We start from the raw sequence: 128972 nt of genomic DNA, 5'->3' as shown, positions 1-128972 counted from the left end.
AGAAGGCGACCGAGCCCGAGTTCGTTGTGACTCTGACGTTTCCATGACTTCAGTGGAAGCTTCTATTCGAACCGATTCCAATCGTCTACCTAGTTTGATATTGAACATGGGTAGGTGGCGGTCTGGCATTTCTGCCAAAAAGCCGTCACAACCCCAAAGCCTCGTAGTGTCTGTTGAATCCCGATCTGTATCATGTCAAGCTTGAGGGTCAAAGGCACGGAACGGCCACGAGTTGACCGCAAGTCTTTGCAATGTGCTCGAACTCTGCGCAGGTTTATCGCAACCACTACGGACGAAGCAAGAGGCTAGTCTTGCAGACCGCAGACCGCAGACCGCAGACCGCGAACTGCAGACCGCATCGTGCACATATATCTATACCACTGGCACAGATCGATGTAGAGTCAAGGATTGTATGGAAGTATATGCAGAAAGTCTAAGCAAGTACGATGGAACAGAACCGAGGTCTATTGTCCATCCTCCACGTTCCAAGCTTCTCGTCTGTGTTCCTTCTTCGCTCACTCATCATGTCGGCCAGTCGAGTCTTCACTTTGACCATTCCGTGCCCGCATTGATCCCGGATTACTTGCACTAGCGTTGCATCTCAACGTGGCGGTAAAATGCGTTGAACATAAGGATCGAAGTAATCAAACTTTTGCCTCCCCCGGCTGACTGCGAGCTTGATCTTTTTTGGCCGTTGCTCAATCCTTATCGTTGCGGGGATGTAGTAAGTTGTAGCGGTGTACAACTGTCATGTCGTCAGCACAGTGAGATGGCAGGGTGTCACACCGCTTGCTGCCTGAGGTACCCCCGAGGAACAGCCTAAATGGGAAGAGAGGTACCCCCGGATAGGGTAGCGTTTAGGTACCGAGGGCGGGCTGGGCTCGCCCGTGATGGACTTGCGCTGTACCCGGGGGGGCACCGTGTCTGGTTGGAACTCCGGTCCAAGCGATGTATTGTCTTTTCTCGCAGACCTTTAGACCTGGTAAGTTTTTTTTCTTCCACTTGCCAGGCGAGACTAATGTCTTTCTCTGACGAGCGATGCAGAAACTCTTGACAAGACTACTGCTGCTGCTGATGCAGGTCAGGAAATCTCTGCAACGTTTGTCAGCAAGCGTGGTGTTCTCCGATAATCACGTACTAGCAACTGCAAAGCCTCTTTGCAGCTCGTCGGGCGTCGGCTTCGCCGGTCGAGACTGGGCTATGAGAGACGAGGCAGGAAATAGATTCGAGAAATGAAATGCTGTGGCTGATCTAATGATGCGTCCTGTGGCTGAGTCGCAAGCTCAAGAATAGACCGAGTGTTCAAGACTTGATGCTATTTGGGCGGCCTTTGCATCGGTTCATCCGACCATGCGCCCAGAATAACCTCATCCGAGTATGTATTGACCCCAGCCACCGGTCTTGCAGGAGTTCAGTCATCACATGCGGTGATATTGATATGAGTGACAATTCGAAAGCAGCTCGTGAGATGCTGTGAAATATCCATTATCGTTGAGAAGTACGAGCGACTCCCTAGTCCACGAACCTGGACGACAACCTCGTTGATTCTTCGATTCCCTGTTGCGGGCATGAGCCCATCGCATTCCAGAATACGACCTTATGACGTCGCCAGATGAGAGACTGTTTCATTTTACTTCGAGCCAAGATCGTCCTCATTGCCTGAATTAGAGTCTATGCTTGCCATGTAAGCGAAATTGTGCCCTTCAATAGCGGCAACGCCGCTGAAGCAGTCTCAAGCAAGGGGGGCTTGCAGCAGGAAACAATACAGCCGAAGCGACACCCACGCGGCAACTGGAATTACTCCATAGTCCATGCTCAATCTTTGAACCCATGACCTATGTGGAACCATCGATGGTAGTGGACAGTGGACATCAGAGTGCAGTTTGCATGCATCGAAGGCAAAAGGAAATTAAGATGATGATAGGCATTGTGTGAAGCTGCATGCAGCCATGAGTCAAAAGAACTCATACACGATGGGAGACGGGCTAGAACTTCAAGATGGAAGATTCCAAACTGGTGTATTGTAGCTGAGTTCGGAACATCGGGTTGGGGATGAATGCGCCTTGTCTGATGCGTTGCCCTGTTCCAAGATAGGCTTGACAGGGTCAATTCCAAGGTTTTCGATGCACATTGGCGTAGTGTTCTCATTCAGAGGTTGTTCCCTGTCCATTTTCTTGGTTAAGGTTGTCTGAATCTGGATTGTATTTTTATACTGTAGGCCGTCAGTCAATTCTGGACACAACTCGGGGGAAAACGGGAGCAGTGAACGAGGACCAGTTAGACCTGCAGAACTGCCTCGTTTCAGAATTGAATTATTGATGCAGAACACCAAAGTACTCCCATGCAGGCGTGAAACGGGATGAAACCTCTCGATGATTCCCTTCCATATGTCTCGCCCCTGACTCTGCGAGCCGGGGCGCACAGGAGCCTTTCCACGGCCTGTCGGCGCTCGCATCGAAGATGCATTGTACCTGAGTTACTGTGTTTTAATTTCGGCTTCACGGGAAAGCGAGCGATCTGTGATTGCAGATTAGCCTCGATCGATATCATATTGAGTGTGTGTCAGGTTCATGTCGCGTGGCTGGCGTTCGAGATTGATCAGGACAAGGCTCATTCATCTTGCAGATTCCGATGGAAACGCATATGAAGCAAAATAGACCTCGATCTTTCTTACTTGGTGATCCACGTACGGATGGATGACCCTGCTCCCGCGTCCTCTTTGATTCACTGACTGCTTTTGCTATACATCGTCCCTCGCCGTCTGTGCTCTGACACCAGCAGAAGTCCTCGGTTCAACAGCAGCAGTAGTAAGTCTCATTGGCAGAGCGTCAAGGTCCGATCGATGCAGGCGCGATCCATTTCAGCTCGACTTGCCCACTTGGGCTGTTGGTAAAGTTGACACTGGAGCCCCCGGGAGTGGAGAATCAAAGGCAAGGGATTGCTGGATCTTCAAGCGCTTGGGCATCTCCGGGGAATCGACGCTCCCGCTTCCTTCCCCAGTGAGTGCGTAGGTCTGACCAAACCGATCGGCCAATGATGAATTCTCGTGCAGGGTAGGATCTCATGCTTGTCAGATATCGCGCTGGCAGCAATTAGATTTTTCCGACTCCGTGGGTCTTGCATCCGTGCATCGAGGTACCTGCCAATAGTCACCAGGATGAGAGCCCGAGTAACCTGCAGACATCCAACATGGCGCCGGCGGGTCTGTGGGCGGACGCGTGCCGAGCAAGGCCCCATACTTATTTTCCCACCGAGTAGGCAACACGAATCGCTTTAGTTGGGTCCGATATCGTTGAGCGCATCTTGATCCGTGGGAGTCTGCATTTGGTTGTATTTATGGTTGATGCCTCTTTTGGTTCTTGGTTCTGGCCCACTATTCTTAATGAATGGGGTCGAGGCTCGGACGGCTTCGACGGCCCGGATGCATGTCTCTGATCGGATCTTTTGACATCTGAAACTTGCAAGTATTGGTCATCTTAGTGCACCGAGTAGCTCCGAAGAGACTTTTATCACTTTTTCCCCGCTCATGTCTATTGAGGGGTACAAGTGGCGCGCAATCCTCTACCGTGCCGATGACCTCGCAAAATGACGTTCATGCGACCCTAGATGCTGGATCTGATCAAGAGGCGTTCGATGGGCCTGCGAGATCGCGGTGACCACACTCACGGTACCATCAGCGTCGATTTCTTGAATCCAGACTTTTAAGAATTGAAGGATAATCAGCAAGTTCCACTAGGCACGGATCTTTCAGTGACAAGGCGTTATACCTTGGTTTGGCAGCAATCCCCAGCCCAGCATCACAGCGTATATCTGAGTGGTCCGGAGACGCAACCAGTATCTTGACCTCCACCCTATGTGGACACACGGCAGAGATTGCGGGCGGGGTGGGACAAGGTCATGGCATCGACAGTGTTGCCTACAAGACCTTTTTTTCCACAACGCAATGGGAGTTGACTGTTGCTGTGATTGTCATCCCTAGGTGCATGACTACAGGCCTGAGAAGGTACCGGGCGGGCAATGAAGGGACATTAGTCCTGCGTGGAACTCGCGGAAGAATCGATGTATCGCTCCTGGGAAGGACTTTCATGGTTCATGATCTACAATCCAGACAGATCGAGAACGGCATCTTGCCGTGGCATGATGATGCTGGGTATGCGTGGAGGCTGGCCAGCAGTGGACACTGAACATCTCTGAACAAAGTACGCTCTTAATAATCATGTTGATTGCGGATCGTGGGGGGTCGTTTCAACATCCAGCGGCCTGCGATAGCCGGCAAGCGTGGAGAATGGAGGGGTAATAATGGACTTATGGCACGCGGGAGGTCTTCCTGTGGTTTCTTCTTCAGGGCTGGCAGTAGTAGTTAGTTCCGAGAATCCACATGGTGAGTCGGGCCTCCACTTGGCGTGAGATCAAATGGGACAGTAGCTTATATTCGCAACTGCGGTACTGGCGCACCGAATAGCCCCGGAACTTTTGGCTCGGTCAATCCAGTAAATGCGGCGATCTTCGCTGCCAACCAGGATGGCGGGACATTCAATCGCCCAAGAATCCGAAACTCGTCGTGTACCAGTAGCGCCGCGTGGGTATACTGGAGGGTATTCTCTCGAGGCGAAAAGGAAGAGACGATTTCAGGCCCGCCATGTACTGTAGGCCTAGGTTGTCTATGCTCGACAAATCAATGCTGCCAGCCTGTTGAATTCTCCGAGGTGGCTTGGCAGCTGACCCGGAGCCTGAGGTATTGTGCATAAGGGAGCAGCATCACTTGCAGCGGCATAATGAGTACTGAAGGTGGATGATGAATAGCGATGCAGACGTATTCATGCAAGCCATTTTGGACGGCACCGGTACCGAGATCGTTGTGATTGCAGATCCGACTGTTTATTTTTCCCTTTGGTTCATTGTTTTTTTCTTTGGTTTTTCGAGTTTCATTTCTTCCGTGGTGACGACTTTGCTCTCATTGAGATAAGAGAGGGAGTTAAAAGCCCGAGATGGAGCCCGATCAAGACCCCAGACCAGTCTAGTGTGTCCACTGAACCCCGACAGTTTATTGACTTCCGTTGTGAGCGGGAACGGGAAACTGTGGAGGAGATCAGCCAAAGTACGATGATTTGTTCGTAAGACCCCAGAAACTTGCCCCCGCCCGGCCCTGTGGAAGACGAGTTCCGGCGCTTTGGTCCAGCGGCGCCAGGGAATCCCCAAAATTTCGTGGGATCTGCCTTTTGCCCTGACTATAATGATGTGTGTAGCTTTGGTATTTCTCTTCTTCTGAGCAGATCCAGGCATGATGAGACGGAAGTGCACTGTGCTTCCGTTCGGGTTCGAAAATAATTCAGGGCAGACATCCCGGTAGCACGGTCAAGATCTCTGGGTCGATGTATGATGTCGTCATCTTCAAGACTGGAAGAGGTGAACACTGCTGTTGCAGTAGATGAGGTACTCTGCGCCAGTCGATCGTACATGGCACATCCCTATCCGGTGCAGCATGGGGATCATTACATGACTGGTGGACAATCACTCGAAGCCAGAATTGTGAGTCAGTTGTGTCATCTTATTCAAGGGCTGCTCAGTAAGTTGTGCCGCCCAGGGACCAGGGCAAAGGCACAATGAGATTTGTAGTTTCAGCCACGATCGTTACCAATCGGGCATACCATCCGGAGCCGTTCGCCGCAGATGGCGATCGTGTCCATCTCTTCCTGGCATCCTCTCCGTGCTTGCAGCCGCCCAAGGCGGGCAGCGGGGCACAGGACCTACCACAATGACATGCCTCCAAACGTCCTTTTTCCTCCTTTGGTGTTTCTATTTTCATGATCCATGACCAGTGATGAAGGTGAAAGAAGGCCTGTCATGTCACCTCTAGGTTGAACGTCCTACAACAGGCTCAATTAGCGCCACGGCTTACACTGAGAAGTGACTGTACCAACGGGGGTCTTGCTCTCCTGTGTTGTCTGCCATTGGGTTGATTTGAATTCGCATACCGAGCGACGATCGGGATGATTCGAGATAGAATCTTCAAGAAAGAAATTCTAGCCCCGTCAGACTCATGTACACCATCGTAAGGGAAACAGAAAGGGGGAAAAAAGAAAGAGGGTGAAGATATTCCCAGGATCGTGGCTTTTCCGAAAAGATGGAAAGTTTGGGGCTGACCCGCCGGCGGAAGACCTTAGCGCTTCCTACAGAGTTTGCGCTTGTATACTTTTGAGGGAACGAATGCTATCAGAGGGGAAATTCCCAACTTCGATTTCTAGCTTTTTGGGCTTGCGCAATATCATCAGTGATGGTGTATCCCCGGGCGGCGGATACTTGAACCATTCGGGAGATATTCAACAAAGCGGAGCAGACGTGGCGAGGCTAGCTTGCACATCTCCGGGCGATCGAATGCTATATTTCTCGATCCATGTAGGTAGTCGCCGCGCTCGTCGGACGGGAAGTATCCAGGTAGCCGGGACATTTGACGCTCCCCAACTCCATGAGTCTTCAGCATAGATGATCAATTCAATGACATATTGGGGACATGAGGAAGGTCAGTAACGAGATGATAATGGTGATTTCCCCAAATGTCAACACCTAAGTTGTGCAGCAAATCTACCTACGCTGCCCAGAGTCAGACCCACACTGTTGCACATCTGGACTACATGACTCGTAATCCTCTAATCCTCTGCTCCCACCCCCTGCCTTTACTCGGTTCTCAGCATAGATCTATCAACATCTCTTTGATTGCTGGATGATCTTTATGCAGGTCTAGGAGCACATGGTAGATTTCATGCGTACATGTCATGCCACGTCTCCGTTGACGCGAGTGCACTTTTATCTTCCAGCTTTTGCTAAGAGACTGGTCGACTTTGACATTGGCGAAGGTGAACTGGCAGGTCTCAGTGAGAAGTAGATCCTTGATAGTCGTTAGACTTTGATGAATCATGCGGGAGACCTGAACCGGTCAAGTCAATTTTACTTGCTACGGTAGATTGGCGAGATTCTCTACCATGGAAACTCAGTCAATAACGTCCCATTGACCTCATTGACGACCAAAGGGGTGACTGAGTTGACGATCGAGCGAGGTCCTGTGTGGAGATGGGTAGTTTTCCCGAGTGAGCGAGGCGAATGGTCGAGTATGTACTTTCTTCTGCCCCTTTCCATGGTCTAGGAAGTCGGGCAAGAGTTCCAAGTGGAGATGTACACAGTCTCTGCTCCTGTGCCAATCGTAGCCACATATGTCCGAGCAAATAGTAGCGTTGTAGTGGGCAGTGTCTGAGACTAGACCGTACTTTGTCTTCTCTCTCGGTGTGAAAACTCCCGCGGATCGGGCTGGACAATGAATCACGGCGACTACCAAGGTCAAACTTGTGTGCCTTTGCGTGTTGAGGATCCTCGTACGGACGATGAGTACAACGAAGCCGAAAGATTGTTCCAGGGCGTCCAGCATACACCGCCCCGTCCATTGGTACGGTTGATCACGTACTATTTTGGGCGATACCGGGCGAGAATCCCAGTTCTGGACCGGGGGGGGTGCGCGGAAAAATCCAAACAGTATGGAAATAACCCTCCGATGTCAGACATACAGGGCGGAGGGTTGGATCTGAACCTTGATGACTCGACGAGCAAGGGCGTGTTTCCGATTGAGACAGGAAACGTAGATTTCCATTGGCATCTGAGCGTTTCTCCATGGATTCTGTCAGCCCTGCTGCATGGCGGTGCAGGATATTCCCCGACTCGCATAAGCAGCCGGGATATTCTCGGCGAACGATCCAAAACATCGGCGTCCAGAAAACAGCCGAGTGATTTCCCTTGTAGGCATTTTCGCTCTGAAATTGCGCGTCCTATTGATGTGGTCACTTCATCTATTCAATTCCTGCGCCCGATGTCAGGCACAGGATTCTGAATGCGCCCGTGGACGCCAGCCCCAAAGTGAGACAAACTCCGGGGCTTGAACGACGGACGGGCCGGCCCCTTCGAGTGAGTAATATCCATGGTTCAGGTTCAGGTCCCGCTCCCGCTCTGCCTTCTGGCCTACGGAGCTGCCCAAGCACTAACATTCCCTAGGCACGGTAATTAGAAGATTACTTGTACTACTTGCCATTTCACGTGTAGGAAGTATCGCCACAGAACACAAGGATCTGAAGCGACGGAGTAATGATGGCATCGGTGGCATCCTTGATCACACTTCGCGACCGAAATGGATTGGTGCCTTGGAAATCTGACAAGCAGCAAGTCCTAAATCCATATGATGCTAGCGGTGTTGAGCAGAACGTAAAGCCCAAGGCAAGATTCTCCAGCCGGAACCCTCTGTCGAAGCGAAGTACACAGACTTTGTATGCAACCCATCACGGCCAATCCCTTCAGCACATCAACTGTTTGACTTTCCAAGATCGACCATCTGCTCCACCGGCAATTCCAAGGTGAGGGAACTCGTTTCCTCGGGTCAAAGTATCCAGACTGTCGGACTTTGTATGATGGAATCTGGCGATGGTGGCTTGTCGAGTCAAATGCCTTCAGATAGTGCGCCCAAAGGTAAAGTCTCGTGGTCATTGAGTGAGCCGGCCATTGTGAGTGTCGTGTGGATCCAGTTAGCTTATTTTTCCCTGATCCGACAAGTGCTGCGCAAGCCAAGTCATTTGCATCCGCAATCGACTTTGACGCGGAAAATGACTCTGAATCGAGGCCTTCAAGTCTGTCCCGACATTCCGCGGTACAAAAGTCCGCGATCGCGCTGAATATGATGAATTAGACGTGACACTTCCAGAATGTGCAGAAACTGCAGAAACGATCGCCATCGTTCCTCTACGCATTGATTCATGAACCCCGTTCCTTTCCCCAATCTAGGGCGAGTCGGGGGGGGTGAAGGAGAGAAGGGGGCGGTTACATCAGAGAGGTGAATGTTCATTCACAGGCTGCCTCTTTTCAGAAGTACCCAAAGTCCTCCCTTCATAGCTTTGCCCGTTTCGGCGATGATGGCCCAGCTGTTCGAGGCCGTGGATCGGGGAAAGGGTGGTGGAGTCGAAAAGAAAGGTGGTCGATGCGTTCTGCCATGAGTCGTGGCAGCGGGTTTGACAGCGTTAGTCGCCCCGGTCCGCCATCCCCGCCCCGCTGTGGCTCTTTCAGGGGCGTTCTGTTGACTGGTCAGTGCCCCCAATAGCGTACCCGAACCCTGTCTGGAGGTCAACCGTGTCTGGTTTGGGCCAAGTCCAGGCCCACCGGAAAGCGGGTTCCGACTGTGAGAGGAACTGCTGAAGGTTTGCATGTTGGCCAGTGAGATTCTCTCCATCAGGCGGTGCTCCTATGGAATATGTATGTATTATCATATTCTTCTGTATAAGGGTATACATTGTACAATGTACATGGTAGGATGAGTCAAAAGTACCGGGTTCCAGCAAACCAAGCCACATCTCCTAGCGACTAGCTAGAGCCCAGATGACCACACGCACCACAAACACACACAACCCCCCCGTCTTCTCTCGTCCACGCAATGCTCGCTGTTGACAAAGTCCCAAGAGAAACTCAACTTCCAAGAGTAGTACTGTACAGTGAGGAAAGGCCTCGGCCTCGATCCTCTTGAAAGTATAGTTTTGATTGTTGAGCGCCTCTTGTCCGTGCAAACTGTACACAGTCACGCACACGCACCCTTTTGACCCAACCAGGTACAAACTGCAACTATAAATTCACCCACCGATCTGGATGAGCCTGGATCGGGACAGATTGGTGACATCATTTGATCTCAGGAGCTCTTGATCGGTCCTCGATTGCTTGCTCTGATTCACCGATCTCGTGCCCGGTGGTAACCTTGGTCTCCTTCCGGCGCAGGAGCCCATGTGTGTGCCCTACTATGAGATCCTCCTCGCCCCACCGACCGTCCCGAGATATCAAATAAAGTCAGAAAGGCCCGACGCTGTCAAACCTCAATAGACTTCAATTATCAAGAGGAAGCGAGTGATAGACTTTGTCGGCAGTGAATCAGGATATTGCCATGTTTATTATTCATTGAGCTCATTGTCTAATTTCCTCGCAATCAAAGGCGGATTGTGTTCCCATTGTACTTGTGGGCCAGATGAGTATAGCTCTCGCCCTTCCAATCAATTTGCCTTTCTTGTTGAGGGTCAACAAAGACTGCAAGTGATTTCGAGTCGCTGCAGGGCAAAGAATTCAAGTTCTCATACAACCATTTAGACCTTCCTATCTAGACCGTCCTATGCAGTCCTATTGCAGGCCTCCCACCGCAGCCAGCTGTTTCGAATGGCTTCCCAAGCCAGCAAGTCAAAGTGTTGATTCTTCAACTTGACTACGCTTGATCAACAGTGCTGTATGGACCTTCCTCTGAACATCCCCTTTAATTTGCATTAGCGTCCTACACTGGGCAACGGTGAAAATGGGTTCCCACACTAGCAGCGGTTGTCAATGCTTTCTTCCCCGGGACACTTGAGAATTTGTCATAGGCACTCCAGACCCCAAACGGTGACAAAAGCACAGGAGGAGACCGGGCCGGCTGTGAGCGCTAATCAGCTTGCTCAGAAGTACGTTTCCCTGGCAGAGACCAGCAATTTCCTCAGCAGATTTGAGGACCGGTGAGCACCTACGAGGTGTACGGTAGCCCCTCTGTTCTGGATTTAGTGAATGCTGCGAGGTCGGTGAGCTACAGGAGCTAGCTAAGATGTTCAGGTTCGTGATGACCCCGTGGACACTTTACTGGATAATGGCAGTGCAAATACACCCAGTTTGAGTGGGAGCATACATGTAGATGCACGGTTAATTGTAGGACTTACTAATCGTAGGACTGATGGTGACGATGCCTCCTCCTATTCGTTACCACACCGTAGGTACCAAGCCATCCCGGAGCATCAAACATGTTATATGCTGGCAGGTGATGAACATCAAACATCTTGAGGGTGAACTGACGCCCCGGCGTTCATTTCTTTGTTTCAACTTGCAGCCTCCAGACATGCTCCATGACTGCCACTTGAACCCTCCTCCTCCTCCACTCACGCCTCGGCTTGCATGTACGTCGATCCCGCATCGTCAATCCAACTGGCACCCCGCCACCAAAACTCACTGGATGGAATGGACGGGGGGAAGTTTGTTTACTACTGTGGGCGCCCGCCCGCTGTCACATGGGCACCTTCTATTTATTTCCTTTTTCCTCCCAACCAGAACCGTCATAGACATGATAACTGACTTTGAGGTCACTTACAAGCAGTGAGTTCATCGTTCCGTCAAACTGGTTATATCAAGTTATCAACTACTACTATTTTTTTTCAAACCTGTTTCGAATTTAGACAGTCTGTTATGCTGCTAGGGTTTCAGGGTAATTGCATCGTGGATGTGCAGATGGCCGAACAAGCCCGGCACGATCCCGATTGCGGCACTGCTCAGGCACTGCTCATGCAAACAACCACCACTGGGCAGAAGGAAATGGGTCAGTGTGGAGCCGTCAGACCCCACGCTCTCCGGCTCTACCGCGCGGGCACCAGGCAGTTTTGAGTGGATGACCTTGGCTTTGATCCTCTTGATTCCGGTTTGATAGCTGCGGGTGGAGAGAGTGATGGCACCGCGGGGGGTGTGCGATGTACAGGTAGTACATCGTCTGAAGGATAATAGTGTTACGCGTGCTATAGACTAGCAGTAGTGGCAGGCATTTGTGTGATCAACCTAGTGAGGATAAACTGCTTAGTGTGATATTCATACAAGTGAATCTTGCAGATTTAAATAACGTACTCATTTTTAAGCCCTGGATTTCCTTCCAACTCTTTGCTACCGATCATTAGATCTGCAATTCACTGACTGTCAAAGGTCACCTGTCCACCAACTGGCTAACCCATGATTAGAAAGCTCTGCACAGACACTCCTAAGAAATGGACGTTCTGGCCCTAAGCCCGCCCAAGCTGACGGCACGCCTCCAAACTCAACCCCCCTGTTCCCCCGACCAAGAATAGTCACAGCGACCAGTACAGCAGGGAGAAGAAAATGACCTACAGATGAACGAATAGGAATTATTCTCATGCTGAAACACCCAGGGATCATCCCGGTAAATCATGCACCTCCCCCTAGGCCAATGGTAAGCATGCGCTGGCAGTCATCTTCCCGCTCCGCTCAGAAAGGGGAGGTTGAGTTGTGGCGGCACGCCCCGGATGTACTTTGCATGTCTGGCTGGGGAAAACATGGTGCAGAGGCAGACCACAGCAGAGTGCAGCTGGAGGAGCGGGTTAGGTTGTGAGGCCAGTGACACCCCCATGTGAGATGCGATAGCTGAAGTGGATGGTTCCTGGTTCTGGTTTGCCTTGAGTTTGGTGTGGGTGCATTTGCACGCCGCCAGTGCATGAGTTCAGCTGGTAATTATCCACGATGGCTTTTACCAGGGCTAAGCCACATGTGGCTTGTGCATCTGGGTGGACTTGATTTTCGAGGACCTTGAAATTGACTGATTCATGCTCAAATGTTCACCGTGAAAGGGGACGCCGGATGTATGATGCACATTACGCTCACTTATGCGCCCATCTGTATGCTTCTCATCTGAACTATCGGGTGTACCGAGGACAAAGTGCATATGTCGTTACTTGGACTAATTTGTTAGCTTTTCTGTTCGTCGCAATAAGCTGAGACAGTATGCTCCGCAGATTGAATGCTGTGTATCACTGCGGGCAATATATACCTATACCTGAATTACCTACGGAATCAAATCTCGGTAGCGGTTCACATCTGACCAGAGTTATCGTCACCGGTGATGGGACATCTTGGTGATGCATGACACGGGCTCCGTCGAAGATCATCTTCCTCCCCAATTTCAATGCCGGTTCTATGTGTATTGCTTCTATGATAATCAATTCAGTTGAGGTAGGGGAAGACCGCCTCCAGTCTGGGCCCTGGGCCTCATCTACTCGTGACGTGCATCGTAGTATGCTGTCCACAGAGACACTGTTGTCTTCTCACCCATGTCAGACAGAGTGAAGTAAGTACCTTGGGTAAGCATGGGTGATTTCAAGTATCCGGAAGATATTATGGATGGACAATATCCGCAAAAAGCAATATGTCAACGGGGACGGGGACGGGGACGGGGACGAGGGAGGAGTAAGCCGGTGATTTACCAGCGCCAACGCCAACGCCAACGCGCGGTCGCGGGTGGACGGAATGGTTGGGTCCTTGTTGATCAGCCGTTTGACTTGGTAGTGTGGAGTGTGGACTATTCTTTTTTTTGAACGGTGATCAGTGGGGGTCGTGGAGGATGGTTTGGAATGAGAAAGACATAGTCCAACATGGAACCTCGAGATGTTCAGCATCAACCCGCCGTTGCCCTCCATTAATTCACCAACGATGACAGGAGGTTCAAACAAAGGAAGTCCACTGAGGGATGGACCGGACAGCGCGCTAGGGCAAGCCAAGTGGAGCCTGAGGCATCAAGCCGTTGAGCTATCGATTCATAATGTTCCGACTCGGGAACGCTACTGATGCCGCTCATCCTGGTAGTATAGTGCAGATCATATTTGTCTCAGATTGCTCCAGGTAGTCATTGGAACCAAGTCAGGATAGGTGGACATCTACTCTCATATTGATACCTAATGAAGCTAGAATACCGCACTAGAGACTGCACCTAAACTAGAGCCTTCAATCCTGGTGAGTTCGAAATTTCAATGGACCTGCGTCGCAGCTTAGTATCAAAGTGAGAAGTGCTGGAAATCACCTGGGCACATTAGCGTGGGAGTGTGCCTTATGTTTTTTCTATCTACTGGACAGCTAGTATGCTACACTGTACAGTAGTAGGTATATGCCGATTTCGGGTCCACTACGCATCCGGCTTTTATTACCAAGGCAAGCCCTGTCGTGATATCACATCTACGGGCCACTTAGACGGCTAAGCCAGAGACGACCCTGCATCGTTGATATTGATCGCGGTTTCACCATTGCCCGGTATTCATGATGAACCTCGACGGCTTAGTTCTGACAGCTGGAGGTAATGGACGGGGACTCGGAGGTCGTGGTGGTATCCGACCTGGAAATCCCAAAAGCAAAGCCCGACCGAGAGACCCTCTGCACGGGTTTGTTTTATGGGTCGGTGATTAATTTAGCCTAGCTTCGGGGACCAAGGGGATTAGAAAATGACAATTCTCATAGGCTAGTGAGAATGTTATGTATTTGGTGAGTGATGATCACTTCAGGCCATTTCAGCCAGATTGTGGTGGCATGATGACTGATATCGTAATACGAAGACTCCCACTCGTGATGGAGTGTCTCCTCCGGTAATTGTTTACGTTGCGTGGACTATACCCGGCAATATATCGGCGAGATCGATGGTGGAACAGTTTTTTACTTATCAACGATCTTGTCGAAGCAGCACCAACATGCGATACCTACCTCGGCATATTTTGATACAATGTCATGAAGATCGTACGTGACGTTTCCTGGGCCATCGACTTTGCAAAAATATAATTCAGTCGTAAAATCCATTCACGGGTGATGAAACCCTCCTAGAGGTTACGCATCTGCCTTGGACCTTTCGTATCGAGCTGACGATATGGTGTGTAGCTCCCGTAACATATTTTGTAGTTCATCACGAGTTTACCCCTTGCCCCACGGTCCGGTTCATCACTGCCAAACCTCCGCCACAAAGATCATCCTGTCAATCTTCCGACTGAGACCCGCCAGAAAGACATCCACGATTTGTGGATCGTAGACTGTGGACCGAGGCCGCAAGTTCACTCCCCGGTCACAGCTTCATGTTCAAGGCACTGGCAGACTTTTCAATTGCCGGAACTCTTCCGAGCGAATGTGCCTTACACACTTCCTCTCCTTTTGTTTGAAGAGCACATCCACAACTTGATTTGAAGTCATCCTCACGAACGCGGACATTGAATGTGGCTCACCATTTTGATTGATTTGCACCCAGACTCTGGTCCAACAACCCCTTGTAAATCGCACTGTTTCCATGTCTTTTTTCAAGTCGAGTGTTTTACTAATCCTGGTAGATCCTCTTGGGTCCAGGTTGATGAACTCCTTGTCAGTGCTGCTTGACTCGATGGGTCCTCTTCTGACGCGGCCACGCCCTACTTGAAGCCCATTTCAGACTGGAATAATTCTTCGGTGCCGCTCGCGGTCGCCCACCGAACCATTTTCTTCGAGCTTGATGATAAAGGTGGGTTTTCTCGTGAGCCACGCTTTCTCAAACTGTTACACTTCTATCCTGAGTCCTGACCTGACTGGACTGGACCAGCCCTGTCAATCCCTGAAACTGGGGGGGACGGCGAAAAAGAAGCACCAGAAGAGAGATCTAGATAATGGTAACAATCTCAGCAGTGAACCGGCAGGCGTGTATTCAGTACTGTACAATGTACCCAGGACCAATTTGGACAGTGGGGAGTTCTGGAACAGAGTGATCCGTCCAGGCCGGGCGTACTGCCCTGGCGCTCGGGACCTCACCAGAATATAAAGTACCGGAGCTAACCGAAACCGACACGACGTGACGGGAGATCGTGGAGCTCTGGAAGTCCTGGAAATCTTTTCCAAATGAAAGATGGAGACCGGGTCGGTTTCTTCATCGCGATCGATGACGGCCATTGAACCGGGTTCCAGTACTTCCACCAACCCCCAGTCCCCACATGAAGTACTGATCATTTGCATTGGTGAAGAAAGTTCGAGGACCAGTCCGGTGTGAGTCTACAGTGTGTACTGTGTACTGTGTAGTATCAGGTAGTATAGTAGTCTCGAATCCACTCGTTCAGTCTGGATGTAGCTGGGTAGCCGCGATTCGTGAGGACAAGTATCAACGAACGCAGAAAATAAATGGGAATTCGGTTGTTTCTGGCGTCTTCAGTTATAGCAGTACTCAACCTTGAACCCCTTACCAAGCGAGTATCGTATTTCACAGAACCACTACCCCCGTACCACGTCAATCGACAAAGTGGGCTATGGACCGTCGCAGTCGGCACCAGTGACTCTCGATTGGTTCGAGATCGTCCCTTTGTCACCGGGGGCTTCGTGATGGACTCCAGCAATCGTTACTCGATGCGACCTACTGTACATACATCGGTCGGGACTCGGTGGTCAGACCTGCGTCGCAGAACCGATGGTGGGGGTACAGTACTTCTGTTCGTTCCCTCGTCACCTGCCTTCCATCTCGATCGAAATCTCAGGAGGCCAGCCCACGAGTCTTCTCCCGATATGGTCACATAAGGTAGATGCGTCCTGTCATGAAAAAAAAAAAAGCAACGCCCACGGGAACCAGGTAGAAAGTCTGAACTCAGGGGCGGGGGGAGGAAGCGCATGACCTCAAGTTTGCCCAATACTGGAGGGATCTCGACCCAAAATGCGAACTTTCCATGGCGAACCCCCTGGGCTGCCTTGAGACGCACGATCTCATCGAGATCCAAGTGGATGTGGTAGTGTCAAAGGCGAGAGATGTTGGCGGTATTGCATATGCAGTACTCTGCACTCTACAGTCCTATCATCGATCAATGTACCTTGAAGGCTCAGGTGAGCGGCCATGTACGCAGGGTACTTTCTCACCACAGAGTATAGCGGTGGTATGGCGCGCCTCCCACGGACTTGCCGTGGGCCATCTACGCTCTACCGGGGCAGGCCGTCCTTCAAGCCGAAGGATACGCGGGGGTTACCGGGGGTTAGGGTACACCGTACATGTCGGTACAAGTACCGATCCAGAGAATGCTCAGGTAGCCTCGACACACGCATCACCATTCAACCGATCCCCCACTCGCAAGCATACTCATGCACAGGATTCTCATATGCTGAGCAGAAAAGGGTCGATAGTCGCAACCAATTCAAAACAGCGCGTCTATTTGATCACCTGTTCAGATGATATCTCCTTGATCTCAACTCAAATCAAACCCGCCGCGACCATTCATGACCCAGAGTCACGGTAAGCCCTATCCGCGGAATGATACGTTTACATCCCGGGGGCCAGGATGTTGGGTCTTGCTTTCACGGGAACTTGGGGGTCAGTTGGCCGGTTGGCTCCCAATGAATTTGCCTCTGTGAAGCTCAGGCCGTGGGAAAAGTGGTCCAGCCTCGTCCTCGGAGGCGCTGACTTGTTGGAGGCGGGAGGGGTCCCTGGACTCCCTGTGACCACTCTGGCGCCCGGGGCCACTGGACGCTCAGATCCGGCGATCGCCAAAGCACGGTCCCCCAGAACTATCCGTTGGACTTGGACTGGTGGGTGACCCGGGGTGGGAGAGCAGGCAAATGCTTGCTTTCCGCTGCGCCTGGACTACAGGCTTGGGGAGGCTCAGACCAGGATAGATTGGTGCACATGATGACTGGGGATGACCATATGCAATGGAGATGTTTAGAGGACGTATATCTGCACTCCACTTGATTAGGGAAGTCTGGCAGTATGAAGCGTCCGTTGTCCCTCGGTGAGGTGGGCAGTTTGGAGAAAGGCACGGTTATCAGTGGTGAAGCGTGAGTTTGACCATTCTCACTAAGTGACTACGAGATAGCAGGTAGATACTCAGGTACTACTAAGTTTCCAGTGTCATTGTACATTATGTCATTTTGATGGAACTGCCTGTGGACAGACACCAACGCTACAGCAGTGCAGTCTGTAGTGCAGACTGTAGTGCTCCACCGCCTAGTGCCTATATGATAAAGCATCAACTTCTAGCCCAGGACGGACTCCCCTGTCCAACGATCGAGGCAAAGAACAGAATACAAAAGAACTTGAGAACACAGCAATCTGTAGCCCATGGATCCCCCCGATAAGCATATTTGCAGACCATCAATATCCATATCCCTCCCGCGCGGACCTGGAATTCCCTGGCACAAAAAGTCTATCGGCCCTCTTGACACGATGCTATGCAGCTGATTCAAGCTTACGGGCGTCCCCGAGAAGAGGAAAAGTGACTGGTAGGTTCACGATCAAGATTTGTGTGCACAACAAGGTACTTTGTTGACGCAGGTCCTGGTCCTGCCAGCAGGCCAAGGTTCACCAGGATCTATTCGGGGTTGGGGAGTCATGTATGAAGTAAATCAGAGTATTGCGACGATACGTCCCTGGGCATATCTTTGTGCCGAAGTAGCCTTAGAGTATAGGAGTGTCTACAAAGTAGTACCTTCGAGGTTATTTCTATCTATTCCACGGTTGAGTTTCACAAACAAAGAACTCGTTCCTTGGTTTGAGCGGACGGGGACCCGCGCGCTTCATCCCGCTTTGTCCGGCATCCGCCAGGAATTTTTCGGCGGGGAGGTGGTCACTGGTGATTCTGATACTGACTCTCCGACTCTCTGTCAAGATGATCACAACGACGCTAGACTAGTGACTCGCTCGGGCTACCAGTGGAAACACAGAGGCGATGGGACTTGTTTGTTAGGACCCTGGTCCGGCACAAACAGAGTGCTTTACTCGAGACAAATAGGATCCGTGGTTTTTCTTGGGAGGGGAGCCATCCATCTCTCATAGGATACCGAGTGCATGTTAAATGATTCATGGTGAATTGGTGTTTGGTACGAGTGACTGTTGGTGGTAGTCCTGTAGTCCTGGGTTGGCGACTAGATTGCACTTTTTCAGACACTGGCAGTCGATCCTCAACCGTTAACTCCTTCTGGTGCGTTGCAGATGACCCGTAGGCAAGAAATACTGGCTGTTCCCTTGGCCCACACAATCAATTGTGTTAGAAAAAAGAAGCGCACCCCGAAAAAATAAACAGAGGTACTGTACACTCGTCATCCATGTCGTGATCCCCGGAGTGATTTAGAAGCCCGTAGTGTACCGGTGGGTAGACCATTGCGCGGTAGTAGTCGTATGTGTGAATTTCGCATATACTGTAATTAGTGTACTATCAGTAGAAGCAGACAATAACCCTCGAGAATGAGGACACAGATCGACACCTAGTCAGGCCGGGACTCGAAGGACGAGAGTACTGTCAGTATCAAATCGGGAAAGATGGACTTTGTTCATTAGCTCAATCAGTGCGGTGCTCTCCTGCCAGACTCGGAGACTCTCGTACAGAGTTGCTTTTTGCTGGAAGGGGGACTATTGATGAGGTCAGTGCCCCTCGATCTGATTGGCATCCGCCCATCATGGGCTGCATGGCCGTCTCCACCAGTCTTTTGGTGAGGAAAATTAAGGAGAGAAATCGAAGTGAAAATGCCAGAGACCAAAAAAAGATGAACAAAAAGAAAAAAAAACCCCCAAAATTCATCATCAGGCGATTTTCATCAAGCTCCTGAAGCTAGTCTGATCTGCCACTGCGTTGCGAGTCCAAATGTAAACTGGACATTCTCTTTCGGGATTTCTCTTCTTTTCTTTTTCCTTTTCCTTGTCTAGACCTACCCTGGCCTTTATTGTGAGATTTGAATTTTCCTTTCTCAGCAGACCCTAGCCTCTAGCCTCTTGTCAGGTTATCGACTGTCGGGGCTCCCCCGCTGCTCTGACAGCCCAGGGATCATCCTAGATACCAACTGTGGCGCGGGCGCTCTTGATACTGGCTGATTCACCACCCCGGAGTCGGTCCTGTCTGAGGTACTTTTAACCCCAAGATTTTTTTTTTTTTAAAAAATTGAATATGATTTTAGATGATTTTTTGTTTATATGTTTTTTTTTGGGAATTTCTTCCTCATCGTAGGCATTCCCTTTTCGGGGAAGAGACTCAGAGAAACCACAATAAAATCATAGAAAAAAAAAAGATACCATCATTGCACTGGACGGCGCAAGTTGAAATATCACGGTCTCCCTCCTCGATCCCTTCACGTTTTGTCTCAAGAATCTCAAGTCTCATTCTTCGTCTAGCATCTGAGTCTAGAAAGAAACAGAAGCTCAGCCCACTCATACAAGCTTCAGACGCAACCCTCTACAAAGAGTCTATCATCCATCGTCCACCCAAGTCGACCCACCTCGACTCTCGGTCCAAGCTTGACGTTTATACTTCGATCCCGACTCTCGTCCCACTGAATTGTGTTTACAATCCGACTATACGATATCCTGAAGTTCCAATTGCAACTCGACTGCAGTGACATCGACAGGAGTCTTGTTTGCCGCAGTTCATTACTCGGTCTCACTCTCGTGTCCATTCAAAGGACTTGATTTCACGCTCGCCTACTCTCCACTGAGAAGCGAACGTTGGTCTCTACTACCAGCCGGCCTCTATCAGCGAGTTCTCTCCTTCATCATCCACACAGTGAGTCGTTTGGCCCTGCATCCCCGCGCGAAGTTCACCCGTCGTCCTGTTTGCAATAAGCTTGGCTCCGTCCTTGCGCGGATCTGGAGCCGCTGTCCCGAGAGTCAGCAGTCAAGAAGGACGATTCCGACAAATCAGTCATTTGGAATTGACCTTGCAAAATACCGAATTCAATACTTGACTCTCTGAGCACGGCGGCACACTTGTGACAACGCTCGACTATCCATGCAGAGGTCTGGAGCTAACTTGACTCAACCGTAGTCTCTCTCCCGCTGTCGCCGCGAACTATAAAGAAGGCTTCTCGGCATTGGCTCGAGAACCTAGCGACTGAAGCCCCAATCTTCCGGTCGTTCAATTCTCGCGATCGAAGTCGTCTCGTCACACAAAGTGAAGACGATTTGCGTGCGATATCTATCCATCATCAATTGACTTGCATAGTTCCACCCCGGCACTGTGAGGTTTCATTTTTTTACAACATGGTTTACAAGAAGCCCAGCCCAACAAGTGGTGCGATGAAGCGATCTGCTTCCGCGTTACACGAGGGGCTTCCTGGATGGGATATCCCTCCAGTAAGTTTGGACCATCTGCCTTCCATGGTAACCTCGTCACACAGTCTAACAACGTGCATAGCCTATGATGGCACCAGCATATCATCCCCCCTCTCGCATGCCATACGCTCACTACGCCTTGATCTACCTTGATAATGAAGGCAAGATCAAAGTCGACGAATCCGCCTCCATCAAAGAACAAGACGCCACACTCTTCACTCCAGAGGTGAAGCAAAATTTCCTCGAGATCCTTGGCGAGCGCATCGGTTACTGCCAGCCTCTTCGCCGTGAGTACCTCGACTCATCCGAAATCTAGAAAAAGTGTTGGACTCAAGGCTGACATTTTCCGGTGTCAAGGCACATTAAAATCTTCCTCTGCCCGACGAGTCCGCCGTCGCGGCGCAAACACCCCCAGTCAAGAAGCTCGTCTCGCGGATCCCGTTTCGGATAGTGAGGATATGTCCAGCGGTAACTCTTACGAAATGGCACCTCTTCGTATCGGAGACACTGCCAAGGTAACGGCCTACTACGAGACTGCCTTAAAGCACTTCCAGCAGTTAAATTGCCGCATGATCGCCAAGGCTTTCATCAAGCATATTGAGCCTCGCAAGCAAGTCCGATTCCCATACAACGGCGGCAAGCCTCCAGCGGGATCCCCCCGGGTACAACCGGTGATCCAGAAAAGACCAAGCCTGAATGGTGGCCAGAGAACGTTATGCACAAGGAGCCAGACCACCTTCGCAAAGAGTGTACGTGTTGCTTGCATCTCGAGATCTCAAAATATCAGGATCCCTTCTGACTTTAAATGATGACCACAGATCGCATTGAGCTCTTGATTTACATCATCCGTGCCGGTATCAGGAATGCAACTGCCGACCGGCTCAAGGAGGTCGCAGGCGATACCAAACGCAGTCTGAAGCATCCGTCCCACATTGAAATCATATACGAGATTCTGCGTGTTCGCAAGATGGAAGAGCGCTTTGAGCGCGGAGAAGTTGGTACGTAAGGAAAGATGATGCTCGCTGCGATAGGTCAAAGTGAGACTGTGAGCTAACGATGATATAGATGAGAACATGGTCGTCTATGTGACAAACCGCGGTCCTGGTCCTAAGGGCGATGACGAGGAGGAAATCAACAACGACAACACTGCCCCTACCATCACACTTGCGGCACCTGATTCTATTGAAGAGGCTCTTCTTACTCCAAGCTCAAGTATCGACCACGCGGCATCTATGGCGACGCCCATTGATCCTATGACCATTGGATCATCCCGATCTATTCCCACTGGCTTCTCTACAGCCCAACCTCTTACGTACGACATGTCTCGACAGGACCGACACTACTACAACACACCACCCCAATACACTGACTCATTCTCTCAGTCCATGATGAACACTCCCGTCACAGCAGAGATGATCAGTCCCCATGATGTTTCAGTCTTCGACTATTCCACCTCTCAAACATTCCATCCCCCTTCACCCGACCAAAAGTTCGATCCGTGGACACCCAGTTTCCGACAGATTCTCTTCAGCCCCGTGGATTATACCACTTCTCCAGTGACACACGGGATGCCTCATCCTGGAATTCAGCAGTACACTGGCCTACCCATGATGTCTCCATCTCAAATGCATGAGATGGCCTCCTCCCACACACAAGCGCTCATGGACCCCTCCGACCAACGGGCTCTCCCCTTTCGAAACGGCTCAATCGGCCACTCTAACGAGCTGACTCTCTCTCACCCTGTCTAAGGATCTTGCTCACAATTAGCTGGGCAAGACCTAGTCAGCATGCGAAGATGGAGCGATGCATTGATTCGAAAATGGTGTATGGGTCAAATGATAATTACGACGAAGCGTTTGCAGAGATACCACACAGTTGAATTGCATATCTGAGTCACAATGGTGCTCAGATGGAATCATTTTTTGCTTTTCCTCTTTTGTTCTGGTTATTTGAGCCTTTTTTCCTCTCGATTGCCCGAGTGATTTTTCTCTTTTATATTTCTTTTCCTGTTCTATCTCCTTTTCCTTTTTCCCTCAGCATATATGGTCTCCTATTTTTCTTTCTCTTTCTTTTTTTGGGTGCTCTCCCACTTCTTTCTGTGAATAAATTAGAGGCGGTGTTAATATGGGAAAGAGCTCAAGCTGTGTGAGCTCGGGATCTCGTCATCCTTCGATTATTTCTTCTTCTTTGAACATTATTGTTGTTGGATTTAAATTGGTTGCAATGGATGCACAGCGGAAGTCGATATGGGTCTATTTTGTTATTTATTACTGAAATTTTGGGGGGTCTCTTTCCCGGACAACCCATGCCTTTCTGGTCGGCAGTTCTGGTTTCCCCAGCTCAATTTACTGTGATTACAACCTAAGACTTCATACAGTAATTTCTCTTCAACTCGCACCAGCTCCAAATTCGGATGAAATCTTTCTTGTCTGTCTTTACAATTCCTGATCGGTAGCCTTGATCAACAAGCTTGTCTGAGGAAGGCCCCTTTCATCTCTCACATATTCATGAGAGAATTACAGTACATTGAGGTGTCTGTGCCGTTTTGGAAAGGGTCCTTCGGTCCGAAACCCATCAGAAGCATACATTGCGATCTTGACTGCTGAATCACAGCTTCGCGGGGGGGGGGGGGGGGGATTTGTCCAGGGTCATTTATGGCACGAGACTGGGATAGGTAGAACATGAGGGCAAAGACTCACAGTTGGCACCTAGTCTTGATACTTACTAGAAATCGATAGCCGCCACCGTGAAACCCTTGACTACCTCAGTAGTAAAGTTGGAAGCATCCTCTCCAATATCAGAGATGTGGTGTTGATAGGGTCACATGACACAAGCGCGCGGCGGGTAGGAGTGGAGCATCTGTGACCGAGAGCCTTCAAGCTTCCCGGACCACTCTCTCTTTGTACGCTTCACTCATCTCCGTCGCCGCTTCCGCCACCAATTTCACCACCACCGTCGCGTTTCAATCGGTTCTACAGCTTGGGAAGCTTCTCTCTCACTGCAGATTATATCAGTGCATTCAAGGGAATCTGAACTCGGCATGTTTGGCTCGATTCTCGATTAAACACTTCACCACCCAATCACCCAACCATTCTAAGCTCAAGCCGAAGCCGAAGCCGAAAAGAATGGCGGACGCTGCGGTGCAGCGAGGTCGCGGGTTTTCGCGCGGAGCCACAAGAGGGGGTTCAGACCGAGGTGGTCAAAATTTCACAACTGCTCGTGGAAGAGGAGGACGTGGTAGAGGGAATGCTGGTGGAACCTATTCGCGCGGCCGTGGTGCGGGTACCTCGGCCACAGGACCATCCCATGCTCCACGTTGGGGCGCGCCTCCTTCGACGAATGCGACAGGCGCCAGCTCTCCATTTGCGCAATTGAATCAACAGAACCGGCCAAACCAGCCGTCTCCATTTTCGAATGCGTCCGGCTCGAATCAGTCACGAACAGCATCGCCCGCTGCAGATAATGCCTACAATCCCAGCTCGGCGCAGCGCACCCAAAGACACGCGTCGAATGGTCATGCACATGGCCATGGGGGCCTCACAAAGCAGCAGAAATTCGAATCTGCAGCCACCTCCGGTTCATTCCCAGACCGCTATGAGCAGGTCAGACACCTTTTCCTTTCAGCATCGCATGCGAGTTTTATCTCTTGAGGAACCGGCGGAGTCTAATAATTCATCGCAGCTGAAAATCGACCGCACCAAGGAAAGACAGAAGGCTATCAGAAATGGTCTGATGGCTGATCCAAACCAGCCTACTTCCCTCAACAAAGCCATTCGACCCGTCGGCACCTGCGAGAGCATGTGTCCTGAATTTGAGCGCGTGGAACGCATTGTTCAAAAGATGGTGGATCGCAGCGAGAAGGTGTGCCAAGTCTTTAACCCTCGGTCTTGTCTGCGTCACTTACTAATTGTAATATACAAATTGTAATATCTTCCAGCAATTCGACCCATCAACGAATTCATTGCAGAATGTGGAAGCGAAGATGCTGAAGCGCTTTCGCCGCTCAGCTGCTGGTTACGATGAACAGCTCCCATCCGACATCCGAACTCCGAAAGCTTTGCTTCAAGCTACGAACTATCTGATTCGGTATATAGTTGGTGGGACGGAGCCACTTGGAGTTGTCCATAAATTTGTCTGGGACCGGACGCGCTCAATTCGCAACGACTTCTCTGTGCAGCAAGTGACTCGTGGAGCTGATGTCAAAATCGCGGTGCTTTGCTTGGAAAGAATTGCTCGGTTCCATATTCTTTCGCTTCATCTCCTTTCAAGCCCGGCGAACGAGGAACAGTTTGATCGTCATCAGGAACGCGAGCAACTCAACAACACCATGCTGTCCCTTATGTACTACTACGATGATAATCGTGGCCGCGTACATTTTCCAAACGAGGAAGAATTCCGCGCGTACTACATCATCTTCTCCATACACGACCAACGCCCAGACCTCGAATCCCGAGTACAGAAGTGGCCCGCGGCATTGCTTAACTCCCCTCGTGTTCAGGTGGCTCTGGAACTGTACGCTGCGGCCTGCAACACATGGGAATACCAGGGTACATTGGATGCGCGCAGACCGAATGCAATCGCCCAAGGCTTCTATTCACGCTTCTTTCATATTATCGACTCCCGAAGCGTCTCCTACCTGATGGCATGCGTGGCCGAGATCTACTTTACGCACGTCCGGCAAACTACCATTCGTGCAATCTGGAAAGCATATTGCCGCGTCCCATTATCACAACAGCATAAGAACGACGAATGGACTCTGGAGCAGTTGACCAAGGTACTCTACTTTGATGACGAGGAGCAAACCATCAGATTCTGCGAGGACCAGGATCTCCAAATCGCCGAAAATAGCAACGGTGAAAAGTATCTCGATTGGGGCAGTCGCCCAGTTGAGTCGGTTGGTTAGTACTCGAAACTTGCATTTTCATCTGTAGTAACCGGTGGATCTCCTCTCGTTACTTGAATGCATAGCCCCCACAAAGCACTGCATTCTCCTGCTCATTCTCTATCTCTAGGTTTCTCGCCATCTTCCGAGCATGCATTTTCGGAAACATACGTTGAATCGAAGCGTGCTGGCCGCAACTTGGTGGCGGTCATTCTCGGAATGTCCGTCCGGGAGGCTGCATCGATTGGCATGATCGACAAGTCTGTAGTGTCTGAACGTATGCGAATCAGTCCTGCGGGTAGTCCTGCCCCTGCCCAAGAAAATGTTTTTACGAGTAGCAAGGACAATACGCAAGCCGTCGCTCCTACACAGGCCTTCCCGACGAGTTTTGGAGGCAGTTTCACGCCATCAACACTCCCGGCACAAGAAGCTGTCAAAGTTGGTCAGCCGTTCCAACCGCCCTCGCTACCTTCGTTTGGAGCTCCAGCTCAGGCAACTCCCGCAGCCGGCACGAGCGCGCCTGTTACTGGCCTAAATCCTTTCTCCACCATGTTATCTGGCAAGAATGCAAGCAATGCTTTGAACAAAGCCTCGACGAATCCCGCTTCTGCCCAAGAACCGTCAGCAGCCTCCCCATCCTCCTTCGGAAAGCCATCAAAAATCACACCGGGCGCAACTGAAGCTCCCTCGACCGAATTCTCGAATCAAGAACATGGTGCAGCAACCGAAATCACTCCTGCCTCCAATCCCTTTTTCTCTATGCAATCTGGCCCTGGTACGGCATCCGTTATCCAAACAGCGGCGACGAATCCTTTTGCCAGTACGAAAACATCGTCACTATCACCATTCTCCTTCCCCAAACCGACAGTAACAGCTCCTGCCACATCCGCCTCTTCACCCATCGATCTCTCGAAGCCAACACACGTCACGTCCGCGGAGGGAGAAAAGGTCCCTTCAGTCCCTTCATTATCGACGTCAAATAAGCAACTGCAGCCTGCCACTACCTTTTCGACCAGCTCCCCATTCGCCTTCCCCAGCTCAAATGTTCCCACCAATATTGATGGTGCTGCTGCTGCTTCTCCAAATCCCTTTGCAGCCTCTTTGTCTGCCCTTGGCTCTTCAAAACCGCCTCCAGTAGCCGAAGATGCCAACATCAATCCAATCCTCACAAAACCGAGCGCTCTATTGGCTAAATCAAAGAACAGCAACATTTCAGAAACCGCGCAGACAAGTTCAACCTCTGCTGCTTTCCCCTCTGGGCCCTTGCCATCGTCGAATGGTCTTATGTTCCCTCCGCCAACAAAACCGGCCGATGGTACATACAAGGACAATCATGCGACAACCAATGTCCTGAGCTTTAACAAAGAAGGTCCTTCCCAAGGCCTGTCCACTGGATTGGCATTCACACAAACGCCATCTTTCAATCAAGTCCCACAGACTTCTGCTTTCCAGTCGCTTGCTCTACCTGACGCCGGAAAGGGGTCTGACGGCCTTTTCAAGCCTTCTTTACCCTCTTCCCAACCACAACAACAAAAGGACTCCGCGCCAAAAAAGGTACCGACCCTTTTTGGGCCTTCTGCGGAGGCTTCCACTTTTGTTTCCTCTCAGATGCAGAAACCTCTCTTTCCGCCTGGTACAACAGCCACGACTTCAGTGCCTTCTGGGCAGAGAGGGGAATCGAAATATTCGCCCAGCCTGGAGACGACTCTCGAAAAGGCCATAGAAAGCTCTGCTCAGGTGGCAACGCCGCAAGAACGTGCTCTCACAGTCTCTCAACTTGATCACTCAGTTGCTACGCTTGTGCCTGCTGCGCCATCTAACCTCTCTGAGGACGAACAATGGCGTCCACCTCAAAATAAGGAAGAAGACGTCGCATTGTTCAAGCGTATTATGAAACGCGCTGAGGAGAAAGCCCAGCGCAAGGAAGACAAGCGCAAGCGCAAGCGACTTGAAGAGGAGCAAGCTCTGGCCAAATCGCTACGTGAGGAACGGCGCAAGTTGTCCAAATCAGCTAGCCCCGACGAGGAGCCTTCCGGCACGAAGAAATTCTCCTTGGTACAATCATATGTCAAATCTCTACCAACACTACCGTGTTTAGAAAAGACCCGAAAGATTCTGGAGTCAAAGGCCCCTGCGCCGGCTGAATCTGAGGTCTCTAAGAAGCGCCAGCGCGAGATTGATGAGGACGAGTTGCTGCTCAACTCTGCTCGTATCGTCGCCGAGCAATTACGTTCAGGACCCAAAATCTTTGATGATGTGTCACCTCAGAGTTTGGTGAATTATAACGCCTATCATGATTACTGGGAACAACGGAGCAAAAGCCGTCTTTCCCACAGTAACAGCGCTTCGCCTTCCGCAACCCCGTTCGCACAGAGCGCGTCGCCCCCACAGTTCCCACGCCACCCTTATTCGGTCGCCTATGCGCCTGACACGTCCACTGGTCTTGGGAGAACAATGTCGCGCACAGAATACCGGATTAGAATGACGGGGGGTCATGGACTGGCTTACAAGCCTTTGGACTTTTCGCGCGCGCGCGCCTCTTCGGGACAAAAGCACCCGAGTCAGGAGAAGGAGAATGGCACGAATCGGTTCGCAATGAGTGGATAGTATGGATTCGTGGCGTAGTTCCTTGATACCTTTTTTTTGCATACTTTATCTTGGCGTTCATCAATGGCCCTGCTTTGACCTGGGATTTGCATGTAATTGCATGGCGTTACGGGGGCATTGTTAGAACCATACCCCATTGCTTTTGGCTATTTCTTTAAACGTTACGTCCATGCTACTTAGCGGAATTGCTTACCACACCTGGAATGATTACTTTAAACTGGCCGCACACTTAAATTCAGACAGGTAGACATTGAGGAAAGTGCAAGGTGAGGTTATCGCTTTGCTGGCCTGTGATTTCAGCCTTGCAGATCGGCTCCGTTGGTGTCCTGAGGCAGCGGGAGCAGTCGGTGCGCGGCAAATCCCGTTCCTTTTAAGGCCAGTCTACTGAGATTCGGCCTGATCACCACCATCTTCAAACCTCGCGCATTGCCAATTGAAACCATCCCCTTATTGCCTCTAGAAGTTGGTGTGAAGCGAGGAATACCGCAGTGAAGATCATTGTGCAAAATAACCTCCTTGCTGCCTTGCTCTCATCCTGGCCTCGATTCGATCATCGTCTGTCCAGCTTGGGCTGAGGACGAGTCTGACCAGAGTTGGGAGGCTGTGTCCACGATCAACCAGATATTTCGCGGCCAGTAGCTTGATCTTGCAGGGCTCCAGATCCAAGTCAAGCCGTCGGGGTTCTTGGGGGTTGTTGAGACATTTCTCGAATAGCCGACCACTGAAGATGAGAATCGCCACACTTCAATTCGCACCCAAGTTGGGCGATGTTGAGGGGAACATCAAGCGTGCGAACGACTTACTAGGGAAGCAAAACTTTACAGGCCTTCAGGAGTCATCATCACAGGAGCTGTCGGGTCGTGGTGATATCGACTTTCTCCGACCAGACCTTCTTGTTCTACCTGAATTAGCATTTACCGGTAAGTAGAACTATCGTAGTTGTGGTCAATCGGTGTGAATTGCGGATGTTGATATTGACATCGCTCCATTTAGGATACAACTTCACATCACGAGAAGCCATTGAGCCTTTTCTGGAGCAGGTTGGCGATGGACCCAGCGCCCAATGGGCCCGGGAAATTGCAAGACGCTTACACTGCAAAGTTTGCGTGGGTTATCCCGAGATTGAGCACAGCTCTGATGGCTCAGGATCACCCAAATATTACAACTCCTTGCTTGTGGTCGATGAGTCCGGCTCGGTGATTCACAACTACCGCAAGAGCTTTTTGTACATGACCGACGAAACATGGGCCACCGAGGGCGACGTGGCGCTGGGTCTCTGTCAGCTTCCATTTCCATCAGTCGGTTCTTCTGAAATTCCGGAAAACCGTTCCCAGCTTCATCGGGAAGATTCTGGTCCTCGGAGACAAGTGGCCACTTCATTTGGTATTTGCATGGACATCAATCCATATAAATTCGAAGCGCCTTACTCGGCCTACGAATTCGCCAACCGCGCGCGGGATTCTGGCTCGCAGCTCGTCGTCTTGTCCATGGCGTGGTTGACACACATGAGTCAGCAAGAAATGACCGACTTGAGGGGCAGACCCGACATGGACACTTTCACCTACTGGCTCAATCGGTTTATGCCACTCATCTCGAAGAAGATGCGGCACGTGGGGGACATTGATGGGTCGAGCGCATCAACCGAAAATGGGGTCAAGAGGGCTGTACTGGTGTTTGCCAATCGCGCTGGAGAGGAAGCTGGTGCAGATGATACAAAACCCGTGGCGCGGTATGCGGGGACGAGTACGATCATGGCTTTGACGCAGAACCCCCGGAAGGCTGCAGCCGGGGCTAGATCCGCGTCCGGGTCACCAGAGAAGCGCCCTGCAGCTATGATCGACCCAGAAGAGGCCAGTGAGGATGAGGATGAGGAGGTTGATACACAGGTTGTCTGCTGGGATCTTCTTGGGGCGGCGGAGGAAGGGATCTGTTTTGCGGATACTACGGCAGTGCCGAAAATGGCATTTCGTCTCAGGTCTAGAGGAGGCCAGAGTGACTCGGATGAGATGTCCGATCAATGAGACCTGATCGACGTGAGGTCTGACTCTGGCGGGATTCAAGCTTGCGCCTCTTTTCTCCGGTAGAGTTGGTAACGGTTGCCTTTTACTCGGCTTTCCTTTTTGCCTTGCGCTCCACATACACACACACACAGAGAGAGAGAGAGAGAGAGAGAGAGAGAGAGAGAGAGAGCATGGCCATTTGCCAAGTCCAGATCTTAGTTCTCCCGAGACATACAGATGTCACTACGACCTGATACCAGTCCGTCGCCCTAGATTCCCTCTCCAGATGTCCATTATCTCCAAGCTATACGTGACGGACCGTGGCAATCGCGCTTGATCAAAAAGAAGAAACCTTCGACAGGGCCATGGCGTTCTTCACTCTCGCAAGGTCAGTAGCCTCTAGGAAGTTTGCACCGTCCTATCACTGTGGCCTCCCCGTCATTTCCCCTCCGTCTTTCCAAGCCCGCCGGTGATCGTCTGGGAGATCGACTTCTGCAGCCGTCTTACCCAGTTCCCCCACTGCCCACCCTCTCTTGTCTCAGTTCGGTCGCATGACCAGGTGATCGGGGCTCAGGTGTGGCTAACGTGTGGCCCCGATTCACCCAACGAGCGTGAGCCGATCAGAAGAAGGTGGGGTGGACGAGAGGGATGGGGAGGCAAAGGAAACGAGATATGAAGTATTGGGGATTGCTGAGGTGTAACCCTTCATGCGAAGGAAGGTGTGAGGTTGCTGCAGAGTTTACTACTTCTGAGGGGTAGGGAGGTGTTTCTGGGTATTTTTGCTAGTTGGAGTGAATCCAGAAAGGGAATGAAGGAGAGAGGGATCGAACATAGACCCGAGTTTGGGACATGATGTTTCTCAAGGGAAGGTATTGTTTTATTTTAATCGAATGCAGGAGATGTGTTTTGCATGAGTCATTCCAGCGGTACGAAGGAGGGTTGACATTGTCATGTACTCCTCCTATCAATCCTTTCTCTCTTCTTTCGTGCTCCTACCCACTACATACTACATACTACATACTACCTTCTAGATTCCCCAGATTGTCCAAGATGCAGCATTTGGCATGAAGAATAGATCCCAGTAAGGTGCCACCCCGTCCAGTTGAAGTAAACTCTGATCCCTAGCCATGCCAATGATTTCCCCGGTCCTGGGCGACTCTCTCGGGACCACGCAGGGCGGCAGATGGCGTGCATGTCCGTGTTGCATGATGACGGCATATTCGGACGTGGAGACTGTGTTTCTCCTTCCCTGCTCAGATCGCTCTGCTTTGACCCCTGGGTGGAAAGAGGATTTCATGCAGGATGGACTGGACTCTGGGAATCGAGAGTGCACTGAATACGGCATTCTATCCGTAAGTTACCTGACAGTACCTCCATGCACTAGTATTTCGCTATGATCGACAGGAATGTCACTGTCAGGTGGGTATCTAGAATTAATTACTCTACTGCTTGGGCTCGTTCTCTCCGACTTCATGTTGGTAGGCGCTCATATTTACCAGGTAGGTAGATACCTTAGTAGGTGGCTTGCTTTACGTCAGCCCTGGGCCTTAGTCCGCCAGTGGATTGACGTTAAATATTCAATATTATGATTGGGAAGACTCTACACTCTACACTCTACAGTAGCACCTCGGAGCGTCGCTAATGGATGTTCTTCACCTCTTATCGCTCTGCGCCCCGACCAGAGGCCGATCGGTAGTCCGTGCATACGGCAGACCCACTCTATACCACGTGATTGGGATACTCTCACCCAATCAATAGCGAAAAGCCCAAGGTGTGCAGTAGACTCCTGTACACGGGGGGGCACGGGATCTCGATTTCTCTGTGGGCACATGACCCGATGGGTCGAGCAAGAGACCCGAATTGGATAAGAGATGGATTGGATGGGAGATGGCGACTATTTGTTCATGATCGTCTCACGGAGAGGTCATCGATGTGTACTAGGGGGAAAAGGCGGATCAGTAGTCTTCATAGATGGAAAGGTAGGTAGGAAGAAAAGATACGCCTGGTACAAAAACTAGTACGATGCTTCAGCAGGGCATAACTAATAATAGTGGTATCAGGTTAAACCTGGAGGGAGACGATGTACATGACCATCTGTAGGTAGCTAGCTATATGGGGTAATCAGCAATCCGCTAAATTATGGTGAAGATCAAAGAGAACTTGATTATCGAGTCATGATATTCGCTCTTCGGGTTAGCGCTTGCGTATTAAGTCAACCTATTCTCCGGTGAGTTCTGTCTTTACAGTCATACTTTACCTAGACCTTTGAGCTGCACGTGAATACATGGTTATGTGCTGGTGACATATCTTCACGTGTCTTCGCTGTCTGGCACAATGCAATAAGAACAAATGATCAAGAAGGGTCTCTGTTGCCAGTGCAAAACCCAAGGTCTTTCCTATCAACTCCAAAGGCGGCTGTGGCCCATGCATGTGGGCACTTCCGGGCCGGGCCACCTGTGCTGAGTCTTTGGACTGTTGATTGTTTGACTGTTGACCTCACTTCCACCTTGGAAGACCGGGGACCACCCCCGCTGTGTTGCTGACATAAGTTTCCCTTCGGGAGTCCCGTGCCCTCGCATCGGCCGAGGCGCGATCAGATCAGGTGACTTGGCCCAAGTTTCTGCACATTTGGCCATTGTAGCTCCCCCTACTCGTCGCGCCGCGCCCTCCTCCTCAACACGTGAGCAGTCCTCTCACCTCGAGTCGTCCAACATCCCTAAAGAGACATCCCTTTTTCCAATAATATTTGTTTGATCGAGGTCAATTGCTGCTCAAATTCCCTCTCTGAGTCCCAGACTGTCAAATTTCTCCCTTCTCCCATTTTTGGTTTGAGTTGCGATTTTTCCCGAATATCGTGGACATCGCGAACAACGTGACTTCCGGTCTGTTATTGTCCGTGGCAGGTGACTTGCTGTCAGGTGATAGATAGGATCATCCAGAGGTAACCACCCCCCGTCATACCCCCCCCCCCCCCCCTATCACATTGCGCAATGACTTGCACGGCTTTTCGACTACGGTCGCAGGCTCTGCGCGAGCATCCTTCTCTAATGTGCCCTCGTCGTTTCTATCCCCGGCGAGGCACATTGTCCCCCTCCCTCAAAAGACTGTCGCCACGGTCGCTCACAAATGTGACGCGCCTCTCTGTGGTCGGTCGCACTGTTCAAGGCGAGCCAAGGTCCTGCTAATACCAATGTCAAGCTATGCACGATCGCTTGACTGCGATTTGGACTTGAGAGTCAGCTACCACAAGAAGGTGCTTGAACTGTCATCCAGCCTTGTTCATCCCTCTGCGCGGCTCACCTTGTGAGGGGGAGAGGAGAGTGGCGCGTCAGTTTCTTCCCGGGGCACATCGGCTTCGGTCGCTTCAGTGTGCAATCCCCCGAGACAGATTCTTGAGCCCACCAAGCCGCACGCGCGGCCAACCTCTTACCTGCACTCTATCTTTATGCATCTGATGCCCATTGTATTTGCAAAGTTCACATTGTTTTTCCAGGGAATATCGTGCCTCATCCTATTCCCATGACTGACATGCCTGCCGCTTCCCAGGACTCGTTCTTTGAGACCATGTCTGATCCCACCATGGCTAGCCCAGACGGCGCTGGGGGTAAGCGCAAACGGGAGGGCTCTGAGGATCTGGGCCACGACGCTCAGCGCCTGAATCGATCGTCACACGGCAGTAACGGCAGTATGCCTGACAACCAACACGCCTTCAGCCACTCCATGGGCTATGATCATGGCCTCGGCAACGCAGGATCTGAACTCAACATCGATCAACAGATCCTCCAGCACGTTGGACCCCAAAACGGACTGTCAGACGACAATGCCCTCACAGCGAACGCCAAAGCCGCGCTGGCCGCGCACGCTCCCCAACACAAATACCCACCACCCCCCGATGCCGCCGCATTCGACGCCAACAACCTGACTCAAGGGCTGAACTTTGGAGACGACATGGGTCAAGGACCCATGCCGGGTCCCCACAACCACAACTCTACTGCTGCTGCGGTTTATGCCGCCCGTGAGGCGCAGAGTATGAACCAGAAGCCAACTGTTGGGTCGCCCGAGTGGCACCAGATTCGCAAGAACAATCACAAAGAAGGTACACCATCATCTCGCATTCCCTTATTCTCTCTTTGGCGATGCTGACTCCCCTTTCCTTCTAGTCGAGCGGCGACGACGTGAAGCAATCAACGAGGGCATTAATCAAATTGCTCGGCTCGTTCCAAACTGCGACAAAAACAAGGGCGCCATATTGCAACGGGCCATAGAGTATATCTGCCAGCTGCAGGATGATAAGAAGAATATGGATGAGCGGTTTGAGCAACACAGTCTGACTGCCAACCACGCCATCAACGAAATCAGCGCGTCAAACCAGAAGCTGAAGCAGGAAGTCAGTCGTCGCAATGCTATCGCAGCCAAATGGCTACAGCGATGCCGCGATGCCGGTCTTGAGTTTGATGACTATGAGGAGGCTAAAGAGCTAGAGACTCTCGACGGTCTGGAATAAAACAGCCTCCCCTCGTTTCGTCCGCTCTGGGTTTTCTTTTTTCTGTCGTGAATGATGTGTCATGACTTTCGTTGTTGCGCTCCTCTCAACTTCTTCTTACTCTCCACATCTTCTCAGGTCTCGCAATGTTTGAACATACCCTCATCTCCGTTTCGTGATCTGACCGCTTTTGAGCACGGATGCCCTTTCTCTTTTCTGTCTTTCTTCTCAAGCTTCTTGCAATGATTATGGAAACACTATCCAAACTATTTTTGAACGGTCTCCATTAACCTGTGTCTCCCTATCTTATCTACGTCCCCCAGCAGCCCTTGCAACGCTTGTTGGGGCTCTTGTTTCACCCAACCTCCCTACTCCGCAGTGCTTTTTATGTCCTCCTTTCGAACTCGTGGTTTCTTTGCTCTCCTTTAAGTGGTCCATGTATGCTACCCCGGTTTCTCTATTCCGTTCTCCTAGTTTATTGTCAAGGGACGGCCTGGCGCAGTGATTGCGGGGGGGGAATCGACTTTTATTTCAATTAATCACGAAGCTAGTGCACTAATGTGACTCGCTATGATCTTCCAAACGTTGCCAGGATGTATGTCTCGTCGCCCATTACCTGATTCCAGCATGACCGTCTGGCGTATACATAAGTCTTTGTGGGCGAGCCACATGGGCAGAGTCTTGATTCAAGGAGAACGTCACTGAGCTGTAAGTGTAAAAGTGTGCCCTGCGATTGTATCCAGCTGCTCCGGCGTCTCCAAATCCGTTCACGCTTCCGGAGATGAATCGCGTATTCAACATATGTGTCCGTTGCGAAAGAGTCCCGGTACCAGGGGCAGGCTCGTCGTCATATTGCAGAGTGCACTACGGTACGTACTCGAATCGTGACCGACCCTGCAGGCAGAGGCGAAGACTGCGCAAAAAAGTAACGGATATATGTGTTGAATACGCAATTCCATCCCCGGAAGCGTGAACGGATTTGGACGAGCTGGACTCTGGAGGAGCTAGAGGAGCAGCCCCGCCTATACCACTATCACCACCATCACTACCACCAAAAGGCAGAGCCGTAGGAGGTACAGTAGCTGCTACGAATCAAAGATGAAGTAATATTGATTCGGTGATACTTCAGAAAACACCAAAATGCGCTCTGGGAGAGATAACAAGAAGTCAAAAAGATAAGTTCTATTGCCAACTGAGAATTCTCTCTTTACAAACAGACAACACAGAAACTCCCTCCATCAACCACAACACAGCCTTTAGGTACACCCACTCAACACTAACGAAGCTGCATTCCTTCGATACCTACTAGTCAGGGCTAAGGCTATCCCCTTAGAAGGGGAAGATAACCACAAGAAGAGAAATCAGTATAGTCTTATTAAGTATTAGAAGTTAGGGTAAGCTCGGTCGGTAACTTAGTAAACCGAACGTAATGATACCCAGGATAGGTCACGTGGGCCGAAGCCAGTCGCAAGTCAAGGACGTCACGACTAAACGAAGGACTCGTAGATTCCCTAAAGATAAATTATCAGAGGAAGACAGTCTGTAGGGAATCAAGAGTCAGAGTTGTTATTCTCACATACCCAAGTCTACTCACTCTGTCACTCATAAGATAAAATTTCCGTCACGTACCTACCCCTGACCCTATCTATTCATTACCGTCTCTTCACATAACTTGTATACGACCCAGTCCCCCTCAGGCTATTCCCTTTTAGGATTTGGCCTTATAATTTCTGAAAGTAGAGTTGAGTACTAGCGAAGTGTTGGCGTTTACAGGCCTATTGGGTGGGACCTCGAATGAATCTGCGCTCTCGACAAGATCTGATATATATTGATATCCAGTACGATTTGGGAAGCACCGCCTTGATCGGGTTCGAGCCATTCGAGTAACCCTTGCGACTCAGCGGCAATGGAAACAGATTAAAAGATACCTACCTTGCGTATGTAGTAATGTACTACATAGTCCATACTTCATAGTAAATGGGTAGGCACTGGTAGTTTCATGACTAGAGAAAAAGGGACCACACAGTAACCTATCCATGTTATGTATGAGCGATGTCTATCTCTCAACAACATGAATCACTAAGATCCAAGGCAAAACGGACAAGGTGAAACCCCTTTCTCCTATCTATCCAGAAAGAAACCTCCCCTCTCGCCCCTCGCCCCCTCACCCCATTTACAGATTGGCAGAAGCCTTGTACACGGACTCGGCGGTAGGACCGACATTCTTCACCACGACTGTAGTTCCCGACTGGCCCGTCACGCGGACATCGAATGAATCGACACCAAAGCCCGAAGACTGCTCAAAGTAGTTGTAATCGGTGCGGGTGGTGCTCTTCCACGAGTTGCCGCCGTCGGTGCTGACCTCAAGCTTGGTAACGGGCTCGTTGGCATTGACGACCTGCATTGAGAACCAGTACTTGGAAGTGCCGACCTTGTTCTTGAGGGAGAGCGGGCCGGAGAGGTCGCAGGGGGTGTATTCCCAGCTGATGGGGATGATACCGGCAGAGAGAGCGGAGAGCTCGGCGAAGGCGTTTTGGAAGAGGTCGAAGTGGCCGGCTTCGCATTCGGGGCATTTGTCGACGATCTGTGTGGGAGGGGAATGGTGATCAGTTGGACACTCTCCCTTTTTTTTATCTTTTTTTCCCCCGATATGTGGGAAAAAGAACATTCGAACTTACCATAGCCTTGATGGTTTTACCGTTAGGTCCAGTGACGGCAACACAGGCACCGCACTCGGCGGCATTGTTCCACTCAGCACCGGAGAAGGCAGTACCGAACATGCCCTGGGGCAAGGTGTAGCCGGTGAAAGAGCAAGTACCACCGGAGAGGTTACCACCGTAGAAGGTAGCCTTGCCAGAGGAAGAGCCGGCGGAGGTAACCTGGTGAGTGTTGGCAGCAGGCGAGGAAGAAGCAGAGTTCGAGTCCGAGGACGATGGAGCAGATGAAGAAGACGAAGCTGAAGAGGCAGAAGTGGTGCTGGCAGCAGAGGCCGGAGCAGTAGTCGAAGACGAGGCAGGAGAGGTGTTGACAGCCGCGACTTGCGCAGCAGAAGTGGATGACGAGGCAGACGAGGTGGCAGCTGGAACAACCACAGTTTCGGTGGACATCTCAGCCACGACAGCAACGGTGGGCTCCGGAGCGTCCTCAGTAGAGGTGATAACGGCCTTGATTCCAGCAGCGGATGAAGTCACCGCGCTGTCCCAAGCAGCAGATGATGTCGGAGCAGACTCATATGCGTCACCGGTCGAGGTCAAAGTGGAAGCCTCAACGACCACCATCGGCGACGGGGTAGTGGTGAGCTCTGCGGCAGCGACAGCCTGGGTGGCAGTGGGAGAGGTAGAGTCCAAGTAGATAGTGCTGTAGCTGGTATACACAGAGGCAGTATAGCCCTTGGGGCATTGGCTGTGGCCATGACGCTCACCCAGATGCTTCGCAGAAGCAGTTGCGGCGGCGCCGAAAAGAATAGCAAGACCCTGGTACTTCATGGTGAAATTGTATAGACGATAATTTTTTTTATCACAGTATGAAATCAAATATCACGACGATCGGGCGGGATTTGTAACGAATGTAGAGAGGCGATGAATAGCGAATGTTGACAATCGAGTAATCGCAACTGCAATTGACACGATACGAAACTCGAAGGAGTGAATAGAGAATTTCAAAGCCCGATGTGGTAAAGAATGACAACTGTCGCAGACAGTTGAAGTTGATGAATTGCTGGAAGAGAAAGAAAGGACGCAAAAGAATAAGAGACGAAAAGGCCTATCATCCCGGCCATGGTGGTCTTAAATTGCCGTGAGAGTGGCGTGCTGGGATGTTACCGGGTACCCCGATCTAGAACTTCATGGCGAGATCGAGACTCATTCGTAATTCGCGCTGGAGTAGCGAGATAAATGAAACGGACATGACATGAAACGTCCGCGGATCCATCGCGCCCCGGCCGACGCTCGGATGAGACCGAAAAAGGGAGTCGGCCGTACCTGAGTGGACTCAGTTGGCTGGCAATGATTGGTGTAGAATTGCATCCTGGAAGAATTGATTAGGTGGAAATGACACGCTCAGACAGGACTGCAAATGGCATTGACCATTTGCTGCGGGCTGTTCGAACTATTGATCTCACACATGGAAAGCTTGGTTGGTTAAATTGAGTGGGATCGCGGTCGTCAGAGTCCGGTTGTATGGCTCGATAGGCTTTCACAAGGTGTACGTACGATAGCTCGAGCATGTTCTCCGCGAAGCAATGGACATTGGACGGTATAAATCCATTCTGGGATGAAGAATGAGTTATATGGAGTAGATAGCAAGAGGGCTGTTCGGTGGCTTTCTAGCAACAAGGAAGGAAAAGAAAAGAAAAGAAAGAGAAAAAAAAAACACCCTATCGCGCATCCCACATGATCTCGTTCAGACGTAACAAGGCATCAGCACTAGCCTTCTTCGCTGCCATAAAGTCCTCTCGGCTCTCGGCACCCCGTGGTCCACGAGAGATCTCGGAGAAGCAAAGGTCCACAAGAACACGGAGCTCATCGTAGGTAAATGGCTCGCCATTACCAGCAGCCAAAGCTTTGTCCCCTTGAGATGCGAACGCCTCCTTCTCCTCCTTGGCATAATCTAAGGCCTTCTCAGCCCCCTCAAGGAACCAGTCCAAGAACTTTGCACTCCGAGGCAGAGCCACCACTTCCTGGGACGCCGATTCGGTTGATCCGGTCGCAGCGGGGTCGATGATGATGTTCTTCAGATTCTGTTGGAGAACAAGCACATCCAACTGTAGGCGCAGCGCTCCGTTCTCATTCATGGCCCCAATATACCGGGTGCATGTCACGAATACCCGATCAATGAATCGCGCCAGCCCGGATGCGATGAACCAGTGCTCAGTCGGGCCCAAATAGGTAGAAATGTTCGTGTTGAAGCTCATGAGGTCGGAATTGAGCTGAAGAATAGACGGGGACGCTGCAGTTGGGGGGTTCATGATGATGTGCCACCAGTTCTCTGTTGTGCTGGGGGATGGGGTCAGGGGCTCCGAGTTCCGCACTGTGGGGGGGTTGGGTCCAGACATCGATTTAGTCAACATGTGGATGATACCACAGCGAATGTCAATGTGGAGTGTGAGAAGAGCGGTAGATCCAAGCGCTCGGAGTGATTGAAGAGTATGGTCGAAGGCAGTTGCCGTTTCATGATTCAATGGCAAGTAGATGGGGGAATTGATACTGTCGCGCTGAGGTTTCATGGCCCCGAAAAGAGTCCAGCGACGAGATGGACGTCCACTGGCTGTGACGACCGAAGACTCGGCGTCAGAGACAGATTCGACGACCATTCGAAGCTTTGATAGATGGTTCTCGAGCCATTGCTATAGTTGATGTGTCAGCGCGAGCATTCTATTGACCTGATCATTCCGGGAATCATCAGAATTTGCATACCATGCTGTTGTACAGGAGTGACAAAGACACAACAGATTTCGGATCCGAAATGATGTCGTACGGCTCCAGAGGCACCTCATCGGTTCGTTTGAGAAGAAGATCAATTTCCTGATCCAGTCAGCATAGGTTGCGTTGAGGATCAACCGCGATAACGCCTTACCGTTTCGATGAGTGTTTGCTTCTTCGCCCCTGGTCCTTTCCACAGCTCATCCACCACGTCATGGATATCGCCATTCTCGGCAAATGAGGCAGCTGCCTTTAAACGAACTTCACCGCCGTGATTCCGCGCGGAAACTTTGGTCACCATAGCTTTGAAGACTGTCAGTCTCGAGCCTGGACTTGAACTTCAAACGGTCTTTATAATAGGCTCACCTTTATACCATCCACAGCATTTGTCGTAATATGTGACTATTTGATCAATCAAAAGCTGTGTAAAGGCCTGATCATGGGGGATGCTGGACAGCATCTTGCTGAACTCTCTGACGATAGACATGAACTTTACAGTGCCCTATAAGAGAAATAATAATTAGCCGCGCACACACAAGAGATTCAATGAAAAGTTCGACTTGCCTTGAAGATGGGCCGAGGGGAGACCTTGGTCCATTGTGGATCTTCCGTGAAAGCGTCCGCGGCGATAAAGCTGAGTGTACACAGGTCGGTCACTGTTTCATCTAATTGTGGCAGGAAGACATTGACCATGAAGTCATCCAGGAAGGACGTTAGCGTGGTCATAGAGATGTCAGAATCGGTTGGCACAATGTCTTTCAGCCGCTGAATGAATGACAATGATGGCGGTAACAACAGCCTCATATTGAATACACTGGGTTCTAGCAGGATCTTGTGACCCGTGCCAGAATTGGCTTGCCGTGAAGGCAATGCCTCACTGACCGATGTCTTCTGTCTCGTTTTTGATACAAGACCCGGGACGGATGACTGGAGAATCTCGTCAAGCTCATCTTCTTCGGCTTTCATTTCCGAACTTTGCTCAATGTCTGACAGTTTGAACATCTTCCTGTTTTTGTCCCTGTTGAGTCCGAGGTGTCGTCGTGCGACAGCTTCGTCGGCTTTGGTTCTGTAAGACGATTCACCGTCCGTAGCAAGATAGTCGTGAAGAAGTGATCTAATCTCGCTTTGCAGAAGCTTCCACAGTTCCTTGAATCCGCCACAAAGTGCATCGCTCTTGACGCCACCCTCTCGTGTGATGATAGCTGTGATCACGTCGTGCAAGACTCGATGGCCTTCAGCTATGGACTCAAATTTAGCGTAGAGTGCCTTTAGGAACTCGGTCAAAACGAAACCACGCTGCTCGATGTTCTCAGCCATGACGGTAGACTTCAACTGGTTATCATGGGAGGAGAAAGTTCGATTCGGAACGGGGTAACGGGCATCGATCTCCGCGTTTGTTTTGTCAACGACGGCAAATAGCTCGACTGGTAACCGCTGCGCAATACGATCGATTGCGATGTCTAGATTGCCCATTTTGTTCAACGCCTCGATCAGCAGTTGAATATATGAGAAGGTGTCGGCCTCTGGATTCCTTGATGCATCCTCGACCATCGGACTGGATCCGTCGAACTTTGCCAGAAAGCTGTATACGGGTCGTTCCCACGAGCGATTGCCAACCCAGCTACTGGAGCTAAGCTCTCCCTCGCCAACCGGAGCTTTCCACCTGTCTGCACAATATGGAGACTTCAAGTAGAGATGATCGTGTAGCTCCTCAATCAAGATATCTGTCAAAGAGGTCTCTTGATTGTTAAAATAGGCACGGACGTCGGCGAGGGCTCCAATATCCTCCAACTCAGAGCGACGGAGCAGACGGAGAGCGGCATGCAGAACCTCGACCGCGGCGATGAACCTTTTGTCGGAAATACGAGACTCCAGCTTCTCAGGTAGTGACTGGATCTCTTCTATCTGCGCAAATAGCTGCAGAATGTCATCGTATTTCTGCGACGACGTCGCCAGCCCTTTCAGTTCCGGCTTCGTTGACAACAGACCGGACTTTGATTCTTCCAGCGAATTCCTCAAATTTCGCACTCGACCCTGAGAGCTGGATATGTTCGACTGAATCATGTGATATGTTCCGATAGAGCTGTTGAAGCCTTGGTGGTGCTCGTTCACGATCGCTTTGAGTGTTCTTTGAATCTGCTCGTACATTCTCAGGAAGTCTGGCTCACGATCAGCCTTGCCTAGAGTACTCGTGTCCATCAGGCTGAGGGCGACATGCACTGGTATGCATTCGGAATCGGTCATAAAGTCCCAGTCTCGTTGTATAGCCTGAAGGACGTCTGGAAGGGCAAAATCAGCATGTCGTTCCAGACTGGAAGTATCACCACATTCATCTCAAGATCACAAGCAGCTTGGGTAGGTAGAACAAACCTTCTACAGATCTCATCTCGGCGGTGGCTGCCGGCGCCGGCCTGCTCACAGGAGCATGACTTCCGGGACCTCTGTCCTCACGATATCGCGACCCGTTTCGTGGTCGTGCATCTCTTTCCCCTTGGTATCTTCTATCTGCCTCGCCGTTCCGTGTACGGGACCGCGATCCGGACTTTGATGTTTGCGATCGATCTCGGTCCGTCCGATCGCGGCGACGCTCGGGGGATGCTGACGGTTGTTGCTGAGCGAGAGATGGCTGTTGTGACGACTCGGAGTAAAATCCACCGTAACCACCGGGGCGACGCTCGCGAGTACCTCCTCCTCCTCCTCCTCCTCCTCCTCCTCTTTCCCTCTCGGGACTCCCTGCGCTGCGGTCGCCGTATCCATTTACTTGAAGGCTGCCATTGCCGTAGGTCCCCTCACCGGCATCATACCGGCTGCCAGCGGGTTGCCCATGACTGTAACCGTAGCCGCTTCCACCACTCATCCCAGTGGTTTACGTCGCAGACTGGGTGGCAATGGATACCGGGTCGGAGTCGTTTTCGGTGCGCTTGCGCTGCGACAAGGGGCGTGGAATCGAGGGGATTGCGGACAGGTGGGGTCTTCCGCGCCTTCGATGGATGTGGCTTCTAACGGGGGTGTATAAGGAGATGACCCTGCTCATTCTTGAGCAAAGGCCATTTACCTACTAACACTGGATCTGTCAAGAGGAAACAAGGCCAAGACACTTGGTAAGCGTAGGGAAGTCTGAATCGTATTTGTTGAACAAGTTGCGAAAGTTCCGGGTGCTCTGAGGGTCCACATAAGCTTGCCGTGGGCCGCATTCCGGAATCAGGTACTGAGATAGAGGACCAATGATAAAGGACGGGACACGCTCGGTCCTGAATATTGAGTGCAATTGACTATACGAGTCCGGAAAGAATTACAATAAGGACGGCGGGATGGGTATTGGAAAGGAGGCTAGAGTGTTGACAAGCCATTGATTTCATCTAAGATCAATTCTATGGTGGTACAAGGCCGGGGAAATGTCTTTTAGCTTTTGACTTCCCAGCAGCTCCCGTGTGGTGAGCTCTAGGTCTGATATCATTTGTAGGTGAACTTTGTTTGCTCGTTACTCGACACAGCCACGTAGGCCTGCGTCATTCTCCATGGTCTACAAGACACCCCATCGCTCTATTTTGAGATAGGTTGGGTCTCGCGCTCAAGCCACTTCAGGGTCAGCTCATCATCCTTGAAGAAGTGGTTGGTCTTCTCCCAGACCTCGGCATGATAGTTGTTCAGCCACTCAATCTCACCGTCACTGAGGAGAGATGGCTCAATCAGGTTGCGGCCGATGGGGGTCATTGTAACATGCTCGAAGCCAAGCCATTGCTTATCACCGAACTTGTGGTTGGTCTTGGCCTCGCGCGCCATGATGATGTCTAAACGATGTCAGTCCGAGTAATTACTCACAGCCGATTTCTCTGCAAGACTTACTCTCAATGCGGATACCAAACTTGCCATCTTCGTAGTAACCAGGCTCTGCAAATAGTTGTTAGTCCGATCAGTGAGGGAAAAAAAATCTGATTTGTGAGGTGGCCGAACCGTTTGACAAAACATGTCCCGCGGCGATGGGGACTTCAGTGTACTGGACGCGGGTTCCAATTCCCATGGGTCCTTCGTGGACATTCTGAACATATTTAGTACTTGACTTGAGATCCGACGTGTCGGCAAGACAAACTACTCACCAAGAAAGAACCGACGCCATGTCCAGTGCCGTGGAGGTAGTCCAACCCCTCTTTCCACAGATACTGGCGAGCGAGCACGTCGATTGCGAATCCGCTGGTTCCCTTGGGGAAGATGGCAGTATCCATTCCGATCATGCCCTTGAGTACCAGAGTAAAGGCCTTCTTCTCGAACTCTGTAGGCTGGCCAAAGTGGAAAGTGCGGGTAGTGTCAGTTGTTCCATCCAAATACTGACATCCGGAGTCGCAGAGATAGATTGCAGTAGGATCAATGATCGAGCAGCTACCCTTCTCCGGCTTGTAGTGAATCACAGCACCATTGGGTCCGGTGGAGGAGATGGTGTCGAAGGAGAGTCCAGCGAAACGGTCGTGCTTGGTACGAATTTGTTCAAGCTTGTCTGCGCCGTCAACTTCGTCCATGACGGTCTTCTTGTTGATAAGCTCATTTTCCAGCCAAGCGAAATACTCGGTCAACGCTGCACCATCACGAATGTGACACGCCCGCATGCCTTCCAACTCGGCCTTGTTCTTGACTGCTTTGGCATCTGCGATGGGGCTACGGGCCTCCTCTACCTGACCTTCACCGCCGAGGTTCAGACTCAGCGCCCAAGAAGCCTTGTTGGAAAGCAAGAACTTGTTCGGTGCCTGTTCAGTTGACTCGACGCGTGCTGCACTGAGAGCCTTGGCATCTGCGAAGATGGTATCGTAAGGCTTGACAATGACGTCTTGTCCCAAGTGAGCAATAACCTCCGGGGTGAGCTTGTCCGCTTCGACATAAAGCTCTGCTGCGGACGGCGTAATGATTGCGTATGAGAAGAAAACGGGGTTGTAGGGGATGCTTGATTATCGTCAGCGAGGGCTTGATTCGCACAGATAGATCGGTTGACGGCTTACTCGCTTCCTCTCAGGTTGAACAACCACGCAATTTCGTCGAGCATGGCTACAATCCGAGGTCAGTATCGTGGACAGGCGCCATCGAGTCAAAGAGACTGTGCGACATACAGACAACGAATCCAGCCTTCTTTTTCGTCTCCAATTCCTTGCGTAGCTCGGCAATCTTTTCCTGGAATGGCTTTCCGGCGTATTCCACTGGGTGAACACGAACTTTCTCACGAGGACGCGACGGACGGTCACTACCCCAAACCAAGTCGACCAAGTTCTGTTGGACTCCCACCAGGGATGAACCGTTCTTTCCAAGTGTTTCCGCAAGCTTGCGTGCGCCAGCTAGGTTAAAGATCGATCGTCAGAGGAAAGCTCTCACGTGACCAGTCATCGCAACGAGGGTTTCACACTTACAGGCAGTGATCAGGGAAGGGTCAACACCGACGGCTTTCCCACCCTGCGCCTCCTCCGTTGTCCTGGGCCATTGTAAGCAATTCGTGTTCAATGGTCATTCGCCTCGCGATCCATACCATTCCTGCCAAGTAGGCACGCCCTCCGTGCCTTGCTTCAGAAGATGCCAGTTGCTGTCCAGTTGTTTGGCGGCCTGGTTGAAGTATCGGCCATCGGTAGAAAGGGCGGCCTTGCTCAGAGAGATAATGGCCGTGCCAGCGGAGCCCGAGAAGCCCGAAATGAACTCTAAACGCATGATTGGAAGTGTGAGCTCTCTACATTCAACGTGGCACCAAGAGCTGCTCAATTGGGCTTACCTCGGCGACCATCGCACGGCGCAATATATTCGGACTGGTGGCTGTCCTCGGATGGCACGACTAAAGGATGTTTCAAGCTGTCAGTTCACAAGAGCGATCAGACGTGGCACACTTCTCCCCCGATGGCTATTGGTTACTGACTGTAGAGATCTAATTTGTGTTCCTTCATCAACTGCCGCAGTTGCGCCAAGCGCTCCGTGGTATTCACAGTTCCCATGTCGATAATCAGGCGAGGCCGGGAAGTGGAAAAGGTTCGTCGAGGGTGGAAGCTGAATGATCCTAGTGGTATTCGGGGCAGGCGAATTGAGCGGGAGAATAGCATGGACGCCGGATGCAAGAGGTCAACCGCGATCACAACAGGAGTAATCAGAAAGGTCGCGGGGAAATCCAGAGGCGTCTGGACGAGGGGTAACCGAAGATAGCGCAGTAGTGCTCCAGTGGTACCGTTTGGATAACAAGCTTGGGGGTGGCTACAATCGGGCCGGTTGTCTGCACATTGGGGGGGGGGTCCGCCAACTCGACAGGGCTCGGTCATAGGGTGAGCGGTGCCGGAAGCTTCATCCAGCGGTCCACCACGTCAGACTGTCATCTTTGCACTCGCCGAGGCCCCCAGACTTACAGTAGATGCTTTCACCGGCGCCGAGTCGGTTTGTTCGCTGTCATCGAGCGAAGATGAGGTCGGCAGCTTTGTAAATACAACTACATGGCCAAAGTTTCATAAGAGGCTTGCTCGCCAACCATGAATATTCGAGATTTGTCAAGGGACCCAAGAGAGCTTTGCTGGCCTTGGTAACCTTGACCTCTGGAACCTTGAAGCGCCGAACAAGGCCTTTATTGTACGGTCCGAAAACGGAATACGATAATACACGAAATACACCGCCTATGAACTAAGTAGAATCTCGCTAGTTACCAGGATAAGTAGGTACATGGATACTACGACTGATCCACTAGACGAATTTGTAGTCTACTTACAGATGCAGTAAAGGGGTGTTTCCGTGATACTCCAACATGACACATGCAGACCTCTCAACAGGCCTCAAGGCCCAAAGTAGCAGAACCCTTGGACTGTGTACATTTGTACAATAATGGACATGCAATAGCGCTCTTCGGATCCCTGCACCCAGAGCCGAAGGGAGCTCTGTCACGTGATGGTATTCAATCGCTGGACCAGCTTATTTAAGGTTGTGTGGCGGGTGAGGCTCTCCAGCTTGGCCCATGGATTGTTCGTCCCATGAGTAGTAATATATACGTTCCTGGTCGGGTTAATAACGTACTTTATATCCTCAATACGTGGAGTCCTCAGTCCTGAACGTGATTCAGTGATTCAAAGAATCAAATGCAGTCGAACCTGACAGCACGTGACCGCAGTCCTACCCCGAAAAACCGCCCCATGTGGCGGTGCACTCACTGCTTACGGAAATAAAAATAAAACTTCCTGATTTTGGGCGCCTAATTGGACTGGACTCGAGACACAAGAGACAACAAGGGACGTGCTGGAGGTTGGAAGGTGGAGCTGTGAATGCTGGGCGCATATTAAATCCACTTCCCAAAATATCGTCATAGCAAATTATGTCGACACCTTCTATCTCCAGTCTAGACTATATTCTGGCGCCAGGTTCTTTTCCTCGCGACTCGAGCCAGTTCCTGGACAGTTCAGCATTTCCAGTCAACCACCATTGACGGAGACTGGGCGACCTCCAAAAGACTGCATGCCTCGTATACATAACACGCCGGAATCTGCACTGTCGCGTGCAGACTCAAAGGACCACGCGACTACATGTAGAGGTCTCACGACCCAAGGCCGGCCGTGTCGTCGTGCGTTAGCTTCATCCGCGACACCGTCCCCGGCTTCAACGCCTCATAAGTGGAACGCTCGTCAAGATGCGACCGACATATCGGACTTGTACTGCTGGCAGCATAAGGATCAGGCTCAAAGTGCGGTGCCAACCCTCAACGACCATTCCAGCCCAGTCAAGCCCAGGACAAGCATTGACACGCTCATGGATCGGCTCGGGGTGCTTGACATTCAAGACAAGCCATCTAGAAAAGCACAACCCTCTCGAAAGAAGCCTGGGCGTCCCCAACGTCCGGTTGAAAAGCGTCGCCCAAGAAGAACATTTTGTTGCTTCGAGATCGTTGACGACAACGAAGACCATCGACCAGCAGCGCCGGTACCAAGACCGGCACCAACTCGGCCGCAACAAAAGGTGCGACCGTCCCCAGCGCAAACGTTACAGAGACCAAATCCACCCTACCATGGCAGGCATTCGTCATCGTCATCACAGACGCCGGCCCTCTTGTCATGGATTCCCAAAGATCTTCCGCCGCAAACCACATCGGTGCTTCTTGCAGAGTTGGCGAAGCCCATCTCAACGGCCGATGATCAAGGTTACATCTACATGTTCTGGATTACTCCTCAAAAGACAACTCGAGACACACAACCCCCCGTGCCAAGGGATGTTGCTGCTTCAATCATGCCGACCAGTCACTCAAATGATCGAGGCGGTCTGAGACCCCCGGCACAGGACCGCAGCATCAGCGACGCACTACGTGCTGCCAGAGACCTTGACGTTCTGACAACAAAACCGTCGAATTCAAGTCCAGGCACGATTCGTCTGAAGATTGGTCGGACAAGCAACGTGCACCGTCGGCTAGCAGAATGGACTCGACAGTGCTCGTACGATCTCACTCTCATCAGATACTATCCTTATACACCGTCGTCTCCGTGTCCATCTCCTGCTCGCAAGAACAGCGCTGTCAGCTCGGAGACCCTTTCCCAGCCTGGACGAAAAGTTCCGCATGTGCATCGTGTTGAAAGGTTGATTCATCTTGAGCTGGACGATTTGCGGTTGCGTGATTTGGGTCGCTGTGAGGAATGTGGCAAAGAGCACCGTGAATGGTTTGAAGTTGAGGCGGCGAAAGACGCGTTGCGTCGTGTGGACGATTGTGTGCGACGATGGATATCCTGGGCAGAGTCGATGCCATAATATACAAGACATTGCACATGACTGGAAATTGCTCAAAAGACAGCATGTAGATACGAATAGAAGATTGCATCATTGAATAAAACCTCTGAGAGCGGCTGCTACATCTTAGGTGCTCAACATGTATTTTTCCAAGTCCCTGTCTTCGAACAGATTATCTGCTGATGTCACAGCTTAAATCTGGTGCGGTTCAACAAGGCCCAACCCGACCATCTCCCGTGACGATCATTCGGGTACCTCGCGCAGCCGATACCCAAACATTTGATTCGATGCGATCGAATGGTGGTCTCTCATCTTGTTCGCGGACTCGACTCCTGCCACTGGTACTCGATACTCGAAGCGCTTCCCTGCGGCCGGCTGAGTGCCATCGGGTAAGGCATAAGGATAAGGCAAGTAGTCTGGCAACAGGCCAAGCTGTCTAAGCACCGAGCCTTGATCCCACGAGATATGCTCGTGGTACAGTCTGTCTCCTCTAATGTTGACCACAGCTGTAAATGGAACCTCAACGTGTTTGTGGGTTGGGGGTACTCCAGGCAGCCTATGTTGAGGGTCATCAGCAAGTGTCTATCTCGACCAGACGATGGTGTAGATCGCTGGAAATCCGAAGGGATGCGTTGAGTTCACAGCTCACGTTACTTACAGCCAATCAAGTTGCTTGTCGTGAGTGAACTTGAAAATGAATTCATCCACCACTCTGTCGATGCCCACTGTTCGACTGATGAGTTCGAGATCGGTATCATCTGAATTGTTGAAGATAAAGCTGTGCAAATAGAAGTTGTGCAAGCGCTCGCGTCCAATCCCACCCGTCAACTGAAGGCCAGGAGGTTAGTCACATAACGTAGACGGCACATTGTTCCGGTCAGTTTTGATCTTCATAGACGACGTACCGTAGGAACATGATTGACATAAGGCTGATCAACCATAGTACTCATTGTATGATCGACCGATCGATCGGCAAACTCATAATATGTATGTTCTTCCCAAATATGTTCCAAGTCGAAATAAGGGCCATTCAGGAAAGGTTTGAGAAATTGCAGTGTGCGCGTATGCGAGACAGACTCTGCCCAGTAGTCAAACTCGTCTTGAAACGGCGTTGCAAATCGATGCGACTTGGCATTTGGATAGTAGAAAACTTTGAGGCCATCGTTTTGAGAAGGTGTGTCTGGCTTTTTCCCGGCCAGATGTTGCAAGATTGGGAGACCGGCAGATTCTGAGACTGGGCTGCTAGACAGACTGCCAAAAATGACACCCGCCACGATGGCGGGAATGGTCGTCAAGGCAGAGACCACATGGTTCCATGATTCATAATCGTACGCTGATGCGGGATGTGTTGAGCGCACGTTTAGAACAGAGTCGATGTCAATGAAGCACACGATGACTCACCAATCAGGCCAATTTTGTCTTTCGGAATGCATTTGTCGCAGGCTTCTAGCGCTTCGACAGCTTGGGTGAGCGCCTCTTCCGGACGGTCCACCAACGCCTGCCGCTGGATCTCAACCACAGCGTACCCTTCTTCAGCCCACTTGACTAGATGAGACGGGACCCCATCGACGATTTGAGTAGGTTGGTCTGTATCTGGACCAAGGAGGATCAGTCCGGGCCCATAACCCCGGCGCGACAGAGGGAGTAATCTCGCTATCCCCGGTGCTAATTGAGTTCGCTCCGAGGCTGGAAGTGGGGGTGGAGGCAGGCTGATGTCGTTGAACATGATTGAGTGATAAAGCAGGCGTGGTAGGTATCTTTACAGCCGCATAAAAGATATCTGAACGAGGCTTTAGCTGGGTCGTTTTGATATCAATCAAGGGCTTGTGAGACGTGGCGTGCAGTTGATGGGGCAAGAAAAGAGACAAGTGCACTGTGCATGGGATAAGCTAGGACAGAAGACAGTACTACTACTTGATACCGGTACCATCGACCTCGGCTGGATCTCTGGAGGGAAGCTCCGATTCGGTCGCATAACTGCAGTACCTCACGATCTTCACCACCAGCCAGCGACCAAGAACTCCACTAATGTTTTAGTATCATGATAGAATAGACTATTAGATATATTAGCTGCGATACATTGAGCCAATCATGGGTATTGATATGTTCAAGTGCTATACGTACATTAAGTACGTGGTCTCCTAATGAGTGGAAGCTGCTGACGAACGTATGTCTCAGGCGATTACACCAATTCCTATCCTTTGAAGGTAGTAACCTTAAAACGCCATGGTTGATGGAAGACTTATATCTGCTTGCCCGATTCAATTCTGCTCTGCAGCACGAGTGCAAAGACTAGTCAGTTCATTATCTCAAGACCTGCCATGCCCAAGGTTCAATGTTGCTTGCGTGGATACAGATCTGGCAGGCAGACTAGGTAGGTAGCTTTCAATATAAAGTGCGCGGCTCCCCATGTTTCAATGGCACTTGTATTTCAATCCCATCCCGTCCCCTCCCAATCTTCCAATATCTACACAGGGAACTTAGGCCAGGAAAGCATCACTCGTCTCATCGATGTATCATTTCACAGTCCCCGAGTTCGCACGTTTTCGGTAGACGTATTATGTAGTACATATGTACTGTATTGCCCAGAGACGCTCGACGTCTTACAAAGTAAAGTACCTTCCAAATTAAACTTGTCTTCCTTCCTCTCCCGGACTCGGCGTCTGGTAGGCGCAAGCAATTGCAGCAGCATGACAGTGCCATGATCTACGTCCGTGCTGTTCCTCATTGCCTAGATAGGACTGCCACTTCATATTTCTCACGGTCCTTACCTACATTGCCCGGGGGGGGGGGGGGGGGGGCTACACCGGGAATCTCGAAGCTGCTTAGGATCTCAACTGTCGGAATCTGCAAGTGATCCGCCACCGTCAGTCTGGGTGGATCCGGTGGGACACTAGGAACTTGGAAGAGTTCCCACTTTCCATTGGAAACTGAGATGATGTACGGTAATGCCTGATGTGGTCATGTAAGTACAATACACTACTGTATTCTGCAGCCCTTTGGCGGGGCTCGCTCGGAATGCACAGGCGGATAGTGTCGGGCTGTCGGACCTTCGGTGCACTGCCAAGCTGCTGCAAGAGCGGTACTAACCTACGACGATGGTCGGAAATGATTGCTCAAAGTCTAAAGTCATTGGCGATTTTGGATGCGAACGCTATTGCTGAATTCAGTAGATAATGGTTAGTAGGTGCTAGCCTGCTAGGTATTAGTCCAATAGGTACTACATACTACATAGATATCGAAATAGATACTACTAGTAGATACTACTAGTAGATACTTAGTAGATAGTTTGTGTTACATAAAATTACAAGCACTTACATGAGAAGCAACTTCTCGTTCCACTCCAATTTGCAATAAGTTAGTAATTGACTACTTGATAAGTTGCTACGCGAGCGAGACTCAAGTCCTCAACGCCTGACAGCAGAAGTCATAAAAGATAATATCAGAAGTGACCTCCACCTCGAGACTCGAGTCATCGGTGCAATATTTCCCTACCTCTAGATACCCATGCTCCAGTTGGTGTTCTCTAAACCCCATTGAATTGACTTTTTAGCATTCCCGTCAGACTGGAAAAAAGCGTTTGGCACGTTCACCGCAGACCAGATCCGACCACACAGGCACACTGTCACACACTGCCTCGGGAAATGCTACTACTACCATACACTTTGTAGTTGATACAGTAGACAACTACTTGTGAGTGTGGAGTGTGGACAGTGACATAGCTATAGTACAATAGCCTCAATAGCAGTACTGCAAGAGTCGAGGCCGCACTTTGCAATGATTATGTTGCACCAACCTTAGTAACTACTTAGTCCCAAGGCATGTTCCAGCAGCAGTGATGACTATAACCGGCACACGTTGCGCTGATCAGCTTATCTCTGCGAGACACCACAGACCTGAAACTGATGCCAGCAGCATCAACAGTGTGAGTATGAACTATAAAGTATGAATGAGCCCGACGATGAGTGGCGCGGAGTCAAGAACCTGCCTAGTATCAGATGGCCGCTAAGATACCTACACTCGACTATAACAGCCTATAACAGAAAACTGGAAGCGGCTTTCGCAACGCCCTAACGTGAGCGGATAATTGGCAATGAGGCGGCACAATACAATGTCCATGTAGATCTTGTTGATCTAACCAAGACCCGCGGCAGAGACAAGACAGATCCATCAGCAGCCCGGCCTCGATCGTCAACCCACAGATTCGGGATTCGAAACAGTTGCCTCACGCCGACACCTGAACCTGAGGAAATTTCAAGTTTGCGTTTTTCTAATTGTCAAACTTCACCAAGAGACGTTTTTGCACAGCACACTCGCAGCGGGGGAACCCACAGAGAGCAGAAACTGAACACTGGACAGCTGGGTGTGTTCCAATTCCAACACCGAGGCAGTCACCCATTCGACCCGGCATGGGCATGGTGGAGAGTGGATACACACCCCTTCGCCTTCCGTTATCCAAATCGAGCGGATGCGTCGATCCACTTTCCCTCTCGCTGGACCCACGCTGACGCTGGAGGGTGGCACCGGAAGTATTGTCATCGATCGGAGGTCACACTGGCGACGCTATTATCGCAGTATCGCTGGGGTGGACGCGTTCCAAAATCCATTGGACCTGGCAAATTGGGAAAATAATGACTCTCTGGGGTCCAGCGCTGACACTCTACATTGTGAGGTAGCAGAAGATGGAATATAAACGGTTCCGGGCTATGATTCCGGTACAGTCGACGTTTTCAATTCAACGGCCATGCTTGAGCGCCTTTCTAGATTTTGGTAGAGACTAACATGCAACAGAAAGAGAAACAAATTCATGGCTTCATACAGGAAGGAGATTTTGGCTCAGCTCCACAAATCACGAAGCGAGCGAGAGGTGAGGAATCACAGGAATGGAGTGGTCGAAAGGAGCTCGCGGGTTGGTGTGAAAGGCTTCAGCAAAATGAAAAGATAATCCAACAACAGTGTGTAGGACGGACGTTTACCAGCCGCGGCCGGCCATCTTATCGGCCTCGGGCATCCTTTGCACGTTGATACCGACCATAGCCTCGCCCAGGCCCTCGCTGACCTCGGCAAGAACCTTGGGATCCTTGTGGTGGGTCACAGCCTGAACGATGGCCTTCGCGCGCTTCTTGGCATCACCAGACTTGAAAATTCCAGAACCGACAAAGACACCGTCACAGCCCAGCTGCATCATCAGTGCGGCATCGGCGGGAGTAGCAACACCGCCGGCGGCGAAGTTGACCACAGGGAGACGGCCCAACTCGGCAGCTTGACGAAGCAACTCGTAGGGAGCCTCCAACTCCCGAGCAAAGGCACGCAGCTCAGGCTCGGGGTCGGCCGCATTCTGGAGGATGGCGCGGGCACGAGCAATCTGGGAGTTGACAGTGCGCATGTGCTTCACGGCCTCAACGACATCACCGGTACCGGCCTCGCCCTTGGTGCGGATCATCGCGGCGCCCTCGGAGATACGACGCAAGGCCTCGCCCAGGTTACGGCAGCCGCACACGAAGGGGACCTTGAATGTAGACTTGGTAACGTGGTAGACATCATCGGCGGGGGTGAGCACTTCAGACTCATCAATGTAGTCAACACCGATAGCCTCGAGGATCTAGACGTGAGGTAGAAAGAAGAAAGACAGGTTAGCCATCTTGAGTCGCCTCCCACGTTATCCCAGCAATGTACGACAGGCAGTATTGCAGTACATCACAGGGTCCGGCTGAATTGCCCCGCTGAGCAATTTGAACACGTATACACATACCTGGCACTCGACAAAGTGGCCGATACGAGCCTTGGCCATGACGGGAATGGTGACAGCCTCCATGATCTCCTTGATCATAGCAGGGTCGGACATGCGGGCAACGCCACCCTCAACGCGAATATCAGCGGGCACACGCTCCAAAGCCATGACAGCGGCGGCGCCAGCCTCCTCCGCGATTCGAGCCTACGATTGAGATGGCGCGTCAGTGCATTGATTCGTAGGGGAAGTCAACCGGACGGAGTGCTCGACCGCAGTGACTGCGGAATGACATACCTGCTCCGCGTTGATCACGTCCATGATCACGCCACCCTTCAGCATCTGCGCAAGGCCAGCCTTGACGGTGAAGTCATTGCTGGAGGTACCGTTTCCTTGGACCATTGTGAACGACGACTGTGGTATACGCAAATGACACGGTGACTGAAAAAGGGAATACGAAGACCTTGTGAAAGGAGGGGAGAAATGAGATGGAAGAAAAGAAGAAGAGGTAGAAGAAGACGGACGACCGTTGAAGGGAACGATGGGAATTATATGAGTGAGTCAACCAGGGTCCAACCTCTGGGCCCTCATGCCGACAAATACAGCGACAGACAGCCCTGAACCTTGCGAGGGTCTATTAGTCAAGCCCCGCGAGTCCAGCCATCACCCCGCCAGCGATCTTGCCTCACTCCAATGGCGGCGATCTGCCCCTCGTGGGCGGCTGTTTAAGCTCGCCGTCACGGAGACGGCGAGTTGCCCGAGGATACCGGACCCTTCGAACCAGGATTACGGGTAATGCATCGTACGGTCACATACAATACATGGCGAGAACTCAGGTCTCACTGGAACAGATCAATCAGACCCCGAACTGGTTGAGAGCGGAACTTCCGTTGGGACCAGTGTCAAGACTCAATTGATGTAAGACGTTACAAAGTGTACAGATCTATGTATAATGTATATTGTATTATACAACCCTACAAGATAGTGATACAATCCACTGAATCCAGTGAATCCACATTGGCATACACTCGTAGTCTCATAGTCATACATACTACATACAGTCTTTGTCAAACAAACGCATCTTAGCTAAACTTAATATCCAACTAGACGTTGGTCGGTCTCGAAGGAATACTCTAACAACCCAGTACGGCCTCGCATCACTTGCAGAATTTGAAGGACTACCAGTACCTACTTGTGCTACCTATCAGTTCTCATTGATGGCAACAGTCTCGAGCTGTAGTCTTAGTCTGTACCTCTCCACGGCGGAAAAGGACTGGCGTCATATCAATGGACGGATCGGTCGATTCATCGGACTGTCACATCCAAGCTCTCTTTCTAGTTTCTTCTGATCGCGCCTGATGGGGACCTTCGTACCAGGTAGGTATGACTCACTTTATGGGGCCTGGCTATCAGATCCGGCACGCATCTCTAATACGTGAGGCAAACGATCGGATCATCCAGATCTAGAGTGTCAGCGGCCGATCAATCGTCCCGATTGTGACCCGTTTCCCTTTTCGACACAGACGACCTATGATTGTACACTGTAGTCTGTACACAATATGCATGTGCCATCGATATTCTCACTTCAAGTGGCTACTGTGACCTAATTCGCTGGAATCTTTGAATTGTATATTTTTGACATGGAATATGGTTACAAGTGCCTCCTGCGAAGGTTCGTCCAAAATGGCTGGCTCAACTGTTCATGCCAAGCTCTTCTGACCGCCCTCCATCGGCGAACCCCCCTCCCCCCAGACCGCGGTGCACGACATGTTCAGTCCAGGATCGTAAGTGCACCGAGATGGAGCCCCATGCCAATAATCCCAATTTGGGCATGTTGTAGGGCCACACCTCTGGGCTTGAGCGGGAATTGGACCGAGGAGGCCAGGTTCAGACCGGCCTGCACAATTCGAGCAATCCACACATGAAAGCTTCACTCTCACTCAGGAGGTATAATGGAGAGCGAAGAAAAATAAAAACACTAGAAGAGTCGAGCGGGTCTGCGACAGATGACAAAGTGGTAGTCACCCATCGATGGCCCGTCAAGGAAGGAGAAAAAGGCACACTGTGCATCTAGCTGCCAGGAACGAGGCCCTTGAGACCAGCGCCAATGTCACCCTCGCGGGCGGCGATCTCGAAGTATCCGTAAATGATGCTGTGGGCAAAAATTTGAAATTAGTAAGCCTGACAATAACGCAGGGACGAGGGTGGAACTCACGTGACAGCAAGGAGGATACCAGTACCGCTACCAAGGGCACCGAGAAGATCGGAGGCAACGGACAGAGCACCAATGCAGGCACCACCGAAGGCGGCAGCAGTGGGGATGACACGCTTGAGCTCCTTGTACATGCTCTGCTCACGGTGACCGGACATGACCAGACCCTGATCCTTGAGCTGCTTGGCAACGTCACGGGGGGCCGAGCCAGAGACCTCGATCCAAGTCTTGGAGAAGAGAGCGCAGGCAACGAGCATGAAGGCGATGTACACAGCAGTGTGGATGGGGTCGAGGAGGGCCTCCTTGAAGTTCAAGGGAGGGGACATGTAGTAGGCGATACCAGAAGCAGCGTACAGCTGGGCCGAGCCCTCGCGAGGCTCCCAGACACCGAGAAGGCGGACCAACAGGTTGTCCGAGAAGCGAGAGTACAACATCTGGGAGATCAGGAAGACGTTGGAGCTCAGAGCGGACTGGAGCATAATGGGCATGTTGGAGGTGTAGAAGAGACGAACGGGGTAAGAACCGCGCATACCACGCTGGCGAGCGGACTTGACCGGGATTTCAACACGGAAGCCCTGCAGGTAGATGACAGCGGCGAAGACCAGGAGAGTGGCCAGCAGGTTCATCACGTTGGGCAGGTTCTGGCGATAGAAGGCCTCGTACAAGGCACGCTGCTTGTCGGGCCAAGTCAGAAGGAGGTGGAACAGCGCAATGATAGCACCCTCGAACTCGGGACCACGGCCAGTGTTGATTGTGGTGGGGGAGAAGGCCTTCCACACAATAGACTCGCAGATGTTGGTCGCGATGAACAGAGAGATACCGCTGCCAAGACCGTAGCCCTTCTGGAGAAGCTCATCCAGAAGAATAACGACCAGACCGGCCACGACCAGCTGAACAATCAGAAGCACACAGATACCAGCACCAAGGTCGCTGGGCTGGCCGTAGAGACCAGTCAGAACGTACACACAGGCCTGACCGAATGAGAGGATGATGGCGAACAGCTTCTGGGCGGTCTGGTAAAGCTCGCGGTCGGTCTTCAGGTCCAGGTTGACATCGATGAGGTGGGTTCCGGCGAGGAGCTACATATTGACGAAATGTGAGCTTGCGTTCCTTGGAAATTGAATATGCGCGATTGAGATCAGTTTGACATACCTGGAAGACCATGCCAGAGGAGATGATGGGGGTGATACCCAACTCCATCAGGGTTCCACGATTACTGGCAAGCATCATACGCAGCCAGTACAGGGGGTCAGAGGTGTCGGAGGACACGATACCGTACAAAGGCATCTGGCTCATGACCAGGAAGATCAGGAGAGTCAACTAAAGAGCCGAATCACGTCAGTCTATTACCCTCCAAGCGACATACGCTGTCAAGGTTCGATATTCAGGAGCAACGTACACCCGTCCACATCAGCTTCTGGTTGAAGGGCACCTTGGTTTCAGGCGCAGCCACCTCCGGGAGGAGGGGCGTGAAGGGCTTGATCAGATCAAGGAAGCGTACTGAGATGCGAAATCAGTATTTGCAGAGCCATTGAGTTTGATGGTCTGATGGCTGCGACGATCGCGTGTGATGCGGCTTTTGAGGGGAGAGGTGGTTGAACTTACGGCCGCTCATGGTGACTGTCTGCCTCCCAATCCGACGAAAGTGAAAAAGGAAAAGCTGGAGGGATTAAACCAGCTGAAGAGGCGGAAGATGCAAAAAGCTAAGAAGAAAGAGAAGGGAAGGGGAAGGGGAAGAAGAGGGTGAAGTGGTCGGGATGGAAAAGATGGGGAAGAGGAAGGGAAGGGAAGCGTCTCGCTGGCCACTTTTCGCTTCGCGCTAAATAAGGCCACTTGGTCTTCGCCGCAGCTCACACCCAACCCAACGGCAGCCAAACCCAGATTCCACTACGGATCCAAAAGCCAGGAAATCTTTTAGATTAACGCAAGATCTTGGACTACTGTTACCCTAGTTTTCAGCTGTTGTTACGAGCGACTCAGGACTACACAAATGTTGCGGGCGCAAAGTCTTCTTCGTCGTGTGCAGCCTCGAGACTGTACCCCGGTGAAGACCCCAAGCTTTAGCTATCCCCACATCATCAGGATGGGCTTGAGGGGCAAATTGGAACTTCGATATGATGAGGACGGATCTGCGACCACTCATCACCGCACCAACCGTATTCTTCGACCGCGGGTTTTACTTGGTCTATAAAGTTGACAAAGCCATGAGATCCAACTCGAGCTTCCGATTCTTGAAGGCTTGCAACCAGCCTCTGAAGATGGTGAATTTGTCTATGTAAATGTTTCTATATATTTCGAAGCCCTAGCCAGCCGGACTTCAATTGATCGCCTGTAGTCAACTTGAAGGGGCTGCCGTTAATTGTTGATTGCCAATTTGTCCAGCGGACGCGATGAGTTCAAGGCCCAACAAGGCCTAAACAATCATCAATCACCAACTCGAGTTCGCCCAGTCGCGACTTCAACCCCCGGTTCTCATCTTTCAGGATGCCCATAACACTCCAAGCTTCAGCGGATGGAACACCATGGCAGATGTTGCACTGGCTCACATTTCCAACCAGAGAACCACCGAATCGTGTGGAGGCGATTCCTTTGATGACTCGCTCATACGCAGAGGATCGCGCTGGCGTCGCATTTCCGCCATTGGTATTGAGACTTTTTTGGGTAGGTGTCGATGGGTTCGAATGGGCCAGAGGGGACGCAGCCGACATGACGTGATGGGAGGGATTCTGTGACGGCGTGGCTATGGTAGATGTCGGAGACTCTAAGGAGTCCTTATGCGAGAAAATGCTGTCGGTCACGCTTTCATCCCCAGACTCGAAGCCAGAATCGCTAGCAAAGGTGCCGTGACTGGTACGCTTGCTGTCTCGTAAGGGCGCCTGAAGGATGAGTGAGGGATTGTCTTCTTCGAGGGCCACTGCGCGCATGGTAAGACTTCGGCTACGAGCCTCCGCTTGCTGTCGCGAGTGTTTCTCCTTCTCGAGCTCGTCGGCCATGGCTTTCATGGCCTTCTCCTGGTCCATGACTTTTGCAGCCATGCCATCGAGTTGCATTTTGAGATGGTCTACCCGTGCGCGTGTCTCCTCAAGCTCTTCGCGCTTTTCGTCCCGATCAGCCAACGCCTGGTGCATCGCAAAGGTTCTCTGTTTGTACGCCTCCTGCATACGCTGTAGTACAGTCGATGCGCGGTCGCGAAGATTATCCATAGCCTCGTCTTGATCCATGTTCGTTTCCGGGAACGCCAGGGCGGCCTCGATATCTAAGTTCAGAAGCTCATCTTCCGCTGGCTCGGGAAATCGCACACTCGGTTCAGCAGATCGGCGCAGGCCAAAAAAGGAGAACCGTCCTGCCACCGGAGTGGAGTTCTTCCTCGTATGTCCACTTGCAGTGCCCGATCGCATGTTGACGTCGTAGCCACTCGAATCGTCTTTACCCTGGAACCAATCTGACAGAATTCGGGCGCGTGCTTCGAACTTCTTCTTCGGGAAGGTGTCCGTCCAGACGGGCGAATCTTGCGTTTTCGAGATATGTTCATTGGAACACGGATTGTGCCATACGTTGTCAAGTGTAGGCGGGCGAGCAATATACTCCGTATTCGACCGGCGATGGGAAGGCAGACTGCGAAATGGACCCTCGCCTGGTGGACCCGTCGCCGGCTTTAGGGGCGACGAGGCAACCCCTCTTGAGATTGCAGCGGCGCATTGGAATGTAGGGTGGCCGATGATCGCAATGTATCAGAAGACATGGTAGCCACTCAGCTTCGGCACCGACGCGCAGTGAATGTTCGATGGTGTCCGCCACCAGCAGACGAGGTAATGAACGCAGGAGATCCGTGGAACCGAGGATGCCAGCAGAGCTCAGCAGTCGAGAGAATGAAGTAGGGTCACGAGCGCAGGAAGTACGCGCCAAGGTGAAAATGTTCCCTGAGCGGTGGAAGCTTCCGGTCAGATTATACAGCAAAATGACTAGTCCCGGGGATTGTACCGAGGCCGTGTAGCTGTGCGACAAGCGCAATGGAAGGCAGGAGAGACGGCTTCAACAAATACCAGATGATCTATTTTGGTCAACTTTGAGGAAAGAGGAGCTCAGTGGGGTGGCTTTTGAATGTCAAGTGAAACGGCAGACAGCACACAGCAGACAGCACACAGCAGCCACGTCCTTTCGTAACAATCAGGAGGCTGGACAAATAAACATTCCTCCGGTCCCTCCAACCGTCGCCTGAGCGGTGGCGGCTGAAGCTCCTCCTGGCCAGCCCCGAGGGTCCACACTTCCATCATCCGTCCAGGGGGAACTGCACTATTGGAGAGTTGAGGTACTGGGGTAGGGAAGTGTATCGCTCAGATGGCTGAGAGGGTGGGAAGAACACATGTGTAACTCTTATGCTCAACCTAAGAGGGCCGATCGTCAGGTAGGGTCAGCTACCTTGATGGGAGTTTGAACCATTGACAAGGGTTTGAACCATTGACAAGGGAACGGGAATCGATGGGATAGATCATGTTAGGTATTTGAATATTGATGTGAGGCAGCACTCGGTCCAAGTCGAGTGACGGCACGCGTAGTCTAGGCGGAAGGCATCTCCATGCATGACCATACTGCGCATCGATATGATCCTGGCTACTACAGTAAGTACCTCTGACCAGATGACCTAGTTACTAGAGATTTACGCTGCTTTAGAATTGGAAGATGAGACGGGAGTGTTGATGTATAGATATGCCTTTCTGTTCCTAGGGGGCTTTTAGCGCTACGGTCTGTACCATGCTAGGCCCCGAGTCCTCAGTCCTCAGTCCCTAGTATATTACTATATTTTACAAAGGTTGAAGTCAAGGTACCGTTGATGGAGAATCGGTAGCTAAGCTTTGACTCTTTGAGAGAGCCCAGAGTCGTCTGAAGACAGTATCAATGCAAATGTTGTACTTCGAGTCTCTTCCTGATCAACCACTACATATTCAGGCGAAAGACCCCTAGATAGTCTGCGAACCTATTCTGCCAGATTAGTCGTCTTCCCCGAGGCCTATGATATTGAGTTTATTGACCGGTTCCTCCAACTGTCGTCCGAAGCACGGCACATTCACAATAATGACGAATACCTCTTTCGATCCCACCTACACACTCTCACAGCGCCCTCCCCGAATTGTGGCTCTACAGAGCTGGAGCTATCAGCACAGGCTTGGATGCACGTTCCCCACTGCAGTGTGATTGCATCACACATGGGTAGACCGGGCATGATCCGAAGCGTTTCTAGGACTACGAGAATATGCATTCGACGATCTGATGTCATGACAAGGGAACAGGGCTGAATATTTCTTCTGTCGTCACCGGGTAGGGCTTTGTCAAGGTCATCTTAGTTCCAGTCCCGGTCACGAGTGGATGTTTGGATCGTCGACATGGAATTTACTGAACACTCTTGGGTGTTTCTTTAGCCTGTTTGATCGGGACCCGCGTGATACGAACCCAGTAGACTATACTCAGGGCTGCCCGGGTCTGGATAGTTTACCTGCCTAGCGATCTAAAGTCAGGCGCCCGCGCTCGTGGTTCATGGACCTACCGACGCCCAAATGTATCGGGTGTGTGCGGTCGGAGCCTCAGGTAGGGTAGCCAGCCTGTTGATTGAGGTCAAAATTGATGGTAAGGTTTTTTGGGATATCTGGTCGGACTTGGCCTGGTTGACGTCCCCTACTTTCTTCGAACACCTTGCCTTAGTAGTCCAGTATAATGACCTGCAAACGCAAGTCTCGTCATAGTGATATTGCAGCGAAATGCAGCATGGTTGATATACTGGAGTGGCGGAAGCCTCGACGATTCCGTTGCAGAGCGCATCTCTGCAGCTCGGCTGAATGTTTTATGCTCGGGATGGATCAACAGCGGGCCGCCTCCAGTTTCGCCGAGCTTCAGAGCTCTTCGCTTCTCAGGTCCGCAAAACCGAACCCTCGAGCTGGAGCCATTCACCCGCCAGAACATACCTTTGTACTTCCAACTCTTTTGTTTCTCTCTGAAAGCGGTTCCTAGCTACCATGGCCCACCGCATTGCTGGCCTGAAGCACATCTCGAATGCGCTCGCGACCCCAGATCAGCTTTCGAATTCATCGTCGTCAATTGACGGAGTACCTTCCGAGCTTGAGACGTCAATTCGTTGTGCCGGCGCGCAACTCACACAGGACGCTGGAGTCTTGCTATATCTCTCGCAAGACATTATTGCGCAAGCTGTTGTCATTTTCACGAGGTTCTGGCTAGGTGCGGACGGGGGCAGCTTGCGGATCTACTCGGCCAAGGTAAGGACAATTGTGATTCGCGCTATCATTTCTTGAGAAGCTCATGTTCATGTCTCATGCCTGACTTTCGCAGGATGTCTCCGCCGCCGCTCTGTATTTGTCTGCCAAGTTGTCGTTTCAACCCACCTCGCCTCGCTCGGTTCTCAACGCCTACAATTTCCTTCTCTCCCCTCAAGCATCCCCCTTGTGGTTCGTGAACCCGCAGGGTACTCCATCACAGCCACCGGCTACGGACTACTACATCCTCTCAGAGGGTAGCTACCAGGCCGGGCGCTTGGTCCTCTTGCGTATCGAGTCAGTCATTCTACGGACTCTTGGGTTCGACACGCACGTTGCACTACCTCACACTATTGCGCTTACCTACCTTCAAACCCTCGGTGTGAACAATTCCGAGGTCTCGCGCCGAATCCTCGAACATCTGAACGCCGCGCTTCTCTCACCGCAATTAATCTATGTGACGCACCAGCCAAATGCTCTCGCAGTAGCAGCGATCTATCTCGCCACGCGGGAAAACGGCGTGAAGTTAGTAGACGGAGAGTGGTGGGAAGTATTTGATGTGGACCGGGAAGAGCTAGGCTTCTTGGTCGTTGGCATGCAAAGCACCGAGGGCTTCTTGCGCAAGGAGAAGGAGACGTGGAAGGGCAGAACCATTCCCTTGGTGACGGAGGAGGTTGACGCAGAGATTGAGCGACGAAGGATGATGGAAGAAGGGGAATGAGCTCTGCTTCGCAACGAGTATCTGTTCAATTGACTGGAACAGCTCTTGAACGACATCAAGATGCTGGTGGTCATACAGGGGCGACAAATTACTGAGAGCTGCCATTCTGGAGTGATGGGCACGTTCGCAACACCAGTCTCCAGTTCTTCACTCATACACGAGACTGGTTCCGTCGACTCTTGCGAATGAAACTTGACAAGAGAGTCCTGGACATGTGATGGGGAGCAGCGCCACATGCAACTGGCTCATGACGCGTGGCCATCATCCAAAAAAAAAAAAAAAGATGGGCGGCGCATATGCCAAAGACGAGTACAAAGAGCGGCGGCTCAAAGCAAAGGTGACTCGAGCGTCCAGCCGCCATCGCGTTGAAAATGGAAAAAGCGGAACCGCAGTGAGCTCACGCGGGGCCGATCATGTGCTCCACCGCTTATCAAGATGCTATCATCCCCCTCCCCACCTTGGCATCTCCAGCTCGCTTTTATCCTCACATTACTTTTACTCTCTGTAGCGGCTAGATATCATTTTATTGACGCAACAATGAATATCCTTCACTCTACACTTTCCACCTGGCGCGATCGCCTCGCTCCGGTTTCGCGGACGTCGACCTTTCGCGCCACCGGTCAGATCACTCCAGAGGAGTTCGTGCTGGCTGGCGACTATCTGGTCTACAAGTTTCCAACGTGGTCGTGGGGCGATGCATCTAGTCCAGCTAAACGGGTCTCCTACCTACCGCCCGGGAAACAGTTTCTCGTCACACGGGGTGTGCCTTGCCATCGAAGGTTGAATGATAACTTTGCGGGAGATGCCGGTCGCGAAGATGAGATCGTGCGAGATATGCTCGCTGGCGAGACCGACGAGGGCCCAAGGGAAGGGAATGGAGACGACGGCTGGCTGCGAACTGGCGGTGGCCGTGATACCGTCGCCGACCGTGACATGCAAGAGGCCAAGATCCGCGACGTGAGAACGGTAGACGAATCTGGCAACTTGGGCGAGCAGGAAGAGGACGATGAGATCCCAGATATGGAAGATGATGACGATGACGAGGAGGCGATTATTCGCGAGCCTGCTGGGAACTCAGGAACCACGCAGTAAGTCCTACTGTTCCCCCCCCCCCCCCCCCCCCCGCTCCCCAACATCTCTGGCAAAGCTTAACAATGATTGTTTCTTAACCATTTTCTCTTGCAGACCGCTTCGCACCTACACCCTCTATATCACATACTCCAATTTTTACCGAACGCCACGGCTCTATCTCTCAGGCTATCTTTCTCCCTCAGAACCACTCCCACCCCACCTGATGATGGAGGACATTGTCGGAGACTACAAAGACAAGACTGTGACGCTGGAGGACTTTCCCTGGTTCGACGGCAGCGTCAAGATGGCCACAGTCCACCCATGTCGACATGCTTCAGTAATGAAGACGATGCTCGGCCGAGCCGACGCCGCATTAAAACTCCGTCTGGAAAAGCTCAAGCTTAACCAGTCCCGCGCCCAGCAATCCGGCGCGAATACTGGACTCGAGGGACTCGTCGACGGTACCAAAGGGCTATCAATTGGTGATCAGCCTCAGCAACAACAGCATGGTGGCGACGAGTGGGAGGTGCTGCAAGCCGACGAAGATGAGCAGGTGGCTATTCGCGTGGATCAATATCTGGTTGTTTTCCTCAAGTTTATCGCCAGTGTCACGCCTGGGATCGAGCATGATCATACGATGGGAGTGTGATTCAGAGCAGGGTTACTTTGGTTGGTCTCTCATAGAATAGGTCACCTGGCTCTTTTCTTCTCCATGCATATCGAGGTTGGATAGCTAGCGTTTATCGTGTCTCTCGAAATTGCCATTGAACGATCTCTCGATTATATGAGCGGATATTGACTCCTGCGTCTCAGACATCAATCCAAAGAAAACGTTTCCCACATCAGTCCTTGTACGGGAAACACATGGTAAAGCTCGAGATAAGGAGGTCTGTATATCGATTGGAGATTCCGGAATGGAACTCTAGCAGCCGAGGATGTCGTTGGAGCCTACATGGTCTCGCAGAAAGTCCACCATGCCGTTTTCCACGAAACAACCAAGTGGATCTCCTCGCTCTGTTCGGATATTCTCCCATGACACTTGACAACATAACGATAAGATGTATTGGTGACTGTCTATCTATATAGACTATGGAGCAGTCCAACCTTCCGCCAATATCAAGCAAACACTGTCCCAAGATGAGACTCATCTAAACGCCCGGCTCGGAAAGAGAACCTGAACCCCAAACCAGAGACCCGCCAAAGGAACCTCAATACGCCCGACCTCCTTTACACCCGAGAAAACACAAACTGGCCTCTCATCAAAGAGACACTTGAAAACAAGACAAAGGAAATGGTCGAGGACAAGAGGAGATGACCTAGAAGGAATGGCTTCGGCGAGACTCAACTCGCCAAAGAGCAAAGAACAAAAGAGAAACGAGAACTTTAACATGGAGACATTAATGAGGGTAAGTTACCAGCTCGCACAACGTGCCGAGCTCACAGGAACGGATATACGACGCCCAGGATTAGCGCGAGACGGCCACCCCGCAAGAGAGCGTGGGGTCTGCAAGAGCCCGCCGCAGCGTTGAAGTAGGTCTGCGACTTGGAAGTGCCAGTCGGCGCCATATATTGAACCAAGGGGGTAGAGTGCATCGGCACCTGCGCAGTGGGCGTATACAATGGGATTGGGATCGCGATGGCGATGGCGGTGGCCAGGGACGCAGTCGTGAGATCGGTGGGGGGTTTGATGAATGTTACTGGGACGTTGATGTTGATCTTGGAGGCCGAGGCTTCGGTCGGGTTTGCCTGAGCACCTGCTCCCGCTGAGACGACTGGAATAGCAGTTGTCTTGATAGACGAAGTGATCTCCGAAGAAGACGTGTCCACGACCTCTAGCGTCGACGACGGGGCAAGAATACTCTCGGGCAACGAAGGCTGCACAGGAGCCTCAGTGATAGATGGGACTTCGACAACTTCCGCGGTAGACGTGACCACCACGAGATTGGTAGTGCCAGGGGCCGTGACCGTCGTCGTTTCAACGATCTCCTGGGTCACTTGGACCGGGGCACAAGAAGCGCCGCGATGCACATGGTGAACCCCGGCGCCAAAGCCAGCAGATGGGCCGTCGGGGATCCCTGCGCCGTATCCCATGCCGGCGTCGAGCTGTTGGCTTGGATCAGAGTCGCAGCTCTCATCGTTCGACTTTTGCTGGAATCCGGCGCCGAATTCGAAGGATGGGCCGTTGGGGATGCCGATGTTGTAGTTTAGTCCACCGGCGGTTTCGCTGTCACTTGAGGGGTTTCTGTCGTCGGCAGAGAGTGGAAGAGCACCCTGACCCTTTGAATTGGTTAGTCTCACTGGTTCCGCTGCTCGATATTGATCCGATCCTTGGAAGTCTCTTCGGATTGGAGAAAAAAGTAAGGTATGACTGACCATCTGAGGCACAGAGAGCACAGTGACCGGGCCGAAAGCGAGAGCGAGGCACAGAGCGGCCGAGACTGTAAAAGGTTTGCAAGACATTATAGATTATAGGAGATTGATCCTCGACAGGAGAGATGTGAGAAAATTAGATTAAGTCGGAGGAAGCTCGAATCGAAAAAGAAAACCAAAGCTGGAGCAAAGATCGCGAGAACGAATGACTGTGTTGTGAGTGCTTTCAGAAGTAATCGCAGACATGATTGCGATGCTGAGTATTTATGTTTCTTTCTCCAGTCTAAACACCCAAGCTAGAAGCCACAAGACTCGATGAGCACTCATTGTCACTCAAGGGTTGATGGTTCACCTGGATACTGCAAGGTCAGAAAGCTAACCCTGTGGTGGCGGGCGCTTCCCTAGGAAATCTGTCTCATCGTTACGGGGAATGGGGGTGTCGATCCAGTAAATTGTTCTTTTTACTTTGCTGGAAAAGGTGAAACCCTGGTGTCGATGAAGATTGGAAAGATAGAGAGTCTGACGTTCGGTATTGACGATGACATGGTACATTGGATGCATGATACTTGTGCCGTTGACGAGGCACGAGACGGAGTCCAGTACAACCAGTGAGCCGGCTCGTTCATGCAAGCATATGTGCGATCGTCACAATGTGGCCAAGGCTTAATTCGGGTCCAGATCATTGACAGCATCAATCCGTTGTCCCAGAGTCCGCACAGGCCCGGTGCACGTGTCCGGGTCAACTAAAGGGTCTTAGGAAAACTGTAAGGGGTACTGTCGTTTATTGAAGAGACAAGCCACTTTGGTTAATCTCCGTCGTGAAGCCGTGGCGAATGAATTTGATCAAAGACTCTCGAAGCGGAAGTGATGAGGCTGGGGGACGGCGATACGAATGCAAGGAGGGATCATGGGGAAAACAGACAAGTGCGCGCCCTGGTTCTTAAGGAATAAACTTGAGACCGGTCCATGCCCTGTGGGGAGATGCCAGGCACAGGATTGGGGAAATGCAGCCCTGACTAAAGACAACCGATCTTAGAGTGAACCAAACTGAGTATCATTTTCAGAGTCATCAATGTATAGCCAGGGGTGAAAGGAAAATATCTGCGAGGCGTCGCGTTGGTGTGTATCACTGAGGAAATGAAAAGGGATATAGAAGATACGCTAACATGAGCTGGGGACGAGGGCTCGAGAAACCCATTAGCAACCTGATCGACAGAGCTGCCGTGGGAGGTAAAAAGTGGAAGAAAGAAGAAGAAGAAGAAGAAGAAGAAGAAGAAGAAGAAGAAGAAGAAGAAGAAGAGGCCAAGGCCAAGGCCCAGGATGAATAGAAAAGTCAATGAGATGACAGAAACGGGCCCCGAGATCAGAAAAAAAAAAAAAAGAAAGAAACGAAAAACGCTAGAAAGACGGAGAAAGGCAGAGACGCTTGTTCAGACTTTCCCAAGACTGGATAAGCCAAAAGCGGTTCCAAAATTGGTCGATTTTTTGAACTTGATCTCCGGCTCGGGTTCGCCATTCGGGCTTTCTTCGTCATCTGGCTCTTCCAGATCCTCGTCGATGGTAGTTGTGGAGAGGATGCGTTTGGCCTGGCTCAGTAGTCGCGAATCTAGCTCGCTGAGAAATTTGCTGTCGTGTTCTTTGTCATTAATCAGGCCAAGAGGCCCTTGCAGCGCCGGATCATCGGGCACATCGGGAAAATAGGACCCCGCGTGTTCAGACGGCTGGTGCACTTGTGTCGCTGCAGGAGCTAAAGGTGCCTCTTCTTCTTCTTCATCTACGCCTTGGGGCTCGATTGCCGATAGTTCTGTGGGGGATGCATTCTCCGTGGTCCCAAGACTGACATCCACCTCGATCACCGCCATAGGGGTGTGGCCGGCGTCTCTGACCCTATTCTCATTTGGTGGTCCTAGATCTGATAGCCGTAGCTTGAGACTATTGCGATGCTCCATCCCTGGCCTCACCGGCCGGGCGGGCTCAGTGGCTGGGGCGGGGCTGGGAGCCTCCAAGGGTGAGGGCGAGGGTGGTGTGATCACGCGTGCAACCACATTGGGCGGCAGAGCGGTGGATTTCAATGTGATCCCGTCCAGCTTGCTATCGACCTTCTCGATGGGCACGGGTATACTGATATTGGGCAATTGGGCGTCTACCGCTCGTGCACGCGGCGAAAGCGCGGCATCCAAAGAAGGGGGCTCGCTGTTGTGACCAATGCTGACAGGTGACATGTGAGGCTTCACGGCCATCCCTTCATCGAGGAAGACCCGTGTCGGACGATGGCCCGGGCTGGAGCCCTCCCACACCTGCGCCGATGGCAGGGAATCGTGAGAATCAGAATATTGCGGCGACGCGAACGAGGGTTTAAACGTGTGGGTGTTGAGGTAGTTGGAAGTTGATCGCTGGCATTGGACCATCGACTCTAATTCCGAGATCTTGGCTCGTAGTAACGTGCGTTCTTTTACCCACAATTGGCGCTCCAAAGCAAAGAGCGCCCGCTCACTGTCCCAATGCGCTCGCTGGGCCTCCACCAGTTCTCGCGATTGGTCAATGTACGACAAGTCGAGGCTGGCGTCCGCCTCCTGTGATAGCGGCGACATGCGTACTGGGCGAAATTTGGAGATCATGGACGGCGTACTGGTCGAGACCGACTGGACTCGGCGGAGTGGAGGGGTTGCGGTGGGAGAGAAGCGCACTTCTTTGTAGACATGGCCGTGGCCGTCGGGTAGTCTCGTCACGGCGGTCTTCATGGTCACCCCAAGTTTTCTCCAACAGGGAATTCTTGGTGGTCGTGTGATAGGTGTATGCGCAGGACGAATTCCTCGGAACAAACCGTATATGCCAACCAGACGGCGGGCCTGGGGAGAAGTGGGCACTTTGGGGGGGAGGTAGGGAATACCGCAACGGAGGAGGATGGGGGGGGTCCGGCGGCGAAAGTGGATCCGAATGAGGATGCAGCGTCACCGGCAACGAGGGCAGGAATGTGTATGTATAGGTTGAGAGGACCGTGGAGTCGCAGCTCGATTGAGAGATAGTTTGACACCTCAATTGCCACCCAGTGAGGGAGAGAGGGATGATCTGGGACTGTGTAGATCTATATAGCGTGGATGAGTCGCACGAGTGGTGAGCGGTCAGTGAGGCGTTCGAGAAGCAGATGCACGATGCCGCAAAAGGCTGGCGAAAGCTGGAGTTGACCAGGGGGGCGGTCAGGCACAGTGGAGACCAGTTGGGCGACACAGCAGCTTAATGCGATCCACGGCACGATTCAGGCCGAGAAGAGACGTGGAAAGTCAAATGAGAGATGACAGTCGACTCCGGTCGGGGAAAGAGGGCCGCCTTGTTGCGATCTTCAAATGAGGGTTCCGTGTTGGCCGGTATACCACGTACAGTCAGCAGGACTCTGGACTTGGACACTGTGTATGCGAAAGCACGTTCCGGACCGTCGTCTCGGTCGAGTATTGCAGTACGTAGGTCTGTCGAATTGAAGATGAGGGGTCTTGCTCCTGACCCAGCGGAGGAAGTGATGGGTGCGATGGGTGCGATGGGGCCTAGGGCGTGGTGGACTGGAGAGAAAGTCGACCACGCGTTCATCGACCACTGGATCACGGGATCTTGGGCAGTCTCCGGAGATCGAATGCTACGGAAGTTCAGAGCAGGGCAGAGCAGGGGAATGGCAGTTGGGCAGCCCTGGTGATGGTGAATTCGGTGAGTTGCGCGAAGAACGAGAGGTCAGGCGGGTCGGATCGCATCTATGGGGGTATGCAGGGTGATCCTCCACTAGGAGAATGGTCGACCCGTCTCTCTTTCTTTTCTCCGCTCGTTCCAGGCCGGGTGTATTTGAGAACCACGAGGATGAAGCTCGTCAGGAGAATCAGGATTACAAGGGTGGAGAATATCGGGCGTAGAGTCCACAGTTAGGTTGATATGGAGTGAGAGGAGAGAGAGAGTGAGTGAGAGAGAGTGAGTGAGTGAGAGAGAGAGAGAGAGAGAGAGAGAGAGAGAGAGAGAGAGAGAGAGAGAGAGAGGGTTTTGTATGAAGTATAAACCTTTTCGAGTCAGACGCAAGGCAAGTGAGAGGACGAAGCATACATCTCGAGCTAGCCGGGGATGACGGGCTGAATCAGAAACCAAAGGGCCGTATCCACGGAGAGGTCACATCGACTCCTTTTAAGCGGTACCTTGCGAGTTCAATCACGCACGACTCCAGCTGATGGCGGCAAATCCCCCCGTCTTGACGATCGGACGACTCACTTGTCAAAGGGAATCGTTGCAGAGGATCCAGCATGGACATGACGTCAAGCAGAGGGGATTCACAGATCACGGAGGACGGCGAGCACCCAAGTCTGGAGTACACGGTGATCTTTTGCGGATGGTGTCTGGGAATGATAGTAGGCATGATCATTGCTTACATCGAGGATCTTCATTATCAGACGGCCACGGTGAAGATATTGTCAAATGTATACCATGGATGTATTATGTCTACCTGTGTATGCAGGTCGCTCGCGGAGGCTTAGATTGTTCCCAGATCGATCTCCACGTTCTTGCGGGAGCGTTTCAGTCAATGTTCTTATTCCAATTATTCGTTCCACTGAACTATGCCCGGATCCTGGTGGAAACATTAAACACCCATAGTAAACAATCGATGGCACCAGGGAATACAACATGGAAAGTCATCCTGCCCACCTATTCCATCTACATGATTCGGGGGGGGGAGACCCAACCTCTCTCACTGCCACAGACAGCACAGCCCATTCCGGTTCTGGCAACTCAATGAGACAAGAATCCAAGCGAGTAGACAAAAGCTGACTCCTTAGCCTCGTCACGAGGACTTGCAACTTCTCACCTGTCGGGCCCGCCCTCGTGACTAAACCATAGTTCTTTGCCGCACGGTAGTTCGAGCTAACATCCAAGTTGACTGCTGTATAAAGGAGTCAGAGACCTTTGCAGAAGCAAGGAACCGGACACTGAGATCGTGTGACAGACACTCCAGAGAGTCCATACCAACCTGGTAAGTACACATTTTCCTGTTTGAGTCCTTTCCTTACACTCCTTACCGCGATCAGAACGTTCAGAGTTCATGGAACTATGGATACTGCTTGATTCGATACTATCAACGATACAGTATACAGTATTCACCATCTCCAGTTCTCGGTGGCCACGGGCCGACCGAGAGCGACTCGACTATGGAAGACCCAAGAGTGAAACATCAGCCATGTCACCTGCACTGCTCAGAACGACAAAAGAGGTGGGCTCCGTCACCACCCACCCACGTCCATATCCAGCACCTCACCAATCAATACCGCACCGGTCTAATAAACTCAGGAGCAAACCGAGCAAGCACTGACCTCGCCTCAGATCCGGTTCAAAGATCAGCCTCTCCGCCTCTTCGCCGTCTTATAACGACACAAGCCGCTCTGCACCCAGAAATGACCACGGGCCTATCACCTCTTGTCTCTTGCCAGCAGTCGCATGTCCTGCCTTCCACCCAACCAGACCAAATCGAGGTTCGCGGGAGACAAAACATGCACCAGCAGCTAACGACAACCCATGTGCATTAGTACTTGTTCAGACATCTCTCAGCCATCAGGACCGGGTGTCTTATCACGATCTCGGAACGCCATGGACCCATGAGTCGAAGATTCGTCGATTCGATTTCTGCATGTTGTATCTCCATTACCGCTTTCTCTCTCGTGCATGGGTCACACCTCAGCGGGACTTCCACGGCTGCCTTGAATGTGTTACGAACGACCAGGGGGCCCGTCGGGATCTCTCAGATCAGGGTCAACTCAAGAATATCCGCGGATGAAGCGCTGGTCTGCTTGGGTCTCTCATTTTATTGTTCCAATCTAAACTGCGGTTCCCCAGTGACACCCTCCCCCGTGGGGCCGTGGATTCTCCCGACGGAGCCGCCCCCGCGGATGCCCGGCCCAATCGGCCAAGGGCCCGATTCCCGGCAAACCGCCGATAAAAGGCCGGACCGCTGGTGGCTGGCGACAGGCCATTGATCTGTAGTATTAGCTTCCTGCGTAGTGTGCTAGGAGGCCCAGCCCTGGTATTATGACATGAATTTTATGCTTCAGATTGCGCCTGATCTGGTGGGTTCTCTTAGTTCTCCAGTTTTCTCGTCTCTACAGATCATTTTGTTACAATCCCATTTCATTATCCTCGGACAATCATGGAAAGACTGTCCATGTCCCATAGTGGAACGAGACGTAGCGAACGGGGCGGCGCTTTGCATCGTGTGAAAACAGAAATCTCAACGCCCAGCAGTCCCTGACTTCTCAGATTCTCATCCAAATAAATCATTGCTATCCACCGTTCAAGTGCGGTAGTCGCCATTAATCGTGACATACTCGTGGCTGAAATCGCAGAACCAGTAGACCGCATCTTCCCCACCGCAACCAGCAGCCCCTTGTTCACCACCACCCAGATCGACCTCAATCTCCAGGTCCTCATTCTGCAAAATGACACTGGCCCGCTCCTCGTCGACCGCCTCCGGCTCACCATTGACCAGGAGCTTGAGGATGGGGCTTCCATCCACAGGACGGAAGCTGACAGAGGTACGTTCGGGCACAACAACACCGTCCTTGACACCCTGGGTGTAACCCACGGCACACAGAATACGACCCCAGTTGGCGTCTTTACCATACAGGGCAGTCTTCACCAGAGGCGATCGTGCAATGGTTGAGGCGATCAGGCGAGCCGAGTCATAGTCGGGAGAATTGCGAACACGAACCGTCACAAACTTGGTCGCACCTTCGCCGTCACGGACCACGAGTTGCGACAGAGACTGGGTGAATTCGGTGAAGACGGTCTGCAGAGCCTCGTAGTCGGCACTGGCGTCAGAGGCCGAGGTCGGAGCTCGAACCATCTCACCGCCAGCGGCGCCATTGGCGAGCACGGCAATAGTGTCGTTGGTACTCGTGTCACCGTCGATCGAGATGGAGTTGAAGGAGCGAGAGACAGAGTGCTTGAGGATGGACTGCAGAGCGGCGGGCTCGACGGCAGCATCGGTGCAGAGAACACCGAGCAGAGTTGCCATGTTGGGATGGATCATGCCGGCTCCTTTGGTCATGCCGGCCAGACTGTAGGTTCGACCGGGAGAGGAGGGCAGACTGAAGGTGCGAGAGAGCAGTTTGGGGAACGTATCCGTGGTGCAGATAGCACGCGCCGTGGTCAGCCAGGCATCGTGAGTTGAGTCGAGGGAGGCATGCGCTGCGGGGATGCGATCGAGGATCTTCTTGATTGGGAGACTGCGAAGAAATCGCCTCGTTAGTCCATTGAGCTTCTTCAGTAGCCAGACAAGGATCGCAATTCTTCCAGCGTCCGTAAACACTGCAGAGCAACACCTACCGCTGTCCAATGACACCCGTACTCATCACCAAGGAGCTATTCTTCTCTGCTCCGCTGCACTCATCCACCGTCTGGCCCATCTGCACCGCGTCCTCCAGTCCACCTTTCCCCGTGACGGCATTGGCACAGCCCGAGTTGATGACTACGGCCCGAATGCCCTCGCCCTTGCGACTCTTCAAGGTCTGCTTGCTGACCTGCACCGGGGCTGCCTGGAACTTGTTGGTGGTGAAGACGGCGGCAGCCGAGCACGGCGTGTCGGACGCGATGAGCGCAAGATCCGGAAAGCGAGAGTTGGATGCCTTGACGCCCACATGTGTGCCAGACACCTTGAACCCCTGAGGATAGGTGCCTGATGTGGGAATGTAGCGCTGCTTGGACGCCGGAATGGCCATGTCTAGCGGTGCGGAGTAGCATCGCACTTGACCCTTGAGCATGCGAGCCAGCGAGCCCACCGCCATTGTGGCGGGTTGCGTGGTTGAAACCATCAATGGAAATGTGCAATGGGTTCAAATTGACAAGCACACAAAGACGCGTATTCAATTGAGACTGGAGAGACGGTGTCGATCGGGAATAACTCGTCCTGGGAATGTCTTGTGCTTGGGGTTTTGCAGAAATATGACTCAACTGAAGTCTGCGGGTCCCGTTTTTCGGAGAAGCTGATGCGGGACGGCGCAAGGTGAGATAAGTAGGAATCCATCATCCATGATCGTCACTGTCACTGTCACTGCTGACTACTATAGTTTCGTGAAGAAACTGCGAGCGGTTGATAGACTTGGTATGCACCCTTACCAGCTGAATAGAGACTGCAGACTGTTGACAACAAGGAATTGATCTCGTTACTAGATAGTAGATACTAGATACAGTAGAAAAGGTGCGCCTCGAGCTCTAGAGAAAGCTTCTATCTGCTGGCATACCTCAGTCCGAGATAGTAAAAGTATGCTGAGCCATTTCACCTGCTCATCCTCGCACTCGACATCACTCGTCTTCACTCCTAAATTTGGGCACCACGGGAGTTCTACACGTACAGATCCTCAAATGCGTTGTGAACTTTTACCAGCTCACCTAAAGGACAAGGCGCATACGAAATCCAGCTCAATTGATGAAACAAAATGGGGGCGGACTCGGAGAAAACTCCGGTAGACCCGCCCCCATCTGCATGTCAACTCAACTTTGCGAGACTCCGCAACATTCACGTCAAAAAGTTCAGATCAACAAAGACAAGTGCTGCACCGAGCTGGTCCCAATAGCCCCCAATCGACTCACGTACTGGTACAGGATCGGGTACCGAGCCATCATCAATTCTCAACCTTCTACGGCCTTTGAACGCTTGGCCAGCCACATCGTCTCCAAGAGACACCATCCCTTGCATAGTGTCCGCCTGGTCTGCGCGCGCGCGCATTCCCCGGATCTAAATGGTGACTGTGAGATTTCTCCTCCTCTCCGTCCCATTCTCCACGATGGGACGCTTGCTGACTTGCTTGCCATGAAGCGCAAACTATCCAACTCCGATCTGGAGGCTGACCATCCCGAAATCTCAACACCGAAAAGACCGCGAACAGCGCTCTCGCACAGTAATGGCGCGCTCAACGGCCACGCGCCGAACCTGTCTCCTCTCCTCGAAGAAGATGTTGGAGAGCTTTTTCATCAGGCGCCGAACGGTCAGTCGACGCCGAAAAAGTCCAGCAAAGCCACCGCGACGCCTCTGAAGGATTCAGGATTAAAGACACCTACGCACAAGTCCAAGGCTCGTTCACTCTTCGCGACTCCCACAAAATCCACTATTGCGACAACAGGGACACCATCACGCATGCGAAAGGCAGATCAGTCGGCAAAAAAGAAGAGTGCGCGAGTACTCTTTGAGCAGGACGAAGATAGTGCCTGGGATGGTTCAGAGCAGCTCGCCGAGGAGATTCTTCAGGAGGATGACGTTGCCGAAACCGAGAACGAGATTGACAAAGGTGCTGAGACCGTGACAGAAAGCGTCGAGGGCGACAAGATCGAGGAAGAAAAAGCTACAGATACAAAGGCCCCCAAGCGACGCGCAGGTCGACCCAAAGGTGCCCGGAATAAGCGCTCACCGACGCCTGAGGGCGAACTGCCGCCTCATGAGCGCTACTTCTTCCAGAATCGAGCCGGCACGGGCAAGACGTCGAATACCACGCTCAATAAAGTGTCACTCCTGACGCATGAAGAATACTTTGAAAAAATCGCCAAATATACGGATCCGTGCCAGCAAGAGAAGGAATACCTGCTCTCCATTCACCGCCGGTCATTCCCACAATGGTTGTTTGAATTCGAAGAGGGATTCAACATTTGCTTGTTCGGCTATGGCTCGAAACGACGACTCGTCCACGACTTTGCCGATTGGCTTTATCAGAAGCGATCCGTCGCGGGAAAATTCCCGCCCATCATTATCGTCAATGGATACACTCCAGCGATCTCCATTCGGTCAATCTTTGCGACGATTGCCACCGCCATCTTGGGCGAGGAGTTGCCGTCCAAACTCGGCGCCCAACCCACCGAGGTGCTAGAGCTGCTTCAGTCTGCGCTCAAGGCTCGACCCGCAGATGAAGAACCCATCACGGTTCTTATCAACTCGGTCGATGCCCCGCCGTTACGCCGCGCCGTCAATCAAGCTCTGCTGGCTCGATTGGCGGCCACGCCTCGCGTGCGACTCCTGCTCACTGCCGACACGCCCAATTTCGCCACAATGTGGGACATCAGCCTCCGGGATCAGTTCAACCTCGTGTTCCACGACAGCACGACCTTCACCTCCTTCACCGCGGAGACGAATGTGGTCGAAGAGGTTCACGCTCTCCTAGGCCGCAAGGGTCAACGAGTGGGCGGCAAAGAAGGCGTGGGATTCGTATTGAAGAGTTTGCCGGAGAACGCGCGAAACCTGTACCGCCTCTTGTTGACCGAGGTTCTCACCGTCATGGACGATGGTCATCAGTCCGACGATGAAGCGGCTGCGGGAGTAGATGGCGGGGTTCGACCCGGTGAAGACAATGGCGTCGAGTTCCGACTGCTTTACCAAAAGGCCACGGAGGAATTCATCGCGTCTTCGGAGATGATGTTCCGCACCTTGTTGAAGGAATTCCACGACCATCAGATGATCACTTCGCGGATGGATCCCAGTGGGATGGAGATTCTGGGTGTGCCCTTGTCCCGTGAGGAAATGGAAGGTGTTTTGGAGGACTTGGTGTTGGCTTAGAGAATCGCAGGGCTTCGGTCTTGAAAGAGCCGTGTCTATATTCATATAGCGTATGCCGCAAGGAGTCGCTGGGATAGAATTATGATACCCATTTGATCCGTGCTTATTTTCATATGCAACTGAATAGGAACTGGACCAACGTCGCGGGTCGTGAAAGCATATCTACCTTGCTGATGTGGTAACGTATATACCGAAGGGTTCCTTGCACGTAGTCTCATACTTGACACAGAGTAAGATATCTTCACATTTAATAAACCTGGCCGTACAGCGGAGCTGGAGCCGAACTGGATGTGTATTGATTATTGATGCCACAACAATCTGGAATCTGCACTCTTTACAGTTAACGCAACCGCGCCTCGTTGCGAAAGTCTAACCCATCCATTCTGAAGTCTCCCACACGGGCTCTCTTTCTCTCTCTCTCTCTCTCTCTCTCTGTCTCTCTCTCTCTCTCTCTCTCAATCTCTCTCTCTGATCTAAAACTGCGCAAACGCAGCCATGGCCATCATAGCTCCAAAGCTAATCTTGAATGGCCGATTTTCATTGACCATACGGCGCACATTGGTATTCTTAATGAACCCCGTCACTCGCTCCAAAGGAACGATATTATAACCCTTGGACGCCGCCCACTAGTAACATAGCAAGTCCAAACAGTCAGCATTCAAGATCCATCCTTTGTCCCGCCAAACAAGACCACGCAACCCGCGCGGGACTCGTCAAGTCCACCGGGGAAAGAAAGCCAACGAATCAACTAACCTCGACAAGCACGACCCCCATGCCCAGAACCACAACCAACACCTTTGAAAACGCCCTCAACCCCACGCCGGCAACCAAGCCCAACACACTTCCCAAACTGATCTGGCGCATGTTCTCCGGGGTGAGGAGGGCGTTCTTCGCCTGTGTCGCGATCCCGGCCTCCGTCGAGGAAGACGATCGTCCGGTGAAATTGATCTCGGCGGCGGTCGGTCGAGAGGCAGATCCGGAGCCGGACGAGGGCCAGTCGCATCGGAGCGGTGCGGCGCGGAAGGGGGATTGGGGATAGAGCGTGGCGGCGGAGAGGCCGATGCCGAGGCCTAGTCCGAGACGGAGGATCGTAGAGGGAGGGGAGAAGAGTGCGAATGCCATTGTGGTTATTGGGATGTCGGGGCGAGGACTGGATCACGAGGAGGAGCGCGCGGGGGTGGGTTTGAACAAGTATGAAATTTCCCAAGCTTGGGATTGTGCTGGGACAGAGGGTTGTTCCAGAGCAGTCAGACTCAGTTGGCAGTGCGCACTGTTGAGATGAGAGCCCACTCCGGTCCTTGACGGCTCTTCTCGTCCAGCGATGGAGCTGCTCGATAAGATAAGCCGCGTGATGTCATTTCCCGGCCTCTCCTTTGCGCAGGTGTGTTGGTCATCGCGCCGGATTGGTCCGCTGGGTCACGAAGGAAGAACGGAAGAAGTATACACTTCGACCAACGCTCCATACTCACCCCCTGACCAGCAATCTGAGAGAGCAAGTGAGATCGACTGCATTGACGAGAATGCCGAGTTCTTCACGAAGATCAGATGTTGTTTCTTATGATGCTGACACTCGGCAAGGGGATTCACGTCGAGGCCGAGTGCTCACGTTCAGTACGCATAGCATCGTTGTGGAATAACTATCTTGGTATGCAACTGCAGCAACAAAGCAGCATGTGAATATGTGGCTCAACTCTACGCAGAGAGAGAGAGAGAATGTTTTACAGTAGCAATTTCATTTGTGGCCCGTATTCCGATCCGGTCTCAATATCACGTTCATCGCTGCCGGTAAACCCCCAGCGACCACGCTGCCCGCAGAATGGCCAATCCCCAAGCCATGCCAATACTGTCCCGGATGACATTCAACTTACTCCCGCCAACCTCGCGCCATCCTATGGGGACCTCGACCACAGGAATCCGCGCAAACTCGGCCAGCATGAGCATCTCCACGTCAAAGATCCAGCCCTCGGAGTGCATGTAAGGAACAATGAAGGGTAGTGAGCGACGCGAGAAAAGCTTGAATCCGCACTGTGTGTCCTTGACGGGTGCCGTCTTGGGCGGTGTCATCAACCAAAGGATCAGGTGGAATGAATGCATCAAGAAGTTTCGTAGCTTGGATCTCTGTCGAGTCGAAGCCCATTAGTATCACGATCACCTAAGAGCCAATGGCGAACAAGATTCTGCGACCGACTTCGCTGCAATTCAACTGACCTTGACAACGGCCTCACTGCCGACCATATGCGCTCGCGATCCAACTGCGACGCCCCGCCCTCGATCGTCCTCGACCTCCCGGCAAGCGGCGACCAGTTTCCCCAGATCCTCAAATTTACTCGCTCCATCGGCATCGGCAAAGACCACGTATTCACCACGGACATGGCGCATTCCATGTGTCACAGCGCCTCCCTTGCCCCGGTTGTGCGTCAAGTTGACCACCCGGATTGTCCCAGGCGGAATGTGCACACCTTCTTGAATCTTTGGCGTCCACGGGCCTGCGTAGCCCTTGGGATGCTCGGAAATCTGGTGGTCCCGGGTGAAGGAGAATGCGACCTCTTCAGTTCGATCAGTGGATCCGTCGGATACAATAATGACTTCCCATCCGCGGTCGGATCCAGCACACTCGTGATTACCGTTCACATTCTGATCAGCCGGAGCTGGGTTGCGTTTGCGCATCGAGCGAGTGGAAACTCCATTGTTCTCCATCTCATGACTCGAGCTGCTTTGAAGAGTTCCGTATGTGCGCTCGAGGTAGTTGACTGCTTCTTCCAGCATACCCGCGAGTCGCTTCTCTTCATTATAGGCCGGTACGACGACGGACATGAACAGTTCCGCGGGCTCGATAGCCGTGCGCCCCGCGGCATTCTTTGCCGAGTCCAACTTTTCGAGCCAGCATGGGAGTGTTTCAGGCTTGGTGACGTCGCCGTTTTGGGAGAGGGTTCTGTACTTCTTTTCTTCCGGTAAAGGACTTCGGGGTGTAGGGGCGACCAGACAGAGGAAGGAGAAGGCCTGGGGTGGTTGAAGTTCAATGTTAAATTGCATACGTTCAATGATTTGAGTGATTCTGGCGCTGATCTCGCGCAAGCGTCTGGACGCAGCGCGTTCCCAATGGGGCAACTTACCAATATAAACAATCCTACCATTGTCGCTCCAATTGAGCCGAACAGGATAGTAGCCGGGACACTGGACACGGCTGTGAGGCACTCACGGCAAACGCCGGTCCATGTTTGGACCATTGTGTCCAACATGGCCCTTTGAGTCTCGAGGTACCGGCTAATTGAAGGAAATGCGCCCAAGGGGGAGACCCCGAATCAAAGCCCAAGTAGTACGATTGGCAGTGTCTCGGCCAGCCATATAAGTCTTGTGTTCAAAGTAAACACATGCGATTGATCATCGGTAGTCTTCGAAGCGCTCCATTCGGAAGGGGGTGAAGAGGGAGTGTATCAGGGAGAGAGAAAGACGAGAGAAAGGGAGACACGAAGAGAGGGGGGGGGGGATACTGATTGTCGGCGGAGAGGGGAAACCAAAGTGGAGGAGCACCTGGCAGCTCGGAATGATTAGTATGGGGACGTCAATAATTCCGGAGATGCGTTCGCAATCGCCAGCTTGGCCTTTTTACCTATCGGACGCGGGTGAAAGGCGCGGAAGCTTTTGGTTAAGTGGAGAACTACCGACCGCCGGGTTCGGTATGCTTTCCAGACTGGACGCTCATGCTCGCTGGGATCCTTCTTATTTGCTGGATTTGCTGTGAGCGATATAGTTCATTTCTTTTTGTTTTTTTTTTTGGCTCAAGTTCGTCAAGAAATGAATACAGAGTAGGAATCCAGTCATTGGCTCTGCTGCTCATTCGTGTCATCGATCATTCCTATGGGAGTGGTGTATCTTGTCAATGTGCAGGTGCTACTTTGACCGGACGAAGCACTCGCGCGCAGTCTCGTCTCGTCATACATCCACCTCGACACATTGCTAAGCCATGTGCGATGATCTAACATACAGCAATAGGGTCTCTTCCGGACATGATCCAACAGCCCCAAAAGTATAAACTCACCATTTTCAAACTCGTATGGGACCGATCAAATTGCTGGTTATCGATTTCCCAATGGTGCGAATTGCACAAGGACACCAAGGATGTGGCTGGCAAAATCTCGTCGACACTTTGATTTCCATGTGGACTGAAAGTTCAACTTGAGCATGACGAGACACGAAGAATTGAGGAGTCCCGTCGCGTACTTATCAAAGTCATGTCATCTTGGTCGCGAATGATCATAAAGATACAACAGGCATTCACGCGGGCGGCCAATTGGAGGCTCATGCCAACATTCGCAACTTCGGCGACCTTACTTGAGATGAGTTTCGGGCCCCAAGATTGGCCCCAGATCGCCGTCAAGAGCACGTTTTCAACACGTCAATCATGACAATGCCCAGCGCATAAAGAAAGACTCTGTGAGGCCTCTGCGTAGAGCCAGGCGATCGAGCCCGATTGATATTCATGACAGAATTGATGATCTCGCTCACCAAAAGATCCTCTTGCACTCGCACTCCGGGAAGAGTCGAGCGCCAAGGACCTCAAAGATCAAGTGGCATACCACTTCGCTTGATCATGGCTTTCTTCTGCCGTGGAATCATTTTCCGTCAAGTCAGTTGCCCTCCTTGGTGTGTTCTCGTCGTGGAGGAACTTGTCATCCGTTGCTCCTTCACGCGGTCCAATTCGAAGGAGAAATCTTGTTTCACACTTCCATCAGGCTACCACCCATCCTCTCAAACTCCAGACCATTCACGAGGCATGTCGTGACAAATTTGTTTTCGTCACTGTCGTATATAATCCAGCGTTCAAGCTGCGTTTGAGTCAGAATCATAATGCAGGTAAACTCTCATACATGACAGGGTAATTGGGGTAGTGGAGACAAGATGCAAGTCGTCGAAGAAGACGATTAGCAAGAAAAAGACACCGTGTAGCTTACCTGTGCGATTCGGTGACCAAGCCACAGACATCGGTGCCAACGAAGGCACTTTTGACGCCAGGTCGGCAAGAGGTCTTCCTCGTCTATCAACGAAGCGGCTTCGAAGAAGCCCGTGGGATAATAAAGCCCTGCCCATGTCTGCCCACCGATGATGAAGTCTTCCGGAAGGTACTCATACGGTTTTCCCGCTATCCAGGGAGTCTCGGATGGATCGATCTCACAGTGATCCGGCGGGTCATCGGCGAGATGGTTGAGAAAGCGCACAAGCTCTCGCCATGGGATCATCTTTTCAACCCATCGCATGCCAAACGGACAAAGAGCGAGGGCCCAGATGAATACCAAGGATACATGTACTTCGGACCACGCGGAAAAATTATATCTGTCCCGTCGCAACAGGAACGATAGAGTCTGAAATGAAAATTTGGCGGCATTCAACAGCGTCGGCGAGCATCTGTCAGCCATTCCGGCTGCTGTTGTCTCCTCAGTATGTGTGTCGTCCGTTGATATCCGATTGTCCAATTCTTCCCACAGCACTACAGCGTGTGTCGTCACACATGAGACTGAGCAATATTTCCCGAGTCGCTCAAACTCTCTAGCAAACAGACTTTTGGTATCCCCATACCCGAGAACAGACGCAAAGTTACAGGACATGAGATGTGATCCCATCTCATGCGGCCAGGCTTTGATTCCCAAGAACGGTTTCAGAACCTCGAAGAAATCATTCATCCTGTTATTGAAATCATGTTTTGGCCCTTTCCGATAAAGGGTGTAATGAACGGTCAACAGGGCAGTGGTCAGATCAGGCCTATGCGCTGTTGTAGCATATTTGAAGTGCTTGAGTAACAGACTGAGGTCTTCACGCACACTTTGACAAGAGTCAAGAGCGCTCAGTGCTTTCGTGTAATGATAAAACTGATGCAGGAGTCCTAGAGAAGACTGTGATCCTGCAGAGGGCGATAGTTTGGGATGCAACAAAGTGGCCAGGCCACGGTGATGTCGTCCATTCGCGGGACAATTGGTTGCGCCTCGAATATACCAGTCTCGTCCGACATTGGCCCAGTGTCTTTGCCCGCTTATGTCCGAGGTCTTCACAGTGATCTGATATTCGGCCAGCTTACCAAGGCATTCAATCCAAAATTGACGAAACCTCGGCACACTCTCCAAGAACAACGTTAACATGGAAAAGGCCATGTAGAAGAAGTCCAGCATGAACTCATTGGAATCCGGCAGTCGCAGCCGAAACACTTCCAAGAGGCCCATTATGCCATGTTTCCACATGCGGACGGGCATGTTATGTTTTTCAGGGAGATCTTTCAGTGAGGCGCTCGCAGAAGGGTGTTGAGATGCGAGGAAGAAATCGTGATGCTCATTCAGCAGCGTGCGATGCAAGGATATGATTGCCTGCCACTGAGTGGCGGTCAATTCGCTATCCACCTCGCTTTGCTGCTTATCGACTTGGCAACATTTCTTTTCAACCATCACGAGGCCGGTATAGATTGTGCGTACCTCGGCGACCAGTTGGTTCCCTGTGATGGTGTTCGTCTCGGGTTGTTTGAAGATGTCAACCTCGTCACAACTGCATGGCTCCGGCACCGGGCTCGACGGGATCATCCCTGTGGCTGCTGATTGGGTTGTCTCATTGCGACAATCCTGATTTTCCGCCACCACTGGCTCTTCGGGGTGGGACGCGTCAAGTTCCATCTTGTCGGTGTTGTGGTTACTCGGGTCGTCTACTGTAGTAGTAGCGCCTTTCAGTTCGTAAGCTGGAATGGCGACTTCGACCATTGTCACCAAGGGGCGGGTGATGGATTGATTTGTCTGCTTTTGGGCCGATGGCTTCTCGCACGTGGGCTGACAGTTTGATTCGGGCGTTGAGTCCGACGGCTTTCTTTGTAAAGACCAGGAGGCGACCCCGGTGCCGGCACTTGTCAGTGGTGCAATGAGGTTCAAGTTGGGACTCAGTTGCCTGCTTCCTCGTCCCCTGAATTTCCGAGGGGTAGCATCGCGTTTGAACGTAGTATCCATCCGACTTGGTTTGTTGTTGGACACGGCTGGTGATGAGTGATCCCTTGCTTGACTCGGGACGTCCTCCACGTTGTTACCCGCTGAACAAGGTTTATACAGTGGAACAGAGGAGGACAAATGATTCCTCGAGCTCGTAGATGAATTATGAGGACCCTCGTCTGCATGACGCCGGCGTGCGTGAGGTCTGATTGAGTCGTTAGTGAAGGGGAAAAGAAATCGGTTTTTTTTTCCCACTCTTGGAACGAGCACCAACCTGAGGGAAAACCCGTATGGCGAGAATCTGTTCATGTCACGTTGTTGAGGATGCACCCCACGGCTGCAGGATCCGCTACCCATTGGTGAGGGATTCATTCTCAATGGTATACAAATTTGAATCGTTTGCTGAGAATGGTTATGGCCATTCAGGAACTATGGAGTGTCTTCGGTCAGCTTCCGTGATCTTGCGAGGCAGAAAGACGTTCCCCGGATGATTGAAGACTGCACAGGCACAGAATAGCATCACAAGGATACAAGAATCTTGCGTTCAACGTCAGGGATGTTTTCCTGAATCCCGATTGATGCCCGAGAGACCATTGAGTGGCGGGTGAAACCCACTCGGGCCGAGACGAACCAGCCCCAGACGGTGGGTTGTGGGACTGACTCCTGCGCTGAGTGTGCTCTCCTCTGGCGGGTGGATCGCAGATTGCACCCTGTTGAGCGATCGACGGGGCTTTATACCGACGCACGATCGTATCAATCAATCCTCCGCAGCGACTCTCGAGGCAACTCATCGATGGACATATGCAGCACCCATGCGGGTGCAGTAGCCCGTCATGCAGGCGAAGGGGTGAGAGGAAGGAGATGGAGGGTATCTCTGGTCAGGAACTCACGGGATTGAAGGCGTTCTATCAAGCCCACATCTAGACACCCATGCCCGCAAGCCTTGAGCGGCCGGCAAGGGAGTGGAGGGCTGGAGGGGGGGGGGCAGGTGTCGCGAAAAGCGAAAGCGACACGGACGCCGAAAAAAAATGATGGATCGAGTGAAGTCAACCAACGACGCGGCGGTGGGACGGGTATTTATCATGATGGATTGTTGCCTCGTCCTTCATGTCGGTGCTGGGATGAGCGCGGCAATGGCCGACTCCCCCAGGTTGCCTTCTTGTGGCCCCTGCGACGCAAGTTGCAACCCTTTCCGCCGTGACAGGGCCTTTTCAAGGGTTGCTCCCACGGTGAAAGCGTTCCGGAGTACAGTCGCTGGCCGTCGGGCGGAATCATGGTGATTCTTTGTGCTTCAGCCCATCCAGATGCAGATGAGACCAGCTCAAGATGCGGCATGGTTGATGGACAAAAGGTAAACTCTCCACCTTCCTCCGCATCCCAATCGTGTGGTCTGCAGAGGACAGGTGACTGGGACAGACTCCATCGCCCGCCCGCAGATCAGAAGGAGCATCTTGCGAGGCCATACATTTGCTGCACGATCAATCTACCCATGTTTCTCTCTCTAACAGGCTTGAAATCTCCGACCACGTCTCGCTCTACAAAGTCCCACCTGAGGTAGCCATACCCGGGAGAGTTGGGATCGAGGACTGCGTGGACGACTTAATCCACCACCCGCGGCCTGGCCTCCAGTGACCTGTCGAGGGGGTTGGCCATTTACTCGAACCGATCGAGTGGTCGACTCTTGCCCATCATTTACAGTCACTAGTTGATGAGTATGTAACTATGTAGTGTAGAACCCATAACTAAACTATATCTGTAGTATGTAGTTGCTCGAAATCACCGGTGAGACCTCCACACTACACCTTTGTTCCCAGAAATCGACTTCAGGCTTTGGGATCTCTCATCGAATACAACAACGTTCTTGGTCAACCTGTCAGAGCGCTTGCCATGAAATTCGGCGTGTTTTATATCACTACTAGGGTACCACGGTGCATTTGTTTTTTTTTTTTTTTTTTTTTTTTTTGGTCGAATTTACGAAAAAGGTAGCGTGTTAGATTCAGATCGATTTTTCTGGGATCGCCGGTCTCCTTGGGTCATATCCCTTTGCCAGAGCCACGAGGGCTGGTCACAGAACCATGAAAACACGACTGAATTGAAAGTATGCCATGCCAACGACTGAACGTAGCCGGCTCACTCAACACTTTCTGGCTTAGCCCAATATTGATTGGAGGATGATGTGATGGTACAAATGGTAACAACAGCACTCCCACTTCATAAGGAGCTCATACTTCCATAACTTACTATCTCTACCAGGAGTCCTAGAGCTACGTGGACGTAGTTTTGACGCTACCTCGTCTCTAGAGAGAATCCCACCCGTTTCCGACAAGATCAAAGTCCGAGAGAAAGAGTCTGGAAGTTGGAAGATATTCTGCCCTTATCACTTGGCCTGGCTTGGCATCTATCAAGTTCATGACGAGAACGGCCAAGATCCCGCCAACCGAGTAGCTGAGCTCTTTGCCGGCGCAGGAATGTCTTCCTACGTCGAAAACTCCGAATGGGAGCTCGGCGATCACCACAGGGACAGTCGGGCAAGACATGTCGGCGCGAAAAGCCTGATCCTGAACCCTCTATGGACGGCTCTGAAGAAGAAAGGGTTAATGAGCGGGAGCCTCAAGCTGGTCGAGGGACTGTCGGTCACGTCGCTAGAGGCAGTGATTGAGCTGCTAGAAGCATATGGCAAGGAGGCTGCGAGCGTACGTATTTTAAGCCCGAGATCCCGAGATACTGCGGTTTATACTCCCCAAGTCTACCCATCAATTCGGTACAACCGAGCATATTTTACATGGGTTTCGTCGATCAATGTTTGGCTCATGCTCCTTGTCATCGCAGGCGGGAGAAATGTTCCCTCCCTGTGGTCCACAACAAGATTCAGACTGTATATCAATTCAATTGGATCGATCCGACTCTGTTCTTGTTACCTATCAGCTCGACTGTAGTGAGCGCCTGAAGATCGGTGCCCCACAGTCCCGGCCCAAGACGTCATTCCCGCCTGTTTTCCCTGGCCGGCCCCGGCATCATCTTCAAGACCTTATATCTAACGCATATTTGATTTTCCTAGAGTGACAGTCTTCTCACTCATGTATATGCGGTTAAATCGAACCTCTAAAGCCCAGCATCTCGCATCTTCCTCTTACCCCAGGGTCCGAAATCTAGACACACTCTCCGGGAGTATTCATCGAACCAACCTCCGCACTCCCACCAGCATGTCCACCCCAAAATTCACTCTACCAGAATCACATGTCCAGGTGAAATGTGACGTGGATCTCTCACAAACAGAACTCAATTCCTTCCCTGCATTCAAAACATGGCTATCTACGCTGCAGACCTCGCTATCGCGGCAGTCCGACGCGTCGCATCCGTTCCACGAGGATCCATACCATTTGCGCCAGATCGAAATCCAGGCGGTCGATCGGTTCGGTGGAGGTCGATTGGGCTTTGTCAAGATGAAGGCCGAGGTGTCGAATGGGAGTGGGGAGAAGTTACCCGGGAGTGTGTTTTTACGAGGAGGTAGTGTTAGCATGTTGGTACGTTTCTTTTTTGACTCCATTCTTGATCTTCTCCCCCCCCCCTCTCCCTCCTCCTCCCTCGGACTGTGGCTAATTAGGATGCACGGTAGCTTATCATCCAACCTGATGATCTTTCTCCGTCAGAGGAAAAAGGCAAAATGGCCTTGTTGACTGTCCAGGCCCGGATTCCGGCTGGTTCTCTGACATTTACCGAGATTCCAGCAGGAATGCTAGATGACAGTGGAACATTTGCGGGAGGTGCAGCGAAAGAGATTGAAGAAGAGACGGGATTGAAAGTCAAGCAAGACGAGTTGGTGGACATGACAGCCCTAGCCGCGGAGATCTCTGCAACTTCATCCGGAGATGAGCCGCTGCAAAAGGCAATGTATCCCTCGGCTGGGGGTAGTGATGAGTTTATTCCGATTTTCTTGTGTGAGAAGCGAATGCCTCGCGAGGAGATTGAGAAATTGCAGGGCAAGCTTACTGGGTTGAGAGAGCACGGGGAGAAGATTACTTTGAAGGTGGTTCCGCTGGAAGATTTGTGGAAAGAAGGACTTCGCGATAGCAAGACGTTGGCTGCATGGGCGCTTTATAGAGGGTTGAAGGACGCGGGGAGGATTTAGACGATGCTACTACTAATCGCATTCTCGCCCTTATTCACTCGGGAGTTCCACAAAGAAACTGTGGCCCAGGTACAGAGTGTAAATCACATATCAACCCAGGGGTGGGTGTGGTAGAGCACCATCTCCCCATCCTTTCCTTGACGTAGGTGCATGTCAAGCTCAGAGCTTCCATTTCTTTTGCAGTTCCATACCCTCGGCAAGAGTTCCAACCCGGGCATCGATAGCAAAGCCTTGTCTCTCCAGCTTCTTTAGCTCATCGTAAAGGGTAGCCAGAGGCAGGGAGAAACATTCGATGAACTCATTCTCTTCGAGCTCAGGCTTTGGATTTTGATTCTCGGCCAGAGTCATATCCACGCGAACGTGAACCATTTTGAGATTCGTGTTGCAGAATCCCGGATCTGAATATGTTCGTGTGTGGTCAGCCAATACTTGAGAGAAACAAAGGGAAGCGCCGATACGGAAAATCTTTGATCTTGATGGAGATGGCGCCTTACCATTGAACATGACGGGGCTCGTGAGCTCCGCCTCGCCTACGTAGCCGGTTTCCTCCTTGAGTTCGCGAACGGCACATTGCTCGGGAGTCTCACCAGCGTCAATGAGACCAGCAGGAACCTCAATCACCACTTGGTCGATAGGGGGACGATACTGCTTTTGAAGAAGCAGTTCTGGTCCTGAGGGCTTGTTCAGAATCGTGACAATGCCGACTCCATCGATCTCACAGTTGGCGGGCCGAGTCTAGATCGTGAAATGTTAGTCCATACTTCGACTCCGGTTCAAATACGGCGAATGAATAATGGCAGCGATCTCGTATCCCAAGGGCTGGGTAGCGCCGGCAAGGATCATCCACCTCGTGCTGATGATACAACATCGGCTTGTGGAATCGCAGGGATAGATACAATGTCGGGCAGCAAGCAAAGCGCCCAGGAAATACAGCCGATCAATTCAATTTGACCATTGAGAAATTGAGAAACACTTGCCTGACGTTCCGCTGACTCCCAAGTACGCTCCTTCCCCAAAGGATCAGTGTATGTCGTTTTTAACAGACGAGTCCATCGCGCATCAGCATTGGCCTGCGGTTAGGATCTCATGTCAGACTTGTTCACCAAGCAAAGATGATGAAAACAGATTCAATGAGCAAGTGCCACGGTCCAGATCTCTTGTATTTGCTCAACATGCCAACCGAACAATACTGTCTCGAAATTTCTCGACGTACCAATGGCTCTTGAGATACGTGCTTAGACTTGGTGTGAGAGGAGCCTGACATAGTTGCGCACTCTACCCGAATCATGTACGATGTCAGTCAGGATTGCCGGAGCGAAGTAAGTCCTACACGATGATGATGTCTTCTTCTTGTTCAACGGATAGTCAAGTCGGACATATGCCTTGAAATGATAGGACTCTCTCGAGAAGCACACCTACAATGAAAGAGGGAGGGGTCGTTAGTAGGTTGCAGGCAGCCAGCTTTCGATCGCTGCTTCCTGGAAGTCGCTGCCAGCCTACCACCCGCTGGAGGCACTGTGGGGCGAGGCGCTCACCTGATCACGCCCGACCTGCCCGGCAGATAGAGGTACATAGTCCTACTAATAAATGGAATGGATTCTTCTACCAGATGGAGCGTGCTTGGGAACTGCAGTGTTGCACTGTACAAGCTTCTGCACCTGTCAATTCGGCTAGTCTTATCCTATATGTAGTTTTACAATGGCTTGTTATGGTTATGATGATGAAGTCACTCTTGTGGAGTGAAACATGGTCAACAATCGGGATCGGCACACATCCCTCATTCTGCGCCTGACGAGCCCGGTGAGGGTCCAATACAGCTACAGGGAGGCTCCCTCTGGCTAGATCCCTAGTTCTCACCCCCCCCCCCCCCCCCCCCCCCCCCCATATGGCGTGTAATCAAGATCGGGCTTGACGCCGAATAAGAACAGTTTTCGTGAAGTCGGAAGCGCCCTTTCCTATTGACTTGGTGTCGAGAGTGGCTAGGGGTGGTTCATCTAATCGAGCAGATCTCAGCTTGCTCCGGGCTGAATTGGGCTGTCGGATTCACAGGAGTTGTTGCATCTACGTGACTTGTTTTTCTCTTTGCGCCATTTGCATCCACCGAGTTGAAATCTGACAACTCAACGACAGGAGGCTACCAGAATAGACCCTTCCAACTGAAGCAAGTATGATATGAAAAAGCTCAGCAACAACGGCGGGAGGATCGTATTTGCATACAGCTCTACCCATTAGACGTCTTGAGAAGTAAAATTTTGTGATTAGAGACACCAACGAAAAGGCCGTTCTCGCTATTGTCTATGTGTTGAGAAAGGCAAAAGGTCAAAGAGCAAGGTTGTTAAACCATCGATTGCTTGCTAGCATGAGAATGTCGTAAACGGGGGATATTCATTAAAAGTTGAAACGGCGGAACCGTGTGTGAAGGTCCAAAGGAACGAGAGAAACCCAGGGCCTGTTACAGACTGGACTGCGTCTCGATGGGGCCATTTTCAAGAAACTCCAAGCACTTAGGGAACTCCGACCAATCCTTCATGATGATCTTCACGCCAAGGTCCTTGAGACGAGTGGCCATTTCGGACTGCTCCTCGGGAGGATAGCTGCCAACGTAGCCAATGGTAGGGATGCCAGCGCGGATGGCCGACAGGGCGCCAGACTTGCTGTCCTCCACGGTGACGGTCTCGGAGGCGGTCTTGCCACACACCTTCAAGGCATGCAGATAGATGGCAGGGTCGGGCTTCGAGGTGGGCTTCTCCAACGAAGTGGCCGCACTGAAGACCATGTCCTTGTCAAAGTACTTGTCCTGGCCCACCTTCTTGATCGAAGCCACCACACGGCGGAGCGCGGAGGAAGACACCACGGCCATATGGTATTTCTTCTCGGCGGCGAGCTTCTCCAGTTGCTCGTTGGCGCCCACACAGGGGTTGGCCTTGGCCTCCAGCTTGGCAATCACCTTGTCTTCCTCCTTTTTGACGTACATCTCCAATTCATCCTGTTCCATCTCGAACTTGTACTTGGCCTGCAGGGAAATCATCATTCCGCGGAAGTTTTGACCGACGAAATCCTTGATCAACTGCTCGCCCGTGTAGCGATCCGAGATACCACGGCTCTCCAAGATCTCATTGGCAAGATCGGCGCATGCTTCAAAAGCGAGCACCTCCGACAACACCAGGGTGTTGTCGCAGTCGAAGAAGATTTCAGTAATCTGTCAAGGATACGGTTAGAGGGCAATCATGCCAGCATAACTGAAGGACTGTTGCAATGTAGAACGGACATACCTTAGGCATGATGGTTGAGTTGTGCGTGTGGTAGTTTGGTTCACAAACGCCGTGCAGACCGCGGGGTAGTCGAGAATCTCACGAGAAGTAGCAGCAGCGGGGAAGATGCTGGGACCGCACACGGAATCGTGGAGCTTGAAGCGTTGTAGGTAAGATAGGACCAAGTGCACAACTTGCGAATGGACCAAGGGGATTTGCGTTGATCCACTGAAATTTAAGAATCGAGGAAGCGGAGAACAAGACGGGCGTGTCAGATGAAGAGAGGGGCAGAAGTCAAGATGTAAACAAGATGGGGGAAGTCGGTTGCTATTTGAAAGACTGGACCACGATCCGATCAAACGAAAACCGGCAGGCGCCGCCGCGCTCTGTCTCCGCCTCTTCACCCCCGGAACAATAAATGACGCTGCCATACCGCGCGAAGCTGCCGGGCAAGGGGCTAGACTGGAGGGGCTGTGGTTCTTTTTCTTGGGCGTGGGCTTCAACTGTCTGCGGCAAGTGGTTCCAGAGACTTCTACAGTATGTATCCTCTCGGGTGAATTCCAAGTATTGAGGACTTGCCCTGCATCATCGAAAAGGCACCGGGGTTGAGGGGGAGCATGAGTGGAGTCGTCACTGACCAACCAACTTTGAAGTCGCGCAAAGTGGAGATGCTGTCGACAGTTGGAGGTGCCCCTTTGGGACTAGCGCCACACAGTGCAACGTGTGGAACTGTGGATCCGCTCTCTTCTGATCCTTTAAACCCTGTCCCTCGGAGATGCGGCGCGGGCTACCATCGCTCGCGGTCTGTTGATCTGTTTTGATCTGTTCGGACACCGGGAGACGGGGAACTGCGTCTGCGATATCAAGATACTGAGATTGCGTACGGAAGACCGCTGGTAGGAGCAATGGTCCTGATGTCTGTCGTCATCTGGCATGACAAGCGATGCGAACGATCAGCGAATGACCAGTGTCGGCAGGTAACTCCCCGGAAGGAAAAAGGCATCCGAGTCTGCTACTCCAGTGCCCACTGCCCACTGCCCAGGGATGTACGGATCACTGTGGACGATGGTCTGATCAAACGTCGCGCCCAGCGGTATCGTATGTATGGGTCTTCAGCACGCGTATCTGGAAGAGTCAACGACGACCCGTCCATCGCCGATCGCAGTCGACCACTGATTCACTAGTGGTTGAAGAGTCAGGCCGTTTTGGGAAGGAAGTGTACTTCCGAACTGGACGATCCAGACTTGATACGAACTGCTTTCTGATTGTCTTGCGCAGGATGAGATTCCGGCCTTGACCACCCAGGGGCCAGTCTTGTGTGATGCGCAGCTCGTGCGAAACCTCGCGAGGTTCAATAACTGACCGTCATTGTACCGCCGAGTAGCTTAACAAATTGTTCAGTCTTGAAATTCTGATGTCAGTGTGCTACTCCATCGACTCTATCGAGACAGCTAGGTCTGCCCGCAAGGTCGTCCGAGTCTGTCTGTATCAACATCACTAAACAGCTCGGGATTGTTCTAACTTATGACCAGTAAGTTAGTAACTAGCAAACTACTAACTAGTTATCATTCTATGCCGGTGGTCAATTGTCTCCACTTGACCGTTTAGGCGCCGACACTCGATTGGAGCTCCACTCCGGTCTTCGCTTTTCCTTATTTCGTTCCGTCCCGCTTGATATGCGCAACTGCAATCTGGATTACTCGACGATCACCAACTGCGATCCCATCCAAGTACAGCAAGGACTCGAGCTAGCCAACGGCCCGTGTCAAATTCGTTGGCGGCCACGTCCGATCAAAATTTGTCCACCTCTGGACAGTACGTCTGGAATTCTCAAAGCGAACAAGAAGCCGACCACATCCTGGGCCACCGATTTGCGGTCCTTGCTGCAATGGGATCCTCGGGCGCATTTCCAACCCTGGACTCCCTACACTTCCCCTCTGCCCAGACTTCAATATCACAGACGCTGGCTTCGCTACGACGCTCGGCCCTATCTGTCTCCAACCGGCTGCAATCGATCGAAACAGATGCCGAGTTTGTTCGCGAAGTAGCCGACCACTACGGCTTGCCCCTCGTTGCGAACGAGCGCTGTGGCAGTTGGTACATTGATCCAACGGTCAAAGTGGGCAGTGCGTATTTCAAGAGCACCGACGGTCATACCGGCCAATGGGACTTTAGCTTTCGAAGACTGAACCTACAGCTACTGCCCTTGGCAAATCAATATGGAGGGTAAGTTGCACACTGTAGTAAACCCCCGTGGAGTGCTATGATGCTGTAGCACTTCAATCAGATCGTGTTTGAGGGTCGATCTGTCTCTCACTGATCATCAGGAACTGCACGAAGTCTGAGCCCAAAGGACAACTCTCGTCACGTCATCTACCATCGCGTCGACCCTCACATTCAAGATGAGAACTGAGATCTAATCGTCTTTCAGATGTGTAATCGTTGATTCAACTCGCCGTGGGAAATGTAAGTACACTGCATGCTAATCTCGCTTGTCATCCATGCCTGTCAGCACCTCGTCTCAACAGCGTAAGCCCGCGATTTCGTCGAGAATGCAAATGGTGTCCACATGCTAATGATGGCACATGACTCAGTAATGCCCGACGCGCTCTCCAAAACCGTTCCCATATGGTGCGCCGTTCTCAACCGGGCCTTGTTCCCAGAACAAGAAGAGTATCACTGTGTAAATCTTCCTCCCAACTACCTCGGAGAATCAGAAGAATCACAGATTGCAAGCCGAATTGACGGCTTCGTGCATTCGCTACAGGTATGTCCCTCGACTGTGAGACCGCGTCCGCTCCCTCCCCATATCTGACAGGGATCTCCTGCCCCTCCCATGTAACCTGCCTTTTCCCCTCCTGAAACCCTTTTTGCAAGGGAAACAATGTCCCCTCGAATATACGGACGGCATGTCCAGCAATGCAACTTGAGACTGAACCTTTCTATTCTCATCACAGAGCCTCAAACTCGACCTTACTCATCTACGACAACAGCTAGGTAAACCGATGCAAGTAGCCTGGGCGAATCGCTCCTACATTCATCCCCCCAATCTGCTCCCCAATCACAACTCTCATTTACTCGTATTATGTTCGGCGTCCAGACGCGTTCAGGGCGCAGAAATGTCCGAAGGTGGATATATCCAAGGCGCCGGTGATGACAGCGAGGCCTGGGCGCACGGACTTACGCCGCCTGTCTTCTGGGCCAATCGAGAGATTCTCAAACAGACGGCCGAAGAAGACTTGCCCGGTGTGATTGCAGATTTGGTGGCCGAGTACAAGCGTCAGAATACAGTCCATCAGGCAACGTTGATTGCGCCGACACGCAATCTGTACATCAGTCAGACCGATGTCCGTGTCGACGTCGGTACACAGTATGATCTGGTTATTGACTGTCATGGGGACCCGAGGACGACGGAAGGGAATTCAGGACGTCTCAATCTGGGTTGTGCGTCGGCGAAGCTGGGAAGTCGTGACCTACGGAAATCATTGAGCCGGGTTCGTGAGTTTATTGCGGCGCAATTGGGCAGTGATTCCTCACGAACGCTCTTGGTCACTTGTGAGACTGGGAAAGATCTCTCAGCCGGAGTTGTATTGGCCATTGTTTGCTTGTTCTACGCCGAGGATGGTAAGTTAATTGACCTCTACTGCCGTTTCCTTCTGTGTTTGTCCCATCCTTGAATCACGCCAGATGACAAGATCTGCCCAGGCAGTGAAAGCAAATTAGCTAATCACACTTTGAACAACCTATACCTAGGCTCATTCGACGTCTCGCAGAGCAAGCGCTCCATGAGCAAGCAGTTCATTCGACAGCGCCTGGCGTGGATCGTGTCATCCAAGCACGATGTGAATCCCTCACGATCGACGCTTCAGTCGGTCAACGCTTTCCTGATGGAACCTCCGGATTACTGAAACACAACGAATGGTAAAAACGGAAGCAGCTGTTACAGAGATAAGTAGGATGATGCCTCTCATGTCATTCATTGAGATATATACAAACGGCCCTGTGAAGCGCGGGCCTTAGCTCACACGGTCTCCATTACTCGTTGGCCACGGCCTCCACAATCGCACCCGCTTCCCCCTGATCGAGCGAGTCCAACGTATCCATATCCTCCGCGCTGAGGTCAAACCCAAACACGTCTGCATTGGCAACAATGCGGTCGGGGTTATCGGTCTTGGGGAGAGGCACCCAGCCCTTTTGCAGTGCATAGCGGATGAGCACCTGTTGCGTGGAGTGATTGTATTTCAACGCGATTTCCACCAAAGTTGGGTCATTCGCTTTGTAGTTTCGTACAATGGGCGAGTACGCTTCAACGACGATCCCGTGTTGTTTGCAGTATGCGTCGATGGTGCGCTGCTGACACCATGGATGGAGCTGTTTGGATGGGGGGGGGGGAACGGCCAGGTCATTAGCTTCCACATCCTTTGAGTGGCAGATTCATCGCGCGCCCTCAGTCGTCGCGCAAAGTGCAGGAAAGGAAATGTCACACTGAAATGCTTACCTCAATCTGATTGACATGAGGCGGCCAGATTTTGGCATACGGTTTCATCTCTTCGATATGCTGGACCCCGTAATTGCTTACGCCGATCGCCTTAGCCTTCCCCTCCGCCTGTAGCTTCTCCAACGCCTGCCACAGCTCCTTCCTCCCCGCGGGTCCCGACTTGGGACTATGAATGAGGAACAAATCAACGTAGCCGTCGGTACCACCGATCTTCTCCACGCTCGCTAGGAGCTTCTCGTATGTCTGCTCGGGGGAGCCGGCGGGGCTAAGGATCTTGGTAGTCACAAAGATCTCGTCGCGCGGGATGCCGCATGTGCGAAGAGCCTCCCCGACTTCACTCTCGTTGCCATAGAATTGCGCTGTGTCGATGTGGCGGTATCCTGCCTGGAGGGCCTTGAGCACGGATTGCACACATTGTGAAGCTGGTGAGCGGTAGACTCCAAACCCGAGGCGGGGGATGCGGCCGGCGGAGTTGGGGAGGGGCAAACGGTCGGTGATGGTGTAAGTCATTGCGATAGCTTATGTGGAACTGAGTCGAGGAGGGTAGTCGAGTGTAGAAGAAGTCGGGAACCTCGAGACGAGCAAGGCAAATGGAAAAGCTTTTCTTTCTCTTTAGAAACCTTGCACATTAAGGTGAGTCAGGCTGGCTTCAAAAGGTGTGATCGTTCCTCTCAAGCGACTGAACGTGCTGGAGTTCTTCAGGTCAGGTCGCTGTCTCCGAAGTTTGGCGGCGCCAAGTGGGGCCGCACTGCTGAGACCGAAGCCGATGGAAATGATATCATCTTCATCGCGCCATCGCCAGCCTTGAAGGCCTGAGTAGTAGCCTGACTCGGCCTGTGTCCACTGTCCACTGTCTAGTAGTCTACTAGTCGGGCATCTTCTCACGACATTTGATATCATTGATGTATACGTGCAAGCACGCTGTGCTGTTTTGGGACACTAGAGACATATTGGAATTGAACTTTGATCTGACTCTTTGCCATTCTATTGCAAGATGAGCTTGTCGTCTGTCTTCATACTTCAGGAACCGGCGTCATCGGCAATCCAAGGCCACTCTCTCATGCGCCATACCCTCGATCATTGCCATTCTCCCAAAGACAGCCCCCGTGTGTGTACTGCTCAGACGCTCCCAGCTCGCTGCACGAATTTGTTAGTCATCACCCCTCTCTTCCAGATATGGATATACATGGGTGGTAGGGTTTGACTGCAATGACTTCGACTGTACAGTGTACGACTGTACACACTTTTGCGTCTGTACCATGGCGTTTGACATGTGCAAACGAAACAACTTAGATTTAAGGATATGACTAGGTTGAAGGGTATGTTTGTCTGACCCGATTCTCGGCCTACCAGCAACACCTCCTGTGATTTCTTTCTTGGCTCAACTCAAATATATCCGAAGCCTCCATCGGTGGCACTGGGAATAGCTTTTGGATCGTGGGGATGCGATCGGCCCGAATCCGATCAGTAGGAACCAGGAGGGTACCCATGGATGACCCCCCTGTAGCCACTTACCATATTCGGTCATGATGTTGATACTGATGGTGGTCTTGTTTGGATACACGCTCACGAGAACAAACAAGGATGTTTACACGTGAGTGTTTAAGGCTCTACCGCTACTTGTTGGCAGGTTACGTGGGTAACTAGTGATATACTAGATCTTTAGACGATATGGCAGCCGCTTGACTCGCCTTTCTATTCACGCGTACGTAAACAATCGCACCCAGTGACTCAGGATCAGACATCTCGGCTTCATGGTCCCTGGTGATGATCAACTCATCAATCACCTGTAGATAGGGCATCACATTTGGGCGCTAATCGCAGATTCTCGTTCGTGAAGAACACCCCACGCCCAGCCACTCTTGGGGCCAGCCGCTCACGCTCCAGCCACCGGAGCTATGAATGGGCTTGTCATTCAGCCCGCAGCTGAGGAGTAGTGGAAAAAAAAATTAGATTAAATGCATCCGGTCACACTTGATCCGCACCTTCATCCACAATACAACACCAGATCGAGAATACATTCACCGTTCTCTCCTGTTGAGCCATACACCCCCCGACGGCCATTGTGACCTCGAGGAGTTCGCGACTTCTCGGCGTGTTGACGATTAGTGTGATCCGCTCAAAGGCGATCCGCGGAGGTCACCAAAACAATTCCCCTCCTCCTCCTCCTCCTCCTCCAAATCACCCTTGTTCACGACCACAAGCCCTGCTACTTCCACCTCCGCCAATCGGCTTGGGCATGTCTTGGCCCTAATTAACAATGTTGACGGTCGAGAAGCAGTGGGTGAATGTGCAGCAGAAGACTTTCACCAAGTGGTACGTTGGCTGTCATCCCCTCCCTCGATCAGCTCTACTTGCTCCCCTTTCCCCCTCTTCTCCCCGCTGCCTGCTGGTCGGCTCTTCCCCCAGTCAAAGGGCGCAGTCCCGCTCACAGAGGTGCCAGGCTCAATGACAAGCTCAAGGCCCGCTTACTGGCGATCGAAGATCTGGTGAAAGATCTCTCGGATGGTGTAAGTCTTTCGACCCTTACTGCTTTCGTGCCCTTGATGCGGCATCGGTGACGACCGACTTCCGTGGCGGAAGCGGAGTATGTCGGTCTGGAGCCGTCACTGACCTGTCTTACTTTCCTTGACGGGGTGATATAGGTCATTCTCATCCATCTGCTCGAAATTCTCGGCAATGAATCCCTCGGTCGTTATGCCTCGAAACCCAAGCTGCGAGTGCAGAAATTCGAAAATGTGAACAAGAGTCTGGACTTCATCCGGGGGCGCCGGATCCAGATGACCAATATCGGCGCAGAGGATATCGTGGACGGCAACCGTAAGATCATTCTGGGTCTCATCTGGACTCTCATTTTGCGGTTCACCATCAGCGACATCAATCAAGAGGGCATGACCGCAAAGGAAGGTCTCCTGCTTTGGTGCCAACGCAAGACGGCTTGTTACGAGGACGTCGAAATCCGCGATTTCTCCACTAGCTGGAACGATGGTCTGGCATTCTGTGCTCTGCTGGATATTCACCGACCCGATCTGATCGACTACGATGCATTGGACAAGAACGACCATCGCGGAAACATGAAGCTGGCGTTCGAGATCGCTTCCAATGAGATTGGAATCCCGGACCTGCTGGACGTGGACGACGTCTGCGATGTGCCGCGGCCAGATGAGCGATCCTTGATGACCTACATTGCCTACTGGTTCCATGCCTTCTCGCAACTGGAGCGCGTCGAAAACGCCGGTCGTCGGGTTGAGAAGTTCGTCAACAACATGCACGGCGCATGGGATATGCAGTCAGGGTACGAGCGTCGAATGCGGGAACTCTTGCGAGCGATTCGCGCGCAGAGAGAGTCATGGAAGAATTCATCCTTTGAGGGCACGTACAAGGATGTGAAGGAACAGGCCCATCAGTTTTCGCTCTATAAACGTCATGAGAAGCGACAATGGGTCGCCGAAAAGTCAGACCTTGCTGCGCTGTTGGGCAATATAAAAACGAAGCTGGGCACGTATCGCCTGCGCTCTTACGAGCCACCACAAGAATTGAGCACCCAAGCGTGTGATCAAGAGTGGGAAAGTCTCACACGAGACGAACATCAACGAAGCCAGTTGATCAACGAGACTATTCGAGACATCAAGAATGCGCTCCGGAGATCCTTCGCGGACAAAGCCAACGACTTTGCGCTGACCCTCAAAACCCTCTCCCTGGCCATTTCGGGACTAGATGGAGAGGTCGAGGATCAACTCGATCATGTCAAAAGGCTGAATGATAATCTCCCACCGCTCGATGCCTTCCTCGACACAATCGCCGAGCTGGACGAGCAATGTGCCGAGGCCAATATCGAAGAGAACGACTTCACCACATACACGCTTGATGAGTTGTCATATGAGCTCAGTCTTGTTAGATCGAGTATCTCGAAGAAGCTCGCCTTTTTGGAGAATCAGATGGTGGCTCGTAATATGACCAATCTCACTCCTATTCAGCTGGAAGAATTCGAGTCTGTCTTCCGCCATTTCGACCGCGACTCTTCGAACACGTTGCAAGAGCTCGAGTTTTCCGCGGCGCTGGCCAGTCTGGGACTGGTCTATGATGAGCAGGAGATGCATGAGGTGTATGTGGAAGTTTGCGGCGCTGAGCGTTTGACTCAAAATGCTGGTGTGAGTTTCGAGCAATTTATTCGATTCATGGTCAGCGTCACCGAGGATCAGAACACCGCAGAGCAAGTGTTCCAAAGTTTCAAGGAGGTTGCCGACGGAAAGGTTAGTAGTCCCAAAGACCACTCAGATCTGCTTCTTTTTTGGCCTAGGGCTCGTCCAGCTGACTTGATTTTATAGCCGTATGTCACCGAGCTAGACCTCCGCCACTCCTTGATTCCAGATGAAGTAATTGAGCATTTGGTCAAGACAATGCCCCCGCACGAGGGCCCCGATCTATTGGAAGACCGTGATCTGCCCAAGTTTGACTACATCAGTTTCATGAACCGGATGATCGAGGAACAAAAGAGTACAGGTGGGGAGAAATAATCCCTTAAGATGTAGGGCTGCCCTTGGGATACTTTGTGACTTGATACCGCTGACCGGAGGATGACTTCCTTGTCACTATCACAACAACGATAGCAACTAGGAGAGTGGCAAGATTCTCAATCGCAGACTGGTGTCTGCTCGTTTATTCCCGTTGAAATACCAGCATGCATTGTGGGGTTTGGCGGTTGCTTTTGTTTTATTTGGGTATGGGTGCTTTTCTACGAGTAGGTTGGATGGATCGTGTCGTATTAGGATACCATTGAATCAAGTTTGTACCACTCATCATTTCATCAGTCTAACGCCTAGCAAACCTACCTAGGTATCCATGACTGGCAATCCTGGTTTAGCTGAGCTGAAGCCAGAGTTCTCTTTCAGCTTCCTCTAGGTCCATGTCCATCTTGATTGAGTCATGCGACAGACTAGTAAAACAATGAAACATGCATATCTCAGAAATGTTCGGACACCATCACAGAGCTTTAGGCATCTTGCCTCGAAAATTACTTGCCTACACGGCACGGAATTCGCGATACTGGTGATATCACGTGACGACCCCAGCACCCACGGCTCCGGAGAAGGAGCCGCAATCACTGACCAGGAGACCCAAACAGTGATTCGATCCACTTTATCGGCTCTCAACTTCACATCTGACTCTCACTTTGAACACCTTTTTTATTTCAGAGCTCTACAAGTACAGACAACATCCGCTCTGATCACTCACTTGACCACCCTCTCTCAGTTTCTCAATCCTTGACATCTGTCACGATGGACCGCAGCTTAGATGAGATTATCGCGGAAGACACATCGGTTAGGAACTCACTTCGTCTCTTCGAATTTCGATTGACCCAGCAGACGCTAATGGATTGGACTTATGCAGCGAAAGCAGAGCCGACCCTCTGGAAACCGTCGAAACCCACCACAGAACCGCCGCCGCGGAGACCGCGATGCCGTTAGAAAGGTATCTCACCATCCTGGCCGCCAAATCCAGGCCAAGAAACAACCCAGACCGTGGATGCACACTTTCTGTTCTGCGCATTTCTGGGGACACAATTGACTGACTTGTAATGAGACAGGTCCGCCCTCCTCCTCCTGTTTCGATTCTCTCTTGCGCTACATTCAAGAACGACGTTATGCCACTCTGCCGTTGAGAAGTTTGGGCTTTCGTCTAAAATCCGGGTCCGCCAGCGGAGACTTGGATTGCAACTTGTTACCTCAGCTTTCTACCATGACTTGGAGCTAACCTCTGACCTCACTCGATCGACTGGAATAGCCTTACTCCCAAGAACGTGTGGATCTGAACTCGTTAGTGTGACCCTCTTCATGGCGGCTCGCCTGGAATCCATACTCAAGTGCTGACTGGTCTCTTGTTTGCAGGGACTGGGTACACGACAAATATGACGACGATCGCGATGGTAGGTCTTTGTCCTCAATCAGAATGACCTCCTTGTTCTTCTTCTGACTCAATCTCAGCACGTGGATCTCGTGGTGGACGCCGTCGCCGTTCAAACTCCCCTGACCGGTATGATTTGTATCGCCATTGCTTGTCAAGGAGGTTGCACATACTAACATTGTCGACAGCAGTGGCCGAGCTCTGACCAAGGTCCGTGTAGAGAACCTGCACTATGACATTACCGAAGGCGATCTGGAGGTCAGCCGCTTGTCCCTCCCATTGACCAGCAATGAACATTAATCCTAACCTTTCATCACAGGACCTTTTTACACGTATTGGACCTGTCATCGACCTTACCCTCGTCTACGACCGTGCAGGCCGCTCTGAGGGTGTCGCCTATGTCACTTACCAACGCTTGAGCGACGCTCATGAGTCCATCCGCGAATTCGACGGTGCCAACGCCAAGGGACAGCCCATCCGTCTAAGCCTGGTTCCTGGTCGCCGTGAGCGAAACCCTGACCGTAACACTTTGTTTGAACGTGTGGAGCGTCCAGGCCGCAGCTCACGCAGTCTGAGCCCAGGAGCTGGTGGGGAGGGTTCTCGCCGCAGCCGTCGCAGCGACGTTTCTAAGCCTGCTCCGGACGGCATCGACCGCTACGTGCCCGGTTCGCGCCAGCGCTCGCCCCGTCGTGGCGGTGGAGGTGCCGGTGGTGCCGGTGGAGGTCGTCGTAATGGACGTGACGGTCGCGATGGCCGAGACAATCGCGGTCGTGGTGAACGCACAGCTCGAGATGGTCGCCCCCGCAAGACGCAAGAAGAGCTGGACCAGGAAATGGACGACTACTGGGGTGGAAACAACGCAACTACTGAAGCCGCCGACAAGCAGCCCGAACAAGCTGAATCTGCTGCTCCCGCCGCTGTGGCTGCGCCCGTCGTAACTGCAGCTGCAGACGACGACATCGACATGATTGAGTAGATACGGCGTCCCATTGTGGGCAGAGGTGAAGAGAAGGCTGGCACTTTTGATCTCATATTCGGTTCTCGGCATTGATTTTGAAGTTTACGGACAAAATTGGCTTCTTGATACCACTGAAAGTGAGGAAGACGTGTATTTCTAGCATTCCAAGATTACGTACCAAATATCAGCCAATGTTCTGCTCATACATCATGCGGCTTGCTGGTAGAACTATTTGGATCTTCTTGATATCACACCGTGGATATGGTACGGATTGGAGACAAATAGTGTACATGTGTGAGTTTGACTTTAACCAGACTGTAAGTGGTCCTGAGGACAAACCCCCGGGCTTCCATTCGCAAACTAATGCTGATATTATCAAAGTTATTTCAGGGGTACTGGAGATGGGTGTCCTTAGGTTGTCCACCTCGCTAGGACCGAAAAGGTAAGGTCAGATTATTTATTTATTACGGGGGTCGTTTCTGCCCTTCGCCTTCATCAATGCGTTTTTCGACAGTGAAACCAATTGTTGGGCGGAGAGTAGTGATAACACTGATATTCCATGTGAGGCAGTCAATCCGACAGCTGCAACTGGCGCATGCAGACCCCAAAGGAAATAAAAGTCTGTCCCGGCACATCAATCAGGTCACGACTTCAAAATCACATGGATCTCTCTTGGTGTCCCGGGGGAGTGTTTATTTCGAAATTCAACGCCACAGCCCATAGGATTCGCGGCATGCTTTCCACAGCTTGACGGTGCCGTCTTCGCTACCGGTGCCGTACAATTTTCCATCTGGAGAGAAGCTAACAGACCAGATGGGGCCATGGTGTCCTTTTTGCACATCTGTGTTTCATCATGCGTTAGTCGAGCAAGATGGGCCTCGCGGTGCTATGAAGGAAAAGTCCCGGATCCACTTACCCAGTTCTTCGTTAGTGTGCAAGTCGTAGACTCGTGCCCATGTATCGTTCGCGCTTCCAGTCACCAGACGGCCAGAGTCGCTGTTCACGGCCGCACTGGCAACATCGTACCCGAAGTCAATTTTTTTAAGAAGTCGACCCGGCTGAACGCTGTCGAAGAGATAGACGCTCTTTCCGGCAGCGACAGTCAGAAGACCAGGATCGTTTGGCCGCGTCGCAAGGTTATTCAGCTCGCAGGATCCGATGGGCCCATCAACGGTGTACTCCTTGACGGGATGTCTGGAGCGAAGATCCCACCAGCGAATCTTACGATCCTCTGCGGCGGTCGTAACAATGTTGTAATCCTGGTTCCAGACGATAGACTTGATGGTACCACCGTGAACACCAGGACCAATCTCATAGCTGGTCACATCGGCGCCGCTCTGCACAGGGCTGCCGTTGCCGCTGGGAGTTGGCAGCGGAGGCGAGGACCCGTTGCTGCTGGTACCACCTCGGGTCAAGTCGAAGATGCGCAATTTCTTCTCAGCACCGCCGGTGGCGAGAACTTGCGGGTTGGCCTGGATGGGGAAAGCAATGGCGCGTACAATGTGCGCATGCTGAAGAGTGTGCAGACACTCGCCTGAGTAGGTGTCCCAGACCTTGGCAGAGAAGTCTGCAGCTGCGGTGGCGGCAATTGCAGCATCACTGGAGAGTCGTGCTTGCCAGACAGCACCCTTATGGCCTAGAAATGTGCCAATCCTTGCTCGGTCAGTCTGTTAGTGATGTCTTCCTTACCCAAAGAGACAAGTAACGGACTAGAAAGAAGCACATACCAGTCACCCGTGATACCATCCCGGAGCATGGGGTTGTTGTCTAAAGATAGGGTTTATCAGACTTGATGCTTTTGTCTACTGTGACATGCCAGATTGCGTGAAGTAGAACCGAGCTTACCTTTGCAAGCTGAGATAAGGTAGAATTGATCATCCTCGACCGTCGAGGAAAAGCTCAAATGGGTCACCGGACGTGAGTGCCCGTGGCAAGTTAGAGGGACAACTTTGGGTATATCTGGCTACCGTCAGTCATATTTCGCGCATACAATGCAGAACATTACAGCTTGACACTTACCGGCTGCCATGATGCAAAGATCTGGTGTATGAAATTTTTACAAACAAACAGCTCGAGAGAACCTCCAGGAATTAACGGTTTGAGTCGTCTGCTATGGATCAGAGCAAGGTGGCAGGCCAGCGAAAAGGACAGAGTCTCGAATGAAGAGGACGAGTGTCGAGCAAATCAAGATCCAAACAAGTACAACCTCCAAAGAAACTCGAACTCGTTCGATCTGTGAAAGGAGAGTGATAAAGAGATTCGTCACGGTCGTCAAGTCATGTATCCTGTCCGTCTATGGTATGGAGACGATCGAACAAGAACGACAGACCACCAGAGCCCACCGATGGAACAAGCTTCCCGAGGTTTTGGAATACTGCAAAGCCCACAAAGAGCAATCGATTCCTTTGGGCTCTGTTCAGTATCGCGCGACTGGCGGGTCACCTCATGCAGCTCGTGGCTTACCTCAGCTATGTGCGCTAGTCTACTTTGGGGCTGGATCCGCTCTGGACACGTGCTTATTGTGTCCACTGTCCACTACTGTCCAGAACTGTGCGTCCTCGTCCGATTACAGTACTACACCGATAGATCAGACTGTCCGATCTGAAACAACCAGCAAACCGAAGCATAAGGCGATATCCGCTGGTCTCACTTTACGCAAGGCTCAAACTGCATGTTGTTGTTTTCCTGAAACGGTCTCCAACTGTACATCATAGCCTCTCTTTCCTGTCCCGGCTCCCGGCTTTCCCTGAGGCCATCATCAAGAGCCACCTCAGAAATGGACCCCATTAGTAGCCTATGTAGTTCTGGGGGGAAAACCCTTGATTTGGGTAGTTGATACTGATAGGCAAGAGTCTCACAGTACGGCCTATAATTCAACGCCATCACCTACGCGCTGATTGTATCCTGTCGTCAGCAGATGGCTTCTGCCAGGGTTTCTCGAGCACGCATTTTTGCGCGGGAGTTGACCAAGATCTTTGAGAAAGCTTCGATGACGTTTCGTATAGTTCAAGCTTGCCCTTATGGGTCTCTCTTCTTTCTCTTAAAAGCGGCGCTGTAGTATATACGCTAGCTGTTATCTGGATCAGAACCGATCTCACTTTCAGAAATATATGTCGAGGTAACGTATGAAAATAGATTGACAACTATGTATCCACTTCTAAGCTGCACTACACTCAACACTGAAGTCGGAACACTTTACAGTCTACCCTCTAGTTCTAACTACAGATCACGAGGTACCCCTTTGGGCCCTTTCTATTTCTAGTAGGTTCGTCATAGCCCCACCGATCATGTGATATGATGCGTAGGCGCGGGGGCAACCCCAGAACGACTAAAGGGAAACATCGACCTTCAGCAGCTTTAGAAGTGAAGGAAGTCTGAGCCCCGGGTCACTACGGTGTGACACACTCTCTTTTCATCACTATACACTTTCTCAGGTCTGACCATACCGTTTGGATGCCGGACTTTAAGCTCTCCGCCTCCCTTGAGGGTCACGGCGATGATGTAAGTGCTGCTGCTTCTCTCCCCGCCCTTTCAGCGGACAGCTTGCTGGGCGCATGAAATTTCATATACTCACATGTCAACTTTCACTATAGGTTCGTGCCGTGGCCTTTCCAAACAAGAATGTCATTCTCTCAGCTTCCCGTGATGCAACTGTGCGACTATGGAGGTTGACCTCGTCTCTGCCCCCAACGTACGACTACACCATTGCCGCCCATGGACAAGCCTTCATTAACAGCCTTGCATACCTACCGCCGACTGCCGAGTTTCCTGAAGGTCTAGTGCTATCTGGTGGACAGGACACAATCATCGAGGCTCGACAGCCGAGCAAGTCGTCCTCGGATAATGCCGATGCTATGCTTCTGGGTCATGGGCATAATGTTTGCGCTCTAGATGTATCTCCCAATGGCGAGTACATTGTTAGTGGCAGCTGGGATTCCACAGCTCGCTTGTGGAGGGCTGGTAAATGGGAAGCCGAAACTGTGTTCGAGGGCCACCAGGGAAGCGTTTGGGCCGTGCTAGCCTACGACGAGAACACCGTCATCACTGGTACGTGAAGTTCTCTGAACTTGAAATAGAGTTTGTATTCGATCTGACTTGAACTGTCTGTTAGGGTGTGCTGATCAGATGATCCGCGTCTTCCGCACCTCTGGAGCCCTTATTGGAAGTTTTAAGAACTCAAACGACGTGGTCCGAGCCCTCTGCAAACTTCCCAACTCCCATTCCAGTGGTGCACATTTCGCCTCGGCCAGCAATGACGGTGTGATCCGACTCTACACCATACAGGGAAATCTAGTTGCCTCTTTACACGGCCATGAGAGCTTCGTGTACTCTCTTGCTGCGCTACCCTCCGGAGAGCTTGTGAGCTCAGGAGAGGACCGTACAGTGAGGATATGGCAGGGCACGGAATGTGTGCAAACCATCACGCATCCGGCGATATCAGTGTGGAGTGTTGCCGTGTGCCAGGAAACCGGAGACATTGTCAGCGGTGCGAGCGACCGTGTCACGCGTGTGTTCAGTCGAAGCTCGGATCGTCAGGCTGGCCCCGAGGTGGTTCAGCAGTTTGAACAAGCTGTTAAGGATTCAGCAATCCCAGCAGAGCAGGTTGGTAAGATCAACAAAGAGCAACTGCCGGGCCCGGAGTTTTTGAAGGAGAAAGCGGGTACAAAAGATGGTCAAGTACAGATGATCCACGAACCAAACGGGAGCGTCACCGCTCATACCTGGTCAAGTGCAACGCAGGAATGGATTGCTGTCGGAACGGTGGTGGATTCGGCAGGAAGTAGCGGCCGAAAAACCGAGTACCTTGGCCAAGACTACGACTACGTCTTTGACGTCGACATTGAAGACGGCAAGCCCCCTCTCAAGTTGCCATACAATGTGTCCCAGAATCCATACGAGGCAGCAACCAAATTCATTGGAGACAACGAGCTTCCCATGTCCTATCTCGATCAGGTCGCGAATTTCATCACTCAGAACACACAAGGTGCCACGCTTGGTCAATCGCAATCAGGGGGTGCCGACGCTTGGGGCTCAGATAGGCGATACCGACCGGGAGATGCAACTGCGCAACCCGATACCACGACCACGACAAGCTTGACGACACCTGAACAGCGTCCACGTGTGTTACCACAAAAGACGTACCTTTCAATTCGTTCTGCAAATACCAAGGTCATAGCAAAGAAGGTTCAAGAGTTAAATGACAAGCTCCTGGCCGAGGGCCAAAAGTCAGTTGCTTTGAATCCCTCTGAGGCGGAGGCAATTGTGGCTCTCTGTGGACAGCTTGACGCTTCTCAAAATAAACTTGACTCCTCTGTCGTTGAGTTTGGGCTCCCGCTGGTCTTCAATATCGCTACGACATGGCCTACTGCCAACCGGCTGCCGGGCCTTGATTTGTTGCGCTTACTTGCTGCCGCGACACCGATGACGGCAACTGCTGACTACGATGGTACGGATCTCATCACTGGTATTTTGTCAAGTGAGGTCTTCGATGCCCCTCTCAATGTCAACAATGCGATGTTGTGCGTTCGAACCTTTGCCAACTTGTTCGAGACCGAAGCAGGCCGCGATCTCGCTATTCGCAATTTCGAGGGGCTTTTGACAGGTGTGAAATCAGCGCTTGCTAACTTGGGATCCGCATCAAATCGCAATCTGACTATTGCTGTCACTACCCTTTACATCAACTTTGCTGTTTACTTCACTTCTGAAGGCCGCTCGAAGTCTCCTGGAGCTGCGGAGCAGGGTCTGGTGTTATTAGACGAACTGACTAAGATTCTGACCAAGGAGAAGGATTCAGAAGCGGTTTACAGAGGTCTTGTCGCGCTTGGCACTCTGATCGTAGCCATGGGGCCTGAGATCAAAGCCGCTGCGAAGGAGATCTATGAAGTCGAGAGTTTGATGAGCCGCATCTCGTCTTCTGGGTCTGGAAAGGAACCGCGTATTGCGGGCGTGATTGGAGAAATCAGGGTTGCGCTTTGATGGTGCATTTTCCGTTTTAAAACCAGAGCATTAGATATCAATCGATTCAAGCGTCCATACATGTCACCTTCAATTGCAATTCAATTCATGGACTCATCGGAACTATATCGCTCTCGCCATTCGCTCGCGCGGCTATGCTCCAACCTACACCTGCAACCTTAATCCGTCCGATAACCGGGCATAATTTCACGCGTGCCGTGGACAAAGCCTACCTGAGTATGCGTCCGCGCCGATGCTTCAAAATCGATCGTCTGATGACAGAAGTCAGGTGACAATGGGCTTTGATCGCATCACATATCCTCAATCAATGAGAGGTACAACACGGATAGCAGAGCCCCCCCTCACGATCCATTCATGAATATTTCTTCCAGATTGACGACCACCTTAAGTGCACCATGCTTCGAGGGAGACCCGAACGCTTCATAAGCCCCGTGTATGTTATCGAACGGGAAGCCTGGACCACGTTAGCGGATTCAGAAAGAGTCGGAAATCCTCGACATGAGCAGACGTACTGTGCGAGACGAGAAAACTGGGATCAATACCCTCCACCTCGACCAGCTTGAGCAGATCCGGGGTGCTCACAGCATCAACAAGTCTTGTCCTCAGGCCTACCAGATCGGTGAACGATTAGCGACGACAACCATTTGGAGGGCAAAGGCAGTAATGTGCTCAACGCATACAGATGTTCCGATTCCACAGCTTCTCCAGATGAAGTTCGCAAGATTCGCCAAAGACCCCGAGACTGGCGATGGTTCCCCCGGGCCTACCAGGGCCTGTGCGATCTTGAAAGAATCGACAGTACCCACTGCCTCGATCACCACATCGAACCCCCTCTCCTTGGTCACTCTGAGAGCCGAAGATACAACTGCATCCTGGCCATCAAGGACGCTGAATGCATGATTGGCTCCCATTGAGTGGGCCGTCTCAAGCCTGGACGGTCCTCTCCCAATCACCACCGTCATTGACGGACCAAACAGTCTCTGAGCCATCTGAAGAATCATCAACCCAATCGGACCAGTGCCAATGATTGCAACGGTGGACCCAGCCTTGATCTCACCGTTCAAAATCCCACACTCGTACGAGGTCGGGACTGTATCGGACAGAGTGACAGCGACTTTGGAATCGACACTATCCGGCAGCGCATGCAGCGAGAATGCAGCGTGTGGGATGCGGACGTATTCGGCCTGGGTACCGTCAATCGTGTGGCCAAGAATCCAGCCGCCGGACTCGCACTTTGAGGGCATTTTCTTGCGGCAGTAGTCACACGTCCCGCACGAGGTGATACAGGAGATGAGTACCCGCTGGCCGACAGTGAAGTTTGTCACTGCGGCGCCAATGGAGTCAACGATGCCAACGCCTTCGTGGCCGAGGATCTGACCTGGTGTGCAGGTCGGGACGTCGCCTTGCAGGATATGTAGGTCGGTCCCGCATATAGTTGTGTGGAGGACCTTGACGACGGCATCGGTGGGCGCTAGAATGGCTGGCTTGGGACGATCTTCGACTGAGATGTTTCGGTCACCTGTGTAAATGACGGCTTTCATGATTGCGATGTTCTCTTGCGAAAGTCTTCTAAATGAATGTGCCTGGTCTTATGAAGAAAAGAGCAAAAGATCGACTGTGAGTGATGGAATATGGCGATAACAGAGCACACGGCTAAGTTGGAAGGTCTGTGTCTAGCTTACCTACTTGTGAAGCAGTCGTCTTCGACGAAAATGACGACTGAGATGTTAACGCATCGTAATTTTGAAGGGCCGCCACCACGACCTTATATAGTCTGACTGGAGTCCAGTTGAGGAACCTTCGACCGACAAAAGGCGTATTTCACGGCGATGCCGAAAGCCTCTATCGTTGCTATCTCTCTCTAGGTATGCGTGAATACGAACTACCACAAAGCCCCTCGATCATTTTGGAAAAGCCCGAGAAGCCTCACATGCAGTTGGCGCTAAAACAAAAATACCCCCTCCCAACCAGGACCCAGTGGTCTTGATCGGTCCAACGACGGTCCCCTTTGAGAGAAGTCCGGAACATGCGATTCAGCTAAGATAAAATTCATTCAATATTAGCAAATGGCGATTTTCCATCTACGCAATTTAGCATGGGCATCTCTCCCAAGAGTAGTATATGCAGAGTGTTCACTATTCAGTGTAGTCCACTCGAAGCGAAGGCCGAAAAGTGGAGTGAAACAAGTAGTTGTTCAGGCAGCCACCAACAACACACTTACTCAGCCGACTTCCATACTCCGCACTGCATTTTGTATGCCCATGAAACACTATTTCTCAAGATATAGGTTTGGGCGCAACTGCAGATCTTCAGCTGGGCGTGAACTTCGAGCCATCATCGTGATCATCTGCTCGGCGACGCTTCAAGATCGGAACTAACGTGAATACCCAATTATTGTCTCACCAGACGTCCCTTCGACTTAATTAGCGTCCTGTCGGATCAGGCTGAGTTGTCCCGTCTCATCATACTTCAGCCGGGCTCTGGTGAAGCCAGCTTACAATGTGAAGTACCTTTCAAGGCCCCCTCCCCCCTCATCTTTCCTATCGAACCCCACGCGCTTGTGCCACTGGTGGGAATACACACAATTCCGTCGACCATGTCCTTTTTGCAGTCACAGTGGGGCTTCAGGGCATCGATTTCGAGAAGTCGATTTGGTTTGGCCCCGACTCGCGGTGTGCGCGCTTGCAAGTCACTCGGTAGGTCATACACGGCTGGTAAGAGCTGCAAGCGCCAGCGCAGACGAATTGACTACGTCCAGACGGACATCTACTGCTTGTGAGGCCCAGCGGCCGAGAACCACGGGAAACTTCACATTGATTATGTATTGGTCGCATTGCACTGTTGAGATTCACCTGCAATACACTCGACACCAACTGTTCGAGATGTCACTGGTCAATATTTCGACTCCTCTTTAGGGGCATATCGGAACTCGCCGTCCCCGTCCTTGAAGACCTCGACCACCTGGTCGATACCTTGATAGTCAGGGCACACCAAGCCATACTTCTCAGCGATGGACGTTGTCAGGAATCGGCCACCGATAAAGTGTCTGCCTTGATAGTATTTCACGCAAGGCTTGGGTGCAGTCAGACTAATCAACGCCTGTGGCATGAATTTTGCGCCAGGTCCAGACGAAGGAGGTCCGGAATTGATGTCCCAAGAGCTGGGAGCGTCTACGCTGAGGACCGGAATCTTCGCATTCTCGATCTGCGAGATGATCGATCCGAAAGGATCGCGTAAGGGTCCACCAAATGAGAACCCGAAGATGGCGTCAATCAATAGGTCGGATTGGGACAACCCCGAGGTTAGATCATCTGTGAACGGTACTGACAGATTCTGAAGTTGGGTTTTGAGCCGCTTCAATATTCAGATATGGTCAGATGATGAAATACTGCTCAGATCTCTGATATCGATTACGCTTACCTGGTACAGCTCGTTCTTCCCTTCTTTGGGGTAGTAAATGGTGGGCTCATAGCCATAGTGCTTGAGGTGTCGAGCTGCCACGAGACCGTCTCCGCCTGTTTGGGATTTAGCCAGATCTTCTCAAATACTGAGATCACTGCATTTCTTGGTTGGAATACTGGTCGGCGTACCGTTGTTTCCTGGTCCACATACGACCAGGACTCTCTTTCCCTGACTCAAAGGGTGCATTCTCCACACTAAATCATCGTGTCAATGATATGCTCTCTGCAGAAAGCAAGGGTACAATTAACATCGATTACCTGCTTGTGAGACTGAAAGACCCGCCAGCTCCATGAGCTGGTCGAGAGACCATCCGCCAACGTTGACGTCCATGAGATCTTTGTCAAGAGACGCTGCATCTTTGGCAGAAAGAGCCTGGATTGTCATATGTCTGATCAGAAAACTGTCACTAAAAATACCCAATTCAAAGGCGCAATTTCGTACTTTTAAAGACATTCTGGCAATTCTGTTGTATCGAATGGCGGTGGAAAGCTGGAAGTGTGGAACCCGGAAGTGTCTGGTTTTGATAGAACGGAACATGCAATGTGTTAGGTGAAATACAAAGGCCCTGAAGCCTTTCTGTACTCTGAGTCGGTTTCTCACAAGGAGTTTTGTACGATTCAAAATACCAATGCAAGCGGTTGTTAGAAGACAGAAAGTTGTTGGCCAACGGACTTGGAGCATCAACTATACAGACCCATTGCATCATGCCCCCGCTGACACTAAGCCGGAACAAGGTGGTTCCGGAACAACCGTTCTGCCGGGTGACTCGTGAACTTTTGCGGAGCAACGCCAGGGATCTCGAAAAGCAAGACGACGACGCCCTCGGTCTAACACAGGTTACTCGCCTTTCGCGACAAGATGGTTCTCCGAATTCGCCTGGCGCGCTTTGGCAACAAGCACACGCCGTTCTACAACATTGTGGTCGCACAAGCTCGGTACGTGGCTACACTCTTCGTTTTACCTGACCCGCTCTGTCCCCGATCTCCGCTTGAATGCTGGCATGATCGAGTGCGATTACACTCGCGCTGTGTTCAATGTCAATTCGAGGTTTTCTGCATTTTGAGTGATGTGAAGATCCACAAGTGCTAATTGAATGCTCCCCAGATCTGCCCGAGGTGCGAAACCACTCGAAGTTATTGGCACATACAACCCCATCCCCAAGCGGCCCACGAATCTGTACGACGAGAATGCGCAAGCTCGTCCTTATAAGGAGGTTGCGCTGGACCGAGCACGCGCTCAGTACTGGCTCGGTGTCGGCGCCCAGCCCAGTGATCCTGTTTGGAAGCTGATGACCATGGTAAGTGGGAATTGCTGGATGGGTTTGATACCACATGGATATCTGGGCAGATGAACGAGGAATCTGGTGTTGCGCTTGCTACAATTTCTCTGGAACTTTGCGCGACGTTTATGCCGGGCAGCCTTGCTAATCGCTCGCGAAACTTAGGCTGGTCTCGTCGAACCGAAGCCCACCACTTTCCACAGGGCGTGAGCATCACGATTCCCTCGATGCGCATCGTCCACCTTGAAGAATCTAGAGTCGCGCACTCCTTTCGACATTACCGGGTTGCAGGCTCTGCGTACACGCGGCAGCTAGCAGACCATCTCAACGGTCGACCCCTGTGAGACACGACGAACTCCAAAGGGAACGACCGACCTTTTCCTGTTTTTACTCGATACAATTGATCTTACGGCATTGATGGCGTTTATTGCGACTTGGGACTGTTTCCCGAGGAGGGCCCTCGATTTGAGTCTGGTGTAACTGCAAGCTTTGTATTGACAGTGCCCTGCCATCATGTACATTATGTGAAGAAATGTATCGTCGCCGGCGTGTTGAGCTGGCTCCTGCGGTCTCTGGTTTACACGTCGCTCGGGCACATTTTTCTGAAACCCTGAATCTCCCGTGTTCCACATCCTTGGTCCGGACGTAACAGTCTATCAGATGGTCACTCGGGGAGGGGGGACCCTGCAGATCTGAACCATCTACCCGGGTAGGCTCAGATTACCAGTCCGCCCTCCCGTGAGGACTGACGCTGTACACGTCGCGCCCGGCGGTTAAGCTTTTGACACGCGCGATCGTGTAGCAGCAAAGTCAATCTTCAATTGCGCATTGGGTGCATTCATATTCCACCTAGCAGCTGTGCAACGCTTAATGAGAATGCCCTGGCGAGGGGGTGTCAACAAATGTGTGTATCGCACAGTGCACACCGGCCCTGAGACGGGGGTGCGACGTCACTGTTCCTCGGTGCGCCGTCTTGAATGGGCGGCTTCATCTCGGAGCAACGTTCCTGACCAGTAGTGACTTTTCCAACTGTACTGCTTGGGTGATTGCTATGGCCCAACTCCCGAGCGTTTTCCCTTTATCGGACCCGCTAGGCTGACGCGCCTGTGACTGGGACTGTAACGAACAGGGAACAGTAACACTAACGGAGTAACCGTAGACGCCAGACGGTAGTTACAGTACCGCAATAGCAACTGCCAACTAGTAGTAATCTAGTAGTCCAAGTCGAGTAACTTGGACTTGGTCGTGATTCTAGTGAATCCTCTCCAGGCACCACTGCTGGAAACAGACCCGGCGACCGTGACTAGACCTGATCGGGAACCAAATGGTCCCCCGAAGACACTTTCATCGCGTCGCCGTTGGGGCCACGGCCCAACCAGCGACCCGCACCGCCCCCCAGCAACCGTCGATAAGCCCAAGCCATCGCTGTGCGGCCAGCCAATCCACTGCCGGAAGTGGGGCCGAATCCGTGGCAATTGGTCAGCCGCCCAGCAGGATCGCTTGTCTTTTGAGTTTGAATCGCCCACGGATGAGGTGATTTGGGGGACAAGCGGAGCTTTTGGGGGGGGGGGGAGTTGTCAACTTGAACCCGGACTACTGCTATCTCCATTGTACGAGACCGAGACGAGACCGAGGAGTGGGACCGGGCTGGGTTGATGTTTGTTTGGGAGGGTGAGCATCTCACGATGAGGATCAAGGGGAGTGGTATTGACGAAGACTGATCAAGACTGACAACCTCAGCCGTCAGGGTGCAGATGCGGTTCCCGATGCGCGATCACATGTCTGGTCGCAGGGACAGGAACAATGGCCGGTGTCACGATCATGTGCGGCCGTCTGAGGACTCCTTTAGGCATCTAAGAGATATCCTGTAAAACTCAGCGCCGACAAAGAGTGTTGACGCTTCAGAGTTGGTATTTCACAAGACCGATCCTAATGAGCAGCATCGCCGCTCTCTCTCTCTCTCTCTCTCTCTCTCTCTTACACACACATACACACACTATCTCTGTTCGACCCCTCTGCATTGCGGGATTGCGCATATCATAAGCCATGATGCCACTCGAGGACCAGCCCTAATGACATAGACGGCGCTGCAGCAACGATCATGCTAATGGTTATCCGACTCGAATAGATTGTACTTGTGCTCCGTCTGGCGATATCCCTCTGAGACAATCTACTGTGAGATCAAGTATCTGGGTTCGAGTCAGATTCGCCATCTCAGATATTGCGCATTCCGTACATGATCATAGATGCCGCCCACTACACACTACTACACAGTACACACTTGCACAGTATAGTTATACTCATTACATAGTTACTGTAGTACATAGTACTACAAAGTATGTAGTACATACTACATACTACATAGTTACCACATCCAGTACTCCTGCCTACTACCACCAGTCTACCACCACTGCTGAACGCACTCTAGCCCCTCCAGCTAGGAAGTACCTAGTACTACCTACTTGTATCTTTTTCCCAGGTACCGAGGGCTCCTAGCCTGATTCGGGGACTAGGATGCATGGCTCAAGTACGCCGGCACTCCCATGCTGCCGAGATCTCACTAGTTGGCTCGGCGCAGCAGGATACAAGCGCGAACATGCTGGAGCCGGCTACGTGTATGCCGCGTGAGAGAGCTGCACAGTCGACGAGTAGTGTATTGTTGCGGCACGGTAGTGGACAGGAATCTCTTGCAGCGAGCCTGGACTCGGACTCTACAGCCTGCTGTTCACTGCTCATTGCCTATGGCTCATTGCGCCTGGTCCGATCTACCAACGTTATCGTAGGTGCGGCTTGGTGTTAGTCCATCATGACTGGACCAGATCACGACTCTTTTCTCGCCACTAACCAGATTTGCTTGTCCACCTTGACAGTCCGTGAACTGGGTGGTGCGCATTCGAGCGAATGCATGCGGCAGAGCTCGTGGCTCAGACGCAGAGCCCGAGGTATACAGAAGCTCCGCAAAGGGTTCTTCTGCGTGCGGCCGGACTTGACAATAGACAGGGACGTGCACAGAAGAGTCGACACTAAACGGAAAGCTGCAGCCGCCGCAATATGATTCTAGAATCTCTCCAGAAATTCTGCTGATGGAAAGATGAAACCTCTTGTTCCGTCTTCAAGGATATATACAAGTTTGTAGATAGCAATAACCTACTAAACACCCATGATCATTCGAGGCTGCAACTCCCCTCCCGCGTTGGGTCTTCGAAGAGAAGTGGTTCCCCCAGTCCCCCAAAGGAGGGCCGGCCAAGAAAACCGGGGGCATTCCCAGCTTTCGGGGCACGCACTCCACGTTCTGCAAGCGGCGCCGCAGGTGGTCGACTGTGTGTAATCGATGGACCAGGTATTGTCAGATTAGCGGTCGTGACATTCCATCCCCACCTGCTGTCCCGCTTGGAGGCTGGTACCCTCGACATTCATTTCCCGGTATCAGGTCGGTCCTGCATAGTCGCGTCGTGCAAACAGATCCATGGATCTGGCACTTGTGGACTAGCACTCGACCGTTCCGGCCTCTTTTCTCGCACTTCTGATCTCCTCTTCCCCCCCCCTCCCCCTTCAACTCTTCCCAATTCTTTCCCACCCCTCTCGTCTCGGCCTCGAGATCCCTCCTTTCATCTGGCATCCAGGTCTCATCTGTCGACTTCCATCCTCAGAGGCCTCTCTTTCCATCGTGTCCACCCTGATCATCTCAACCCCTCCATCGCGATCCGCCCACCTGCGCCCACCTGCGCCGATCGCAACGTTCGCAGGTTAAGGAGATCCCGTCATCCCATACACGCGCGCGCGCCACCATTCGCACTGTCGATGAGCCGTGACTCCATCCATCCACCCTCGACCTGACCGCATCGCTCAACGATATCGTCGCGGCATCGCGTATAACGATTCATCAAGTCCATCAACTTTCCATCCTTTTTTTGATTCTCCCGCGCGCATCAAATTTTCGATTTCAGATCCCGGTGGAAAGAGGCGTTGTGCCTGGCGCGGGTCTGCTCAAGTGCTCTCGTTTTATCATCCACAGTCATTATTCCTTGTTGCATACGCCGGCTTCCAGCTTCCGGAATACCGATGAGCGGCAGCTCGAACCAGTCCACTCGAACGAGTCCCGGCTCATTTAGTACGACACAGCGCACCGAGTCCGTGTCGTCTGGTTCATCGCCACCCCAACACCCGCTCTCGTCCTCTGCTTCTCCGACGGCCGTGACAACTCAGCATGCGATGTCGACCGACGTCTACAGCCCATCCGTTTCTCAACCTTCTACATCGTTAGCCCCCACTTTCACTTATCCATTCTCGCCCCTCAGCGCTTCTTCGTCTTTCGACAGCGGAATGCGCCTCAGTGATACAGACCGCAACTTCCAGGGCCTCAATGGCCTTGGTCGCGCCAGCGGCGGTGGCGCGATCTTGATGCGCAAGTTGCCCCGGAACACAAGCCAGGAGGCCCTTCGCAGCATGTTGCTTTTCGCCAAGGATTTCGTGGATGCCGACTTTGTGACCTCTGACCACCCGGAAGACGAAGGGTTCCTCAGTGCCATCGCCCGCTTCAACACCCTGCCCGCCGCCGAAGAGGCCCGGGCTCTCCTCGACGGCAAACCGAACTCCAAGAACGACGCCAACATGGTCGTCGAGATGTACCCCGGTCCGGTCGGATTCAGCCTGTCGAATGCCCGTCGCAATACGATAGATCACACCAACAGTCGTGGTCTTCTGGGAAGCGTTCCCTCCAATGGTCATCTTTCGCGACAGTCCTCTCGATTCAACGGCACTTTTCAAAGCCTCGAGAGACTGTCCTCGGTGAACCCGGCCAGTCAGGTGATTGGCGAAGGTCTGCCGTCCGCATCCGACTCCGGCTCACGTCTCCATAATTTGTTCTCACCGCAGTCACCTATCGGCAATGGAGTTGGTGATCTCCCGCGAGTGACGGGTAAATCCATGATCGACGAGGACCCGGACGAGGAGACTGGCGAGTTGCTGAAAGACCCTGTGGGTTACGCAGAGAACGGTCACTCTGCCTCAGCCTCCGCTCCACGTCGTTCAACAAATCCTCAAATCCCGACCAGTCGATTCGCCAATCTGTCCTTGTCAACAGCAATGTCCTCCCCGCCGTTGCCCAACTACTCCTCCAACGGTCCCGGGCAGCGCATGGGAAGCGTCAGTGGTCCATCTTCGGCTTATCCAGCTAGCCACGGCCATGGTCATGGCCACGGTCAGGGCTACCCGTACGGTGGTAGTCAACATACTCCCCGCCACAGCCTGCCAGCCGCCAATCCGAACGACTTGAACCCCCCATGCAATACGCTTTACGTGGGTAATTTGCCTCCTGACACCTCGGAGGAAGAACTGAAAGCTCTTTTCTCCAAGCAGCGGGGATACAAGCGATTGTGCTTCCGTAATAAGCAGAATGGCCCTATGTGCTTCGTTGAGTTTGACGAAGTGGCCATGGCCAGCAAGACCCTCAACGAGCTCTACGGCTACAAACTCTCCAACAGCGTCAAGACCGGCATTCGTCTTAGCTTTTCGAAAAATCCACTTGGTGTTCGATCAGGACAGCCTGGCAGCATGAGTGCCTCTCATGTCCTCCCGGCCCCGGGAATCGCGCCGGGAAGCAATAATCTCAGTGGCATGCACAGTCACATGTTCTCTTCGGTTAGCGGACCACCCCCGGGCCTGGCTGCACCTCCCGGGCTTGCAATGCCAATGCCACTACGCAATGGCAATACGCTGCATTCAGCTCATGGCAATGGTCACCCGCATGGCTTGGTTGGCAACGGTGGTTTCAACCACAATTCTGGTCTCGGCATCCGTACCACCGGGGGGAATGCACTCATGATGTCGCCCCCGCCCCACGGACCTCCTGCGGGCAACAACGCAAATCCAAGTCTCAATGGCTACAACTCCTTCTACCCCGATTACATGATGGGTCGCTAGAGACCAATGGAACCTTTCATACAATTACATCCGAGATAATGCCCGGCACGTTTGACGAATGAATCCGGGACATCTGGCGCAACAGGGGGCTCCTTTTTGTTTTGCGAGCTAGAATCAGCATTCGGTGGCTGCATCACTCTCGGGGGCATATTGAGATTCTCGTGTCCTTTTCTGGTTTCCAATTGCTTTGCGTCACGGTTCATCCTTCCCACCTACCACTTTTCTTATCATTCCCCTTCTTGCTCGCCCCGCGTGGCTTGTGTTGTCAAATTGTTACTCGCTATTGTTGTTCTTCTTATGTTTCATTGCATGGGAACTTGGGGCGCTCTTTTCTTCTCCATTCATTATTTCCTAATATCCCTTGGGAGGATTTGCATTCTCAGGTCATTACAAGCTTGTACTCTTATCACGGTTGGGGCACAGCGACGCATATACGATGCGTACTCATTTTGTCTCTCCATTCGCGTTGTTCACCAATACCTCCATACCCATATGTTAGTTTCGTGTTCTGCTTATTCTACGTATGCTTCTCTTTTTTTTTCATCTCCGCTTCTTGCTCTATTCCTATCTCCTTCAGGTCCACCAATCACCCGATTTGGCTTTTTCGTGGCCCGCAATCGAGATGTCGTTTTTTGGCAGTCTTGGCCTCGGGGTTGTGCTTGTGGTCGACACTTTTCTCAATGGCGACTTCCTCACCACTTGGCTTCTTATGGACTGCATCTCCACGTCGTTCCTGGTGCTTGAACTTCCTTTTGGCTTTTTTTCTTTTGGCTCTTATATGCTCTATAGTTGCAAATTCTCTCTTCGCTACAGGACTTTCCACGAGGCAGAGCTCGACACTACTCGTTGAGCTAGTGCTTGCTTCCTCTCAACTCCTGCTTTAATCAGCAGTTGATTAATTTCCAGTCAAAGATTGTTCTTGAGGTCCATCATTTGGTGAACATTCTGTCTCGTCACTCTGGCCCAAGCGTCAACACCGGTGTAGTTCATGACTGCTTCACGGTTCCGACTGCATCCAGCTTACTGCATGTGGGGGGCGTTTTGAAGAGTGTTCTTACTGGCATCTTGATGATGGGCGCATTGGACCATATCATGGGTCTACTTGGTACCTTGATACCCATCAGGATTTCCTTCGACTACCGGTTCTATCTACACTGCCTGGCGCATCTCGACCATGGTCTATTCTCTCGGGCTACCATCAGGCGGCCGACCACTGACACTGCTTGCTTGGACTCGCGCTCGATGGCATTGCTCCGACATTTGACAAGGGGTTCTGGTCATTTTTAGCTGATGAGGCCTGCATTTCTTTCGATCCGCATTCTTAGGGCTCTTAACCCATGGGCCTCCACTAGGTCCTTCTTTACCCTTTTTGGAATGATTGGATTATAACACGGTTCAACTTGGCGGTGGTATTCGTGCTCTTTTTCGTCTTTGCTTTGGGCAAATGTGGCCAGATCATGTCAGACTGGGAGATTGATTCAAGTTTGCTTCATTTCATCATGTCAGGTATATGAGATCAAATGGACTGGTTGCTGTTGCTAAAATGCTCAGTTCAATCCTTGTGCGTCTGTAGTCTCGCGAGATACCCCTTTGAAGGGAGTTCGTTCAAGGTGAGCTACCGGGCTGTCGTATCGCCACTAAGCACACATGCATTCACTTTGTAGATCATAATCAAGCGGCGCAACTACCAGGTTTTACCCCTAGGTAGGTGGCTGGCCCCCGCCTCCGATGAATGAAGTGAGGTGTGTAATCTAAAATATTCGTTTGCTACATTCCATTCACACCGGCAAATGTTATCTCTCGCAACCACTGCTCGGCCTTCAATCAAGAAGGTCGACTCAAGGCGCGCATCAATGTTTCGATCAGGCTCATGTCGATCCAGTACTAATGCTGCGAGATCCAGCACATCTTGGATTTGCCACCATCCAGATATCTTTTACTGAGGACGTCTCATCCGGTTCGAGATCAGGTACTGTGCTTACTGCAGTAGGTAAGGTTATTGTTCTTCAGTGCAGTCCTCCCAGGTGAAGTCCTTTGATGCATGCATTGTTCCACCAAGTCAAGTAGCTGGGAGCGGAAGGGCTGCAGCAAATATATTCACAGTTGTTCGGACTGACTTAGGGCACTGTTGTATATCTTGAGCTAGTGCTCGGTGATGTCGATAAAAAGCTTTGCATTTAAAAATACACATCACGATTTATCATCTCATCTGGAAGCTCGGATCACCAACATATAGTGTGCTGCCAACACATTGCCAGGTAAACATCCGGAGCGGGTCGCGGCTTGCTTGTTCTCGCACAGCTCCTTGTCACGTGACAAAACCAACAACCTTTCTTCGCGGAAAAGTTTCTTCCCTTACCAACATCGTCTCTCTCATCCGCATAACCCTCGACCTAAACATTGTCGCGCACGGCCGCGAACAGTCGGTCCATTGCCACACATTCAACAGCTTTGACTGTTGTATTTTTTTTTCACTTTAATCTCTCTATATATACCCAATCTTATCCGGAGTGCCTGATCTTCTGCCCCTCCCAAGATGGCACCCCGGATACAACCCCGGCGTGTGTCCAACGCCCTCCTCCCCTACCTCACATCCTCCACATCCTCCTCCACATGCTCAATCACATCCACATCCACACCTCTTTCCTCACCTATCCTGTCCCGTCAATTCTCTGTCACGCCGGCTCCACAAACCAGGCTTCGACGGCAAATGTTCCAATGGCTCACCACCAAGGGTGCCGCGCTGAAGCACCACACGCCGGGCGAAACAAATTACTTGACTGGTCGAGATGGGGACAGTGGCACTGGGGGTAGTTTACGACCGTTTCCTGGAAATTCGAGTTTCCTGAGCGAGAGTGTCCTCAGCGAGGAGCTTCGAAATGAGATTTACGTTCGTGTCGTCGAGAAGAAGAAGAGTGTTCGCGCCGTCAGTGTTGAGCTTGGCGTCGATATGAAGCGCATCGCGGCTGTCGTTCGATTGGTGGAGTTGGAGAGGAGGCAACGCGCACAGGTAAGACTTGCTTACTCTCTATCCTTTGGGGGAAAAATACCCCTTCCGAATGTCTTTCATTTCTGCGACGCATATGATGAGACAACAAAAAAATCGATTAGTCTTGAAGACACAGGCTCTAGCTTGACTGGTTAAAAACATCCTTTTTCCTGATCTACATGCTGTCAATTGGAACATTAGCACATGCACCCATTCATCGCATGGCTACGTTAGCTAACAAGCCCGGTTCTGACTTTAGGGAAAACCATTGGCCTTGCCTTATGCCCGCGCCGTTCACGAAATGGTTCCCACCACGCCACTCGCTCAAGAAGGCGAGCGTCCAGTATACCACGAATCAATTAATGATCTCCCCGCTCATCCTTCTACTGGTGCTCAGATCTTCTACCCTGTGCCCGAGTCCCGCTCATTTAACCGAGTGGATGCCGGTCGCGTCTTCTCCGGTGCCCCCGCCCTGGAGAACGATGTTGCTGCCAAGATCTCTCACCCCTCCGATCTGATCGATGAAATTGTGCAGAATCCCAATTCCATTGAGTGGGTCGGGAAGGGAGGAAATGCTCGCCAGGTATTGCAGCCTGCAGATGTGCGTATCCCGCATCCGCAGCTGGTTCAGCTCGAACGCGATCGCAAAGCCTTTCCTAATGAGCGTCGCACTGTGACCGAGCGACACAACGAGCGTCTCAAGAAGCAGGAGGAAGCTGAGCAGAAGCGACGAGAGGTGGCACAAGCTCGACGTGAGAAGAGTGTCCAACACGTCGAGCCCGAGGGTGGCAGGTTCAACTATCGGATCCAAGATGCCAAGTTCACCAAGGAGACCGTTGGCGTCGATGGTCGTGCTCCTTGGGCTCCCGGTCGTCGATATGGTATCCCTGCGGATGATCGAAAGCGCGGTATCGTCAAGATTCCGACTCGTGTTGAGGCTTAGGTTTCTGATGGAAGAAACCCGCGTTGACTCTCTGCTACGATTACCGTTGACGCCGACTGATCTTCACATGTGACCATGCACGGTCCTGTACTTGTACCTGTATATTGTTTTTCTTTGCGGCGACCTTTTTTATTCTACCCTGTACTTATACCTCTTCCTGTCATGGGACGTACCCAACTATCAAATTTCACCGTGGCAAAGCGAAGGCCTCGACATTCTATTGGCAATTTTCCTTTTGTATCGAAACTAGATCTCGCCATTGGTATCTTGTACGAACATCAAGACTTGGTATGTAATCAAAGTCGACATGTGCATGTGGAAACGATCTGCATGGAAGAAGTCATGGTTCGCTTGTCGAAGCTGGACTCGAGAGTATCAAGCAGCGACTGGCTCAGCAACCCCATGGCGTCCCCCAATTGATCGACATCTTCGTCGTCCATTCCGTCCACCCACCCATCCCACAACAGCATCGGCATCCTCCTCTTGAGACGGGGCATCACTGACAAAGATGCCTTGAAGGGCTCTCCAAGTAGTCGAGATCCAAGTCTCCTCGGAGGGACTGGAAGCGACCTTTGCCAACTGGCCCTGGTTACCGTTGGATGACATCTCAGACATGATGAGGACGGGGTCTTCTTGGAAAAATCAGGGGGACTGAAGAGCTCAAATAGACTGATGGGTCTTCAGACACTGGGAGTAACGATCAAGCTTGGATGCTGGCAGGGTTCGACAGGGGCTGGCCCGCTATGTAGCTCGTTGGGAAGACGTGCGCTGAAATGTCGAAGCTGGTCGAGCGAGCCAAGTACCTGGGCAAATATGTATGAGCCGGGTGTTGGGTTATAGCAAAAGTGATTGCGAGGAGGCTTCCAGCACCAGGGTATGGGTGCAGAAATGTGAGCGAGGTCTTTAGTGTACGCTCGAGGATAATCTGTTTTATGTGAAGACAGGAGATATAGCTTGGAAATTCAACGCAAAAGCCCAAAGAGCACCCGTCCGGCTCTGGATCTGATCCTATGATCTACTTTGTGACGGCACGGTGCATGGAACATTGAAAGCAGCTGGGATCGTGCCTGGTATGTAGTCTGTGTAGATAAAGCAGGGCAACCAACCGCGTATGCAGTAAGGGGTGGGAGGCTGATGAGGAGGGGAAAAGCAAAGCCGGGGGATCGCAGAGAAAAAGTCCCCCCGCATTCTATTGAGATGTCAGCTGAGCCAGCCTTGGGCTCCGTTCCTGGGTTGCTTTGTTTGACACTTGCATACTATCTCCATGCAAGTACGTATGATCATTTGGCTCCCGGGACTGATCCTGGATGGTGCATGAATGGGAAGTGAGTTGGAACACAGATTGGGTCAACAAAGACCAAGTGAACAACGAATGAGCCAGGATGGAAATCGATGAGCTGGTGGCATATGACCCTATCAATGGAAGGATGGACAGAAGTCCTGAACAGACCGTCATAAGACACGCTCGGATGCCGACGACAGTGGCGTCTTTCTTTGTTGAACTCCCTATAGTTTGAACGGAACGCCCTCGGCATCACATCGTGACTCGCTATCTTGACACCATATCTTCACCGAGGTCAACTTCAGTCTCCTTTGCATATAGTGCATAGAGATCATCGGGCAGCATGTTCAGACCGTGGGTCTCATCAGCATCGACCGTATCCGTGGCTGGATTGAATCGGATCATGGCGGTACCACCGATCTGCCGAGTCTTGTCACTAAATGTCTTGATCAAGTTGACAAAAGCACCAATATGATGTTCGTGCCGGCCCTTCCAGTCTTCAATCTGAGTTGTGACATTTTCCATTTCAAGGCACTCGAGCCGATCTCCACCATGGTAGGCTGGGACCAGGTTCGGTGTCTGTGAAATGCAAAGCTGGGGCATCACTTCATCGAGGTCCAGCGAGGTTTGAATTGTGCGGATTTTGATCCCGAGGTCAGAGCCTCGTAGTATTGACTTTGCAAGCCCGTGAATATTCAGGTTGGAAGTTGGAGAGGCCTTGTTGCCCACAGAAGGATCATTCTGCGAGAGGGCCAATGGGTTCGATGTGCAGCCGATACCATCTCCTTGGGATTCTCCTTCGCCAGCAAAGCTGTCCACCTCATGGCGGATCAGAAATGTAAGACCGCCCAGCTCATACGAGATGATGCGGTGGTGGCCAATGTGCAGGACATGCGGAGACGGCAATGGTTGGCAAAGGCGCTTCGATCCATTTACAAGAGGCCAGGTGCTGAAACTGGCTGATGCTGGGTCGGATGGTTCCCGACGGCATCAGGTCAGAGCGAGTGATTGATTCAGTGGCATCGGCGGTGATAGCTTTGCCATCTTTGTCGGATTGGGAAGCAGCCTCGATTGGAGAAGAAGTTTCCCAGCAAGAGGTAGCAACTGATTTGCCGAAGGATCATCTGAAATCTGAGGAGGCTGAAAGGCATTGGAAGTGAGATGGAAGTTGAAGATGAAGACAACTCGTTGTCGATGATTTCACTCTCATACTGACAAGTCTCTGCCTCATAAACACAAGATGCAGACAGTGCCGATAGGGAGTGGACAATGATCAGAACGGCAGCTCTTGCTCTGCCAGTCGGACGCACTCACCCGGTTGCGAGTGCGACGAATGAAGGAATCTTGAACGGATTGAGCCCTATGCCTAACCCCGGATTGCCATGGCAATTGAAAGACTCCCCTCGCTTGACTACAAGAAGTGAGGCTTCCGTGGATTTTTCCTGTGTCATCTTCGCTCAAACTTTGAGCTGGATCGGAAGTCCGGCCTATCTAACATCATTGATTGATTACGAGAACCAGAAAGAAGACCATACTGCCGGAATGGTCCAAGAGCAACCTTGGAACGGGTTGAAAGGCGAGCAAGACCGGAGGGACGTCAAATGACATGCTACCAGTCATGATATCCGACTTGGTTTGAACCAGATTAACAGCTCGTATATGATAATCTTGGAGACCATCGATGGAGTCGCGCATACAGGTACTTGCTAGATGTGGATGCGTAGTATGCGGCCGTATAGAGGTAGCCTTTTGATTGCAGGTCGTATTCCAGCTACCATGATATGCAGGCAGTCTCTGCCCGACCGATCTAAGTAAGTGGCCGAAGCCCCTACACTCACAAAGCCACCGACGTGCGTAGGCTATAACGCTGAGGGAGTGTGTTTGATCGATGTCAATTTGGCGACCAACAAGCGAATGATAGCCAAAGCACTGACGGTATCAGATAGCAACGGAATGAGGTCCATGTACATTCTCGCCATGACACAGCGCCTGTCTTTCTTTTCCTCATGTGTGTCATGAACAGTTGAAGCGAGATCCCTGGCAGGGAACACGCACATTAGTTGTTCACCAAACTCTCGGCCTTGGTCCTATACCACTCGAGTCTAAGTATCTGTATCAAATTCACCTCACCGACCTCATCACTGAACGAGGGACCGGTCTGGTGCCAGAATTCCCCCCTTTGAGGCTAGTTCCGCCCAACGCAACGATCTTTCTCGAGCGAGACCGATCCTCTGATCCTCTGACCCTCTGATCCTTTCGATCCCGGGATCCTAATTTAAGAACGGCATGACTGATTGCCTAATGCGGAACACCAAGTCTCGTGTATCTTGAAGCCCTGCACGGCCTCAAACTTGAGTCTCGATGATCTACCGTGGCTCGGAGCGCGGGTTCGCACTCTCATTAGTCAATCACCCCAAGCACCCGACAGGTGATCTAGGCGTACCGTAGATGTCATGACGCCCATCATTTGGAACAATGACCGATACACGCCTAATCAGCTCTAATTTGCTCTGATTTTTATACCAGACAAAGTAGAAACACTCCCTGTGCATGGGGATTTCTAGACCTGGCGTTTTGTCGCTTGCGGGGAGCGGTTTGAGGTCGCGATGTCTCTTGGAGTCTGGTTGGTGGTCGCTTGAGTTGTTTGTGAGGGCGAGAGAGTTGATACCTGAATTTGAAGGCAGTCTCCAGCAGACTTCTGCGAAGGTTCCTTATGTTAGGTGGGTACGTATAGTCGGATACATATTCAACTCCTACGCAAATGGTGTCTTCTGAATTGAGCTTCAGACTTGAAAGTCTTCGAGCAAGTGAGAGTCTATCCAACAATTCGACATGCACTTGATCGCTCATTTACAGGTTCAATAGTGGGATAGTAGTACTGTCAACCAGCACGGTTTCCCGCGGGCGGTCGATTCCATGCAAAGGTACCTGTCAAGTCAGAACAAGGATACTGTCGGTGTCAAGTGTCTACCCTAATAGTACGCTGTTCGATTTCACTATTGATGAACTGCATTCACTGTCGCAAATATGGGCAACACGAACTGACCTCCTCTAAGCTCGCGGGACGGTCATCCGATCCAATGATGCAAGCTCTGTGGATATGCCACTGGATGCCTTACCGCAGACTAACTGTTGTACTCACGGTCAACTGGGAGGTATTTCACGCAAGGTCAGCGACTACTACAGACTCAGGCTACGATTCCATCCGGAATGAAATACTTCCATTTCTATTCATACAGCAGCGTTGTTAGTGATTCGGTGAGTCGTGACTCCAGTCATCCTCTCTCCTCCCCTGTCAAGACTCAGATCCACACCAGGCCCTAGTCAATATCCATCGTTCCAAGAGTTTGGAAGAGTACCGTGGCGACCCACACGGCATTTCTGCGTTGTACACGCCTCTATCAAGCAAAGTGGCACGATCAAAAGAACCCACCCATCGAGAAGGCGTGAAATGGAGAAGAGAACCAAAAAGTCTCCAAAAAAAATATCTCAAAATCTTCACAAGGTGGCCGTGCACTATGACTTGCCGAAAGCCCTGGGTTCGGGGGGGGAAGGGCGGGAGTTTGCCGAGTGTACTGTGGATTGTAGAACTTTGCAAGAACCGAGTGGATTCGGTGTTTTTCGGAAATGGGGTTTATTTGGCGACATGAACTCGAGTCAGGTGAACGGGGAGATTCTTGGCTGGTCTCTGGAGGAATGGCCTGAAGAGTTCGGGACGGCGAGTCATGACTTTTAGGCTCGTGCGG

The 128972-nt window shown here is 51.8% G+C and overlaps 38 protein-coding genes across 38 annotated transcripts; 17 read left to right on the top strand and 21 right to left on the bottom strand.

Annotated features, from left to right (window-relative positions):
• Positions 1-20581: 20581 nt before the first annotated feature.
• On the top strand, positions 20582-22401 carry N7539_000301 (uncharacterized protein; the record flags this gene model as incomplete). The annotated part of the gene is made up of 6 exons (XM_056929905.1): positions 20582-20674; positions 20736-20940; positions 21011-21315; positions 21378-21402; positions 21472-21651; positions 21719-22401. 6 exons carry the CDS (start codon positions 20582-20584, stop codon positions 22399-22401), a joined length of 1491 nt encoding a protein of 496 aa, XP_056794198.1.
• A 1377-nt stretch (positions 22402-23778) lies between these two features.
• N7539_000300 (uncharacterized protein) lies at positions 23779-28142 on the top strand (the record flags this gene model as incomplete). The annotated part of the gene is made up of 4 exons (XM_056929904.1): positions 23779-24255; positions 24335-24514; positions 24591-25551; positions 25666-28142. The coding sequence occupies 4 exons, from the start codon at positions 23779-23781 to the stop codon at positions 28140-28142; spliced, it is 4095 nt and encodes a 1364-aa protein (XP_056794197.1).
• Positions 28143-28869: 727 nt separating this feature from the next.
• N7539_000299 (putative protein N-terminal asparagine amidohydrolase) lies at positions 28870-30163 on the top strand (the record flags this gene model as incomplete). The annotated part of the gene is made up of 2 exons (XM_056929903.1): positions 28870-29062; positions 29136-30163. The coding sequence occupies 2 exons, from the start codon at positions 28870-28872 to the stop codon at positions 30161-30163; spliced, it is 1221 nt and encodes a 406-aa protein (XP_056794196.1).
• A 3498-nt stretch (positions 30164-33661) lies between these two features.
• N7539_000298 (basic helix-loop-helix domain-containing protein) lies at positions 33662-34646 on the top strand (the record flags this gene model as incomplete). Its single annotated transcript, XM_056929902.1, has 2 exons — positions 33662-34238; positions 34303-34646. 2 exons carry the CDS (start codon positions 33662-33664, stop codon positions 34644-34646), a joined length of 921 nt encoding a protein of 306 aa, XP_056794195.1.
• A 2152-nt stretch (positions 34647-36798) lies between these two features.
• Positions 36799-38110, bottom strand: N7539_000297 (putative extracellular cellulase CelA/allergen Asp F7-like; the record flags this gene model as incomplete). Its single annotated transcript, XM_056929901.1, has 2 exons — positions 36799-37209; positions 37304-38110. The coding sequence occupies 2 exons, from the start codon at positions 38108-38110 to the stop codon at positions 36799-36801; spliced, it is 1218 nt and encodes a 405-aa protein (XP_056794194.1).
• Positions 38111-39000: 890 nt separating this feature from the next.
• N7539_000296 (exocyst subunit SEC8) lies at positions 39001-42902 on the bottom strand (the record flags this gene model as incomplete). Its single annotated transcript, XM_056929900.1, has 6 exons — positions 39001-39969; positions 40040-40147; positions 40200-40348; positions 40412-40547; positions 40610-42324; positions 42416-42902. 6 exons carry the CDS (start codon positions 42900-42902, stop codon positions 39001-39003), a joined length of 3564 nt encoding a protein of 1187 aa, XP_056794193.1.
• A 686-nt stretch (positions 42903-43588) lies between these two features.
• Positions 43589-46005, bottom strand: ampp (aminopeptidase P; the record flags this gene model as incomplete). Its single annotated transcript, XM_056929899.1, has 10 exons — positions 43589-43836; positions 43892-43936; positions 44000-44084; positions 44143-44977; positions 45034-45079; positions 45142-45363; positions 45436-45497; positions 45552-45717; positions 45789-45848; positions 45930-46005. 10 exons carry the CDS (start codon positions 46003-46005, stop codon positions 43589-43591), a joined length of 1845 nt encoding a protein of 614 aa, XP_056794192.1.
• Positions 46006-47497: 1492 nt separating this feature from the next.
• N7539_000294 (uncharacterized protein) lies at positions 47498-48775 on the top strand (the record flags this gene model as incomplete). Its single annotated transcript, XM_056929898.1, has 1 exon — positions 47498-48775. One exon carries the CDS (start codon positions 47498-47500, stop codon positions 48773-48775), a length of 1278 nt encoding a protein of 425 aa, XP_056794191.1.
• A 222-nt stretch (positions 48776-48997) lies between these two features.
• Positions 48998-50480, bottom strand: N7539_000293 (uncharacterized protein; the record flags this gene model as incomplete). Its single annotated transcript, XM_056929897.1, has 4 exons — positions 48998-49310; positions 49413-49582; positions 49660-50087; positions 50156-50480. The coding sequence occupies 4 exons, from the start codon at positions 50478-50480 to the stop codon at positions 48998-49000; spliced, it is 1236 nt and encodes a 411-aa protein (XP_056794190.1).
• Positions 50481-53726: 3246 nt separating this feature from the next.
• N7539_000292 (pyridoxal 5'-phosphate synthase subunit PdxS) lies at positions 53727-54884 on the bottom strand (the record flags this gene model as incomplete). Its single annotated transcript, XM_056929896.1, has 3 exons — positions 53727-54356; positions 54507-54689; positions 54780-54884. 3 exons carry the CDS (start codon positions 54882-54884, stop codon positions 53727-53729), a joined length of 918 nt encoding a protein of 305 aa, XP_056794189.1.
• Positions 54885-56552: 1668 nt separating this feature from the next.
• Positions 56553-58309, bottom strand: N7539_000291 (translocon subunit SEC61; the record flags this gene model as incomplete). The annotated part of the gene is made up of 5 exons (XM_056929895.1): positions 56553-56634; positions 56698-57773; positions 57847-58014; positions 58094-58194; positions 58300-58309. 5 exons carry the CDS (start codon positions 58307-58309, stop codon positions 56553-56555), a joined length of 1437 nt encoding a protein of 478 aa, XP_056794188.1.
• Positions 58310-59090: 781 nt separating this feature from the next.
• On the bottom strand, positions 59091-60092 carry N7539_000290 (uncharacterized protein; the record flags this gene model as incomplete). The annotated part of the gene is made up of 1 exon (XM_056929894.1): positions 59091-60092. One exon carries the CDS (start codon positions 60090-60092, stop codon positions 59091-59093), a length of 1002 nt encoding a protein of 333 aa, XP_056794187.1.
• A 2610-nt stretch (positions 60093-62702) lies between these two features.
• On the top strand, positions 62703-63678 carry N7539_000289 (putative cyclin; the record flags this gene model as incomplete). The annotated part of the gene is made up of 2 exons (XM_056929893.1): positions 62703-62960; positions 63034-63678. The coding sequence occupies 2 exons, from the start codon at positions 62703-62705 to the stop codon at positions 63676-63678; spliced, it is 903 nt and encodes a 300-aa protein (XP_056794186.1).
• A 537-nt stretch (positions 63679-64215) lies between these two features.
• N7539_000288 (ATG3/ATG10 family protein) lies at positions 64216-65398 on the top strand (the record flags this gene model as incomplete). The annotated part of the gene is made up of 2 exons (XM_056929892.1): positions 64216-64766; positions 64864-65398. The coding sequence occupies 2 exons, from the start codon at positions 64216-64218 to the stop codon at positions 65396-65398; spliced, it is 1086 nt and encodes a 361-aa protein (XP_056794185.1).
• Positions 65399-66186: 788 nt separating this feature from the next.
• Positions 66187-67209, bottom strand: N7539_000287 (putative cell wall protein; the record flags this gene model as incomplete). The annotated part of the gene is made up of 2 exons (XM_056929891.1): positions 66187-67026; positions 67123-67209. The coding sequence occupies 2 exons, from the start codon at positions 67207-67209 to the stop codon at positions 66187-66189; spliced, it is 927 nt and encodes a 308-aa protein (XP_056794184.1).
• Positions 67210-68549: 1340 nt separating this feature from the next.
• Positions 68550-69860, bottom strand: N7539_000286 (uncharacterized protein; the record flags this gene model as incomplete). The annotated part of the gene is made up of 1 exon (XM_056929890.1): positions 68550-69860. The coding sequence occupies one exon, from the start codon at positions 69858-69860 to the stop codon at positions 68550-68552; it is 1311 nt and encodes a 436-aa protein (XP_056794183.1).
• Positions 69861-70597: 737 nt separating this feature from the next.
• Positions 70598-71015, top strand: N7539_000285 (uncharacterized protein; the record flags this gene model as incomplete). The annotated part of the gene is made up of 2 exons (XM_056929889.1): positions 70598-70800; positions 70937-71015. 2 exons carry the CDS (start codon positions 70598-70600, stop codon positions 71013-71015), a joined length of 282 nt encoding a protein of 93 aa, XP_056794182.1.
• Positions 71016-73429: 2414 nt separating this feature from the next.
• N7539_000284 (bifunctional ornithine acetyltransferase/N-acetylglutamate synthase) lies at positions 73430-74921 on the bottom strand (the record flags this gene model as incomplete). Its single annotated transcript, XM_056929888.1, has 2 exons — positions 73430-74363; positions 74464-74921. 2 exons carry the CDS (start codon positions 74919-74921, stop codon positions 73430-73432), a joined length of 1392 nt encoding a protein of 463 aa, XP_056794181.1.
• Positions 74922-75619: 698 nt separating this feature from the next.
• On the top strand, positions 75620-77677 carry N7539_000283 (origin recognition complex subunit 2; the record flags this gene model as incomplete). Its single annotated transcript, XM_056929887.1, has 1 exon — positions 75620-77677. The coding sequence occupies one exon, from the start codon at positions 75620-75622 to the stop codon at positions 77675-77677; it is 2058 nt and encodes a 685-aa protein (XP_056794180.1).
• Positions 77678-78150: 473 nt separating this feature from the next.
• N7539_000282 (uncharacterized protein) lies at positions 78151-78799 on the bottom strand (the record flags this gene model as incomplete). Its single annotated transcript, XM_056929886.1, has 2 exons — positions 78151-78303; positions 78431-78799. The coding sequence occupies 2 exons, from the start codon at positions 78797-78799 to the stop codon at positions 78151-78153; spliced, it is 522 nt and encodes a 173-aa protein (XP_056794179.1).
• A 651-nt stretch (positions 78800-79450) lies between these two features.
• On the bottom strand, positions 79451-80904 carry N7539_000281 (dolichyl-phosphate beta-glucosyltransferase; the record flags this gene model as incomplete). The annotated part of the gene is made up of 3 exons (XM_056929885.1): positions 79451-79795; positions 79886-80677; positions 80791-80904. The coding sequence occupies 3 exons, from the start codon at positions 80902-80904 to the stop codon at positions 79451-79453; spliced, it is 1251 nt and encodes a 416-aa protein (XP_056794178.1).
• Positions 80905-82599: 1695 nt separating this feature from the next.
• N7539_000280 (uncharacterized protein) lies at positions 82600-84654 on the bottom strand (the record flags this gene model as incomplete). The annotated part of the gene is made up of 1 exon (XM_056929884.1): positions 82600-84654. The coding sequence occupies one exon, from the start codon at positions 84652-84654 to the stop codon at positions 82600-82602; it is 2055 nt and encodes a 684-aa protein (XP_056794177.1).
• A 3182-nt stretch (positions 84655-87836) lies between these two features.
• Positions 87837-88762, top strand: N7539_000279 (putative NUDIX family hydrolase; the record flags this gene model as incomplete). Its single annotated transcript, XM_056929883.1, has 2 exons — positions 87837-88157; positions 88286-88762. 2 exons carry the CDS (start codon positions 87837-87839, stop codon positions 88760-88762), a joined length of 798 nt encoding a protein of 265 aa, XP_056794176.1.
• Positions 88763-88921: 159 nt separating this feature from the next.
• On the bottom strand, positions 88922-90026 carry N7539_000278 (MutT/nudix family protein; the record flags this gene model as incomplete). Its single annotated transcript, XM_056929882.1, has 4 exons — positions 88922-89160; positions 89257-89497; positions 89626-89832; positions 89976-90026. 4 exons carry the CDS (start codon positions 90024-90026, stop codon positions 88922-88924), a joined length of 738 nt encoding a protein of 245 aa, XP_056794175.1.
• Positions 90027-91214: 1188 nt separating this feature from the next.
• On the bottom strand, positions 91215-92043 carry N7539_000277 (HAD family hydrolase; the record flags this gene model as incomplete). The annotated part of the gene is made up of 2 exons (XM_056929881.1): positions 91215-91961; positions 92035-92043. 2 exons carry the CDS (start codon positions 92041-92043, stop codon positions 91215-91217), a joined length of 756 nt encoding a protein of 251 aa, XP_056794174.1.
• A 1858-nt stretch (positions 92044-93901) lies between these two features.
• N7539_000276 (initiator tRNA phosphoribosyl transferase family protein) lies at positions 93902-95921 on the top strand (the record flags this gene model as incomplete). The annotated part of the gene is made up of 5 exons (XM_056929880.1): positions 93902-94239; positions 94445-94479; positions 94608-94780; positions 94971-95637; positions 95767-95921. The coding sequence occupies 5 exons, from the start codon at positions 93902-93904 to the stop codon at positions 95919-95921; spliced, it is 1368 nt and encodes a 455-aa protein (XP_056794173.1).
• A 127-nt stretch (positions 95922-96048) lies between these two features.
• Positions 96049-97021, bottom strand: N7539_000275 (aldo/keto reductase family protein; the record flags this gene model as incomplete). Its single annotated transcript, XM_056929879.1, has 2 exons — positions 96049-96432; positions 96512-97021. 2 exons carry the CDS (start codon positions 97019-97021, stop codon positions 96049-96051), a joined length of 894 nt encoding a protein of 297 aa, XP_056794172.1.
• A 1750-nt stretch (positions 97022-98771) lies between these two features.
• On the top strand, positions 98772-101028 carry N7539_000274 (alpha-actinin, sarcomeric (f-actin cross linking protein); the record flags this gene model as incomplete). Its single annotated transcript, XM_056929878.1, has 4 exons — positions 98772-98827; positions 98955-99021; positions 99157-100764; positions 100840-101028. The coding sequence occupies 4 exons, from the start codon at positions 98772-98774 to the stop codon at positions 101026-101028; spliced, it is 1920 nt and encodes a 639-aa protein (XP_056794171.1).
• Positions 101029-101896: 868 nt separating this feature from the next.
• On the top strand, positions 101897-103391 carry N7539_000273 (putative RNA binding protein; the record flags this gene model as incomplete). Its single annotated transcript, XM_056929877.1, has 6 exons — positions 101897-101983; positions 102296-102327; positions 102400-102437; positions 102496-102544; positions 102604-102673; positions 102735-103391. 6 exons carry the CDS (start codon positions 101897-101899, stop codon positions 103389-103391), a joined length of 933 nt encoding a protein of 310 aa, XP_056794170.1.
• Positions 103392-104077: 686 nt separating this feature from the next.
• Positions 104078-105402, bottom strand: N7539_000272 (WD40 repeat domain-containing protein; the record flags this gene model as incomplete). Its single annotated transcript, XM_056929876.1, has 5 exons — positions 104078-104214; positions 104290-105026; positions 105101-105140; positions 105219-105332; positions 105393-105402. 5 exons carry the CDS (start codon positions 105400-105402, stop codon positions 104078-104080), a joined length of 1038 nt encoding a protein of 345 aa, XP_056794169.1.
• A 1424-nt stretch (positions 105403-106826) lies between these two features.
• On the top strand, positions 106827-109349 carry N7539_000271 (WD repeat PLAP family protein; the record flags this gene model as incomplete). The annotated part of the gene is made up of 3 exons (XM_056929875.1): positions 106827-106874; positions 106967-107420; positions 107485-109349. The coding sequence occupies 3 exons, from the start codon at positions 106827-106829 to the stop codon at positions 109347-109349; spliced, it is 2367 nt and encodes a 788-aa protein (XP_056794168.1).
• A 341-nt stretch (positions 109350-109690) lies between these two features.
• On the bottom strand, positions 109691-110890 carry N7539_000270 (putative zinc-containing alcohol dehydrogenase; the record flags this gene model as incomplete). The annotated part of the gene is made up of 4 exons (XM_056929874.1): positions 109691-109803; positions 109862-109957; positions 110030-110051; positions 110117-110890. The coding sequence occupies 4 exons, from the start codon at positions 110888-110890 to the stop codon at positions 109691-109693; spliced, it is 1005 nt and encodes a 334-aa protein (XP_056794167.1).
• Positions 110891-112241: 1351 nt separating this feature from the next.
• N7539_000269 (NADHX epimerase) lies at positions 112242-113195 on the bottom strand (the record flags this gene model as incomplete). The annotated part of the gene is made up of 4 exons (XM_056929873.1): positions 112242-112703; positions 112770-112864; positions 112940-113005; positions 113069-113195. The coding sequence occupies 4 exons, from the start codon at positions 113193-113195 to the stop codon at positions 112242-112244; spliced, it is 750 nt and encodes a 249-aa protein (XP_056794166.1).
• Positions 113196-113669: 474 nt separating this feature from the next.
• N7539_000268 (mitochondrial 37S ribosomal protein bS16m) lies at positions 113670-114300 on the top strand (the record flags this gene model as incomplete). The annotated part of the gene is made up of 3 exons (XM_056929872.1): positions 113670-113746; positions 113916-114108; positions 114256-114300. The coding sequence occupies 3 exons, from the start codon at positions 113670-113672 to the stop codon at positions 114298-114300; spliced, it is 315 nt and encodes a 104-aa protein (XP_056794165.1).
• Positions 114301-118152: 3852 nt separating this feature from the next.
• N7539_000267 (RNA-binding protein) lies at positions 118153-120012 on the top strand (the record flags this gene model as incomplete). Its single annotated transcript, XM_056929871.1, has 1 exon — positions 118153-120012. The coding sequence occupies one exon, from the start codon at positions 118153-118155 to the stop codon at positions 120010-120012; it is 1860 nt and encodes a 619-aa protein (XP_056794164.1).
• A 2536-nt stretch (positions 120013-122548) lies between these two features.
• On the top strand, positions 122549-123944 carry N7539_000266 (mitochondrial 37S ribosomal protein mS45; the record flags this gene model as incomplete). Its single annotated transcript, XM_056929870.1, has 2 exons — positions 122549-123022; positions 123261-123944. The coding sequence occupies 2 exons, from the start codon at positions 122549-122551 to the stop codon at positions 123942-123944; spliced, it is 1158 nt and encodes a 385-aa protein (XP_056794163.1).
• Positions 123945-124319: 375 nt separating this feature from the next.
• N7539_000265 (uncharacterized protein) lies at positions 124320-124559 on the bottom strand (the record flags this gene model as incomplete). The annotated part of the gene is made up of 1 exon (XM_056929869.1): positions 124320-124559. One exon carries the CDS (start codon positions 124557-124559, stop codon positions 124320-124322), a length of 240 nt encoding a protein of 79 aa, XP_056794162.1.
• A 934-nt stretch (positions 124560-125493) lies between these two features.
• On the bottom strand, positions 125494-126677 carry N7539_000264 (geranylgeranyl pyrophosphate synthetase; the record flags this gene model as incomplete). Its single annotated transcript, XM_056929868.1, has 2 exons — positions 125494-126175; positions 126541-126677. The coding sequence occupies 2 exons, from the start codon at positions 126675-126677 to the stop codon at positions 125494-125496; spliced, it is 819 nt and encodes a 272-aa protein (XP_056794161.1).
• Between the last annotated feature and the right edge of the window lie 2295 nt (positions 126678-128972).

This window comes from Penicillium diatomitis (assembly GCF_028827545.1).
Source record: "Penicillium diatomitis strain IBT 30728 chromosome Unknown utg000001l_segment0_segment0, whole genome shotgun sequence".
Taxonomy (NCBI): Eukaryota; Fungi; Ascomycota; class Eurotiomycetes; order Eurotiales; family Aspergillaceae; genus Penicillium; species Penicillium diatomitis.
The sequence above is the reverse complement of the archived record's forward strand: the minus strand, read 5'-3'. Positions and strand labels throughout refer to the sequence as shown.